Source organism: Sciurus carolinensis, chromosome 11 (assembly GCF_902686445.1).
Source record: "Sciurus carolinensis chromosome 11, mSciCar1.2, whole genome shotgun sequence".
Lineage (NCBI taxonomy): Eukaryota > Metazoa > Chordata > Mammalia > Rodentia > Sciuridae > Sciurus > Sciurus carolinensis.
In genome coordinates, this window is record NC_062223.1 from 102819604 (window position 1) to 102963782 (window position 144179).

A 144179-nucleotide genomic window follows, 5' to 3' on the forward strand; every position below is an offset into this window, starting at 1 on the left:
CCTTATGAGATGATGGGAATTCTCTGGTACTTTCACAGAACTGCAGTTAAAAAGCATTAAGTTCACCATATGTAAATTATGTGTCAATAAAACTGACTTGGGCACATTATTAGGCATATAAACTAGTATAACACCTAGAGAGAGTTTGGGACTGTCTATCAAAGTTAAAATGTGTAAATCCCTTCATCCAGCAAAAAAAAAAAAAAAAAAAAAAATTACCTGAGAATTTGTTCTACAGCTATTTGCCTATCTGTATGCATACTCCAGGTTATCCATTGCAATACTGCATATCATTACAAATTATGGAAAATCAAATATCCATAGGATAGAATACTACACCAAGGAAGCAATAAAGGTGAATGCTTTTCACAAAAAAATCAAAAATCAATTGTTTAACAGCATATACAGTGTGTACTTATTTGGCTATAAAAAGTAATTAGACTATTTGCTATTTGTTTAGATTGTAGAAGACACATGAACAATATCAATGATTATGATGGGTTGATAACTGAGCAGATGGGGGAGAAATGGATGATCAGTAACAGGACGGAAGTTTGTAGTTTTTATTTCTGTGTATGGTTTAGTATTGCTGTTCAGGGATGTTTGAGAGATGATTTTATATTGACTGAGGCCAATGAAAGAGCCGAAAAGCCAGACACCAAGAATAAATCTGAAACTAAGAACGATGGCCCAAACTGGGGAGGAGCAGGCTGCATTGCCCAATGAGTTCTCTTCCAATCCCACTCCACAGTAGAGGCAAAAGCCCCATTACTAGCAGAGTCACACCCCACCTCCAGGAAGGAAAGAATTTGTTATAAAGACCAAAGTGATGATGATTAAAAAAAAAGATGAACAAAATATAAGAAATTTAGAACACCAATTCGTGAAGATAAACTGTATTTATTAGAGTAAAAATGGAGTACATGTTAGTCCTGGAGCTGAGGAATAGCTTTGGTTTGGCGTAAGATTTGTGAGTTCACTGTTACACAGAGATCAAGTCACAAGTAGCATGCCATTGCTCACTCTTACCTCTGTGGTGCAGAGAATGATCAAGATGGTCCCAGGAGTGATGCTAGCTGTTTTCTCACATGCTGGCTGAAGGGTTTTTTGCTGTGGCTCAATGGCTTTTGTGGCACATCTTCAGTAGGATGTAGGTGAAGCTTAACCACTCTGGTAGCACTATTCTTGTCACCAATGACTGGTTTTGTTGACAGTAGCAAGAAACTTCCTTTCAATCTTGGATTTAGCAGCAGAGTACTTCCTCCTTTACATGGCCCTTCAGGAAAACATGGGTAAGGAGCATCTGCCGATTCCTCTAACCATGGCAGGGTTTCAGCTGCAGTGGGGCTTTCTCTTACTGCACTTCTTAGTCTTAGGGTTACCCTTTTTAACCATACCAAAGGCATTGGCCTTTTTGCCCCCAAGTTGCTTCTCTTTCGTGTCTAGTTTCCAGTCTATAAGCAATGAGGGGAGGTGTCTCGTCTCCAGCAGCTACCATTTTTAATAGTTTTGTCTTTAGCATTTAATTTGTTAAAGCTTGCAGGCCCACTTGGGGTGGCAGTGGCACAGGTATTGGATTAGTGACACCTGTGAAGCTGCAATGTCACAAAAACTCAACAATGGGTACAGGTGGAGGGTCCGTGGCCTAGGTCCAGGATGTAATGTTATAGGCTCCCAGACAGGCATCCTAACTGATGAGCTGGCAAGTGGGTGCTTAAGAAGCAGCCAGGGAACTGGAGATAAGAGCATATGTATGCACATGGCTACAGTGCCTGAGGATCAAGGTGAGGCTTAGTCTTCTGTGGTGGCTGAGCTGGTGTCTGGAGTGTTGGCATATACAAAGACACAATGGGTTTGCTGGGTGCAGCCGTGCACGCCTGTAATCCCAGCAGCTCGGGAGGCTGAGGTCAGAGGATCACCAATTCAAAGTGAGCCTCAGCAAAAGCAAGGCACTAAGCAACTGTGAGATCCCGTTTCTAAATAAAATACAAAATAGGGCTGGGGATGTGGCTCAGTGGTAGAGTGCCCCTGAATTCAATTCCTGGTACCCCCCCAAAAAAGGCTTCAGGGTCACAGGAGTGAGTGTCTTTGCTATAATTTCTTTAGTAGCTTTGGTGTTTGAGGTGTGGGCATGCTGCACAGCCTTGGGGCCAGGATCTGGGGCATGGTCTAGCTCTCAGTGGCAGCTGAACCTGGTGTCTGGAGCATAGTCATGAACAGACTTGACTCTGGAGGACAAGGTACAAACTAGCTTGCTATGGCAATGGTTCCCATGTCTGAAGTGTGTGTGGGTATAGGGCCCACATACAGAATGTGGGTATTTGCACAGAGGCCACAGATGCAAATACGCACATTCTCTATTAGTACACTCAGGGTTGGGAAAGATGGCAGCTGTCATCCTGGAATAGCATAATAGTGACTGCTTCACAAAGTAAGGGGGTTTGGGGGTACTCTCTCTGCTCTGGTGGAAATGGCTATTACTTCTGTGGGCAGGGGGAGATGCTAGTGTCCTTTGTAAAGCAGCCTAGGTGGTTGATACCCACAGCCTCTACTGTTCTTCTTCTTGGCTCTTTCCTCCTTGTCAAGTACATCAATCCCACCAGCAACCCTTTATATATGGATATTCTTTGTTTTGTTCCACTGTGTTACTACAGATTCTTAAGTGGGCCCTTGAATCCTTCCCAGGGCTATTTTGGTTTGTGGGTAGCTATGCTTGGTATTGCCTCCTCTGTCATTTGTGTGAAGTCACTAGCCAACAATTTCTGTATATTTTGTATATATTTTTGGCACACACAATTTCTTAAAAGGGGTTAGTTGAAACCCAAGAGGACCTCCTCCCCACCTGCAGACGTAATCTGTAACTCAAGGCTAATCTGCCAAAAGCAAGACAAACAAGGCCAAAGTGAAGCCAAAGCAAGGTGGGGAGGGAAGAATCATGAACAAAAAATACTAAGAGGTTAGGCTTATTTAAATCTTAGAATCAGAAAACTGGGTTTATTAATAAAGAGTATCTGCTATGGCTTGTTCCCTCTGAAACTTAGGTTGAAATTTAATTGCCAGTGTGACAGCATGGGAGGTAAGACCTTGCAGAGGTGTTTTTAGGTCATGAGGGCTCTGTCGGCATTATGGGACTGTTTTAGTCAGTTTTGTCACTGTGACCAAAAGACCTGACAAGAACAATTAGAGGAATAAAATTTATTTTGGCTCAGTTTTAGAGGTTTGGTCCATGGTTGGCCGACTCCATAGCTGTGAACCTAAGGTAAGGCAGAACATCATGGTGTAAGGGCATGGCAACTAAGAAGCAGAAAGAGCTCCACTCAGCAGGAAACCCCAAAGTCACACCTCCAGTAATTATTTCCTCCAGTCACATCCCACCTGACCAGTTACCACAGTTAATTCACATAGGTGGATTAATTCACTAATTAGGTTACAGTTCTCACAATCCAACCACTTTATCCCCAAACATTCCTGCAATGTTTCTCACATGAGCTTTTGGGGGATGCCTTATATCTAAGCCATAACAGGAACTAGCACTGTTATTTGGGAGTGGGTTTCATTCCTTCTTGGTCTAGGCTCTTCACTATGTGATGGTACAAAAGACCCTTACCAGAAGCTGGCCCCTTAATCTTAAGACTTACTATCTTTCAGAACCATTAGCCAATAAATTCTTAAATACTTTAAGGATAACCCTATGAAATAAGTACAGGGAAGACAGGAGTAACTTACCCATGGTCATATAACTAGTAGGCAGTAGAGTAAGATTTAACTAAGCAATCTGAGTTCAGAGTTTACCTATAGGAGGGAACTTTTTAAATATAAATAAGAAGATAGCACCTTTTTATTTTTGATCACCCTATAATATTCAAGTCACTCTGTAAAATGCCATACATTAATGTATCTGTAGCCAGTTTACCTTGGGAACAGTATGCTCTAAAAAATTCTACCCAGAATAAAAGAGCACATTCACATGAAAATCCTCAAGCAGTGTTTCTCAAACTTTGATGCAGATCACAATCACCTAGTAAATTTAGATTGCTGGGCTCCATCTACAGTTTCTGGTTCAATAGGACTGGATTGCAGTCTAAGAATTTGCATTTTTAAAAAAGAGTTTCAGGTAAGGCTGCTGCTTGTCCAGGCAACCACATTTCAAATACCATCTCTCTGTAGTATCAGCTTAGCACTTGCAATCTCCTTTGGGCTTTTCTATTAATTTCTCTTGAATTTAACAAAATGACCAACAACTAAAAACTTTAAATGGAGAACAAATTTTATTCTAAAAATAGATCTCAGTAACAATGAAATACCAAAAGCTGGTCATTATAAAAGGAAAAAAGGTAACAGGAATTAAAAAAAAAACTTCCAAGAATACAAATTTTATTACTGTAATATACTGCCAACTTTCTATCTGAATTATTCCTTTTATGGATCATCCAAGGAGGTTTTAGAAATCAAAGCATGGGCAAACAGCTTCTGCCTGACTGATATTTAAACATTTAAGTAAATACATTTTAAAGGAATGCAAAGAAAGTCAAACATTTGCTTAACAGAAGATAAATTTGCTTCTTGAAATGTATTCCAAAGTAATATTGTTTTGTATCATTGATTTTTTTCAATTTCTGCAGATTAAAAAAAACCAAAGTTTTACTGAAAGTACTGATATTTGAAGGTAACAAATTATACTGCTTACATACAGAGAAAGAACATAACTACACTTTCCAACCTAAAAAGCAGAGTAAACTCTCAAGGCAAAGTTTAAAGAGTATTTTAAAAGTGGTTTTCTATCTTCAAAGTGCTAAAGAAGTAAGTATTCAAGAAAAACTTCAGACTGGTACTGAAATATCAAAAATGCAGGAGATAAAACAAGTTCAACTGAAAAGGCCCTCATCACTATAAAGTATTTAACTATAATATGTTGCAAAGATATGAATGCAGTGTTGTGCACAACCAATTAAGGCCTATTAATAACATACAACTTACCCATCAGCCCACAGTTCAAACTAATCTAACCATATGTTTCATAAAATTTCCTCCATATTGCATGTGTTATGTAGATCCAATAATATCCATATTTTGGATCATTTTTATCCATATCACATTAGTTGGCCAAAATGCACAGTAAATAGACATGATTCTTGACATTGTCATTCTCTGCAAACCAAAAGTTCTTGACAAAAGTTACTTTTTATTCCAATTAAATATAGGTGCATGTTTATTAGGAAATCTTAGATTTTTAGGCTTTCAGAAATTGATGCGATTTACTTTGGCCCTCTAAGATGGAAATATTATCTTAGTATTTAGTGACTAAATAACTTGTTAAAAGTTCACCCTGAGTTTGAGTGCTGGAATATAAAACTGTAAAACTAAAAACACTCCAAAATATAATGTGTAATTTTTTTTTTTAAAAAAACACTGTGCTTTTTTCTCTACATTAACATAGTGCATCTGAAAGTAACTCTCCTTAAACAGTGGAGTAAGAGGAGTTGTCTAGGGGAACACCCAAAAAAGGAAGCAGGAAATTTCCTGACTAAAATAAGAATTCACTCCAACAATGTACTTAAGTATAAAAATGTCATTTCCCCAAACATGAGTCAAGTCAACAGTGTATGAAAATGCAGCACTTTCATCCTGCAGGTTTAGTAGCCTGTGGAGAGCCCCACAATCCCTGGTTTAATACACACAGCATTAATTTACAGTTTTGACAATATAGGGTTCTAAATATTTTTTTGAAAGTAAAATTAAAAATGGGGCTTTATAAATGTTAAATGTTTTCACATTCCATTAAAAATTTCTAGGTATTGAAAGCAGCTCTACATTTCTTCAAAAATAGTCACTAAATATAAAATCAAGTGAATATGAAAAGCAATTTCCAGTGGTGACAATATTCTCACAGTAGCAAATAATCTAGTTTTCCTATAAAGCTAGTCTTACAACTGAGTTTTTAAAAACATGTTAAACACTGCATTTGCCTAAATTACACAGAGAAAAAAGATTATATCGAACTAACACTGAAAGCTCAAAAAGAAATTATTAATAAAAATACATGCTCTCCAATATATCTCCAATAGTGTTTCAGGTTTTAGTTGAAAGATTCTATTTTTTGGGGAATATGTATTGTTTCTAGATTAACTACTATGAAACAAAATGTTGATGCTTCCTTAAATTATGCTTTAGACCTGGTTTACTCAGTTGCATAATTTCTGCTGTGTGGCATCAGTAATTAGGATATCTCCAGCCCTGAAAAGCACTGAAGTTCTTTGTGTGAGCAACAAAGGCACTCAGGATCTTGAGTGCTGTGACAAGCTCCTTATTTGTACACCCAGATGGCAGCCTGCCCTTTAGTGATGTTGTCTTTCAATTACTGGTCCCATGTGACCAATGCCACAAAAAATGTGATAGGACTCGTCTTACTATGTATTTGCTAAAAGTGAGAATGATCATTGTATAAATTATCTCTAAATTCCACATATTTAAATATCTAACCAAGTCCTTTTAAATCTATGCATATTTATGTAACATACTGTACATTATATGCATGACCCAATTATACTATTTTCAAGAGAATATTGTTTTAAAGTAGTAAAAAAAAAAAAAAAAGAAAAAATGAATAGACTAGGGCTGCATCAATGTTTCTTCTTTTCTTGGTCCTTGTATTTCCTTAAATGATGGCATCGTGTTCATCACTGAAATATAGCAAAAGTTAAAAATTATTTTGTTTTGTATTTGTATCAAAACTACAAATATGAAACCAGCATGGTGCCCATCTGTTATCCCATTGACTTGGGAGGCTGAGACAGGAGGGTCACAAGTTTGAGGCCAGTCTCAGCAATTTGGCAAGGTCCTAAATAACTTGGTGAAACCTTGTTTAAAAAATAAAAAGGTCTGGGGATGTAGCTCAGTGTAGAGCACCTGTGGGTTCAATTCCTAATAACCCCCCGCCCCACCAAAAAAACCCAAACCCTACAAATATGTGCATATTTGTAAAGAAAGTAGCACTACAACAATTTTAAGCTTCACAATCAAAACTGTCACCGCTTAGTATAAAGTTCTTAGTATCCAGTATACCATAGTAGTTAAGGTTTCAAACCAACTGCTCTCAAATCTCTATCCTTAAAGGCTGTATTACTTTTTTGCCAACTAACTATCATAACCATCTTTAAGTTAAAAAGAGAGTAACAACTTATAAGATGTTATGATACAGGTTTTATATCCATATCTCAATCATCACAGTAACCCTATACAAAAGGCTTTTGTTTATGTACCAGGGATTGAACCCAGGGGCACTTTACCTCTGAGCCATATCCCCAGCCCATTTTTTATTTTGACAGAGTCTTGACAAGTTGCTGAGGTTGGCTTTGAACTTGTGATGCTCCTATCTCGGCCTCCTGAGCTACTGAGATTACAGATAGCATCACCATGCCTGGCCTGTGAAAGGCATTTTATTCATTATCTCATTTTACAGAGAATGAGGTACAAAGCATTCATGTGAATGCTCTTCAGATCCTGAGCTTGTGACACTATGATGCCTTGTTTATATCACCTACAGAAAATCACCTGTCTAGTCAACAGAAAAGTCTGGGGTTAGGGAAGATGTGGAAATGAAGAGTTGCTATTCAATGGATATAAAGTTTGTTATGCAAGATAACTAAGTTGTAAAGATCCACTGTGTAATACTGTAAACAATTCAATACTGTACACTTAAGAATATGTTGAGGGTTGATCTCATATTAAATATTCTTACCTCTACTTAAAACAAAACAAAAAAATAGCACACATAACTAAGTTTGTCTTCTTCAAGTCCTGTCTTTTAACCATTTCATTCTATAGTATCTCCATGCAATTCCCTGCTCCCTCTAGTACTGGGGATCGAACCTAGGGATACTCTACCAATGAGCAATACCACCTGCCCTTTTTATTTGAGACAGGCTCTCACTAAGTTGTCCAAGTTGGCCTTAAACCTGTGATCCTCCTGCCTCAGCCTTCCTAGTTGCTTGGATCACAGGTGTCCATCACCATACTGGCTTCTCCATGCAACTCTTAAGAAGCAAAAGGAACTAAAATTCAAAAAAAAATTTTTTTAGTTGTCAATGGATCTTTATTTATTTATATGTGGTGCTGAGAATCGAACCCAGTGCCTTATGCATGCTAGGCAAGCGCTCTACCACTGAGTCACAACTCCAGCCCAGGAACTAAATTTTCAATCAGTGTTATCCAATAAAGGACAGTTAGAAATGTTCATTAATGCTAGATACATGAGTTCTCAGTTTCTTTAATGAGATGAAAATTAAAGTCCTTACTTATGGAATGCCATTTTTTTTTTGTAACTTCAAAGGAACTACTGGCTTTAAAATGGATGTTTTTTAAAAATGTAGCACTACAATGCAACCAATTTAAATTATAACATAGTACTTTCTCATCCAATGGACTTTAAATTGTACCCTAATTTCAGAGAAGTTAATATATGGAAATAAAACAAAGGTTGCAGTTACACTTGACTAAACATGTTATTTTCATCATCTACTGATTTCTGTATGAAAATAAGAATCTTAAGTGAAACCTCTCAGGTCTATGCTTTTGCCTGCACAGTTTCCTTATAATACAGGGATTTGGGACTCTGGCTTCTTCACCTAGAGCATACAGTATTATCTGGTCATATATAAGTGAGAAAAAATATTCCACAAAGGCTAAAATCATGTACTTTGTACTTAAAATAAAAAGCACAGTTTTGCTACTCAATCAAATAAATGTAAAACTGGTTAATTAACTATAATAATGGTTATTTGGCCAAAGTTACCAAGACACAGACAACTTTTTAGAAATAGCGATTTTAAAAACTCATTTCAAATTTTAACACTAGTTTCCTTTATGCATTCTTGTATGTGTTGACCTAACTTTAAAAAGAATGTTCCTGAATGCCTTTAACCTCAAAAAAATACCACCTTGATTCTTTTTAAGTGAGTTTGATATGATGACTATGTAATTTTATTTAAATATTTTAAAACATTTAATATTTTAAGTAATTTGCTAGATCCCATTTTCATTTGCAATATGATATTCACTTAGAAGCTTATGTCAATGAACTGAAATTTTCAGAAACTTTTCATGTATTCATTTAGTATTTGCAATAGTAGATACTTTTTTTTTGGTACTGGGGACTGAACCAGGGGTGCTCTGCCACTGAGCTCCATCCCTAGCTCTTTTTATTATGAGATAGGGCCTCCCTAAGTTGCCCAGGCTGGTCTCAAACTTGTAATCCTCCTGTCTCATTCTCCCAAGTAGCTGGGATTGCAGGGGTGAGCCACTGTATCGGGCAAAGTAATTCTTCTTTAATGTACCAAGAAGACTGATTTGCTTTTATATGAAACCATATCTATTATCAAAAATGAAGGATCACATGAAAATAGAAGGGAGCCTAGTAGAGGAAGGAGGCAGGGAGAGGAAGGAGGGGAGTAAAAGGCAAGGTACTGGGAAACAAAACTGACCAAATTCTGTTGTTCTCTTTTGTGCATGTATGAATATGTAACAATGAACCTCATGATTGTGTGTTATTATAATGTACCAATAAAGACAATAAGGGGAAAAAAAGGGAAGATCATTTCAATGACCTATTCCAACATTTCCCATAATGTATTCCACACAATACTAGTTCTAAGAGACATGTATGTCAGCTCCACTTGAACAAAAGATTTGTTCATTCAATAAATATTTCAGAGAAAAGTTGGAGGAGTATTTCATATTGTATTTCACTTTTGAAGTTACTAATGCACATGAGCACAGTAAAAGTTTAGGGGAGTTTTAAGTAAAGTATTTTACTCAGTCCAGCATTTCCCCAAATTTTTTGATGTGCATGCTCTATGGGGGTGGGAATGCACATGTGAATGACAATTATTAACCTATAGAGAAAAAATTTTGGAAATGATCATCTATGATATTTATGTACATTATCAAAAGAATGAACTGGTTTCTTGTACCCATGCAATGGATGGATGTGTCTGTCCCAAATTCATATATTAAAACTCTAATCCCAATGTGTTATTTGTTGATGGGAAATTTGGGAGGAGATTAGGTCATGATGGTGGAGCCCTCATGAAAGAGATTAGTGCCCTTATAAGAACACGTCAGATAGCACATGAGAGGATAAATAAGAAGTTAGCAGTCTGCAACTTAGAAGAGGGCCTCACCAGAACCCAACCTTGAGCTTCCAACCTCCAGAAATATAATAAATGTTGTTTAAGGCACCCAGTTTATGGTACTTTGTTACAGCAGCACAAACTAATTAAGACACTACATAAGACTCAAAAGACTTGGGGGTGCAATAGATCAGTGGTAGACTACTTGCACCACACAGGGAAAAATATGACCACTGCAGCAACAAAAGCTGGAAGATAATACATCTAGAATCCTTAAGACCTACAGAAATATATAAGGTAAACATGGTTTGTCGATTGGAACTTGTTAAAAACTCATCTAGAAAGATAGAAGCGTATACCTTACGAAGTAGTGTATTTTTTATAATAACCATTTAAATTATGAAGAAAAATGAGGCTGTTAGAGGACTTTCTTTAGTTTCTGTGTTATTGCCAGTAAAAAATGTTTACCAAGAATGCTTTTTCAATCAAAAGATGTAACACATACTAGGTCCACAAGCTGATGATACCTGATATGGGATTTTTTTGTGATTAGTGGTATCAGTAAGTAAAAAGTGTTGGCTAAATTTTGGTTAAACAAAAATACATTTGGACACTAATAAAATACAATTATTTTCATAGGTGCATCTGCTTTCATTTACAAGTATAATTGCAGGCTTTATGTAAACAATTTACTTTGGGCAGAGAGGGGTAACAGAAATATAAATCTATCTTTGAGGTGAACATTGGCCTGACTAGCAATTTGTCATGATAATTAGAGATATGTAGAAATGGTCAATCAAAACTTACATGGTTCTATATCGGATGCCTCTTCTTGAATAATAGATTTTGCAACCAATGTAAAGAATAGATAGAACTCCCAGTGTTAATACAATACCACCAACAAAGCTGCCAGTGTCAAATTTTGATATTTTTCCATTTAAATGACTAGGTGCTGTGATAAGAAGAAAAAACAGAACAAGCATTAGTGCATTTTTTAGAACATCATAATTAACAATTAACTAAAACTTTTTAAATTTCTAATACTTAAGTGGGACCAAGGGAAAATTTGGGTACAGGAAGTTCTACGTTTTTGCAGAATCAAATGATGGGATATTTAACAACTTATTTGCAGCACAGAAAACAACAGGTCTATTTTAATACATACTTGTTAATGATGTCACTAAACCATTATGAGTTGTGGTCATCGTGGATGTTGACATCTGGGATACGTTTTGTGAAATACTTGTTGCTTTGGGTGTAGACTTTGAAGTGCTAGAAGTTGTATTTGTTGAGGACCCTGGTGTTGCCATTTTAGAAGTCGTTACGGTTTTGAAGGTGACATCTGTCACATTGTTTGAGACCAAGGAAAATGAAGTTGGTGATGGTTTCACAGTGGTGCTGCTGTTAGATTCAGATGTAGAGTTGTGATGCACGTTTTGCATACTCTCTGCAAGAAGGTCAAGAAACATTACAACTGGTGCTATAATTTAGGGAAAAAAAATCCCACTATACTGTCACTTTCATGGGTTAACACAGCAAGAGATCTAACAAACACAGCAGCATGAAAGATCATTTTTAGCCCACTGATTTTATACTACACTATTATAAAATATTTCAAACTAAGATACTCAAAAGAAACCAGGCCCAGATTTATATAAAGTTAGGAATTTTTGTGAAGATTTAACAAGGTAAAACTCTGAAAACTGAGTTCCTTCAGTGCAAGGAGAATAATGACCTCTGTGTATGAACATCTTATCATTCTTCATACTACATTATAGGTTTTCAACATACTTGCTGACTGGCTGACTACACTCATCAGTATATAAAAGGTTCTTAATGTCCCAAGTTTCTCTAGCACATCTGTCCAGGAACTTTTGAGGGCAATCAGTTGTTGCACGTGTTTTACCACAGAAGGACTGAGCGTGACTTACTTTTTGTAAGCATTAAAAACAACTTTAGTTAACACCTTACTGTTCATACCTGAAACTTGAGCTTTTATTTTCTGTATAAAATATCATTATGTATACAAAAAGGAATAGGTACTGATTATGTCAACAATCCTTAAATAAAATTCCTAACAATAAAAATTTATTTTATTTCTCACTTGGTAAAGTTTTCTTTTTGGGGGGAGGGAATATAAAATATGCCTTATAACCAAAAGCAACCCTTTCTGTGTTAACAAAATACATAAAGTATCTTCTCTGAATGTCCATAATTTAACTATTTACAATCATAGCTACTTTGGTTATTATAATTTAGTAGATGCTATCTAAGAAGTGAAAACTTAATACAGGGCTGGGGTTGTGGCTCAGTGGTACAGTGCTTGCCTAGCATGTATGAAGCAGTGGGTTCGACTGTCAGCACCACCTATAAATATATGTATATGTATACATATACATATATATATATTATATATATATATATATATATAAAAGGTCCATCAACAACTAAAAAATTTAAAAACCCATCTTTGTTCCTTTAATATGATGCAATTTACTTCTGTATCTGTTTCCTATTTATCAAAAGTTTGTTTTCAGGTTTATTAGTTTCCTATGTTGCCTATATACATCCATTTTACTCTCTGTAGATGTTCAAAGACGGGTTTGCTGAGGGTGAGGACGAACGATGCCTACCCTACTTAGCCTTACCCAGCGTGCTTACTCAGGCACTGGAGATCAAGTTCCAAAGGCACGGATCTAATTTTATTTAGTATTGCACAGGACATATATAGGCACATTATCCAATCAGGTTAACATGCTTGTTAAAGTATAACAGAGTCAGCCTATAGGTGAACTATATGTTGAGGGTCCAGTAGTGTAAACAAACCAAGCATGCCTAAGCAATTCCGCCCAGCAACAGGTCTGAGACAAAGGACTGGGGGAATGGCAAGCTCCAGCACACAGCATGAGGCAAGGCAGCACTGGAGAGCTCACATCACAGCTTTCTGTGATGCATGTCAGAACGAGGCCTCCCCTCAGCTCAAACTCAGCCTCAGCAACTGCAAAGACCTTCATTCCATGGCGAGTCTTTACCATTACCTCAGTTTTTCTGTTCAGACTGTTTGGCTTACTTAGACCATGGTGTCAGTGACTGCTGTCAGATAAGCTTGAGGAATGTTCCCTACAGCTCTCTATGTCCAAATAGAAAAACTGGAAAAAAAATGAACCACCCCGCCTGCCTTCTTTCCTTTGATCAGTACCAATGCCCAGGTTTCCTGCACCATTGCAGCTGTCATGGACTAAAAGTCATTCATACATTCAGTTATTATCATCCTGTCTTCCACAGCTATTTTAGAGTTATTCTTGAAAGATTTCAGTATTCATTTTCAACCTACTAGCACAGGCTGGTTTCAATAATGTGGCTTATCTGCGTATCAGGCTGTACCACTCATAATCCTACTACAGTCTCTCAACTTTGGGTCTCTTCCTTTGAACAGTATCTACTTTTTTAAAAAAAGACCAAGGGATGAATACCTTTTTACCACCTAAGCAAATGAGTTATTAAGTATCTAACCATACTTGAACTATTTTTATTATTCAATTCTGAATTCTCTAAAAAGATACAGTACACTTTAATATTAAAGTAATCACATTTTAAACTGCTGAATGAGTTCTACTGGGTTGAAATTAAATACAGCAAAGAGCCAGAATTTATAGCCTATTATTAAACTCAATGATCTTTTGCAAAGTAAAACAAAAAACACAATGCTGCTTTTGGATTCAACACATACAGACTACCCTCCCCTTCTGCATAAGACATTTCTAAAAGAGGCTTGTACAAAGTCACATGCACAAAAATGGGAAGTTGTAATATGTTATCTCTTCATGAAGAAAATCAAAATGAGCTAAAGAAACAATAAGTAGCTGAAATTTTCTACAAATTGAAGAACACTTCAAAAGAAGTTTGGTTAAACTGCATTTCAAGATGTTTACATGTGCTGGGGAGATAGCTCAGTCAGTAGAATGCTTGCCTTGCAAGCACAAGGCCCTGGGTTCGATCCCTAGCACCCGGAAAAAAAAAAAAAAGAATTAGAATGCCAGCTCTTCATCCTTCTTAAGATGTTTACATGTGTAAACTGAAATGGAAGGCTGTTCTCTTCAAGATTAGAACTCAGAGAACCAGGTGTGGTGGTGCATGCCTATAACCCCAGTGACCCAGAAGGCTGAGGGAGGAGGATCACAAGTTCAAAGGTAGTCTCAGCAAGACCCCATCTCAAAATAAAAAGGACTGGGGATGTTGCTCAGTCTTAAAAGTTCCCCTGGGTTCGATTCCCAGTCAAAAAAAAAAAAAAAAAAAAAAAAAAAAAGATTGGAACTCATACCTGATGACCCAACTCCCTTGTTTTGAAATATCAAAGATTTGTTTTCCTCTGCAAATGATAACCATCTCAAGTCTGGTTTCTTCCCTCTCTTAACAGTTCAAAGGCTAGTACCTCTAGGAAGCAGCAAAGTTAATACTGCACAGAGAAGTCAGCAGAATAGGCCACCTGCCCAGAACTTGCTAAAGGGAAGCCCTATCTGACTCTGTCTTAGCTACTCCTCTAGCCTCTGATGAGCTGAAGTTGGAAAGGTCCAAGGAGGGTATGATGTTGAAGGATGTCCACTGCCACCTCTGCATGTGGACGAAGAGAAGGATGCTACTTTTCTGGTCACATCAAGCTGGAAAGGCTTCAAACGAACTACCTGAAAAGCTGGGTAAGTACCTCCTGCCATAGACTAGGATCTGACTGAAGTCTAAAGAAGAGATGCTTTGGCTGAGCTGTTTATCTACCAACTGACAGCAGAGGTTCTCAATCCCCATGAACCAACCAGACCCTTCAAAGACAGCTGGCGGCGTATGGCTGCCTTAAAAGATGGCTTCCCGAGAGCATTGTCTAGAAGGGTGGAGATAACCAGCAGAGGGCTGGAGCACTAAAAGCAAGAGTCTGAGGGGGTTTATCAAAGGCCAGCAGGAGACTGTGCTGCACTGAGGAAGCTGGGGCTCAGCAGGACAATTTCCCAGGAGCCTGCCAAGAACCACATAACTGTCACCCAGAGGGCACCTTTGTCAGAACATCCCAGCCATAAACCAAATGGTGTTTTTCCCTTATGCCTCTCTAGGCCAGATCCTGTTAAGGTCATGAACAAAAGAAGCTTGGGGAAGAACAAGAAGGAGCCCAACAATGTCAATTTTCCCAATGGAGGCTAGGCTTCTAAGTCTGAAGCAGGCCTGGGTTGACAAAGGAGAGTTCCAATTTCAAATCACCGCAGAGTTCATTATTTGGATATTATTCTGGATGGGAACTGCACCCTAATAAACAGAACTTAGTCAACAAAATGGATGTATAATCTATAACACTTCAGCTAATGCAGGTGGAGGATGAATCTACTAGGAAAAGGGTGTATATAAACAAAGCTGTCCACACTCAGTTCTAAGGGTTGAACTGTGTACCCCAATTCATATACTGAAGTCATAATCCCCAGTACCTTAGAATAAGACCTTGGGCAGGTGTCTTTTCAGAGATCAAGTTAAATCATTAGGGTAGGCTGCAATCTATTATGGTGTTCTAATAAAAAAGGGAAAATTTGCACAAATGCTCACACATGGAGAACACTATTTGAACATGAAGGCCAAGGATCAATCATGGTGATGCTTCTTTTATAAGCTAAGAAACTCCAAAGACTGCCAGCAAACCAATGGAAACTGGGCACACATCATGGAACAGATTCTCTCTCAGCCCTCAGAAGGAAGCAACCCTATTGATACCCTGATCTCCCATTCTAGCCTCCAGAATGGTGGGACAATACATTTGTTATTTAAGTCACCCAGTTTGTGGAACAACTCAGCCCTAGCAAACTGATATACTCAGCTTCAAAGCTTTTTGACACAACAAAATTTGTCTCTGTGCAACTACACAACAGGCGCTAGTGGTTGAGCCGATACTTTTACAGATCTCTAAAACTAATCACTGAGATGAAGCAGTAAATGCTTGTCAAACCAGTCTCAAAACTCGCTAAATAAAATGTGAGATCTACAAAGACTTAGGCACTAGAACAGAGACCCTGTGCCTAATAGAGAAAAAGTAGGCCCAGCTGGGTGTGGTGGTATACACCTATAATCTCAGTGGCCTGGGAGGCCGAGGCAGGAACATTTGCGAGTTCAAAGCCAGCCTCAGTAACTTAGTGAAGCACTGAGCAACTCAGCAAGACCCCATCTCTAAAAGAAAATATAAAAAAGGGTTGGGGATGTGGCTCAGTGGTTAAGCACCCCTGGTTTCAATCCTCAGTACCAAAAAAAAAAAAAGTAGGCCCAAATCCTCATCATGTCAGTTTAGGACCAGACTTCCTTAACAAGACTCCTAAAGTGCAAGAAGTGCAAGAAGTAAAATCAAGAATCAATAAATGGGATGGATTCAAACCAAAGTTTCTTCTCAGCAAAGGAAGCAATAATGTGAAGAGAGAGCCCACAGAATGGGACAAAATCTTTACCACACACACCTCAGATAGAGTGCAAATCTCCAAGATATATAGAGAACTCAAAAAACTTACACACACACACTAAGGAACCGAACAGACACTTCACAGAAGAAACAATCAATCAACAAACATAAGAAAAAATGTTCATCAGCTCTAGCAATTAGAGAAATGCAAATCAGAACTAAGATTTCATCTCACTCCTGTCAGAATGGCAATGATCAAGAATACAAACAAAAGTATTGGTGAGGATGTGGGAAAAAAGGTCCACTCATACACTGCTGGTGGGAAAGCAAATTGGTGCAACCACTCTAAAAAGCAGTATGGAGATTCCTCAGAAAACTTGTAAAGGAACCACCATTTGATCCAGTTATCCCACTCCTTGGTTTATATCAAAAGGACTTAAAATCAGCATTACTGTAGTCAGTGATGCAGCCACATCAATGTTTACAGCAGCTTAATTCACAATAGTGAGACTAAGGAACCAACCTAGATGCCCTTCAACAGATGAATGAATAAAGAAAATGTGATAAATATACATAATGAAATATTACTCAGTCTTAAAGAAGACATTTGCAGGTAAATGGATGGAACTAGAGAATATCATGCTAAGTGAAATAAGCCAATCCCAAAAAACCAAAGGCCGTATGTTTTCTCTGATAAGTAGATGCTGATCCGTAAGGGGGTGGGGTGGAGAATAAAAGACCTTTGGATTGTGCAGAGGGGAGTGAGGGGACAGGAGGGGTGTGAAGACGGGAATGACGGTGGAATGAGATGGACATTATTACCCTATGTACAAGTATGTTTATACTCTCGGTGTCACTCTTTACCATGTACAGTCAGAGGAATGAGAAGTTGTGCTCCATTTGTGTATGATGTGTCAAAATGCATTCTATTGTCATATATAATTTGAACAAATTGAAAAATTAAAAATTGCAATAAATAAAATGTGAGATCTACAGATTTCAATTGGAGATATAAGCATTTCCTGATCTTAATTCTTGGTTTCAATGAACATTACAGGAAAAAATGAAGCTTCGGGGTGTAAAAAGAGCACCCATGCACCTTCCCTCTCAGCATATGAAGAACACAGATATAATGTTTTGGAACTGCAGGAAAAAAAAAAAAAAAATCAGGCAGTCCAATCGGTTCCCTATACCTATTTTGTGATGAAACTACTCCATAAGCTCAGTGTTTCTATGATAAAGGGTCTCCATTTACTGAGCTCTTCTCTTTACCAGGCCTGGGGATGTCTTCCAGGCACAGGGGTATGAGATTAAGTTCTGAATCAGATCAGCTATATACTTGTTGGGGTATCTTAGATAAGTTACTTAACCTTTCTAGATTCACTATTCTTATGAATATATATTATACAGGTACACCAAGGGGCTGGGAGAATTAATGGAAATTAATGTTCACCTATCACTTAATAACATGTCTGCCCTGGAAGTGCTCAGTGATTTTTTTTTTTTTTTTTAAACCATTAGTTTCACTAACTATAACCCTTAAAGAGCTTTACTGTAAAGTTTCCGATGGAAAGCTGAAGAGTAGGCACTGTCAGATCTCACATTTCCCATGGTTACCATAATTACCATTTGAATATACTCCAGGTTTTTTTGTTTGCTTTTCTTTATCTTTTTGTTGTGTGAGGGAGGGATGGAACCCAGGGCCTCAGGTCTCCAGCTCCAAACAAGCCCAAGAGCTCTACCAAGGAGGGACTTCCCCAGTCTGTCCTAGGCCTTAGCTATTAACATAACCCAGCCACCTTTTTATTGCAGCAAGTTCAGGACATTATGTAGCAGTTTACTTTTTCCTAGGACCAAATAAAAGTCTTCAAAGTCTGGATGATTTATTTCAACTATCTTGGTATAACTCTTCTGTGTTGAAATAATTTTCCTTATTTCTGTAACTCTGAGTCCAAAAATATCTCAGTGACACTTTTTTTCCTTTAACCTAAATATTACAGAATTAAGGGTAACAGTTTGTATTTCTGGGCATGAAATACACATTTAAACCAAGCTGAAAATACGCATTTAATTAAAAAAAATCTATTTTTTAAAAATGCGTAGCTCTTCATTTCCTATTATAGTTGTTAAAAAAATATAGAGTTATTTCAGACAGGGACCATAAGTTTCTGGTGTCACAGTGTTATTTTGAGGAGTCTGTGAGTCTAAACATGATTTGCAGCTTCAGTTAATTAAGTAACTTCTCAGGGTTCCGGGAATTTTTTAAAAAAATCTTTCCCACAGAACATTTTATAAACTTACTCCATTAAATAAATACCAGTATAATCCCAGAAAACATTCATTATTTAGAAAGCAAAGAGGCCTTCTTTACTCAGTGAACAGACTCATTCTAAAAATTCTTCTGAACTCATATTACTTGAGGGTCGAAAATGCGCATAACTGAAAATCTAGATTAAAGAAATCTACCTTAAAAGAAACCTACAAAAATCTACATTAAAAAGAAAAATTCAAGAGTCTCATCATCCTAAAGAAGTGTTCGCTTTCTGAAAATACAATATGAATTCCTAAATTCCTAAACTGAAAAACTAAAATTCCAAGCAGGAAAAACAACTACATATATAACATATGTATACATATATACTCGTATATCATATATATATCATATATATATATATATATATATGATCACAGAAAAAAATTAAGGTATCTTAAATAAGTTATCATACACCTATAGTGTTTTCAGTTCCACATTTTACACTACATTTGCTGTATTTAAAATCGTATTAACAAGCAGGGTGCCTACTCTGACAGGAACTGAAAGAGGCATTTTCAATACAAAGAATTACTTGTCTTAAAGACAAGAAAAGAACTGCGGATGTCTATTAGTAGTAGAGTACTTGCCTAGCAAGCACAGGGTCCTGGATTTGATACACAGTGCTGCCATAAAACATCATCATCAACAACAAACAACGGCAAGATGCAGTCCAGGACAGTACGGAAAGAAGCTGAGCAGAGGGTAAGAAAGTAGCCTGGCTTCTCAGTGGCCTAGGACTGCCAGAGAAGGCAGTTTTGGTTGGAGTTGTGTAGCTGCTGTCCAGGCATTAGTGTACTTGTTATAGGTCCTGTCTGTTAGGGGCAGTTTTGGTTCCTCGATAACTCCCAGAAAAATGCTCCGCAGATACAGGTCCCACACGAGGAACTCTTTATTTTATGCGGACAAATCGTGCCTGCTCGGGGGAAAGGGGAAAGGGAAAGAAGAAAATGGCGCAGGGTTTCTTCTCAGATATTTGGAATTTCGTGGGCTGGGAGGAACCAATCGCGGAGGAGAATTATTACAGACTGACTGATGGACCAATGACATATTAGAACGTAATGTGGGAGGCAGGAAGGTTACGGCAAGTAAGCCGGAAATTCCTGTAACGGGAGGGGCGGGCGTAACGGCAGATTGACAGGTGGTTTGGGAGGCTCGGTTCCTGTAACGGGAAAGGTGGCTTTATACCTAACACTGTCATTCTACTCCAGAACCACAGACTTCACCCAAGATTGGTAACCTCAGCTAATTACAGAAGAGGTATGACTCACAGTGACAAAGGCATCAAACAAGACTCTTACTATTTCCCATTTCTGCTCAAAATCCCCCAGTCCTCTCCGGCCAACCTCACTCTCTGCTATCCCAACACACTCCTGTTAGACTGGTAGCTCAGTTTTCTACCTTTCTAAACATTTGTTTAGCACCTAACTACATGCCGAGAACTGTGCTAGGAGGCTCTGTGGACACAGAAAAGATCCTTACCTGCAAAGTTCATGTTCTAGTGAGAAAGACAAAGGCACAACAGTTATTGGCCAGGGGCCAGTTCAATTTTCATCTTTCCTAGGCATCTCCATCTCTCTTCTATTTTTAATTTTTTTGAACTCAACTGTATTTTTACTATTACTTTAAAAATTAACATATGTGGTATGACATGAGTTAATTTGGTTTTTATCCCTAGTTCCTGGCACAAAGCTCTTAAAAACATTGGAATTTCCTGAGTGTTAAGTCTTTTATTATTCATAATGCACCCTTGTGATCACACCTGGATTTATGCCAATAAAGTGACTTAGGGTAGGGATGGACCCTAGAGAGCCTCAGGATGGGGCTCCTCCCCCAAAAGGCTAAACGGCCGGGAAATTAAGTTCTATAAAACTCTTCAGTTGACAGATTCCTCATATGTCAACTTGTAGGTGTTGGTGAGATAGGAATTTGAGAATAAAAGGAGAGATGCAGAGTCTTAGAGGAAGCACCCTTGACCCAAGTCCTTATAACATGAGGGTAATGCCAAGTACAGGGAAAACTGGCTGAAATTGTGTAGCTTCACCCTGACTTCACCTCTAATAGTCCAACTCTTAACAACTAGTCCTCTACAAATATTAACAGGTTGCTGTCTCTCCCCCTTGAGATCATCCCCATTCTCCCTTGGATATGTATGTACTTTCCTAAATAAACCTGCTGGTGCCTTTGGTGCAAGGTGATATTCTTTTCCATCAGGTATGCCAGGAACCCTGCTGGTCCTAAGTTCCTCCTCCTCTCTGGGACTCCTCCGACCCTTTTTCACGGAACACCTCTTCTCCCATGACACTGGGAAGGTGGTATGCATGAAGAGACCACAGAAACTGCAGCTCCTTCAGCCCCCATACCTTGCCCTACACATCTCTTCCAACTTGGTTGCTTCTGATTTCCATGCTTTAAAACAAATAAATGTAAGTAAAGTGTTTCCCTTGTTCTGTGAGCGATTCTAGTAAATTAACTAACTAGAAGAGGGGGTTGTGGGGATTCTTAATTTTACAGTTGATCAGTACAATAGCCAGACTTGCAATTGGCATCTGAAGTGCAGGCTGCCTTGTGGGGCTGACTACTAAATTCATGGGACCTGACACTAACTTTAGGTAAGTAGTGTTAGAAGTGACTAACTGTATTGTAGGATACCCAGATTTTGGGGGCGGGCCCCGACTTCTCGTATCTTTTCAATGGTATTAGGTGGCTACTGACCTAAGTATTGCAACTTATGTTTTCATTTTATTCTACCAAAGTGCCAAGCGCAGTTTTGGGAAAACTCGATCTTTTCTAGTATATGCTCCAAACTGTGCAAGGTACTAGAGATGACACCCAAGAGGTATCTAAACCCTTCCATGACAGACAAGGTTCCAGTCTCTCTGTATGGTCTAATCTTCTGTTACTCCTTTCTGTCCCAGCAGGATGATCTGGTTCTTTTCATGGTTTTGTTGCTTCATGTTACTTCCTCTGCCAGGATAGCTTCCCATCCATTCTCAGCTATACTCATGCTCAAGGCCCAGCCCAGAAATTATATGGAAGGTACATTAAAAGTAAGTGGACTAAAAGACAAAAGATTAAAAGACAAAAGATTATTAGACTGAACTAAAAAAATAAAAAGACATTTAATTTTAAATAGAAAAATACAGAAAAGAAGGAAAGCAGTGAAAGTATAGAAAATGTACCATGTAACTACTAACCAGGAAAAATGGTGATGAAGCTCTATCCATATCTCATGCAGTAGTCTTTGAGGCAAAAACCATTAGAATTTTTTAAAAAGAAAATTTTGTAATCTGACAAGTTTCATTTTATATATAAAATGAGAACCATATTAAAAAAAATTCACAGATCCAATAGGGAAAAACCAGATAATTCTAGAGTTTGAATTCTGTCAACGGCTTAAAAGGAAAATAATAAACAAACCAAAATAAGATAGTAATAATAAGAATTTCAGGAAGAATTTAGAAGTTCTAAACAACATTAACTCACTTGATTTAACTGACAATATAGAACATTGAACCTAACAAGTTCAGAATTTACAAACTTTAGGGGTGTATGGTACATTTACCAGAAATGAACCTGAGCTTCATGATAAATTTCAAGTCTCAATAAATTTCAAGGACGGAAAGAAAATGTTATTTTTGACCACAGTGAATTTTAGCTAAAACCAACAGCAAAACCCAACAAATTCCCAAAGGATTATAAAATAAGTAACAGCTTCACAACTATAGATGCAGTAAAAAAGTACAACACAAAACTATTTTGATAAGAAATCTATGATATAACTTGCTGGATACAACTCAAGTCATGTTTAAAACAGAAGTTGTAGCTTAAATGTATATACTAGAAAGGGAAAATGAAAAAAAATGGTGGTAGGGGGCAGTGCCAGAGATTAACAGTAGGTCCTTGTGCTTGTTAGCCAAGTGCTCTCTACTACTGAGCTATATTCCCTGCCCAGAAAATTAATTTCTCATGTAAAGATAAACTCAGAAAACATACCTCTTCCTGAAATTCCATTTGGGGGAAAAAACTTTTTTTTTTTTTTTTAATATATTTTTTAGATGTTGATAGGTCTTTATTTTATTCATTTATTTATATGTGGTGCTGAGACTTGAACCCAGTGCCTCACACATTCTAGGCAAGTGCTCTACCACTGAGTTACGACCCAAGTTGTATCCTCCTTAAATGTCAAAATCCACTTTTAGAAACTTTCTTTAGATATTCATTTGTACCAACAGAAAGACTCTGGGACACCTTGCATTGTCAAAATTCTGTTGGAAAAGGCCTCTTGAGATGCTTCTTGTAGTCAGACACACCTAATTAAAAGCTGTGCATCAAGTCTGCTTCTGAATTTTTTTTTGCTTTTATATTCACTATTCTAAAAATTAAAGTACGCATTATACTAAAAGCACTATTCACTCTTTCATACTTTCAACCCCAATTCTTTTATTCCATTCATTAACTAAGTATTGAGCACCCTTCTACATGTCAGGCACTGAGATACAAAGATAAATACATGCTCCATGCTCTAGTGGAGGCAAAAGACCAACTGAGACAAATCAGAGTATTTCATGGTAAGCCCCAAAAACTATGAAGAAAATGTTTCTTAGCTAAACTCCGAAACTATGTATTTAATTTTATAAATTCATCATTTACATAATTTATTATATAATACTTACCAAGTGTTTTATACAAGAATGCTAAGTATTATAAGAGGAACAAAGATAAAACAATTCAACAAGAACTTTTCGACTAGTATGGAATATTAGACATGTACATTTTTCTGTTACTAAAATATAGAGACAGAAGATGTTTTTATACAAGGTAGAATAGATACAGTTAGAAGAGAAACAAATTACTACGATCTGGAAGGAGGAAGAGACTGGGGGAGGTGAATTTGCATCTTTTCCAACCAAAACCTGCTTCGAACAATAAGATGAAGAAAAAGAGAAACATTTTTAGTGGAGGAAACTGTGCAAAATGCAGATGTTCAGGGGTAGAGTTCCGAGAATGGTAAGAAGCCCAGTTTAGCTGAAGCACGTGTGGTGTGTGCAATAATACAACAAATAACTGGAAAGCATACTATGTGCCAGACATGTGCTAGGCACGGAAGAAGAGTAGAGAAGACATTTAAGAGCTCCCAGTTCTCATTTAACCAGAAGTGGGGCAAAGACAAAGGCAACATGATTCTCTTAACCGGAGACCCTGAATTCATTAAGCAAGGCACAGATAACTGACACCAGGACCAGAGTGGTCTTTGCTGTTACTATATACTTAACGATGTGGAGGAGCCTTTGGAGTTGGTTTGCAGGAGTGTGGAGGAATAGGCTAGCAGAAGCCTAAAATGCTGTAAACAGAGTTTAACAGGTAATTTTGGTGGGGGCTCAGAAGACCAGAATGCTGTGAAGATTGTGGATGGTAAAGGCAATGCTGATGAATTTTCAGGTGGAAATGAGGAATCTACTAGGAATTGGACTAGAGGCCATCCTTATAACCATGATAAAGAACTTGGATGCATTTTGTCCATGCTCAGAGACTGTGGGAGGTCAAGTTTAAAGTGTACCTGGTAGAGATTTCAAGGCAGTATAGTATAGAATTCAGGTGGCAGCATGGGCATTACTGGCTGATTCAGCCAAATTTATATTAAAAATCAGGAGCAAAGAGGCAACAGAGCAGAAAGGTTTGGAAATTTGCAATTTGGCCAGAAAAGCGGTGTGTATAAAGGTGATGCTAAGGAGGGTATAATTGCTAGCAACAATAAAAATAAGTCAAGGGCTTTACTTCAGATAAGGAAGAAGACTGTTGTTTTGGGCCTATGGTGAAGCAGCACATCATGGCAGAATGCATGGTGGAGCAAAATGTCTCATCTCATGGACAGAAAGCAAAGACAAAGAAAGGAGCTGTGATCCTACAACCCCTTTCTGAGGCATGCCCCCTGTTATGGTTTAGATAGGCAGTATCCCCCAAAAGCTCATGTGTAAGACAATGCAATAAAGTTTAGAGGCAAAATGATTGGGTTAGGATAGCAATAACCTAATCAGTATATTAATCCATTTGAATGAATTAACTGTGTGGTAGTTATAGGCAGGTAGGGTATGGCTGGGAGGTAGGTCACTAGGAACATGCCTTTGGGGTTTCTATTTTGTCTCTGGTGAGCAGAGTTCTCTCCCTTGCTCTCTCCGCTTCCTGGCGGCCTCTGAGCTACTTTCTTCTGCCATGCCCTCTGCCATGATGTTCTACCTAACCTTAGATCCAGAGTAATGGAATCAGCATCCTTGGATTGAGACCTCTGAAACTGTGAGTCCCAAATAAATTTTCTTCTAAAATTGTTCTTATCAGGTCTTTTGATCATAGCAGCAAAAAAGCTAAAATGCCCAAATGAACTATGAACCTCCTATAAGCTCCCACGTTTCCAAAGTTTCCACCATCTGCCAACAGTGCCATCCCAGGGACCAAGTCTTTCACACACGGACCTTTGAGGGACATTCAATATTCAGCTTCAAGTAACCAAGAGAAATATTTAGTATCCATCAACTTGGGGTAAAACTTTCATTTGAAAGAACTAGGTTTGTAGGAAATGAGCATGCATTTTTAGATGGGCTCTGGTATAAACCTAAAGAATCTATCATTTAGGCATAGTAGAAGGTTGCCCTTTAAAAAAAACAAAACAAAACAAAACAAAGAACCACCACCACTGCAGAAATGAAATGGTTAAGTTAAAAAGAATGAGTGCCTCCATTTGGAGAACTGTGGACTTGGGACATCTTTCCTGAAGATCTAATGGGTTTAAGCTTATACAACTTGGAATCCATAATTTATTAGTTTTCTATTGCTATGCAAGTAATTATCACAAACTTAAATGTCTTAAAACATCACCAATTATTAGCACAGTTGTGTAGGACGGAGATGCAGATGGACTAAGTGGGTTTCTGTTTACAATTTCAAAAGGCTGGAATGAACGTGCCAGCTGGGCTGAGCTCTCATCAGAAAACTGGGAAAAAAATCAGCTTCAAAGCTGGTTTGGCTTGCTGGCAGTATCTGGGTTTTGAGTCTGTAGGTCTGGGGTCTCCATTGTCTTGTTGTCAGGTGGGGTTGCTCTATGCTCCTAAAGGGCACTAGCTTTAGTGTCCTTTCCTTCACATTCAAAACCAGCAAGAGAGGGGCTGGAGTTGTGGCTCAGTGATAGAGCGCTTGCCTGGCACATGTGAAGCCCTGGGCCCTCAGTACTACATATAAATAAATTAATTAAATAAAGGTCCATTGATTAAACAAACAACAAACAAATAAATAAAACAAAAACCAGCAAGAGCTAACTGAGTTCTCAAATCCTATTTTTCTTTCTGCCACCAGCCAGAGAGAGTTCTTTGCTTTTAAAGAGCTCATATGATTATGTTAGGTCCCTATACATAATCTCTTTACTGAAGGTCAACTGAACAGTAATGTTAATTACATATGGAAAATCCTTTCACCACAAAGATAACAGTCACAAGAATGACATCTCATATTCACAGGAGAAGGAATTATGCAAGGTAGAGGTTAAGATTCTGCTTTCCACACACAATTTTGGCAAAAGTTAACTTTTGTAAACCTGGGAAAAGTAAACTTCCTTTCAAATGGGAAAGGGCATCAGCAACCGTTCACTGAATTCAAAGGTCAGGGAAACAGTACTGGTTTTAACTAAGTATTCTAATATGAATTCACTGAACATATTTAGGGTTCTTCTGGAGGTTAGAGAAATTTTCCAAAAGGCTTTCAAATTAATAGGGGCCAGGTTTCTTTTTTTTCTTTTATTAGTGCTAGGGATGAACATTCTAGGAAAATGCTCTACCACTAAACAATACTGCCAGTAGGGGCCAATATTTCTTCATGTCCTGAATAAATACTTATTAGCTACCAATATTATCTGTCAAACCAGGGTTACCTGGTACTTGTGTACCTGGACACAGAATTAACCCAATGGTATGAGGTAAGAGAGTCAACGTCTCAAGGCTCTATGTGGGAAATTTTAAATAGTCCTCTGGCAACAAATCACCAAGAGAATTAGAAAGTTTCCTCATCCATTTAGATGGCTCCAAGCCAATTAAATTCCACAGGGCAACTGTCCAGTATATTAGGCAATGGTATCTTTTTTGGGGGGGAGTACTGAGGGTTGTACTCAGGGGCACTCAACCACTGAGCCACATCCCAGTTCTATTTTGTATTTTATTTAGAGACAAGAGTCTCACTGAATTGTTAGAGCCTTGCTGTTGCTGAGGCTGCCTCTGAACTCTCAATCCTCCTCCCTCAGGCTCCTGAGCTGCTGGGATTACAGGTGTGTGCAATTGTACCTGGCAGGCAATGGTAAGCATTAAAAACAAAAAACAAAACAAACAAAAAAAATTTTCAGTGGTAGATGGACACAATACCTTTATTTGTTTATATTTATGTGGTACTGAGGATTGAACCCATTGCCTCACATGTGCTAGGCAAGTGCTCTACCACTGAGCTAAACCCCAGCCCAGCATTCTTTAAACAACTTTGTAATTTAGTATATTGAACACCAGCACTATCTACCCTTGAAGATGTGGTATCAGTGAACTGAATGGGTGTCACCTAAAATAATGAGGAATAGATTTACTCATCTAAAAGGTATATTCAGATCTGAAGAAATAGCTCGTTTTGGAGAGCGATGGCCTAGCATGCGCAAGGACCAGGGTTCGAATCCCTGGCCCCTCAGGCGGGGAAAAATAAAACAACAAAAGGTATATTCAGTTTATTTATGAACAAATATTACAGGTGTGGATTAGAAGCATTTACTATTATTTCAATGTTTAAGCCTTGAAATATTAATGTTGGTAATATACCTTAAACCACTGAGAATTTTTATTTTGCATTCTAGTTACATGCTGAAGTCAAATTTCTTTCCGAAGAAACTTAGAAAATATGTTGAAATATAATGGAAAGGATGATTTTTATGTAGAAATACACACAAATACATGTATTATGTATAAATGTGCACTAGAACATTTTGTCATATAATCTGTTTACCCCTCTAAACCCTTTCCCAACCCTCTCCAGCCTGCATTCTGTCCTAGGAGGTGCAGTTGGGATTGGGTTAGGTTTGGCCAAAGGGACAGCACCATTGTCAATGCTTTATATTCCTTCCTTATTAGCTTTAATAAGAAAACTGAAAGGAGAGTAAATGTCTTTCATTGTTTAAGTACTGTTCTGACCTAAAATGAGCTAAAAGGTGAATCCTGTGTGCTCTATAGGTATCTGTCTCACCAGTATTTAGTGAAAACTTAGTGCGCATTCTGTTAATACAGTTTAAATGTTTTATAAACATTAGCAATTTTCATAATAGCCCTAGGAAGCAGATGTTATTGTTGCCACCACTCTACAGATGAAACTAAGACACACAGAAGCTGAATAACTTGTCAAGAATTGCAAATTAGTAAAGGGAAGGAGATAAAATTTGAACTTAGAAGGTTTGGCTCAAAAGTCCCTACACTTAATCACTACTTAGCCGCCAATCACAAAAGTCATAGTGTTGCAAAGTCAAAAAACTCTGGATGGGATGGGTGAATGACTGTCATTACTCCAATGATACAAATATTGAATGGATTTTAGGTGGCAAAAAATAATATAACATGATCAGAATTACTCCAAGTATTTCATAAACTTCACTTGGGTATGTACCAAATACTCTTGATGTTCCATGTTCTATAAATCTACATACAAGAAGTGCTACCAGTCTGACTCTATCATAATATCCACATAAAGCAACGACAATTTCTCCTACCTTTACATACCATTCCATAATCACAGCATGAGTCTCACACAGCATGTGAGAAAACATGGATGAAGTGTCTTTGAAATAACATTATTAGTGCATTATTTGCAACTTTGAGTTGTGCAGGTGGTGCTGTCACTCAGTTACTGGAGATTTATGGCCTCAACATGGAGAATAAGCATGTGTAATGTGCAGCTGCCACATAAGAATTTGGTCATTAACAAGCTCAACACACCACAACAAAGAGATATTCAGTCAGCAAAAAAACTGTCTGCTCAAATGTCAGCACAAAAGAAATCCCTAGAGATGACAACTGTACAGTTTAGTATTCACTACTAAATGATTTTAATTTATTGTGTAAAGTCACTAGATAATTTTATTTAATATCAAACTTCTTTCCTGCAAGACAAAGGGAAAAAAATAAACATGCTTAATTTTAGAAATGGTTATGAGATTCAAGATGGCAGTAATCTGTGGAACAGGAAAATACTGAACATCTGCTATTACTATGTTAGGTGTTTCATAATTTTTTAAAAATTCCACATGATTTGTATAACAGCATTGGGAAATGGGTTCGCTCCCCACAATTTACAAAGGAGAAAATTGATCTACAATGTAATCACTCCCAATTGCTGTTGGATGTGATGGTAAAGACAGCTTAGCAGAGACCTTTGGACTCCTCAAGGCTGGTGCTCTTGATACTAGTTCTGTCATTGTTTACTGATGAAAATCCCTGGAATTCCAGAGTCTACTTTATTTGGTATTAACTGCAGGTATTGATTGATTTTCCATTCACTATCTTCACTGTCCCAGAATCACCACCAATAAAGGAAAGTACACAATCACAAATGTTGAAGGCAAAATAAAAACTTTTCAGATTTTTAAAAATTTCAATTAAAAAAAAAAAAAAGTCTCATTTTTTTTGTTTGTGGTGCCGGGAATTGAATCCTGGGCCTCATGCAGGTTAAATGTTTTCCACCACTGAGCTACACCCTCAGCCCCCTCTTGTAATTTTTATTAAGCAGTACTGAAGGCATTCAAAAAGGTACAAATAAACAAACATCTGTTCTCTTATCATCCTAATTAAGGAATAAAACTCTGCCAACTAAGAAATCCCCAAAGATAAGTCACTCCTCTACTGAATTCCTCTCAGAATAACTACTATCCTAAATTTAGGGTTTATGAATCTCATACATTTCTTCATAGTTTTATTTCACAGTATTTCTAAGCAATATAATATTACTTTCATAGTTTAAATTTTATGTTACTAGCATGCAAAATACATTGTTATTTGCTTTTTCAACAGAATTCAAAGTATTTAAACTTTTTTTTTTTTTTTAAATTCTAAGAGATATGTTTTGAGATAGTTTCAACAGAAACTAACTCCAATACCCTTCTGAACAATCTACCCAGATCACAGCTGAAAGGCAGAATGTAGGTCTGTACACATTCAGGCGCTTCAGTTTTAAGAGATAACGTATTACCTAGTTCCTCAGAACCCAACAATACTGACCTAATAATCCTACTTTTAGGAATCTTTTTAAATTCTGGTTTAAGTTGTTAAAGGTATATATGTATGTCCACTGTAGCACTATTTAGAAGGGTGAAATAATCACTAATGGGGACACTGTTAAGGAAATCACAGTTTATATCCTATATAACATGTGAAAATCAATGAGGTAGAGCTATACACTCTTTAATGGTTAAGTATGTCCGCAAATTCTTTGATATTCTTTCCTTCAAAAGGTGAAGACTAATTCTAAAACCCTTGTAGGTAGCCCTAATTTAGAGACTGTCTTCTAATAAAGAGAATATGGCAGATGTGATGCTACATGACTTCTAAACTAGGCTGTAAAAAAGGACAGCTTTGGTCAGATCTCTCCTAAACCACACACTTTTAGGGAAGTCTGCCACTGAGCTGTGAAAAGACTCAAGCAGTCCTATGAAAATATCTTGTGGAGAAGAACTGAAGCCTCCTGCCAATAGCCAGCCACGTGAGTCACTTGAGAAGCAAATCTGCTAGCCCAGTTGTGCCTTCATGACTGCACCCCAACTTTGCGCCTAGTTAAGCCACTATCAAACTCTTGTTGCCTGGGGATCATGAGATATTTTAAACCTCTAAGTTTTAGAGTTCTGCTATTTAGCAATAGACAACTAATAATGTTCTAACACAAAATCAAAAAATAAAACAAAACCCAGTAATTCATAGTTCAGTCAAAAACGCAAGGTATAGAACATTAGGAATGAGGGACGCAAGGGAATCACAGATGAAGCATCAACTACACCAATACTTGTATATTCACTCCAGTTAACAAGGATTACTTCCTTTCTTCTCTCAGGAAGATACTGAGAGAAGAAAGGGAAGAAGGAAAAGGATACTTGCTTTGTTTTAGATACTTTTGCATTACTGGAAAGATTAAGTTCATCTATTATTCGGTTTGCACGATTTTGTAAAGGCCTATAAAAATGTAAGAAAAAAACTGAAAAGTTAAAACAGATTTAAAAATTCTCGTCTCTTATGAAAGAAAATTAATTTTAGACACATTGCTAATAAGTTCTATTATGTGGCTTCCTAGTTGACTGCTGATTAAAAGCAGCAAATTGAGGGAGGAGTGGGCTATTAGAGGGAGGCATAATGCCAATACAAAGACACGACAGTTGAATGTGTCAGAAAAAAAAGGAAACAAAAGCTAAAATAAGCCATCTGAAGTCACTCACATGTAGAAACAAAAACCCCTTCATATCTAGAAGCCTTGGAGGATGTAACTGCCTACCAAAGCTATGATTAAAAAAACAATATTTATAAAGCAATGAAAAGTTTATAAAGTATTTCACATGCAGAATTTTCTCCTACAATAAACCTGAGTTCTATTAGAGAAGTATTTTTACCATCATTTAATAGACTGAAAATAAACTCAGGAAGCAAGTGGAACAAGGGAACAAAAGACCCTGAGTTCCATTCTAAGAGCTCAAAGATTATAGATGTTGTCCTCACGACACACAGCTAGGAGGAGATTGCCTCCAAACCATCCAGCTCTGCACTGATACCATGCTCACTAAGCAACCTTTTGGACACAGTCTTGGTGAAAAACAAAAATCTGTTTTCACCATGGATTTCTGGAAAACACTGGAGGCAGAAAAATCTCTCTTTTAAAATTCAGAAGAGGGAATAAAGAATATCCTAATTTGTAACCATTAATTCTTAACATGGCAGGATACACTGTTATGTCTCATTATCTGTCAATCACTTGAGATTATCAAGCAGCAGTCACCCTAAACTAGAAAGAAACAGACTTGTGTCAACCAGTTCTGTGCTTCAATTGTGGTACAATCATTTTCTGTGTAACTTTTCCCTCATCTCTCAAATTAGGAAAATAAGTCATATGGTTATCGTTTGGAAAGTAGAAAACCAGGACGAAATACCTTGCACAATACATGGCAAGGGCATTATGTTCAAGGAATAATTACCATTGTTATTATCAGCATCATTTTACAACAGGGTACATGAAAATAAAGATGGCCTGGACTTTTGGAGTACAGACTGTCCTCCAATGATACATCTTAATTTTTCTCACTCCACTTCTGAAAGTCATGTCCACTCAGACTTAGTTCAAATGCTATTCTAAGATTTTCCAACCTGAAAGTAATCTCTTCCTCTTCTGAGTGTTCACTCACATTATTTTCACCTTTATTATTGTGCTTATAGTGGTCTTTCATTATAGCTATTTTTGTTGTTATTTTTTTGATTTTTTTTTTTTTTTTTTGTGGTGCAGAGATTGTCGATTAAATTTCAAGGATCCCCAAACAGTGGCATCTATGCCCAGTTAAGTCTCTATAGCTTCCACAGTACCTTGACACTGTCCTAGGTCATTCTGAACACAAGGTACAAAATGAACATTTGCTGAATGGCTATTACAAACGAATATTAGACGTTTATAAAGCACAATTAACAAACATTGATGAGGTCAGCTGGATTTTTGTAGCTTTGCTTAAGAGACTAAGTAACTATAGTACCCTAATCAGAACTCTTGACTTTTTCACTACTAACCACTGTATTTGGGTCATCCCTAACAATGACAGGTAATATATATAGCAATACAGCACTTATTATGTGCCAGGCATTATAAGTACTTATGTTAACAAATTTAGTCCTCACAACCCTATAAAGTAGCATTAGAAGGAAACTGAGGCATGGAATTTAAGGTTATACCATAATTCATGTTTTCCCCCTAAGTATTAAAAAAAAAAAAAAAAAAAAAAAGGAGGGCTGGCAGATGCAGTTTCAGTGGTAGAGCATTTGCTTAGAGCACGAGAGGCTGTGGGTTCAATTCCAACCTCAGGAAAAAAAAGTAAAAAAGAAGGAAAGCTAATAAAAATTAAAATCATTCAAAAATAGGAAACAGTTTTTAAAAGCTATAAGAACCAAAGAGAATTGGTTAACCACTGAAACACTATGTGTAGTTTACAAAGTATATTCTGACACTTCCATAAATTTTTACAAACTCCTGTGGGTTAGAATCCATTGTATGCTTTATTTTCCATTTTCTCCCTATTCACATTTTAACAGGTATTGTTTAATGAACAAAAGTAAAAGAGGCTTCTACTATATATCCTTTACAAGCAATTTTAACTAATCTACTGAAACAGTTTTAGTTACTTACCTCTAACTAGTATGAAAGTCAAGCAAAATCAGCTTCCCATTTGTGGGCACTGAATTTTCATAGGAACTTACTCTGCCTGAGGCCAACCGCTGTGAGGTTAACTAATAGATTTCCAAAGCACATGTAATATGATATTTTTAAAACAAAATAAAAGTTTAACTCAAACTCTTTAGGAGAAAATTAAGATCAATTTCTTTATAATAATTAACCCCTGCTTAAGGTAACTGTATGATTTATTTATTTATTTTTTTGCTATGCTGGGGATTGAACTCAGGGCCTCCTGCATGCTGATCAAGCTCCCTACCACTGGGCTAAACCCCCAACCCTAAGTTTTAGCTTTTTCAAGAAATTTATAAAATTACCTTTGACCTCAAAATGGCAAAACCCAAAAGGTTCCAATCACATAAGATGTGCAATGACTTTTAGCGTGCCTTTTGTTGTGCCAAAGGAAAATTAATTACAAGGAAATGAAGATAAAGACTGAATGAATATGTAGCACAATGTTTAAAAATGTTTTTCCTGGAAAAATGGAAGCTGAGTAAGCTGCTCTAGTGATCATCTCCCCACAGGAACACCAAGTTGAACAGCTATTCACATACCCATCTACTTTCACAAGAACTAAGGAAATAAGTTGCTATCATTCCAAGATAGTTATATTTAAAAGATTTTTTTTTTTACCAGCCTCATACTACCACAAATAGACAAACCAAAAATAATGAGGAATCAAAACACACTACTACAGTAAGTTACTTAACCATAAAGGAAAACTGAGAGGGGAGTGAAAGAAAGGAGCTATGCCAAAACTAAAAAACAAGTTATAACAAAATAGCTGTGGTACTTAAATAATTACTTTGAATATAAATGGATTCATTTCTTCAGTTAAAGAGAGAGTGACTGAATTTAAGTACACTTCTTACAAGAAATTCACTTCATCTATAAGGACATACACAGACTAAAAGTAAAGATTCCATAAAAATGGAATTTACGAAAAAGCAAGAGCAACCAAACTTACATCAGATAAAACAGACTTTAAATCAGAAGCAGTAAAAAGTAACAAGAAAGGTCATTATAGGGCTAAATTCAGCAAGAGGAAATAACAGTTCTAAGTATTTATACACCCATTACTGGAGTACCTGAATAAATAGAGCAAATATTAACACACCTAAACAGAAAGACAGACTCCAATACAATAAGAGTTGTGGACTTTAACACCACTTTCAGTAAGGAACAGATCTACTCAGAAACTCAACTAGAGAGTTAAATTGCACCCTAAACCAAGTAGACCTTTACAGACACCTACAGAATATTCAACCTAACAGCTGCTGAAGGCACATTTTCTTCCTTGCCATGTGGAAAGTCCTCTAGGGTAGACCATGAGAAACTGTAAAATTATTTCAACAAATCTTTAATAACTGAAATCATATCAAGCATCTTTTCTGACCACAGAACAATTACGACTAGAAATCAATTAAAAAAAAAAAACCTTCGGAAACTACAAATATATCGAAACTGAACAACTTACTTTTGAATAATCAGTGTACCAAGGAAGAAATCAAGAAGGAAATTTTAAAACTTCTTGAAACAAATTAAAATGGTGACATAACATATTGAAACCTATGGAGACAACAAAAGCAGTACTGAGAGGGAAGTTTGTTAATGCTCGTATAAAAAAACTAGGAAAATCTCAAATGACAAGCTGTTACTGCATCTTGAGGCACTAGAAAATCATGAACAAACCAAACCCCAAATTAGTAGGAGGGAGGAAATAATAAAGATTAGAGCAGAAAGAAAAGAAGACTTAAAAAAATACAAAAGATTGGTGAAATAGCTGATTCTTTCAAAACATAAAATAGACAAACCCTTGGCTAGACTAAGAAAAGGAGAGAAAACTCAAAATCAGAGATGAAAAGGGAAAATTACAATTGACACCACAACAATACAAAAGATTAACTATATGCTGACGAATAATTTAAAAGAAATGAACAAATTCCTAGTTACATACACCTTCCAAAGTCTGAATAATGCAGTAACCCCAGCTATCCTGGAGGCTTGACACAGGAGGATCACAATTCCAGGACAGTCTGAGCAATTAAGCAAGACCCTGTTTCAAAAAATAAAAAGGACTGGGGATGTAGCTCAGTGGAAATAAAGTGCCCCTGGTTTCAATACCTAGTACTGGGGGTAGGAAGAGTGAATCAGGAAGAGATAGAATACCCGAACAGACCAATAACAAATAATCTGATCGAATCTGTAATGAAAAGCCTCCCATCAAAGAAAAGTCCAAGAGCAGACAGTTTCACTGCTGAGTTGTACCAAACATCTAAAGAAGAACTCATACCAATTCTCCTTTAGTTATTCCAAAAAACAGAAAAGATTTCATCCCCACACCTTCTCTATGAGGCCAGCATTATTCTGATACCCAAACCAAATAAGGACACAATAATAACAACAAAACTACAGGTATCTTTGATGAACACATATGTAAAAATCCTTAAAAAAATTACAGCAAACTTAATCCAATAGCACATTAAAAAGCTTATTTATCATGATCAAGTAGAATTCATCCCAGGGATGCAAGGATGGTTCAATATATGCAAATTAATAAATGTGATACACATCAACAGAATGAAGGACAAAAACCCTCTGGTCATCTCAATAAATGCAGAAAAGGCATTTGACAAAATTCAACAATGCTTCTTGATAAAAATCACCAAATAAACCTTGTTTGGAAGGAATGTACCTCATCATAACAAAGGTCATTTATAATAAGCCAACAGCTAACACCATATTGAATGAGAAAAGTTCAAAGTTTTCTAAGATCTAGAATGAGACAAACATACTCATTTTCATCAATTTTATTCAACATTGTGCTGGAATAACTAGCTAGAGCAATCAGGCAAGAGAAAGAGATAAAGGGCAGCCAAATTAGAAAAGAACAGTCAAATGTCACAGCTTATAGATGACATGGATATGTATCCTATCTCCCCCAAAATCCACTGAAAACGATTAGAACAAATGAATTCAGCAAAGCTTCAGGATACCAATCAGCACACAAAAATCAATAGTATTGCTATAAGAATGATTAGAATAAATGAATTCAGCAAAGCTGAATACCAGTTAACACAAAAATCAGTACTGCTGCTAAAAGTGAATAATGAATTATCAGAAATACAAATCAAGAAAGCAATCTCATTTACAATAGCTATAACACTCACACACACACACACACACACACACACACACACACACACCAAAAAAAAAAAAAAAAACAAACACTTAGGAATAAGTTTAACAAAAGAGGTGAAAGATCTCAGCAATGAAATTATAAAGCACTGATGAAAGAAACTCAAGAAGACACAAAAATGTGAAAAGACATCCCATGTTCATAGGTTGGAAAAAGCAATTTGTTTATGTCCAGACTACCTCTCACAATTCAAAAATTCAATGCATTCCCCATCAATACACCCATGACATTCTTCAGAACTAGAAAAAATAATCCTAAAACAACAACCCTCTAAATAGCCAAAGATACATTGAGCAAAAAGAACAAAGCGGGAGGTATAACACCATATGACTTTAAAGATTTGATAATCAGAACAACATGGCAGCCATGTGTATTGTTATATAGTACAGCTATTTAAGAAGCTGAGGCAGGAGGATCACAAGTTTAAGGCCAGTCTCAGCAACTTAGCAAAAACCTGTCTCACACACACACACACACACACACACACACACACACACAAGATAGGGCGGTATGGGATGTAGTTCAGTTGTAGAACAATTGCCTAACATGCATGAGACCCTGGGTTCTCTCCTCAGGACAACCCATACAAAAAAATCAACATGGTATTGGCATAAAAACAGAAAGATCAAAGGAATAGGTGACAAAGCATAGAAATCAACCCACACATCTATAGCCAACTGATTTCCAACAAAGGTGCTAGTAAGAACACACACTGGAGAAAAGACAATCTTTTCAATAAATGATGCAGGGCAAGTTGGATATCAACACGTAGAAGAACGTAAATAGATCCCTATCTCCCATCAGTTACAAGTATCAATCCAAAATAGATTTGCTTAAATGTAAAACATGAAACTATGAAGCTACAGGGGCGGGGGGAACAACAGAGGACATTGGAATTAGCAAAGATAGATTGGACAAATAACCCAAAAGCACATGAAACAAAAACAAACAGAAAAATGAAATTATATCAAACTCAAAAGCTTCTGTACAGCAAAGGAAACAATCAACAGAGTAAAGAGACAAACAACAGACTGACAGAAAATATTCACAAACATACATCTGAGTTGATATCCAGAATATGTAAGAACTGTAAAAACTTTAAAAAACAAACAAGAAAACAAATACCCTGATTAAAACCTGGGTGGTAGATCTAAATAGCCATTTCTCAAAAGATGGCATACATATGCTAACAGGTACCAGGAAAAAACTGTCAACATAACTATTCACTAGGGAAAGGCAAATCAAAACCACAAGGAGGGCTGGGGTTGTAGCTCAGTGGTAGAGTGCTTGCCTAGCATGTGTGAGGCACTGGGTTCAATTCTTGGCACCACATAAAAATAAATAAGATAAAGATCCATGGACAACTACAAAAAAAAATACTTAAAACACTGAGATATCACCTTATTCCAGTTAAGACTGGCCACTGCTGCTGAGGATGTGGAGAAAGGGAGTCCTTGCACCTGTTGGTAGGAATGTAAATTAGTATAGACATTGTGGAAAACAGTATAGAGGTCCTTCCAAAAATTAAAAATAGAGAGAGCCAGCCACAGTGACGCATGCCTGCAATCCCAGTGGCTCAGAGGCTGAAGCAGGAGGATCAGGAGTTCAAATCCAGCCTCAGTAAAAGCAAAGTGCAAAGCAACTCAGACTCTGTCTCTAAATAAAATACAAAACATGGCTGGGGATACAGCTCAGTGGTCCAGGGCCCCTGAGTTCAATACCCAGTACTCCCAAAAAAGAAAAAAAGTTAAAAATAGAATGACCATATGATCCAGCAATCCCATACTAGGCATACCTATCCAAAGTAAAATCAGTATTTTAAGAAATCTGCACTGCCATGTTCACCGCAGCACTACTCACAATAGTCAAAAAATGGAAACCACTTGTTTCCATCAACTGATGAATGGATAAAGAAAATGTGGTATATAAACACAATGAAATACTCTAGCCATAAAAAAAATGAAATCCTATCATTTGTGATGATATAGATAGAACTATGTATCATTAAGTGAAATAAGCCAGGCACAGAAAGGGAAGCACCACATGATCTTACTCATATATAGAATATAAAATTAATCTCAAAAGCCAGGCACAATGGCACATGCCTGTACTCCTAGCTATTCCTCAGAATAAGGCAAAAGAATCACCTAAATCCATGAGTTCAAAACACAAAGAGACCCCCATGCTTTAAAAAAAAAAAAAAAAAAAAAAAAAAGTTGATCTCACAAGATCACAGGAGAGATCTCACAAGCGAGTGGAATGGTGGCTGGGGTGGAAGTATGGGGAAAAGATCAATAGGTACCACATTACAGTTAAACATTTGTTCTATTGCACAGTAGAGAGACTATAAATAACAATAATTTACTGTAATTTCAAAAGCTAGAAGGATTTTGGATTTCACTATAAAGAAAAGGTAAATACAAGTTAGGTTTAACCTGATTTAAACTGTGTAATATATACAAAATATTACATGGTACTCCATTAGAACATAGAAATTTTTGTAGCAATTAAAAACATAAAAAACAAACATTTCAAAAGGGAAAAAATAAAATTGTTTATGCTGACCCCTTCCCTCCCAAGATAAAAATCCATGACTGACTGTTCAGTAGATTTAAAGGTCTGTGTCTGGGCACATGCATTAGTTATTTGATTTTCTACAATAATTCAGATGTCATCAAACCAATTTAAAGGATTTCTGAGTAAGAATGTATTGACGCTGACTTGTGGAAGCAAGCTTTGTAATGAAGTTGTAAGGCTTTTGGGTGTTTTCTAGCTTCTTTTCACAAGCTACTCTGTGTCTGGAACACACTGTATTTTTTTTTTCCCCTCCATATCTAGTTAATTCACTGCCAAACATTGTTATTCACAGCTTTTAATTTTTTAAGTGATATGTACTTTTTAATGTCAAAAGGCACCATGCAATCTCACATTTAAATTAACTTGATAACTGCTTTCAGCCTTGACTTGGTACCTGGAGATATTTGTTGATTATGCTGAGTTCCAAGAGAAAGAGACACTCCAGGTCCCTGCTCAAGTAGCACATACCCAAGAACTACTACAATTAGGGGAAAAGACAGAAGTGGCTGAGAAGAAACAGGAAGGATATATGTAATTACAAAGAAACAATCTAAATATATTTTGCCAGTTCATTTAGGTAGGACATACATGTTCTAGGATATAAATTTATTGGGAGAAAATATGATGCAAATAAGTGACTCAACTAGGTCATGCAAAGAGTTTAGAGTTAAAACTGAACAGTCCCTTCCTCACCCTTTGCAGGAATGTGGTACTATTATTAAGTTAGTATTAACTAAGGGAAAAAATAGGGAGACAATTTCTAAAGTTTTCCTTGATTCAGGATGTTTTGAGGGATTTCAGAACTTAAACATTTTTTTCACTAAATACATTATTGTATAATGTAATTGAAACATACATCCCACCCCACCCCATGCTGGGATTAGAAGCCAGGGCTTTATGTACATTAGGCAGTCTCAACCACTAAGCAACACTCCCTGTCGTCATAATTCACAATAAAAAAAGGCCATTCTTCTGAAGTATTTTCCCCCTAGATTTTTACTCTGTATCAGAAATTATACAGTTCTGAACGACTACTTTATAGTGCTAACTTAAAAAGACATTCAGAAACCACCATTTGACCCAGTCATCCCAACTCCTTGGTTCATATCCAAATGATTTCAAATCAGCATACTACAGTGACACAGTCACATCAATGTTTACAGCAGTTCAATTCACAATAGCAAAACTATGGAACCAACCTAGATGCCCTTCAACAGTTGAATGGATACAGAAAATGTGGTACATACACACAATGGAATATTACTAAGCCTTAAAGAAGAATGAAATTATGGTATCTGCAGGTGAATGGATGGAACTGGAGAATATTAAGCTAAATGAAATAAGTCAATCCCTGAAAACCAAAGGCTGAATGTTTTCTCTAATATGTGGATGCTAATTTCAAAATAAGGGGGAGAAAGGTAGGGAAAAATAGAGGTATTCTGGATTAGACAGAGGGGAGTGAAGGGAGGAGAGGGGGCATGGGGTAGGAATGATAGAATGAATCGGACATTATTATATGCACAAATATGATTATAAGGAACATGACTGGTGTGATTCTACATAATGTACAACCAGATGAATGAGAAGTTATACTACATTTATGTTTGATGTGTCACAATGCATTCTATTGTCATGTATAACTAATTTGAATAAAATAAAAAGACATTCAGAGATCATTAGGAAATGACCCATCTCCAATTTTTCCACAGGACACAAACCTGGCAAAAACAAACCACCAGTCACTTACTCTGAACTAGGCAACATGGGGGTTTCTACAGATGGTTATGAGGCTGGTGTACTGGATATCAGCTGTTTTTCTCTGCTAGCTCCTGTCCCTCAGTTTTGGTAATAGCTCCCAACTGCCCCTCAGGGAACCAAAGCTCTTGCATCCCAGGTTTGGAGGGACTGTTAATGGGTTGGCATGTATTTAAACTAGGTCATTGGAGTCTCTCAGGAATTTGAAACTTGAGCAAAGTATACCAACAGGGAAAACAGCTGACACAGTCATTTTGATGGCAACCCTCTGGAGAGGTTTTGTTCATCCCTGTCCCTGAAGTTCACTAGGTTTGGCTGTCCATTCCTCCTTAGATTTTTTGTGAGTGAGTCAATATGTGTCCCACAATTCTTATCTTACCCAAGTTAGCTAGTATTGGTTTCTGCTGCTTACTACTAAATAATAAACAATATGAAATTGACATCTGCAGTAATATCTATTTTCTTCCTGTTTTTTTGTTTTGTTTTGTTCTGTTTTTCTTTCAAACAGAATGTTCTTTTCAATTCAGGCCAGCAAGAAGTTTACATGAAACTATTTATTGAAAGGCAAATGTTAGTGCAAAACTACTACAGAAAATACCTCCTCTGCTTTGTCACTCCCCTACGAACTTTTGACTCTTGCCTAAACATTTTCTTAAAATTAACCTGAAAACATCAATTGCCTGTGTCTGTGCTGCAATGTTCCTACACTGATGCAAAGCCAATCAGACTGTTCTCAGTTCAAAAGTAAAGTGTTACACCTGTAATTCCAACAGCTCAGGAGGTGAAGGAAGGAGGATCAAGAATTCAAAGGCAGCCTCAGCAACTTAGCAAGGACCTAAGCAACTCAGTCCTAAAAAAGGGCTGGGGATGTGGCTCACTGGTCACCCCTAGGTTCAATCCCTGATACAAAAAAAAAAAAAAAAAAAAGTAAATTGTTAAAAATCATAGCATTCTACCAAGCAAATGTTTTACCTCCTGTAAATTGGTAGTGACAGATTTCAGATACAGTTGGAGGCACTGAATTTACAGGAACTTAGCATCTAAAGCAGTTAGTCAAAAAAGTTCCCTTTAGGTCAAAGTAATTGGATCCCACAATTAGGAGAATCATCCTACACCAAACCTGATATGTAGGTTCATTAACTTCTTTACAACAATAGCAATACTGAAGACATATGAAACATTAATTTCATTCATTAATACAATTACCCTGTAGTAAGCACACAATATCCTTGGTGTATCAGTAACTACAGATTGCAAAATCTCAAGGTTATTTCCTGAAATGGAAATTTTGTGAATAGAGAGCACAAAGTCATGAGAAAACCTGAATTAGACAACAACTCTTAGAAGAAAGTTTAATACCTACAACAGTTAAACTTGATTGCAAAAAAATTTAGAAGGTGAAACTTTTTCTCTGACATTTGAGGGTTCCATGATGAACTGAATAGTACTTCCAAGTTTACATAGAAATGTTTGCATAATTCAGCATTACTATGCCCCCATCTGAGAAGGAAGCTCAAGCAGGTTACATTAAAAAAAAAAAAAATCATCGAATTAGGAGAAAGATATGATTTCCTGTTGACATTGTTTTTCTAAATCTTGTGGTCTCTACATAATAAAATCCTGAGCAGGTCCTTGGATTTAATCTTTTTTTTTTTTTTGGAGTGCTGGGGATCAAACCCAGGGCTTTGAACTTATAAGGCAAGCACTCTACCGACTGAGCTATCTCCCCAGTCCCCTGGATTTAATCTTTATAACATTTGAAGTCATAAGCTATCTAATTTAAGGTTATACAATCTATTTAGAGGTAGTAGGGGTAGGATAGTTGGTTTCTGGAAGTGGGAAGAGGCAAAGATTCCAGAGTGATTTTCATTTTTACCACCATGAGTGTTTTCCATTTGGAGGTTCTGTTCTGGTAAACTGCTGTGGGTCTGGCAAAATTAGTAATTTATTTTTGATTTCTCACTGGATTTTGGAAACATGTTGTCACATGGTATCGCACGCCCTTGTTTATGTGTATCTCATGACCACAAACAACAGTGTTATCTATAGAAGGACAGGGATTCCAACTTCCAGGGCAGGGATTCCATCTTTTTCACAGTTGTATCTAAGTTAGTAATGTTCTAGTAACTTAAAAGCCATCTATTTTTTATTAAATGTAGAGAAACAGCTTTTAATATATAAAAAAAAGGTTCAACAAGCTGGGAGCAGTGGTGCACACATAATCTCAGCAGCTTGGGAGGCTGAGGCAGGAGGATGGAGAGTTCAAAGTCAGTCTCGGCAAAAGCGAGGTGCTAAGCAACTCAATGAGACCCTGTCTCTAAATAAAATACAAAATAGGGTTGGGGATGTGGCTTAGTGGTCAAGTGCCCCTGAGTTCAATACCTGGTACGCAAAAATTAAAATTAAAAAAATAAAATAAAAAGTGGGTTACTGACAAGGGTCAATGACATCCACATTTTGAAACTTTTAAAACTGACCCTTAAAAATAAATTGACCCTTCCCTGTACTAAAACGTTGTATAATGTTTCTTCTTTAAAAATGACTGAAGCAGAATAGGTTAATGAGAAATAATTTAAATAGCAGTGAGAGGCTATCTACTTAAGAAATGACTTGATTTTTAAGTGTAATAATAGCATAATGTTCCCCCCCACCTCCCACCCCTTGGATGGCACTGTTTTTCAAGTCCCCACGTGTAAATGTGAAATATACAAAATCAATATACATATGTTTATGATAAAAGTTACAGATGTACCACTTAAGACAAAGACAATTTACTCTGGAAAAAGACAAAAATGATTCCTATTCCATTATAGGTAAAGTTGCTTCTATTTGCATTTTTTACATTGTGATGTAAAGAGTGAACAGGGGTAAGATAGTTCAGGATGAAGCTCAGCTTTAATGTCTCAGAAAAATTTCACAAATACAAGAACAAATGTTAAGAACACATATATTAAGTTGACAAGTCTAATAAAGGTCTTATGAATGGACTTCTCAACCATTTTCTGTAGTAGCTTTTCATGTAAGTCTTTTGGTTCTGAAGCTTCTCAAGGAAACTACATTTTCGGAGAGTTAATCCTCATTCTCCCTTAACAGCTAACAGACTTCTTAGAAAATTTAAACAATGTTAACCATAAAAATAAGAATATACTACTAATACAACTACTATTATTCTGTTGTCATCCCTCTGCATGGGGAGGGGGGACAGTTCTCTGGATTACTGCAATGTTTTGGCATGAAGAGGCTAATACTGTGTTTTCAAAAGTCACTGAGAAATAAGAACAAGTCACTAATTTGCCAGATCCACCTAAGTTCACTAGAACAACCTGCAGATACAGGCAACTGTATTTCCTATGTATCCCTATTTTAAAGTTCTATGCCCCACCTGCCCCCAGCAGCCATGTATTCCACACACCCATGCAGAAGGCCATCAGGAAGAGGCAGTCTGGTAGCCACACTCCAAAGCCACTTCAACTTTAGCTACACAATGGAATTTTTAAAAGCCACATTGAGAATGTTTATGTACTATCCCATCCCCTGTAAGATTTAACTGGTTTTAACGGGAGTCCAGATCAATATTTTTAATATTCCAGGTAATTCTACTGTGCTGCCAAATTTGATTAAAATGAAATGTCCAGTTGTAAATTTTATAATGTTAACGATCAAAATGTGATAAATAATGTAACTACTAGACGGTACCTTTCAAGATTCAAGGAGTTATTTATCCTGCATGAAACCTCTTTAATAACTGGGTCAGGCAGGGAAGTTAAACCTTCCTATTTTAGTGCTATCATCATCCCACCCTACATTCATCTTTCTTAAAGATAAGGAAGCAAATAGAGTTGGATTCTCTTGACTCTCTAACATTCAATTCTTTCTGCCTATTTTCTTTTCCTTTTTTTTTTTTTGGTTGTGGGGGCTACTGGGGATTGATCCCAGGGGTACTTTACTATTGAGCTATAATCTTAGTCCTTTTTATTTTGAGACAGGTTCTAGCTAAGTTACCCAGGCTAGCTTCCAACTTGTGATCCTTTTGCCTCAGTCCTTCCAGTTGCTAGGATCACAGGCATGTGCCACCAGGCCCAGCAACTTTCCTATTTCAAATACAGCCCTCCCCACGGGGTCCCTCTGGTCTGTCATATATCAGCTGTTCTTTTTAAAAAATTTCCTCTCTGAAATGATCCCCCAGATATATGGCAAACACGTGTCTGATTCTGACTTGGTCAATGACACATTAGAGCTCGAACTCAAAATACCAGCCAGTCAACTCTTGCTCTCAGTTGCTACACCCAATCCATCATCAAAATCTCTCTCTTCATCTCTACAACCATTCTGGTTCATCAGCCACTTGGACTCACTTAACAGGTTCCTAATTCCAATCTTTGCTTTTTGAAATATCCAACAAATCATGTGATTCCCTATCTTAAAATGTCTTGAAGTGGTTTCTCCATGCATTGCAATCAACTCCAAACACCCTCTGAGACTTTAGCAACTGTGGGTGTGTCTGACCAGTAAAGCCTCACACCCACTTCTTCCCTATCACCTTTACTGCCACCTACAGGTGGGCACAGAGCATTGCCCCTGCCTTGCCAAATGGTCACACAACCGGACAATCCCAGCGGACAATCCCAGGGTGCTCCTCAGGAGGAAGGCTAACCACAGCATAGCCCTGCAATGCTCTGTCCACCCTGTTTTGCCACACCCCTTCCACCATCGGGGCTTTAATGGAAGGAGAAAAAAGAAAAGCAAGTTGCTTAGACATCCAAAATCCAATGATGGCAATTCCCCATTAACACAAGCAGTTCTATTTTCCCTAACTGTAAAGTGAAAGGTCCAAGTGCAGATGATCCATTCTGATCAGGGCACTCCTGACCAATCTAGCAAATAAGTCTGGGGCAGCAAGCACAACTGTTTTCCTCCTCCCAAAGCAGTCACCCATCCTTTACTGTTTGAACAGAAATGTGTGCCAGCTCCTATGAGTGATGCTGGGGATGTGGTGGAGAGTGAAATCAGCACCACCCTGAAGAAGACAGTCTTCCAGTCAGGAAGGCATTTTGAGGAAGCATAATGCAAACAGATGTAACCAGTAAACAGGTTCCTCTGCAGCCTGTAACCCCCAAGGAAATGGAGTTTAAGCAAAGGTTAAAAGGTCAAATGAGTGTTAATCAGGGAAAGACAAAGATGAGGGTGGGGAGTGTCTTCAGGTATCGAAAACAGTGTATGAAAAAGCCCTGTAGCAGAGAGGACTGAGCCAAAGGAGAGAGGCGGGGGGAAAATCTGGGGCGGGGGGACGGGGGGATTCCTGTAGTTGGAGAGCAAAAAGGAACACATTCAGTTCTTTGTACAGGTGCTGTTTTAAAGTCGGGGCTTTACATACTAACTTATTTATTCCATGAGATAGCTGTATTACCATCAGCTTCATTTTACAGAGGAAAGTGAGGCTCAGATTAAATAACTTGCCAACATTGAATTAACAGCAAGACATTATTTTTCTCTTTGCACTTCCCCTGAAATACAACATAATACACACACCAAGCATGAGGGCACTAAATATAATGAATCAAATTCATCATGGGGTGAAAAATGTAGACAAACCAATTCTGACTGAACTGACAGGTAACAGACTAAAAGTATCACTTTTCGACTAGTTTCTATATCATAAAGATGCAACCACAATGAACTATTTTGTAGAAGGTGATTCCTGTTTTAAGAGACTACGTGTTAAGTTTCATTTGGGGGAAAAAAAAGAAAAAAACTAAGATAAAACTAAAAATAATTAGTGGGAGTACTTTCTCCTTTCTTAAAAAACAAGCCCTGTACATAGTTATGGTGCACAACATGATGTTTTTATGTGTATACATTGTGAAATGGCTAAATCAAACTAACATACACGCTTTCTCACATAGATTTTGTGGCAAGAAATTAAAATGTACTCTTAGCAATTTTCAAATACACTGAAATTTGTTACCAACTATATTTGACATGCAAAAATCTCTGGTGGGAGCCCTCAGCTATAGTTTACACAACTTCTACATATCTTGTATTATTTTTACGATCAGAAAAAAAATACAGACCCAGGAAAAGGCAACCCAATTAAAAAATGGGCAAAGTCTGGGTACAGCTGCATACTCATACAATCTCAACTACTCAGGAGACTGAGGCAGAAGGATCTCAAGTCCAAGGCCAATCTGAGCAACTCAGAGAGACCCTGTTTCAAAATAAAAATAAAAAGGGCAGGGGAATATAGTTCAGTAATAGTACACTCCTAGGTTCAATCCCCACACACACATACACAAATTCTATAACCTCTATAAGACCCCAAAAACAAAAACAAAAACAAACAAAAAAAAGGTGGGGGCTTGAACAGACATTCTACAAGAAGATATACAAATTACCAATAAACATATGAAAAAATGTTCAATATCATTCATTATTAAAGAAATACAAATCAAAATCACCATTAGGAGGACCAGTAAGTTTTGAAGTGGAAAAATCAGAACTGCTGATGGAAATGTAAGATGGTATAGCTGCTTTGGAGGGCAGTCTGGAAGTTCATTAAATAGACATACCATATTACACAGTAATTCCACTTTTAGGTATATACTGAAGAAAAATTAAATATATGTCCACATAGGAATCTATAAATGTTTATAGCAGCATTAGGCCTAATACCAAAAGGTGGAAACCAGATGTCCACCAAAAGATGAATAAACAAAATGTAGTTTATCCATTCAATGGAATATTATTTGGCCTCAAAAGGGAATCAATGATAAATGCTACAACTGGGATGAACATTGTAAACGCTGTGTGAAAAAGCCAGTCATAAAGCCTACTATGCGATTCCACTCAAATTTCAGAAGAGGGATTATAGAAAGACAAAGTAGACTAGTTGCTGCTTAGGGAAGTAGGGGTGATAACTAAAGGACATAGGTTTTTTTTTTTTTTTTTTGTCCAGAATTGAGTATGGTGATAGATACATATATCTGTGAATATACTAAAAGACACTGAATTATCTGAAATGGTTACGTGGTCTATTAGTTCAATTTCCATCGCCATTTCAGAATATTTGACTCTGGGTACTTTTTAAGGAAAATAAGTTTGGCTTACAGTTCAGGAGGTCCAAAAATATGATGCCAGCATCTGTCTGACTCTGGTGAGGTCCCCCTAAGTCACCACATGGTGAATGGAAAGGATTTGCAGTAAGCAGAAGGGACCACGCTCACAAGGCGGCGTCACTTTATAACAAATCCATCTCGTAAGATGGGCATAATACCTTCAAGAGGTGGTGGACTCCCACCTTCCCAGCCTGACCTTTTGCAGTTTTCACTTCTCAACACTGCTAAGCTGGAGATCAGGCTTCCAATACATGAATCTTTGGGGGAAACACTTAAACCATAGGGAAGTACAGAATATGGTATGTAAATTACATCTCAATAAAACTGTTTCTAAAAAAAAAGAAGACAGGACCAGGCACTCTGGCACATACCTCCCAGTGTCTTGGGAGGCTGAGGCAGCTGGATCACAAGAACAGCCTCAGCAACTTGGTAAGACTCCACTCAAAGTAAAAAGGATTAGGTTTATAGTTCAGTGGTAAAACACTGGGTTTAATCCCTAGTACAAAAAAAAAAAAAAAAAAAAAAGAAAGAAAGAAAAAAGAAGAAAATCCCCTTAACAACAACTCCCAAAAGCCAATATGAAAATATTCAAAAGCAGGAAAACCAGCTAGGCATGGTGGCACATGCCTGTAATTCCAGTGACTCAGAAGACTGAGGAAGGAGGATCCCAAGCTCAAAGTCTATGCCAATTTCCACAATTTAGTGAGGTCCTAAGCAATTAGTGAGACCCTGTTCAAAATAAATAAAAAGGGCTGGGGATGTATCTTAGTGATAAAATGGGAGTTGAGATTTTTCCCCCCCGTATATATATTCAGTTGTTCTAGCACCAGCTGCAAAAAGCTTCTCCCCTGTTGAACTGGCTTGATTAAAAATTAACTGACCTTACACATGGGTCTTCTCTATTCACCTTTTTGCCTATTCTTCCATCAAAACTAAACTGACTTGATTACTGTTGATTTATGGAAAGATTTGAGATTAATAATTTAAATCTTCCAACTTTGTTATTCTTCAGTATTGTTTTGGCTAATCTAGCTAACTTGCATTTCCACATATACTTCAGAATGATTTTTCAGTTTCTTCAAAAACTCCCTGAAAGAGACAGAAATTACCCTATGTACACTTTTGATTACACAAATGGTATGAATCTACATTGCGCACAACCATGGAAACAAAAAGTTGTACCTCATTTGTGTACAATGAATCAAAATGTACTATGTTTTTATTTTTATTTATTTTTATTTTTTTAAATTTATATTATTATTGTATACAAATGGGATACATGTTGTTTCTCTATTTGTACATGGAGTCAAGGCATACCATTTGTGTAATCATACGTTTACATAGGGCTATGATGTTTGATTCACTATTTTTTTTCCCTTCCCCCCCACCTTCCCACCCCTCTTTTCCCTCTATACAGTCCTACTTTCCTTCATTCTTACCACACTCCTTATCCCTAACCCTAAACCTAACCCTAAACCTAATGCTAACCCCTCCCACCCCCCATTATATGTCCTCATCCGCTTATCAGCGAGATCATTCGTCCTTTAGTTTTTTGAGATTGGCTTATCTCACTTAGCATGATATTCTCCAGTTTCATCCATTTGCCTGCAAATGCCATAATTTTATCATTCTTCACTGCGGAGTAATATTCCATTGTATAAATATGCCACAGTTTCTTTATCCATTCATCAACTGAAGGGCATCTAGGTTGGTTCCACAATCTGGCTATGGTGAATTGAGCAGCAATGAACATTGATGTGGCTGTATCTCTGTAGTATGCTGATTTTAAGTCCTTTGGGTATAGGCCAAGGAGTGGGATAGTTGGGTCAAATGGTGTTTCCATTCCAAGCTTTCTGAGGAATCTCCACACTGCTTTCCAGAGTGGCTGCACTAATTTGCAAAATGTACTATGTTTTTAAAAAAAAAAAAAAAAAAACTCCCCTTGGAATTTGGGATTATGATGCATGGTTTAATTTAAGAACTGCCAACAACATCAAATTGTGTAATCCATGAATATATCTATTTCATTTAATCTTTCAGATTTCTTTCAGCAGTACTTCAGGTTTTTAGTACAGTGGTTTTGCATCTTGTTAAGTAGATTAATTTTAGGTGACTTATTAATTTTATTGTAAATGGTAATTTAAAAAGATTTCATTTTCTAATGATTCTGCTAATATGTAGAATAGATTTTTGTATAATGACATTGTATCCTACAACATTGATAAGTTCAATTTTTCCAGTATATTTTTGGAGATTTTATGGAGTACTGTGTACACACCGCATCATTTGTGAACAATGGCAACTTTACTTCATGACTTCTAATTTTACTTCTTTACATGTGGTGCTGAGAATCGAACCCAGTGCCTCACATGTGCAAGGCCAGCATTCTACCACTGAGCCACAACCCCAGCCCCATGACTTCTAATTTTATGAGTTTTGTTTTCCTATTATACTGTCTAAAGCTTTACAATGTTCAAGTTAACTATCAATGAAAGTTGTTATTAATTTTATAAGAAAAGAAAAAAAAGCAGTATTCAATTTCAGTTGAGTCCATTTTCCTTTTCAAACTACAATTCAGATTCTACCACTGAGTTCTAGACCCCTCGCAGGCATTATTGAAAGACAACAGGAAACAAGAATTTGGTAGTTGACTTCTCTGCCCTAGTCTACTTTTTTTGTCCTGTTTTATCTTATATATCATCTGCTTCTCCAGTTTTTTTGAAAGGGAGAAAACATTACAATGCCCCAAACTTTGAATTCTTCTCTTAGTTCTGTTGCTATTTTTCACTGACTTTCTGGGACTTCTGCATGCTTTCTCAGTGTGTGTGTGTTCCTCTTCTCTCTCCTAATTCCCATTTATCATGCTCTCTCCCTGTTCCTACTATTTCAAGTCCACATTCATGATTTTCTGGGTTTTATTAGAATTCATACAAAAGGCTAATCACTCAGTACCATCTCTCTAATCCTTAAAATAACTACATAAAGTGTTAAAAGTTTCCTTTTATAGTTCATACCACAGTACAAAAGCAATTCTTTTTAAAAAAAAAAAAAAGTTTTAGTTGTAGATGGACACAACACCTTTATTTTATTTACTTACTTTTATGTGGTGCTGAGGATTGAACCCAGTAACTCACACATGCTAGGCAAGTGCTCTACCACTGAGCTATACTCACAACCCCCCAAAAGTGGAAGTAAGTTTCATATTACAACTTAAGGACAGAGGAATGCTTCTGGAAAGAAAACACCAGGACAGTTACAATTTATTATTTTACCTCCTGTCTTGAAGGTACAGAATGTAAGAGTGCATTGTAGTTTAGAAGCATTAGAGATTTTTAATGCATGAAAAGCTAATGCTCACATGAGGAAGAAAAAAACAAAACAAAACAAAACAAAAACAACAGAAAAATGTTGCTAGAATTCACATTTCTGGCCTTCTACATTTTCAGTACCTAAAATTTAATTTTTTCTTAAATATTATATTCTTATTTATTTATATAATTTATTTATATAATATTCCACTTTCCTATAAGTAATAACATAACTGCAACTGCCATGTAGATTCACCTCCATGTGCTGGCTATAGTACCCTGATTGTGTTCCTTGTATAAAAAAGGTCACTCCTGCTTCTGATTGTCTGCACCAGGGCATCTATAACAGTTATTCCTTTTACCTAGAATGTTCTTCCCTCCAGTATGTGCAGGACAGGCTCTCTTTTGCCTGTCAGGTCTCATCTTAAATGATTCCACCTTAGAGAAGTCTTTTCTGACCAACCCAGGTGACGTGGACCTTCTCCGGTCATTCTCTACCTACTTGTGTATGTATTCTATGTAAATATGTATTTAAATCCGTTTTTTCAACAAGATCCAAAATCATCTTTAGTTGTTTACCTCCTTATAGTCTCTCTCTCCACCTTGACATGTAATAAGTCAGAGAACAGATACTTATTTACCACTAAATGTCTGTGCCTAAAATAGTGACTAGCAGAGTGGGCAGTCCAAACATATACCTATTCACTAAGTAAGTGAATATAATATTGTATGATTATCCCATTTTACATTCCTTAAGAAAAAAAAATCTGATGAAGTTAAAAATTACCAATTTTTGAACATGATCTCAAAAACATGAATTAAACACCACTGACAGTCTCTAAGAAACTGAAGTGATTATGAACATGTTCTTCTTAGTAGTTAGGGATTTCTTTCTTACATCAAATAGTTAAAAACCAACATCAATAATAAATATAAATATCTCTACATATCTAATAGATATAAATAGCAACAATAGGTAAACATCTGCATCTATCTAGCTAACTGACACTATCTCCATTTAAAGCAACCTTTCAGCACAACTGGTTCCCATCTTAAAAGGAGCTTACAACCTCAACAAAAATTTTCATCTAATACTTTATACTGAAAATATTTTATTGAAAATAAAAAGAAGATAGAAATATGGAACATTAGCTTATGTACCTGATAAATTCTTTCCACTTAAGACTTCCAGTGTTCACTTTGTATACAGAATCATCTGAGTAAGCTATGCCCCAATATCTACTACCTTCTTCTGCAGAACTCAAGGCCTAAGCCAGTTACATCTGCCCAAAATGGTTATGGTTCGTCCCTGATATGTCTGGATAAAAATGACCTAACTAGAGTAGCCTAAGCGACAGGGCCAAGGATGGAAAACTGAGCCAAAGGCAATCATATATAGTTGGAACATGCTTGATTAGGAAATCAATTGCTTTGGAACTGACTTGGTGCAAATTAGAATGACTTGTTTCATTAGCAAGACCTGCAGATTTACATATTCATATTTCATATCCACAAGCAGAATATAAAATATTCACATCTAAAAATGTGCTTCAAAATTCACAGTACGTAATTCCAATAAGATTGTTTTAGAATTTATTCACACTTTCACTAGGCTGAGAAAGACTATTAATCCAGCAAATTATCACTTATTAATGCATATAGTGAACAGCCCTTCAGGTAGGCTATGTGGATTCATGGATGAATAACATGGTTAAGACAGGTCAGTGTACCAGTTCACATGTACTTCTCTAGCTATTATTACTTTTGCATCATAGAAGAAAATCCATTTCTTGAATATTTTAAAACTCACCTGCTGGGGAGTTAGCACTGGAGTTTTGCAGAAGCACAGGATTCCTTACATCAAGAGATTCTACAAAAATAAAAAGATAGCCTGTTATAAAAGAACATTTAATATTTAACTTACAACACTGGTAATATGTTCCTTTCTGCCCCTGGGATGGTGGTGATGGTGGTGTTGGAGAGGGTAGATTATTCCACAGGAAGTTCTACTTTTGCCACTGTTGCTATGAAACATACCTTGAAGCTGTCAGTAAATCTAAGATTGTATTATTGGATCTTTCAAGACAGAAAACATCTAGCTTATGAAACACATAGTATTTACTATGGACGGTCAAATAGTTTTGCCACAGTTCATTCATCCATATGAAGGCAGAAAGGTGATGACAAATGAACCAATTTCTGCTACTGATAACTCTGCTCTTCTGAGTGGAATGGACCATCTGACAAGGGTCCCTTTCTATTCATGGATGCCTCTAGGTCTTCCATTACCCACATCCTAACTTCACATAATGGAGATGAAGTGAGTAGCATTTCTTTTTTTTTTTTTTTGGGGGGGGGAGTGGTACCAGGGACTGAATTAAGGGGTACTCAACCACTGAGCCACATCTCCAGCCCTATTTTGTATTATATTTAGAGACAGGGTCTCTCTGAGCTGGCTTTGAACTCTTGCCTCCCAAATTGCTGGGATACTGGTATGTGCCACTATGTCCGGCCGCACTTCCATTTTTTATTCCAAGTCTCAGTATAATTCTTCCAATTTTTTAGCTAGTACCTTAAACTTTGAAAAAAATTAAGAATTCTATGCCCTAGTTAAATAACTTTTCGGATTGGCTTATTTACCTTGAGTCTTTGTATAACGGAAGATTATACACATACCACAGGGGAAGAGAGCAAGTGCATTACTGTGTAGTTTTCACAAAGATTAACACTCCCACTAAAACAAAACAAAAAACCCTCAACATACAAAGTAAGCAACAACAACTCTGAAGTCTTTACAACTTGTGCAAATATCTTTCTCATGCAAATGTTTTTCTCTTGATGGGACTATAATCCATTTATCACAAAAGGACACAGTGTAATATTAAACTCAAAAAAGGTCAAGATAAATAGAGTATACCCATGGATTTAACAGTAAGGTCAACATTACAAAGAACTTACACACCAGACCTTGTATGAAGCATGCTACCTGCATTAGCTCACTAACCCTCCCCAAAATTCTGAGACAGGAATACTGTTTGGCAGTGACAGATACTGAGGCCCAGAGAAGGTCACCCAGCTAGATAAGGGGCAGAGTCTGGATCTGAACCAGGCTGATTTGATTCTCAAGTCAGAACATGAGTGCCAAATGGAACTGCTGATTTTCTACTGTAAACCTGCTCCTCCCCTCATCTTTCCAGTTGTTGCATTAACCAGCTGCTCAACCCCTAAATCAAGGTCATCCTTGATTCCTTCCTCTTCTTTGCCCCACTGTCTAATCCATGAACAAGTGATCAGCCCCACTCCCAACCCCAAATACCTATCTCCATTACCACTATCATCTCTTGCCTGGATGAGGCATATGCCTTGTGTTTCTCTTCTGTCACTCTTGCAATATGATTTCTTGCAATGATTTCTGTTGTCACTCTTGCAAGCCACCTCAATCCTTGGACTTTTCAGTTTTAAGTCCCGTTTTTACCCTAATGTTGTTAAAGATGGGTTTCTGCTACTTGTCACCAAGAAAATAACTAAGAACCTCTGGCCCATTCTGCTAATACCCTTCAGTGGATTAGCACAATCTATCCATCCTGTTTGCGGATGTGTTAACTTGTTCTTCTCTCCTCCATCCAACTCAGGATACTTATAAAACCATGCAGCAGACTAAATATTTTAAAAGTAGAATTTAATGTTTTTATCTTTTCCCACAATATTCTAGACAGTGGCGGTATTGTGGAATAAAGCATTACCTACTTTAACAGTCAAAATCACCTAATGTGACTTAATGGTGAAATGGTTGAAAGTTTGTATTCTGATCTGAAATAAAAAATGCATTAGTTGTTGGCTTTAAGTTGTCTCACTTCTAAACCTCAGATTACTCATCTGTAAGATGGGGATAATATTGTAATACTGTGAAGATCCAATGGGATGATTTATGGCCCTCAATTAGCATATGTGTATGTTGCATAGAAAATGTGTCCAGCAAATATTGGCTATGTACATTTTAGTATTATTGTTAAAAATCACTATACTTTGTAATGCCACTTTATACTGATTTACACACTGTATATGAAGACTAGAAGTGTTTTTTGAGAACTCCACTGAATCTTCAGTCTAGTTTCAAGGTAACATTCTAGTTTGCATAAATGAATTCCAGGTCATGGTGGTAATAACTAGTTAATGAAGTCAGGGTTCTACTACAGTAGAGCATTCCAAATTTTCCAAATAGCACTAACCTCTGGTAACACATTAATAAACTAAACAGTGTTAAAATAGGCAACCCCCCCCCAAAAAAAAAAAAAAAACTGTTATGAGGGCAAGAGAAAGAAAAAACAAGGGCACTCCTAAATTCTCTAATCAAAAGTTCATTAGATAACGTTTACTTCCACACACACAAACCAACAAATTGTAAATAATGAAGACCATCTTCTATATTGGTATAAAATTAGCACCAAGATAAACCACAGACATGATTTTACTAATTTTTTTTCTTAAAAGATTTAAAAATTAGATCTGAAAAGCCAATTTGTCATCGGTACAACTAAGCAAACAAATTCAGCAAAACAAATAATTCACCCAGACTATTCCTGCAAAACCAGGTGTTGTGGCGAACCAGCTGGTTATGCAAAATGACTTCCTTATCTCTTGCTTGATAAAACTAATCTAAGGTTAAATATACAGCAGATGAATAAAATTTAAGACCATGAAATTTGGTTATTTAAAGCAATTTATCCCAGTTTATTTGATCAAACCCCAGTGATTCAACTTGTATTACAGCGGACAAAAGAAAACAGAATTTACCCAGCAAATCCCAGCTTCCTGGCCTCATCCAAAAAGTTCTTTTCAAAGACTCCAAAGGGTCAACGTTCTTAAAGAAAACAAAATCCCTTCCACAGACGAGAAATGTCAACATCATTTTGTTATGTCCTTACTGACGACGTCGTGGGCTCCTTACGACCCTGCAGCCGTGATCTTAACGCTGAGCAGCTGACGCCCGTGTTTATGGCACACACTACAAGCCTCACCTGCGTCGGGGGAGGGAGGAACGCTTTCCAAAAGCTCCCAACTAGCCACATTAGCCTTGAAGTCTAACTTGAAGTGTCTGGAGGACCTTAAGACTGCAAACCATTTGGATATATTACACAAGAAGAGGATGAAACTCTCGGGAAGACATTGGAAAGGTTCCCCAAGTAACTGGTGGACATGTTTCTGCAGGAATCGGTAGACATATTTTTCAATCCACCTAACCTTGTTTACAAACAGAAACCTAACCCACATTAACTTTGGGGAAAGGTTATAAAAACAAACTCGAGCCCTCCACTTAAGGCCCGTCCTGGGGGAAACTCAACAGGTTATGTGCACCCCTCCCGGCCTGCGACTGCCGCTTCCAAACAAACAGGAGAAAGGCCGGACAAAGTTTTGAGCAGGGCGACCCGAAGGCAAGCGGACGACCTGTCCGAACCTCAGTTTCCCGAACCCCGTCCGGTCTCCTCCGGGTCGGCCCCGTGCGTTCGACCGGAGACACGTGGAACTTTCCACACGCGAGCCCAACTTGGGGAAACCCACGCGCGGCAGCGCGCTTCCTTCCGGGACTGGGGACTTACCCCCCGGACCTGCGCTGTCCGCGTCGGCCCCGGGCACAGCCAGCACCTGCAGCGCCCCCAGGAGCAGCGCGGCCCAAGCACCTCGAGCGCCGAGTCCCATTGTTCCGGGGCAGGATGCGGCGGCTTCGTGGGTCCCAAACGCGCCGGGAGCGACGGCAGCGACGAAAGCGTCCCTTCTGCGCACCCGAGCCCACCCCGCGTCCTTTTCCGCCGCGCACGACTCCCCAGCCGTCTCCAGCACCCCGAATGACCAAATAGGGCGCCGGAGCGGGCCTGAGGGGGCGTCGCGCGCTGCGCGGGGCGGAGCCGGCCGGCGGGGCGGGGCGGGGCTCTGGGCGTGGCGACTCTCCTCCCACCTCCCGGGCCAACGCAGGAGCTGCCGCTTTGCTTTTTCACAGGGGCAGAGTGGTTCTGGGCCCCGCTTCTTCCCTGAACACTGCGCGCTCCAGGCTGCGCTGGGCCTGGAAGGAAGGTTTTGAAGAGTAGTTTTCTGGTGGAGACTCAAGGTGATGAAGAAGTTGCAGGCGGGGTGACAAAAAGTGGGGCTAAGGATAGAAACCTGAGTGGATGGGATTCCCTCAGAGGAGCCCTGGGTGCCAGAGCCTCCCTCTTGGGTGACCCAGCCTAAGGGGGGAAAGCAGATCGACAAATTCATCGCTTAAGTTCAAACATAAAACATCTAAGATCGACATACCCCAGTTGAATCCCATCTTCTCCACCAAAGACACATTCGTGCGGCAAGAGATTAGTAGAGTGACCTGGGGCCCGCGGAGGAGTTGGTACTGTTGACTGTGAAGTTGCCGCCACCTAGGCCTGGGGTGTGTGAGCCTAACCTGGCCCTTTTTCCGTGTGGCGTCTGCTGTCCGGTTCTGATGAAATAGCCTGTTGACAGTTCTTTATCTAAATCCTTTAAGCCCTTGGAGCTATTCACTAGTCTTGACTCACAGTGCTCCTGAAGTCTGCATTTTGATTCTGCTCAGAATTCTGAAGTGACCTGTGGTTGATGTAGGAGAAGGACAAAGGCTGAGTCCTGGTTTGGGTGGGAACCCTCAAGTGAGGTGGAAGACAAAAGGATCCAGGGCATTTAAAAGCCCTCAGCGTTCAAAGTGTTGCAGATCTTTGGCACCTGACCCAGATTGTGTGACATAAAGACTATATTGCAGTTTAGTTCCCACAATTTCATTATGGGAGATAGTACTTTTTGATCTCAGGAAAATCAATATAGATGTGACTGATCATAAAGATCAACCAGGGCAATTTGTTCTAAATTTACAAAGACTTCATCTATAGATTCAATCACCTAACCTGCAAATACTTCCCAGTATCATGGCAGAAAACAAGCACTGCACATTTAGGATTTGGTTGCTTTATTTCATTGAGAAATTTGGGGGCACAGTGTATAGACAACCTGGGAATCTGGGGTAGAATAAGAGGTGCTTCCAAATGTGAACTGAAAAGTGTGGTTTTATTATTTCTGGAGGCTTAGCCTCAGTTCTGTATCCCTATACTTCCATCAGTCCTGAGAGTTACCTGTTTCATTAGAAAGAATGAATAATTTTCTTTCTCACAGCCAAGGATGCTGACTATATATGATTGTGAGTCTTTTACCTCTAGCAGGCTACAATCTCCATGAGATGATTTACCCAATAATTTCTGGGCGTTTGTTGGGCTGTCCTCACAGAGTTTATAGTCTGGTGGCAAAATAAATACATAGACAATTATAGAAGAGTGTGATAAGTGTTATGGTATAATAATAGGAAAGCTCACATTGTCTTCCATGGGAACCTAATGCATTTCCCATCAAATAGAAGGCATTCAACTTGTGTAATTAATTTTGGCTGGAGATAAAAAGCAGGAAAACTCTGATACCCTTCCACTTCAATGGTATTCTTTTTTGTCCATCTTGTATTTCCTGTATGTCTGTGTCTTTGACTTAGAGTCACCTGAAGATGGACCAAAGGTTGGAACCATTATTTATTCAGTCAATAATTAAAATTTTATTGAACACATGACATATACCAGGCACTATGCTAGATGCTGCAAAACAACAATAAAGAACACAGCTCTACCTGGCTCATGAAAAGATGGACCCCAGTGAGTGATTTAAAAGGGAGTGGTTCTCTATTCATAGAGACTGAAGGTAAAATGGCAAATGCCAAGGGGCTGGGGGAGGGAAGAATGGAAATTAATGTGTATAGAGTTTTAATTTTGCAAGATGAAAAGAATTTTGGAGATGGATGATGATGATGGTTATACAACAATTTAAATATACTTAACACTACTCAACTGTACACTCAAAAATGGCTAAGATGGGAAATTGTGGAGGTCCTCTCTGCAACATCCTGCATGGAGGAGGAAAGAGTTAACTGCTGGAGGAGGATGTTGGCGGTTTTTCTATTACTCAAAAAACTTATCTACTCAATAAACGCACAAGAGTCAATACCTTTTCAAAGGAAAGGGGATGTGACGGGTCTGGCCATACCAGCTCTGGCCTCTTACAACAACATGGAGTCACCCAGCTCTCCTTTATTTGTAATACACAGGTAAAGGGGCAAGAACAGAAGGAGCTTCTTCTGTGATGGACAGGATAGGGTGGAGTTAGGGAAGCCATTCTCTTAGGGGAAAAATCCAGAAGGAGACAGGGAAACACTCCCACACAGTGCCACATGCTTCCCGGCAGTTCTTAGAAGCCAGGCCTCTATGTCCCATGGCTCAACCTAGTCTGATTCTACTAAATAAGGACGGCTTCCCACAGGAAATGTTATAACTGTTTACCATAATTTAAAAACATCTTCCAAGTAAGTTTTGAAATATCGATAAGGGACAAAGGTGAGTTGGTTTCCACACAGGAGTGATAGAAGCTGCTTTTATACAAAAGATAATACAAAAGATTATCCAGAAGATAGAGAGACTTCATGTTTTCCCAGTGAAACTTGTTTAAAACCCACAGTAAATTTCTATTCATTGAAAAAGAAACAGGTGATAGATGAAGGTTCATCTGGCTTGCTGTCCACAGACCTATGTATAAATTAGACTTTTTGATAAATCAATATTTCCATGAGGAAAGAATCAGAATCTGCCTAGCTTTGAGGCTGAGATAGCTGCAAATTAGGCACTATTGTGGAACGATTTAACAAAAGACTGTAAATTGGCCTGTGTCCATTTCCCTGTTTCTGCCAATTTCCCGTCAACTTCCATTTTAGCAGATTGACAACACATTATAAACTATGATTAAGTCTTCACAATGAGAGCTGATCTGTTGGGTTTCTCCCCCTTCCAGTACCTTGCTTCCTTTCCTCTGCATTCTAGAGCCCCTATATTTCTTGAGTTTTTTTATTTCTTCTCTCTCCTTTTAGTTTTCCCTTCTTGTTTCTTCCTTCAAATTGCTGCCAGTGTGTGACTAGTTAATTAATCAAAAAGAATTCTGTATAAGATTCTACATTGACAAAAGAGCAAAAGTAGAAATAAAATCAGCAAAAGGCAAGTAAAGGTAAAAATAAGACAAACAATAAGTAGAGAACAATGAACTCCTACACAGTTGGATTTTCCTTTTGAAACAAGGAGATCAGAAAAGAGAGTTCTGGGTGGACTGAAGTTTTAAAGGGCCAATTTCTGGAAAAGAAAGTGGGGAGCTGAGTTAGAATCCAAAGAATTTACCTGGTTGGGAGGTGGTGATGGTTATAAGCAGGATTATGCCCTAGCTATAAGGACAATAGAAAGATAAGAGATCTGAGTTCACAGGTTTCAACTTGGGTGAGCATAGAGAAACCCCATGGTCCTTTCCCTTATTAAGACCCAGGTTCTTTATCTACTCTTCCTTTGACTCCTTTTGTTTCTTCTCTACTAGAAGCAAAAGTGATTCAGCCTATTTTTCTTTCCTATTTAAAGTCACTGCCACCTATCCCATCCTTTGCTGTTCTTATTTCTTCAAGCTACATATGGAGTTAAGTGCAAGTCCTGAGCCTTTCTTCCTTGCTGCCCCTGAACATAAACACTTTTTGTAACAAGGATTTCATTGCTCCTCATGACAGAGAAGTTGGCAAAAGATAAAATAACTATTGTAGGGAAGTCTAAATTAAAAAAAAAAAAAGGAAATAAAGTTGACAGAGTTGACAGAGTCTTAGTTCCTGCTCAGTATTTCCTGTCTCATCTAAGAAGTGGAGCAATAGGACTTACCAGTCATTCACTCCAAAAAATCAGTGAGCAACTGATTTATATTTTTTAAAAAGATGGTAACAGTTGCTATAGAAAGGACCAAAAGTAAAAACAGGGAGAGCAGTGAGGAGGTTATTGTTTGGAGGCTTGAACTAAGGTAGAAGTAGTGAAAACAGAAGAAATGAATGTATTTGGGGTGTGTGTTGAGTGTAAAGTCAATTGGATACGGTGGTTGAGGGAAAGGGAAATTAAGGCTGACTCCTTGTGGCTTTAGCTCGACATCCCATATGCTGAAGTAGTCACACTTTAAATTTTGTCCTACGTTCTTCCTGTCATTTCTGAGAACTTGTCTGGAGGTTTTGGTAAGGGAGTGCAGTTACCAGTATACCCTTGATTGAAGATTGGTCCTCTTCTAAAGGGGAAGGTAATGTTCTCTGACAGAGTGCACTGTAGGGAGGGATGCACATGGAGCAGTGAGGGAGGAAGGGAACACCTGCCTAGCCAGATCAGCTGAATCAACCCTGGTGATCAGTGGGGTGACAGATGTCACAGACAGATCACTCTCACATCCCTCCTATCATTTCTGTTTCTTATAGCAGCTTCCATCAAAAATGCATACAGAGATAGGCAACATCTATCAGTGATTCAGTGATCACATGTTGGTATGTACATGGATCAAGGTGGAACTAAACAATAGTGGATATTACCTAAGTCTACTGTCATCCAGTAGTGCACTTTGAGTACGACTTGAACTAAGGGAAGAAACAAGACAATAGTTAAATAGATGAAACTGGTTTTTGGAGAGTCATATAGTGCTGGGATAACCAGCACCCTGGTAGATCAGATTCTTGCTAGGAGGTACGAGTCACCTGGAAAAATAAAAAGTCTGAAATAATTAGTAAGAAATAAAGACAAAGCCAGAAATTAGATTATAAATTGGGCACCTGATAGGTCTTTTAGCCTTGATAGGAACTGGAACTCAACAACTGAAAAAGGCCCCAATCCTTTATTTAAGGGGGAGTACATCAAAGTTCCCAGTGTGGCAGGGGTCTTGCAGTAAACAGGTTGTATGGTGCTTGGCAGGTTACGCCCATCTCCAGACGGTTGTGTTTGATCCCAAGGCTGTGAGCTAAAGCAGGGCGCCAGTGTGATCTGGGTTTTCTCTAGGAGAAATTTCACCCAGGGATTTCACCTAGGAGTTCCCAGAAAAGCAACTTCCCTGCCTTAATGGCTCAAACAAACCCATAATTTATACATGACTCTCAACAACATAGTGTTATGGAAATAAGTCAATACTTCCAGCAAAAGGACCCTCTGTACCAATGAGTAAGATCAGATAGGTAATAGGTGCCAGGTAAGGGTTTTTCACAGGTAAAGGCCACTCTATGAAAATAATCAGCAACATTCCAAACATTCTAGACAAGCCTTTGTTTGAGCTTTAGGAAAGTGGAAATGGGGGCTGATCTGAATGGAGGTTGCAGGAGAGTTCAAAGGGTTAAAAAAATACAACCAATTAGAAGGTCACAGCCTGAACCAATAGCTGGAACCAATAGTTGGTACTTTTCCAGTACCCGTTTAGCACAGATACTGATGAAGTTCTAACTTTTGTACTTCCTAAGACCTGATTAGCATGAATATTGATCAATGCCCCTATCCAGTAGCTATATAAACCTCTAGACTACTACACTGAGGTGGCAACCCCTATTGGGTTCCCTCTTGCCCTGTGGAAGTTTTGTCTCTTTTCTTCTCACTTAAATAAATCTTACTCCTTTCATTCTTGCCTTCTTTCTTTGCCTGTGTATTTCCTTCTTGGAATTTGCAAGACAAGAACCTGGAAAAATATTGGTAGTGAGCTGCTAGGGACTGCCATTAAATGCTGCAACATGCTGCAAGGTAGTAGCAGAGAAGGATCGGCTTTGCTGGTTGCAACCCTTGACCCTCAGAGCTGATGCCAGCAGGTATCCCTTGCTGGGATTAGCTGCTAACACCAAAAACAGTTTTTCTTGGCTGCAGAGGTCTGCAACATACACAGAACCCATCTGTGAGCAGAAGCAGAGAATCAAGTTTCATTTCAAACTTGGGTTTCACCAATACAGAAGAGAGAGAACATAATTTAGTTGCGTAAGCATTATTAGAGGTAACATGCACTTATGATAACACAAATGTTATGACCAAGTCTGAATTTTTCACACAAATTTATATAGAAAAGTTGAAGAGAACAATAAAAAACTTAATAATGATAAGAGCATGTACTTTGTGATTATTTCACTACATCTATAAGAGATTTCTGAGCAAATTACAGAGGAAAGTGTTTGTAAAGGGTCAGACAGCCCATGACCTTGTACTGTAAAATGAAAAGGTCAGGCCAATTTTGTTAGGTCTACTATGTTCTCAAAGTGACACCTTAAAGAGGAGTGAGTGGGTAGGCAGTGACCTCCCTCTTGAAAGAAAAAAATCATCATTTTACCCTTACGGGGACATGTTTTTCCAAAGACTTTTGATGTAACCAACTCCAAATAAATAATATATGTGAATTCTATCATTAAGTGTAATGAGAATAAAAGGAATGATACTACATCAGAAATATTTATGGTCTCCTCCCAGCTCCTCCCCTCAGCCCCAACTCTTGTGTCTCCTTCCAAGAGAAGGGCTAGGTGTGCTGTCCCCCTTCCTGGGTGTTTGTGGTGCAGAATCAGAGATGGAAGAGAAAAGGGCTGAATAGAAGAAACAAGAACAAATGCCAAAATGATGCAAAGGGCTCTGATTAAGAAGGAGTAGAAGGTGAAGGAAAGAGAAAGAAAAGCAAAACCAAGATTCACAAGGAATCAATCTGAGAATTGTGGGTGGAGATGTCAAGACTGGGGCTTTAAAGTCACTGTGGACTTGAGACATGCTGAAGCAAGAGAAATGGGGTGGGGGAGAAGGATGGGGACAAGGAGGTTTTGAGAAGTATTACTACAAGTTAAAAGTTGATTCCTCTTAACATTCTTCAAACATGGAAATAAAATACTTTAAAATTTTTTACTTTTTAAAACTATGGTGCCAGGGATTGAACCCAGGGTCGTACAAATATTAGGCAAGTACTCTACTGCTGAGCTATACCCTCCACCCCTAAGTGCTTGTGTTGACTGAACCCAGTATCTTGGAAGGTGAAGCCCTGCCAAGATGGGGTCCTACATGGAGACTCTGAGATGTGTTAACCTTTAAACTGTTATGAAATAAGTAAAAGAAAGAAGAAGAAATAAAATAGTTTAACATGTGGCCATGTCCTTGATGCTCTTATATTTAGGTAAATGATACATTTCCATGCAGACAGGTAGTAATAACATACCATCAAAAGAGATGCCACAAGATGATGATGATGGCTGTAAATTGTCAAGAAGGAGCACAATTAAAGGTAATTGGATACATTCCTAGACTTTAATACTCACTTTTCTTTATTTTTGAACTTGACCTCAAATTTGAAATAATTTTCTTAAGCTTTAAGATTCTATAATTCTATTCATGTATACTACACAAAACCATCAATGCCTCTCCCCTTCCCCAAAACAAAACAAACCCATCACCCCTTAAAAAAATACCGGAAAAAGCCATTTATCTGGTTGTTTTCTGGGTGCTTTTTTTTTCCTTCTCTCACTATTTCAAATTTTCCAATTTCTCTAAAATGATTATGTATTTTTTAAAAAATTTTGTGTACTTTTTGGTACTGACAATTGAACCCAGGGGTGCTTTGCAACTGAGGTACCTCCCCAGCGTTTTTTATTTTCTTATTTTGAGACAAAATCTTGCTAAATTGTTTAGGGCCTTGCTGAGTTGCTGAGACTGGTCTCAAATTTGCAATCCTCCTACATCAGATTTCTGAGATTATAGGTGGGTGCCACTGGACCCAACTTTGTGTTCATTTCAGTGAATTCTTTCAGAAAGCTTTATTTTGGAATTGTATGTCAAATAATAATAATAAAAGTTTTCATAACTATTCTACAATTAAATATTAGGCTAAAGGTAAGTATGATTTAATTTTCTTTGAGAGTTCTGGCCTGAGGGATAAAAGAAGAAAAACGAAAAGTCCTCTATGATGGAGGAAAAAAAATCATATTTATTCAATATTCAATTCAGATACAGATGTGAGATGAGTTTTGTTTGTTCACAGTGTTTTGCCAACATGGCATTTGGAATTAAAAGATAATTAGTTGCTAAAAGGGAAGATGGGAGTACTGATATTAAAATTCTGATTCTATTTCTTTTGAAACATTGAAAGATCTGGTCATATCTGACCTATCTTGTCATCTGGAGTTGTGGAATAACACTGCTTCCTTTAGGTAGTAGATGAATGTTCCCTATAGTCCCTCTGGCTCTTCTGGTCTTATTCTCAGCTGGCTTCATTAATTTCTTGTACTTGCATTTGAATTTGTGGACCCTAGCATAGAACAGGGTCCAGTGAATTGTTTCTGAGAGTCCTATTCCTGGATTGTCAATTTCTTTTCAGTGTTAAAGATTTTTTTTCTTTTAGTTCTATTCTTACCTCATCTACAATATGTAACTATTCCATGCTACTATATAAGGTTTTAGAGTTCTGTAACTGACACATATGAGTGAATATTTTTGTGAGCATAGACTTCCAAGGAAGTCTGAAGTTGGATTACTGTTTCCAGAATGTTTAAATGTTTTATAACTTTTAAGACCTCTACTAATTTTATTTATTTATTTTTTATTTTGAAAAAAGTCAAAAATATTATATCAGTGTTGAAAAAATTTAAACAAACCAGATGTGGTGCCACACACCTGTAATCCCAGCTACTCAGAAGGCTGAGGTAGGAGGATTGAAAAGTCCGAGGTCGGCCTGGGTGATTTTGTGAGACCCTGTCTCAAGAAAAAATAAAAAGGACTGGGGATGTACTTTAGTAGCAAAGCACCTCTGGGTTCAATCCCTGTTACCACCAAAAATAAAAAATAACAAACCTACCACACAATGCCCAGATATGCCTGAAGTAAATAGGATAAATGTTTTTCCTGTTTTGTCTCCCAGGGGTAATCACAGTTAGCACTTGCTGTTTTTCTTTGCAGACATTTGTTTTTGTTTTTATGTTTGTTTTAGTTTTGTTTCCGCACAGTTGTTCGGAAATCTGGGAGTTGGTGCAGCAAGTGTGCGTATATGAGGCCCTGAGTTTAATTCCTCCAATCCCTGGAAAAGATTATTTACATGGGTACAGAGATATAGAACATATTTATTTTCTCCCCAATAAGGGGATTATACTACATTTACTGCTTTGCAAACTTTTTATTTGCTAATGTATCATAACCATTTTTCCATGTATGTACAAATAGATTTGCTTTGTTATGATGCCTACATAGCAGAGTGTGGATGTACTTTATTCATCTTGCTTTTGACAGATATTTAGGTTATCTCTATTACTACCAATATAAATTCAATGGCACTGTGGACATCTATGGCAATTTATCTTAGCAATGAGTGACTATAGTTCCAAAGGGTAGATTCTTAGAAAAGGGATGATTTACTTAAAGAATGTATGTTGTAAAATTTTGACGTGAATTGGAAGGTGCCTTTTAAAATTCACGTTCCCATTCTTGCTGACACTGAACATTATCTGTCTCTTTAGTTTTTGCCAAAGTGGTAGGCAAATGACAATGTCTCATTTTGCTTAATTGACATTTTCCTTCTTAATAACTGAGTTGGCACATCTTTGCCTGTGTTTATTAGCCATTCGTATTTCCTCTTCTGGGAATTATCTGTTTATATCTTTAGTTGCTTTACTCTTATATTGAGTCATAGACATGAAAATATGGACTCAGTAAATATCTGTGTGTCCTTCTATATACCAAGGAATGTTTCAAAATCTTCTTCCTGGGTCAGAGTCTATGCTTTCGTTTCCTCCTAGTGTGTAAATTTCCTTTATTGTGGTGTGCACATATCCATGTCAACCCTCAGGCAAGCAACATTTGTTCTTTGCCCAGAACAACTAACTGGGGCAGTGTATAATTTAAAAAGATGCAGAGGTCACTTATTCACTTTTACGAGATCACAATCTAATGATGCGGAGAGGAGTAATAGATGTGAACTACACGTGGGAACATACAGCAACAACAGTGCAATTCACTTGCCTTTGAGCAGTGGCGTGCAATTGAATTTATTTTAAGAAGGAAAACGGGTACATAAATAACTAATATACTAGGTTAAAAAGGTAGCTACCATGACATTGGAACAGGGTTTTGAGGGGAAGTAGATATAAATTGAGTGTATGGGGACTTGATTGTAGAACTGGAGAGAACTCTACGAAAGACAATGGAGAGATGAAGAAGGAGACAGGAAGGTTTTTTTGTTTTTTTGTTTTTTTTTTTGTGGGTAGAAGAAAACAGTGTGAAGAGACAAAAGGGTGAGAATCTGACTTGGAAAGAAAGGCCAGTTCCTAGTAGATTGTGCCCAGTATTTGGAATACTTGAGAAGTGACCTCTTCTCTTCTGAACACCATACTCCTATTAAGTCAATCTTAAGGTTATGTCCTCATTTTTCTTATATCAGCATATCATTAGTGGTTTATATTGAGTTCGAGATGAACCTACTTCCATCTTCTGGTATTTTCATATAGACTTTGTGACCCATAGAAGGAATACACTATATCTGAACCAATGATTTTCAGTCACAGGGACATTTATTAACTCTCTGATTCCTTTATTTTCCATATGTTACAACATCCAGAAGATAGGTTGCCCACATACTATGCATTCAGGCTGTGATGGGTGAAGAGGAGACAAATATGAACATGATGAGTTTCCTTCTTTTGGAGCTTATTTATCAAAGACCAGGGAAAATAAGCTACTTGTACATTCAGCTAGAACACATGAGTACCCTATGCTCAGGGTAGTAGGTTTGTATTTGAATCTCTTTAGCACCTCTGAATCTCCACTCTTGTTAATGAAGGTTGTCATGCAAAGATGCTCTATCAATGGCCTGAGCTTGGTGAGACAGAACACTGTACACATTACATCAGGCAAACATTTATTACTCAGAGTTAGGCTGCAAGTATAAACAAACCTAGGGCTGGGCACAGTGTTGCACACATGTAATCCCAGTGACTTGGGAGACTTAAGCAGGGGGATCACAAGTTCAGGATCAGCCTCAGCAACTTAATGAGGCCCGAAGTAACTGAGTGAGAGATCTGTCTCAAAATAAAGAGATTTTTGAAAAAGCTTGGGGGTGGTGTTGGGGATCTAGCTCAGTGGTAAAAAGCACCTCTAGGCTCAATCCCCAGTACAAAAATAAATATATAAACAATAATTTAAAAATTGAAGTCCGGGATCCATAGCAAATTAGTCTCCCAAGACTCGGGAAAGCTGTCCAGGGTGGTGGGGCCTCATCTGTGCATAGATATCCAAAACACACCAATGCTAGGGGCCCTTGACTTTCTGAGCTCCAATGTTGCAGAACACGATGAGAGGAGGAGGACATGGTAAGGTTATTCCAGACCTTCCTCTTTATCCTAGGATTCACATTCTCAGTACATTTCATGAGAGAACTGAATTGGCTGAGGTCATCCAGGGGGACTGTCCTCCTGCACAGCCTTGCTGGGAGGGCCGACCAGGTGGCCTGCTGGTTCCTGAGACCCAGGGACTACTGAACTGAGCTGAGTATGGGCAGTGGTAATTCACATTTTCATCAGGCAGCCTTGTGTGGGAAGTCATACATGAATCAGGCTTGACTGAGCCATGGGATACAGAGGTCTGACTCCCAGGAACTGTTTCAGATAACTGGGGTAGGTGGCCCTGTGCAGAGTTGGCTCACCGTCTGAGGAAATGCTAATTATCTAAGCAAATGGCTTCCTTAACTCCACACCATCCTGTTCCTCACAGAAAAAGCCCCTCTTGGTCTGGGCCCCTTTACCTGTGGGATTATACATAAAGGTGAAGGTGGGCTCTTCCATCTTGTTGGAGGCCAAATCTGGCATGACCCAGACCATCACACCCTCTTCCATTTGAAAAGATTATTTGCTCTTGTGTTTATTTGATTAGATAAATTTTTTGGTGATTAATTGATAGCTGGCACTGTCCTCTGATAGAAACTTTCCCTCATCCATGCAGGACGTGGCAGGAGAGTCCCCCACAGCCTTGTTTTTATTTATATTATGTTTGGTACTTCTTCACAAAGCTGAGCATGCTTTAGCAGGAGGAAGAAGTTTTACTGAGGCTGAAAACTTTTTTTTCTTGCTAAACCAGTTAGTTCACATGACCCTTTGGCATATTAAATGAAAGACTGAGCGACTCTAATGATGATGGCATTATAATTTAATCTAGTGGAACACTGTTAATTATTTGAAGGTTCATATTGTTTAAGTTGCTTTACTTTGCATTTTGTTTTATTGTTTCCTATAAATTGTAAATGTAATATTAACAAATTGATGTAGGTGAGAATACTTCTCAACTTGCTAGATACCTATGTAAATAAAACAATTTATATTTCCCCCATATCGATGAACTCAGTTAATTTGTAAAACATCAATTAAAAATGACTTCAGGATTAAGAAAACACTGTAGTACAGTGAATGAACACTGTTGCTAAGTTCGAAGGCAAACTTCTGATCTCATTTCTGCCACTTCTAATTGTGGAGCACGAGCCACAATTTATAAGCTCCAATTTCCTCTTAGGTAACACAGGGAGACTTCATTTAACAAGGGAATATTTAATGTCCCATGCAACTACCCAAAACACCAATGGCAACCCCAGAACCAAACCCATAAATTAGAGGGACATGTTTGTGTTCTGAGACCAGAGACACATGGCTGTACACCTACCTTCCTACTTAAACACTCACTGTGCCACCTGCCCGTCTGACTCAGCCTGTCTCTTCCTCTATGTACAACTCTTAGCTTCTTGGAACCTCTATTTCTTCAACTGGGCTACAAGGATACTAATAGGAATATCAGAAAACAGAAATGAGGTAATTCATAGAAAATCCTATCTGTTGTGTCAGGCATTGTAAGTATTCATTAAATATTAGTTCTTTCTTTAAATAAAATACTTAGTTCTAGTTTCCCTCAGGTTCATATGGACATGGTTTTCATATCTTCTCTCCAGCCACTGAAGAACAAGCACCTGGGATCATGTAAAAATAAAACCAGAGAAATGAAAGTTGTCTTCTATTTGTGGACAATTAATCAAAATGCATTCTTCTGTCATGTATAATTAAATAGAACAAACAAGTAAAAATATTAAAAAACCAGCTGCTTCTATATGTTGTCATTGACAGGTGCCAGGTAGTGATAATAATTTTAATAATAACAATAATTATGATTTTAATAAAATGAACACTATATAGCATTTAGTATATAACAGACCATGTTCTAAGAGCATTATATATATTTATTCATTCAGTCCTTAACAAGTCCTTAACAAGGAGGGTAGTGTTATTATTATGCCAATTTTACAGGTAAGGAAGCTCCAGGCACAGGGAACATACCTAGTAAGTGACCATCAGTGTTTGGACCCAGGCAGGATGGGTCCAAAATTTATACTTTTAACTACTATGTCCTACTAATTATTTATAAGAATTGCATATATTCCTGAGCACTTATTTAATTTAACCAAAGATTTGAACGTTTACAAACTTCTGGGAAACTTTAGAAAAAGAATTAATCATGAAATGTAAGAAAAAAACCCAAAGTAACTATAACACTAAGAAACTGTAAAAACTGGGAATGGTGGTGAACTCCTATAATCCCAGAAACTCAGGAGACAGAGGCGGGAGGATCTCAAGTTCTACTCCAGCCCTGTCCAAAACAAAATAAAAAGGACTGGAGATGTAGTTCAGTGGTAGAGTGCCCTCCCTGGGTTTAATACCCAGGGCGGGGGGAGAGAAATCTATATATAGGAAAAAATCACCAAATAAAGGAAACATTTAAAATTAGAAATGGTGAAATTTCATATAACGATAAATGGAGCAACTAGCTACAGACTTGTGTTCGTTCTTGGCAGTGCAGCTGATATCTTGACTGACAGGGAAAACACAAAATGCTGAGTAGGAAGTATAAAAGGACATTTAGCAGGCAAGACTGCAGTAAAGTTGATGAGGAAGTTAACATTTTTCAGAGGCTAAAAAGCAAGTGAAAGCAGAAACACAAAAAGGTCAGTAAACTTGTTTTTCATTATGGGGGACATTTGCCAAATCAAGTTCTTGAGGGGCCCAGGTGATCAGATGCCAGGGCTCACCTAAGATAAGGGATCAAGTAGCAGATTCCTGTCAAGTCTGGAAGACCTAAAGGCTGGAAATGTTGGTGTCCTCTTGGAATTTTCTCCTCTCCCTTTTTTCCAGAGTTCAATTATTACCAAGTCTTATCCATTCTATTTCCTAACCATAGCTCCTCACTTCAACACCCAACTATTTACTTTGCACTTAGAAAACAGGAGTCGCTTGGGTTTTCTACCAGCTCAAGATCTCCTCCTTCTAGTCAATGATTCTCTGCTCTTCTCCAGATCCATCCTCTGTCTGTGTGTGCTTCTCTTCTATTGCCCTGCTGTCTGTGTACTCTGTACTCTGCCATCTTGTCTGGGTTCTTTGTGTCTCCTTGGCTTTACTCCTGCTGTGCATCTGACCCTGCCTGTGATGATCCCACTACTTTTGTCCTGCAAGTTCAGCTCAAATGTTACCTTTCTGTAATATCTCCTCTGACTTAATTTATTCATACTTCACTTATTAAGCATCTCCATTCCAGGCACTGTGCTAATGGAAAAAATGGTAAGATGAGGTTTCTCGCAGTGGTAACTGACAAACCCTGGGTAGAGCTGATTAATTCTCCCTTTCAATGGAAGAGAAAGGAAACTAACATATTCTGAGCACTAAACCTGCTATCCATTAACTAGGAGCTTTAGGGTACTTTAATTTATTTCTCCTAACTTATTTTTTATATGTCATTTTATTCAACAAATATTTATTCAATGCCTAATTTGTGATAAATGTTTAAGTGCTAGGGACATAATGAAAAAGACACATTTCCTGCTCTCCCAAAGCTTATAGTTTATCTCTAGGAGATGGGTAATTTCATCTCCCATTTCCAAATAAGACACAGAGACTCAGAGAGGTTGGGTAACTAAGGATCACACCATTACTAAGGGGAAAAGCTCTATTTGTTTAGTCATTAATCCTTGCTCCTTTTACCCAGTAGCTACTTATTTTAAGATTTGCATCACTGAAGGCTCTGGGGTTGCAAATAACAGAAAAGGAACCCAAATGTGACCACTGAAGGAAACATGAACAATGCTAGCAACATACCAAGTGCTCGATAAGTGTTAACTGAAGAACAAATATAATAAGTGTCTAGTACAGCACCTTTGCATCAGTATTTACTAAATAAATCATATTCAGATTTTCAAATACTATATTGATCAGGTTTGTTCTGCCATGGAGGCTTTTCAAAAATCAATTAGGGAGCTTGTCTTGTTTTATTCTTTTCTAAGTAACTATCCATATATATTGTGTGGAATACACACACACACACACACACACACACACACAGACCCCTTGAAAAACCAAACCAACAAAATTCACAAGTTATAAACATTAGGCCTTGTATTTTTTTGGGGGAAGTAGATTTTTGGGTAGGATGCTAATATTTATTTAAAATTCTTTCACAGGTATTAAGGAGTGTTCAGATTTGCACAAGTAATAACATATAGTTGGTGCTCAAAATATGTTAGTTTCCTCTCTCTTCAACTGGAAAAGAAAGGATATTATAACTTTGAAGATATTTGAGGAAGAGTGTAGCATAAATGAAGCAAAAATTTAAGAATATTAATATGATAGCAATGTTGAAAAAGAAAAGTATTAGAGGAATTCTTTAGACAATTTCTCAAACTGATGAAAAACCAGTTCCCTTCTCCCTCCCTCCCTCTTTTCCTCTGTTATTGCAGATCATTTGTAACTTACAATTACACATTACTAGAAAAATAAAATTTTTAAATAACTGGTATACAAAACAAAAGCCCAGTGTTCTACTTTTAGATTCAACAGACTTAAAACTGCTCTGTCACATTGCTGTAAACTTTTCTAAACAGTTCCTGATTTTTGCACTTCCCTTGAACTGGGAACAAACTGTTCATCAAGGCTACTGTCCACTGTAGCCCTAGCTAGGAGGTGGTGCAAAAACCCCTCTGTCAATGCCTTCCAGTCCAAGATGCCCGTACACCATCTGCTGTTGAAACAAGTTGGGTGCAGAACAAGGGTGACTCCACCTGAGACATCTTAGTAGAAGTGAATTAAAAAGGATTCACTTTAGATTTTGGCTTGTATTAGGTAATATTGAGAAGTGGGGCATTGTTCAGGATTGGATGGAATCAGAAAGCAGGAGCAATTCTGTGATTGGGTCTTTTAAAAAAATCTTATTGAAAAAGACCAGGAATAACTAGGATCTAAGTTCTACTTGGCAAAAAGGCAGCAGCCACTCCTGTTTGCTACATTGGGGGATGTTTTGGTTTCTTTTGTGGATCGAACATGTTCATGTTTTTGCCTGTGTTCAGATGTGATTATGGGGTGGTCTTGTTTTTGTAATGATCATGAAGTGGCCTAGTCTGATGTTGATGTTCTGTGAAATCACCTACATCATTTGATGCTCTACCTCAAAGCTTAACTCTGAGTGCAAGCCAGCTCCCAGATATCAGAGGTTGCCTTTCTCAGCTTGACAGAGTCATTAGTGTAAAAACTTTTGAAAGATGAGGGATATGAAGTGGCCAATTGCTAGAATGGATCAGTGGGGATCTTCAACTGTGATGTGAATCCAGAATTACCTGACAGGCTTGCCAAAATGCAGGGAGCTGACCCTCTAACCCAGAGTTTTCTGACTCAGTGTATGGGTGGGAGTGGGGCTTGAGAATGTACATTTCTAAACAGTTCCCAGGTAATGCTGATGTGGCCAGACCACACTTAGAAAACCAATGAACCCAGGCTTGGTGGCTCATGCCATCCCAGATACTTGGAGGAGAATTGAAAGTTCCAGGTCAGCCTCAGCAAATTCTTGGTGAGACACTGATCCAAAATAAAAATAAAAATAGAAAAGGGCCTGGGGATGTAGCTCAGAAGTACAGTGCTTGCCTAGATGTGTAAAGCTAAGGGTTATGTCTTTAATACTGCAAAGAAGAAAAAGGAGGGGAAAGAGAAGGAGGTAGAGGAGGAGGAGGAGAAATGAAAGAAAACCACTCAAGTATATAGAAGTATCAAAGGCAAAGATGATCACAGGAAAAGAGATAGCCTAATGGAGTTACCAGCAATTCCCAAGATAAGCAAATGAATGGATAAAGAAAGGGTGGTATATATACACAATGGAATATTATTCAGCTAAACAGAAGAATAATATTATGGCATTATCAGATAAATGGATGGAATTGGAGAATATCATGCTAAGTGAAATAAACCAATCCCCAAAAAACCAAAGGCTGAATGTTTTCCCTGATAAGTGGAGAATGATATATAATGGGGGTGGGGGTGTGGGGAGTGAAAGAAGAATGGGGGAACCTTAGATTACATAGAAGGAAATGAATGAGAGGTGGGGTATGAAAAGTGGTGGAATGAGATAGACATCATTACTTTAGGTACATGTATGATTACATGAATGGTAAGAATCTACATTGTGAACAACCATAGAAAAGAAATGATGTACCCCACTTGTGTACAGTGAATCAAAATGCAGTCTGTAAAAAAATTTAAAAATAAATTAATTAAAAAAATCTAGAACCTTCTCCTGGTAACCATCACATGTCCTAATGCATTCTAACACTGTGTTACTGTGCATTTTCCTATCTTAAATTGCCAGTTGTTAAGGGGAGAAGATCATTTAGGAAGATTCTCCTCAAAATAATGTGGGTGAATTGTTGACGCTGAAGTTCATCATTCACATAAAAGAATTTATGTGCTTGTTCATTTTCTAGGAAATTCTCAGTTGCAAATAGTCAAAATCATTTTAGCAAAATGGGTTAGAAATAAGTTCTTCCAATAGATTGTTTGAAAATTGGTTTATTTGCAAATAGATGCTATACCTATAAAAATGTAAATGTAAAACAGCCCTTACAACTTCCCTATGAACTTTTTTTCTTTTTTAGTAGTACTAGGGGTTGAACCCAGGGGTGATCGCTACCACTGAGCCACTTTCCCGGACATTTTAAAATTTATTTTGAGACAGGATCTGGCCATATTCCTCAATGTGGAACTTGTGATTCTCCTGCTTCAGTCTACCTGTGACTGGGATTACAGGCATGTGACACTACTCCCAAATTCCTTTAACTATTCTACTTCACCAATGTTAAGAGAATTCTTTTTCATTGGAATTTGAATTTTATTTTTTTAGTTGTAGATGAACACAGTACCTTTATTTTATTTATTTTTACTTGGTGCTGAGGATTAAACCCAGTGCCTCACACATGCTAGGCAAGTGCTCTACCACTGAGCTACAACCCCAGCCCAAGAGAATTCTTTAAAAGTGATGCAATGACTCAGTTTCTTGAAGTGTCTAAATGTCTTTACTAAAAATTGGATATTTTAACTTAATTTAATTAATTTATTTTTCTGGGATATTTGGTAGAAAAAAGTGGTAAATAGGGGTTGGATAATCCTTACTTCTGAAAAATAGGTTTAAATTTTATGTTCCTCAACCTTTGCCTGTGTGTCAGATAAAAGAAATGTTAACATCCAGTGAATCCAGTGGTTCAGCTGAATTGCCTTTGATTTATAATTTATATTCAGATTTACCATTCTTTCCCTTAAAAAAATTAAGTATCATACCAGTCTAAATAAGAAAATATTAATATGGTTTCCTACAGCCTTTTTTTAAAATTTTTTTTATTTTTTTATTTTTATTTTTTTTAATTGTATACAAATGGGATACATGTTGTTTCTCTATTTGTACATAGAGCAAGGCATACCATTTGTGTAATCATACGTTTACATAGGGCAATGATGTTTATTTTTTTTTCCCTTCCCCCCCCCCACCCCTCTTTTCCCTCTATACAGTCCTTCTTTCCTTCATTCTTACCACACTCCTTATCCCTAACCCTAAACCTAACCCTAAACCTAATGCTAACCCCTCCCACCCCCCATTATATGTCCTCATCCGCTTATCAGCGAGATCATTCGTCCTTTAGTTTTTTGAGATTGGCTTATCTCACTTAGCATGATATTCTCCAATTTCGTCCATTTGCCTACAAATGCCATAATTTTATCATTCTTCATTGTGGAGTAATATTCCATTATATAAATATGCCACAGTTTCTTTATCCATTCATCAACTGAAGGGCATCTAGGTTGGTTCCACAATCTGGCTATGGTGAATTGAGCAGCAATGAACATTGATGTGGCTGTATCTCTGTAGTATGCTGATTTTAAGTCCTTTGGGTATAGGCCAAGGAGTGGGATAGCTGGGTCAAATGGTGTTTCCATTCCAAGCTTTCTGAGGAATCTCCACACTGCTTTCCAGAGTGGCTGCACTAATTTGCAACCCCACCAGCAATGTATGAGTGTTCCTTTTTCACCACATCCTCGCCAACACCTATTGTTGCTTGTATTCTTGATAATCGCCATTCTAATTGGGGTGAGATGAAATCTTAGGGTAGTTTTGATTTGCATTTCCCTTATTACTAGGGATGTTGAACATTTTTTCATATATCTGGTGATTACTTGTACATCTTCTTCTGTGAAGTGTCTGTTCATTTCCTTAGATCATTTGTTGATTGGATTATTTGTATTCTTCGTGTAGAGTTTTTTGAGTTCTTTATAGATTCTGGAAATTAGCGCTCTATCTGAGGTATGGTTGGCAAAAATATTCTCCCACTCCGTAGGCTCTCTCTTCACATTTCTGATAGTTTCCTTTGCTGAGAGAAAGCTTTTTAGTTTGAATCTATCCCAGTTGTTGATTCTTGCTTTTATTTCTTGTGCTATGGGAGTCCTGTTAAGGAAGTCTGATCCTGAGCCAACAAGTTGAAGATTTGGACCTACTTTTTCTTCTATAAGATGCAGGGTCTCTGGTCTGATTCCAAGGTCCTTGATCCATTTTGAGTTGAGTTTTGTGTAGGGTGAGAGATAGGGGTTTAATTTCATTCTATTGCATATGGTTTTCCAGTTTTCCCAGCACTATTTGTTGAAGAGGCTATCTTTCCTCCATTGCATATTTTTGGAACCTTTGTCTAGTATGAGAAAATTGTATTTATTTGGGTTTGTGTCCATGTCCTCTATTCTGTACCATTGATCTACCTGTCTATTTTGGTACCAATACCATGCCGTTTTTGTTACTATTGCTTTGTAGTAGAGTTGAAGATCTGGTATTGCAATACCCCCTGCTTCGCTCTTGCTACTGAGGATTGCTTTAGCTATTCTAGGTTTTTTATTCTTCCAGATGAATTTCATAATTGCTTGCTCTATTTCTGCAAGGTACATCATTGGGATTTTAATTGGAATTGCATTGAATCTGAATAGCACTTTAGGTAGTATAGCCATTTTGACAATATTAATTCTGCCTATCCAGGAACATGGGAGATCTTTCCATCTTCTAAGGTTTCCTTGAATTTCTTTCTTTAGTGTTCTGTAGTTCTCATTGTAGAGGTCTTTCACCTTTTACCTCTCTCTTTTGTGAGATTGATTCCCAAGTATTTTATTTTTTTCGATGCTATTGTGAATGGGGTAGTTTTCCTAATTTCTCTTTCTGAAGATTCATCACTTATGTATAAAAATGCATTGGATTTATGAGCATTGATCTTGTAACCTGCTACTTTACTGAATTCACTTATGAGTTCTAAAAGTTTTCTGGTGGAATTTCCAGGTTCCTCTAAATATATAATCATGTCATCAGCGAACAGGGATAGTTTGAGTTCTTCTTTTCCTATTCGTATCCCTTTAATTTCTTTGGTTTGTCTGATTGCTCTGGCTAGAGTCTCAAGGACGATGTTGAATAGAAGCGGTGAAAGAGGGCATCCCTGCCTTGTTCCAGTTTTTAGGGGGAACGCTTTCAGTTTTTCACCATTTAGAATGATATTAGCCATGGGCTTAGCGTAGATGGCCTTTATAATGTTTAGGAATGTTCCCACTACCCCAATTTTTTCTAGTGTTTTGAGCATGAAGGGATGCTGTATTTTATCAAATGCTTTTTCTGCATCTATTGAAATAATCATGTGATTCTTAACTTTAAGTCTGTTGATATGGTGAATGACATTTATTGATTTCCGAATGTTGAACCAACCTTGCATCCCTGGGATAAAACCCACTTGATCGTGGTGCACTATCTTTTTAATATATATTTGTATGCGATTTGCTAAAATTTTGTTGAGAATTTTTGCGTCGATGTTCATTAAGGATATTGGTCTGAAATTTTCTTTCCTCGATGTGTCTCTGTCTGGTTTAGGTATCACGGTGATATTGGCTTCATAGAACGAGTTTGGGAGGGTTCCCTCCTCTTCTATTTCATGGAATAGTTTGAGGAGTATTGGAATGAGCTCTTCTTTAAAGGTTTTGTAGAACTCGGCTGAGAACCCATCTGGTCCTGGACTTTTCTTTGTTGGTAGGCTTTTGATGACCTCTTCTATTTCATTGCTTGAAATTGGTTTATTTAAGTTGTGTATGTCCTCCTCGTTCAGTTTAGGTAATTCATATGTCTCTAGAAATTTGTTGATGTCTTCGAGGTTTTCTGTTTTGTTGGAGTATAGATTTTCGAAATAGCTTCTAATTATGTTTTGTATTTCACTCGTGTCTGTTGTGATGTTTCCTTGTTCATTCCGAATTTTAGTAATTTGATTTTCTCCCTCTTTCTCTTTGTTAGTGTGGCTAAGGGTTTATCAATTTTATTTATCTTTTCAAAGAATCAACTATTTATTTTGTTAATTTTTCCAATTGTTTCTTTTGTTTCAATTTCGTTGATTTCGACTCTGATTTTAACCATTTCCTGTCTTCTACTACTTTTGGTATTGGTCTGCTCTTCTTTTTCTAGCGCTTTGAGCTGTAGTGTTAAGTCGTTTATTTGTTGATTTCTACTTCTTTTTTTGAATGCACCCCATGAAATAAATCTTCCTCTAAGTACTGCTTTCATAGTGTCCCAGAGATTTTGATATGATGTGTCTTTGTTCTCGTTTACTTCTAAGAATTTTTTTATTTCCCTCCTGATGTCTTCTGTTATCCATTCATCATATAATAGTGTATTATTTAATCTCCAGGTATTGGAGAAGTTTCTGTTTTTTATTCTGTCATTTATTTCTAATTTCAATCCATTATGATCTGATAGAGTACAAGGTAGTATCTCTATCTTCTTGTATTTGCTAACAGTAGCTTTGTGGCATAAAATATGGTCTATTTTAGAGAAGGATCCTTGTGCTGCTGAGAAGAAAGTGTATTCGTTCTTTGTTGGATGGTATATTCTATATATGTCCGTTATGTCTAAATTGTTGATTGTGTTGTTGAGATCTATAGTTTCTTTATTCAATTTTTGTTTGGAAGATCTATCCAGTGGTGAGAGAGGTGTGTTAAAATCGCCTAGTATTATTGTGTTGTGGTCTATTTGATTTCTGGAATTGAGAAGGATTTGTTTGACGTACGTGGATGAGCCAATGTTCGGGGCATAGATATTTATGATTGTTATGTCTTGCTGATTTATGCTTCCCTTAAGCAGCATGTAATGTCCTTCTTTATCCCTTCTGACTAGTTTTGGTTTGAAGTCCACATTATCTGAAATGAGGATGGATACTCCAGCTTTTTTGCTGTGTCCATGTGCATGGTATGTTTTTCCCCATCCTTTCACCTTTAGAATATGGGTGTCTCTTTCTATGAGATGAGTCTCTTGCAGGCAGCATATTGTTGGATTTTTCTTTTTAATCCAATCTGCCAGTCTGTGTCTTTTGATTGATGAATTCAGGCCATTGACATTCAGGGTTATTATTGTGATATGATTTGTATTCCCAGTCAATTGACTCATATTTGTTTTTGACATGATTTGGTTTCTCCTTTATTTGGCTATTCCTTTAGGCTAGCGCCTCCTGTTGCTGATTTGCATCGTTGTTTTTCATCTCTTCCTCATGGAATATTTTGCTGAGAATATTCTGTAATGCTGGCTTTCTTTTTGTAAATTCCTTTAGCTTTTGTTTATCATGGAAGGATCTTATTTCATCGTCAAATTTGAAGGTAAGTTTTGCTGGGTATAAGATTCTTGGTTGGCATCCGTTTTCTTTCAGGGCTTGGTATATGTTGTTCCAGGCCCTTCTAGCTTTTAGGGTCTGGATTGAAAAATCTGCTGATATTCTTATTGGTTTCCCTCTGAATGTAATTTGATTCTTTTCTCTCGCGGCCTTTAAAATTCTGTCTTTATTTTGTATGTTAGGTATTTTCATAATAATGTGCCTTGGTGTGGGTCTGTTGTAATTTTGTATGTTTGGAGTTCTATAAGCCTCTTGTACTTGGTTTTCCATTTCATTCTTCAGATTTGGGAAATTTTCTGTTATTATTTCATTGAATAGATTGTTCATTCCTTTGGTTTGTTTCTCTAAGCCTTCCTCAATCCCAATAATTCTTAAATTTGGCCTTTTCATGATATCCCATAATTCTTGTAGATTCTGTTCATGATTTCTTACCATCTTTTCTGTTTGGCCAACTTTGCTTTCAAGATTGAATAATTTGTCTTCAATGTCTGAGGTTCTGTCTTCCAGATGTTCTATCCTATTGGTTATGCTTTCTATGGAGTTTTTAACTTGGTTTATTGTTTCCTTCATTTCAAGTATTTCAGTTTGTTTTTTTTTCAGTATCTCTAACTCTTTATTGAAATGATCTCTTGCTTCCCGTATTTGGTCTTTTAACTGTTGATTGGTGCGATCATTTAATGCCTGCATTTGCTCTTTCATCTCCTCCTTCAATGCCTGCATTTGCTCTTTCATCTCCTCATTAGCTTCCCTGATCGTTTTAATTACGTACATTCTGAACTCCCTTTCTGACATTTCTTCTGTTGTGCTGTCATTGGGTTTTATTGATGTAGTATCTAGGTTTGTTTGGGACATTTTCTTCCCTTGTTTTCTCATATTGGTCAGCTGTCAGTGGGACCCTGAGATATTGCAGTTTTCCGCTATTGGTTTATAGTGTCCCGGTAGATTTCCAGTGTATCACCTCCCAGCCTTCAGTAGCCTGATGTCTTGGAGGAATCTGATAAAGCAGCGCATCCGAAGAAAACTGCCCCTAGCCCCCTACTGGTTCCACGGTTTGGAACTGGTTCTGTGCGGAAATGCTCTCACTGTGGGCCTGCACCGTGCAGCTGGCCGTGTGGGAGGAGCCCACTGCCGGAGTGTGGAAGGCTACCTTGGGAAGACTCTAGCTGCCCTGCCCGGCTCCGATAAGCCACCTCTATCTGGGCCTGCCACCCGGGCCGAGCTTTACCCAGTGGGCAGACTCACCTGTGGCTCTATTTCAGTCCGAGTCTCTCAATGCCTCCCCTTCTTAACTCCTGGGTTCTGGAGCGACTGGGGGTGCAGTCACCCTCTAGGCCGCCATCTTGGATCGCCCCGTGAAGAGAGCCTGCAGCCGGAGTGGGCAGAGCTGCCTGAAGAGGTCTCTGGCTGCCCTGCCCTGATCCCAGAGGCTGCTTGCGGATCGAAGCTCTCCGTTGGTTCGGGGACTTGTGGCTGGTTCTATGTAGAAAACATCTCACTGGGCGGTCTGGTCTGAGAAGCTAGCCTTGAAGGGCACCTCCCACCGCAGGGGTCCAGGCTACTTGGGGAGGTCTCTGGCTGCCCTATCCTGGTCCCTGAAGCTGCTTGTGTGCCGGAGTACGCTGTGCTGCACTGGCTCTGGGACTCGGAGCTTGTTCTGGTCAGAAAGGCTCTCACTAGCCTCCTACAGCCTTTTAAGCAAGCTATAAACTGCTTCAATAACACTCACTCTCTTTAAAAGGGTACCACAAATGTGCTAATTCATGAGAAAAAGGTCAAATGACTAGAAAATATTGCTGTAGAAGTAGGATTCTGGGTCCTCTTTCTAAAATAATTTCATCATCAGAGAATAGTTTTTGGCAAGAAGTTAGGTCTTACAAATCTAACAGAGGTTTTTTAGTTTCATATCATAGTAAGAATTCAAATGAAATAAGAGAATTAATTTGGAGTTCTAGGCATGGACCCACCCTTGAGTAGCTATTGAATCAGGAGCAGGTGTTACTCTCATGAGTAATTCAACTTCAGTTTCTTCATTTGTGAAGTGAGAGGCTTAGACTGGATAACATCAAGGGATTCTCTGAGCTCTTAGATGTTTAAGCTGTTATACCAGGGCTGTCTGTTTCCATTATTATGTTGTTTTTATCTGTTTTATGGCTCTTAACTTTTTTAATATCAAAAGTCTTTTGACAAAGGGCATACATGGAGATGGTAAAAAGACTGGAAATAATAAGGATGTTGAGTTTGATTGAAAAACAGGAGGTTCATAGTGGGAAAAATATGAGCTCTCTCTGAATTATGTGTGGAACCTATCATGTGAACAAGGCAAACTTGTATTCCAAGATGAATGGATAGAAAGTGCAAGGAGATACATTTTGATCCAATGCCGAGAGAAACTTTTCACTTACTCACTTAAACATTACTGTTATAGTTTGAATATGAGGTGTCCCCCAAAAGTTCACGCATGACATAATGCAAAAAGGTTCAGAGGAGAAATGATTGGGTTGTAAGAATCTTAACACAGTCAGTGATTTAATCCCCTAATAGGGATTAACTGAATTACCAGTTAGTGTGGTAGTGTATGGCTAGAGGAGATTGGAATTGGGGTGTGGCTTTGGGGTATATATTTTGTATCTGAACAGTGGAGACTCTCTCGCTCTGTTTCCTGATCATGACATGAGCCGCTTCCCTCTGCCTTTTCCTGACATCATGTTCTGCCTCATCTTGAGCCCCAAGGAATGAAGTTGGCTGTCCATGGACTTAGACCTCTGAAACTGTGAGCCCCCTAAATAAACTTTTCCTCTTCTACAGTTGTGCTGGTTGAGTCATTTAGTCACAGTGGCAAAATATTTGACTAAAACAATTATCAAATGTTTATTTAATACCTACTATGCACCAGACACTGATCTGCCTAGGTTCTGAGGATCTGCCTTTATTTCTTATTGGTATTATTATCAGGCCTATGTCCCACAATCTGTAAAAGATACATGGATACAAAACTGCTAAACAACTATCCTATGAGTTATACATTGAGCCAAATAGAGTTTCTGTGGTTTCACCTTTGATTCGTATTTATCTTCCATCAGATGGGACATATGCATAGATGGGGGTTAGCCAAGGAAATAAAAGATAATTAGCTCTATCCTGGTATCCACAAAATTCCCGAACAAATTATTTCTCAGTATATCTCTTGCAAGTCTCACAGAGTTCTGGAGGAAAGCAACATACCTCAGGAAATCCTCCAATGCCTGCTCCTGCCCCTCTTAGTTCCTTAGATGGATTTCATGGATTTACCTGCAGCTTTAGGCTAGTCCCACTGTTTGGTTATTGTATGTATATTTAGTGGATGGACGGAGTGCTATCTGACTAGACATGCTAACACCAAAACAGTTATAAAGAAATGAATAGCTGAAATCATTCCTAATATGGCATATCAATCCTAATTTTGGCATTCCTTCATGGATGGAATCAGACTTATGACTTCACAACAGAAATAAATAATTTTTGCAAAAAACTCTGGGATACTTATTAAACTTTTATACCTGGTACCAGCCCCACTCTTCAGGGTAAATGGATTGTAAAATTGAGACATAAAATTCTGTCAGGAAAATGGCCTTATGTGACCCCAAGTATTAACTGTGGCCCTTATAACTGAAACATTCCAAATAAAGAAACATGGATTAATCCCTGAAATAGTGTTTGGTTACCCTGTGCCTGTGGGCATCTCTAAATTTTCCATTTCTGCACTGAATGAACATTATGGAGACTTGAGTGAACAATTTTATACCATGATGAACTATACACAAGAACCGGCTGTAAGTTTGGAGCACATCATCAATAGGTAAAAAAGAACATGATTAGTGTATATTAAGATTTTCAAAAGAAAATGTCATTGTCACTTCACTGGGAAGGTCCTTACAAAGTACTGCTAATCACTTTATATCAACATCAAAACAAAAGTCCTAGATGCACGTGACCCATGCCAAACCAGACCTAGATCAGCACTGCCAGAGCAACAGAAAGATCCATCCTTGCATTTGACCTTACAGTAAAAATTTCCAGAGTCCTTTCCCAGGCCTTGGAAACAAATGCCATCAAAAGGTAGTTTTTCCTAAGATCATAGATCAAGAAAGCAGCTTCACTTCCACTTATTTTCCCGTGCGCCTGCTTGCTTGCTTTCTTCCTTTATTTATTTATTTTTTTAAATGCTGGGGTTTGAAGCTAGGGCCTTTTCAGTGTTTAGTAAGGGCTCTGCCACTGAGCTACATACCCAGTGCCCATTTTCTTCCCTTTCTAAGACTTTCTACTTGGGGAGATACAACAAAATAAAACAAAACAAGTTTTTTTAAAAGGCGTCACTCATCCACTCATTGGCCATTTCTTTAAAGGTGGACTACAGATTGCTTGTTAAAAGCTCTCCTGTCCTCTCTCTAATCTTGCACTTTTAGTTTTTTTTTAAAACTTTGCCTCCCCATTATTAACCTTTACTAATTTCTTAACAGGTTAGGCACAGATCTGACATCCCTTCCACCAGTTTTCCCAATCTCTAACCACATTAACTAATCAATTTGATTGCTGCTTAATCTAGGTAATGCAGAAGAACCTGTACTAATTTTTGTTTCTGTTAACACAAGTACCTGGGGGACCACCTCTGAAAAACAGAATGCTTGACAGGGTATGGCACACTTGACCTACAACAAAACATCACTCTAATTTTTATTTTGGTTAATTAACTGGACATGGAGAAACCTCTCTCTATAAAAGTTTAAGGACCGTCTTTTGCCTAGGTAATGTCATTAGAAGGGAATTTTCCCCTTGGTATTGAAAATATGCATGGTACTAATCTCTTCCTAAGTGACACACCAAGACAATATTGCAACTGAATTGCCTATGGTTTGAGTCCCCAGGAAGTATCCCCAAGCCTGTTGTGATAGTCTTTAATGGTCTTGTCCCTAATTATTATGGTATGAAAATTTACCAAATCTCCAGATGTGAGAGCTGACCTCCAACCCAGCCCTGTATAACCTGGGTAGCTCAGGTGTATTCCAAACACCAAAGTTGACATGTGAATAGAATAAAAATGGGCACAAACCTTGTAGATGCCAAATGCAAACTGTAGGCCTCCTATATGTTGTGACATAGTTCCTCCAGACTGACAGGGACAAATGGAAGGTGAAGATGTGCAGATGCCGACATGACAGATGATAAGACGTACCAATCCCCACCCTGGTGGGGCCCAAGTTTCATTCTAACCTCTTCTATGAAAAACAGTTTTTAATTTTAATTTTTTAATCTTACATGGTGACAAGGTATCTTACATGGTGACAAGGATCCCACCTAGATGGTCAGTATGATGTAGACTTAAATACCTGATACTCCCTTTTACCAGGTACTATATTTTAAATGCCACCCAAACTGAAAACTTGAGCTCTGTATTAGTTAGCTTTGCATTACTGTAACAAACACCTGAGATAGGTCAACTTAGAAATAAGAAAGTTTGGGCTGTGGCTATAACTCAGCAGTAGAGCACTTGCTTATCATGTGTGAGGCACGGGGTTTGATCCTTACACCATATAGAAATAAAATCAATAAAACAAAGGCATTGTGTTCATCTACAAGTGAAACAAAAAAGAAAAGAAAAGAAATAAGAAAGTTTGTTTTGTTTCATAGCTTCAGAGGTTTCAGTTCGTGTTCACTTGGCCCTGTTGCTTTGGGCCTGTGGAGGCACAGAACATCCTGGTGGGAGTGTGGCATGGAGAAGGCTAAGAGAAAACGGGAAGGTCCTGTTCTCAATATCCCCTTCAAGGGCACATTCTCAATGACCTAACTTTCTTCCATTAGGCCCTATCTCTTAAAGGTTCCATCATCTCCCAGTAGCACCATCAAGTGGGGACTAAGCCTTTAACACAGGGTCCTTTGAAAGAAATTTAAAATCCAAACCATAGGGAGCTCCTTTTCTGGCATGAAGTAGTGCCACACATATGTGCTAGAAGTGACATGGATAACCCACTTGTGTATTACATTTCTAAGTTCTTTTCAGTATTCTGATCCCTTTTCCCAGGACTCTGCAACTTATGAAGTAGAAAAGGCAGTTCTAAATCTGTACTTAGTAATCAAAGGAAAGTTCAATATTACTATGCAAGCTTTGGAAGCTCCCCATTCAGATATTAATAGTTTAGCTTCTGTTGTACTCCAAAACTGTCATGCCCTGGACATACTAACAGCCCAACAAGGAAAAATTTGTTTGATCATTGGCAAAAAATACCGCCTCTACGTAAATTGCTCAGAACATATAGTGTTTAATCTGCCTCATTTAAAAAGAACAAGATAAACTCTGCAGCAGATAAATGAGGCTCCCCATTTTACCAGACTGACCTATTTTCAGGAAAGGGAGACTGGTTTAACAAGATATAGGGAAATATGCTTAGATTTACTTTCTCTGTTTGTTTGTATGTGTTCTAATCTGTGTTCTTCTCTTCCTGTGTAAATCTCTAACCACTCAAGTTCTAACCTGATTTTTCTCTTAAACCACCAAGTTGAATTTTAATGCATGAAACTTCTAGGGAAATTTCAGATGGGGGAAATTCATGAGTTAAAAACATGTGACTCCAGGCTGTGGCAGATTACTTGCCTACTCTGCCTGAGGCCCTGGGTTTAATCCCCAGTACTGCCTCCCACTGCTGCCAAAGAATAGACAATCTAAAATCTGACTCTCTGGCATGCTGACTCTAACTAGAGGCATTTGAGAAACAGCACATGCAGGAAGATGACTCCAACTTTCTATTTCTTAAAAGCATGAGATGAAAGTCCCATGGGGAGGTTGTCTTCTCTGTACCAGAAGGGAAGCATCACTCTTATTATCAAAGCTGGGAGGCAAAATATTGGGAGGAAAATCCATAACAAGTTGAACAAAACTTGTTAAACTAACGCTTATCTTCCTATCAATTCTCTACTTAATTAACTATTGGAGCCCAAGCCCCTTTGCCTTGTTGCATAAAATTAGTAACCTTTGTCCAACTGAGAATATAAATGTTTGGATAGTCATTTCCTTATAAAGTTTCCTATGCTATGTAGAATTTATATTGAATAAGTTTGCATGCTTTTTTTTGTTGTTATGTCTTATTTGCTATGTAGCTCTGAAATGGTTTCAAACACTTAGTTTGCTACGTGAGAATTTTGTTTTGGAGTGTATTTCCCCCTTCCTTCAAGAGTGTGACATCTTTATCACACACTCTCTGTGAGAACTTGGAGTGATCTCCCTGCTCATTTTGAGAGTGTGAAATGCAATCTTGTCAGATTCCACGTGTAAGAATTTGGGATGAACCGCTCCTCATCTCAGGAAGGGCAGTTTGAGACTTTAGGTTGTGATAGGGTCACACTCTGTCAACTGTTTCTTGGAGCATTGGAACTTTGAAGCCTTGCCTGGAAATATTGACACCACCCTTTGACGTGGAAGGAACTTAAATGCTGTTGAGGATTTCTCCTGTGGGGTCCAGCCAGCTTTCCTGAGAATCACTCATATAAGTATACCTCAAACTTTAATTAGACCTTATTTTCTTTTTCTTTCTTTAAAGAATTTAACCTTTATTTTATTAACTAATTAATTAATTAATTATTTTTTATGTGGTGCTGAGGATTGAATCCAGGACCTCCCCCATGCTAGGCAAGTACTCTACCACTGAGCTACCCCAGCCCCAAGACCTTATTTTCCATGAAGGTCTATTTTGATTCCAATTGAGCAATTAGATTTTAATAATTTTACAACTCACTGTGTGGTTAGTGCACTTTGCCTATCAAGTGTATTCCATGTGAGGTTTGTTCACATTACTCTCATTCTTTTTAAAGCACTGTAACCATAAGAAAAATTCTCTTTGGCAATAAACCATGTGATACATGAAATCATACTTTGATCATCTCCTATTTCTACCACATGTAACATATGTCTATTTACTTTTCAGGCTGAATTGAAAAACCCTGGGAGGGTGGAGGTAAAATTTTGCTTCCCTATAGTTCTATGATTATTGTTTTATTCTAATTCCCTAAAAATAAAAATGGGATTGTTACCAGTGGTTGTCCAGGGGTCACATTGTGTTTCTTGATTCTTGCATTCTTGCAGGACAGGAGATTTCCAGCAAGACATGAAATGTAGTAAAAATATAGCAAAGTTTGTTAGGAAAGAAGACACTCTCAAGAGGTGGTAGGGTGCGGGGTGGGAGAGTAGGTCATCCCTAAAAGGAGAGAGCAACTATGCACTCTGTTTCCTAGTTTTATTGGGATCTTAGGGAAGTTTTTAGAGAGCCCTGTCTAGGTGCCACCTCTCAGCTTTTGACTGACTGTAGGATTGTATCAAATTTCTAAGTCCCTGTTGTACCTGGTCTTAACCTAGGTACCCAAGCAAAATCCATGGGAGTGAGATTTTACTATTATCATTATAATTAAAATCATATGTTAAAGATCTAAAGGCATCTCTAAGTTACCTTGGTTTGCATTGACTGGTTCAATTGGAACTGGTTTTTATAGATTTTATGGTTGGTGGGCTTTGATAAAGGTCATAACAGTCTCCTCTTCAGGCTAACTTGTGTTCTTATTGGCAGGGAGGTATCTTATAATTAAGAACCTTGAGAGACATAGCTCAACAGATAAAAGGTTGTTTGCTGAGGAATGTAATATATTCTGTAAGCACAAATAACTACTACAGGAGCAGACCTCAATGGATTCAATGATACTGTTTTATTAAGCCGTGGAGTCAATCAGTCAGGCATTGGAGGGGCTCATTTTCAGGGTAGAAAATGGCCCCCAGTTACAGAAGGGATCCATGTTTTATAGTTTACAATGAGGGTGGTTTAATCTTTGGAGACTGAAGCAGAATGTGTCAGTTTGGGCAGTCAGGAAAAGAGTTGTAAAAAGTCTGAAACTCATTGTTACTGGGAAGGGATGAAAGCTCAGAGCCTGGCGCTCATTGCTTATCTTCGTCCTCTGGGATCTGTTGCTACCCAGAGCTTCACTATTTGCTTTTCCCCTTCCAGTACTCATCGGCAATGGGAAAGGGTGAAAGCCCAGGGCCCAGGGCTCAGTATCCACTTCCTTCCTTCAGGGCCCCTTGTCACTGGGAGGGGATGAATGTTTACCTTCTTTTCCCCTTCCTCCTTCCTGGTCACACTGTCCTCCTTTCTTCCTGGGGACTGTCTTGGGGGATGTTATTTTCCATATCCTTCATATTCTATTGGCTTAAGTAGAGCAGGACCAGAATGACCTTAGGCTTTTTAAAAGAAAACATGTGATGGGTCAGCACATAGGTCCAGTCTATGGAATTATCTCCTAACTTCATGTTCCTACCAGTCATGTCTATCCACTACCTATCAAGATGGGTACCATAATCACTTGGGATATATAAGTATCCATGTCTTTTAAGGGTGAATCCCAGAATTTGATAAGGTAGCTTGAGCAGACATATTTATTTATTCATGCATTATTATAGAGTACAATTATGTGCTAAACACTTCACCATACTAACTGTGTTACAGAGATAAATTAGACCAAGGTATTGTCCTGGATGTGGTGTCCAGGATAATGGAGAAAACAGACACAATTAACTGAAGAGAATAACATGTGATAAGTACTATGATAAACATTATTATAAGGTTATTGAGGCTATGAAGACTAATTGAAAAGATGGGAGATGAGAGAAGAGAGGGTAGGAAAAACTTCATAGAGCTGACCCTTGAGTTTTGAAGATAAAAGTATTCTACCTTGAGGATGAGCAGTCAGAGGAAGGCCAGTCCATGGCTGGTAAACTGCAGGGTCAGCAGGTGTGTGCTTGCATTGGGTGCATGGTCCAGAAGTACCATATCACAAAGAGCTTTAGTTATTTATCACAATAGGGAATTTTAAAGTGTCCTGAGCAGGCCTGTCATACGTAATATCTGTGAGGTCCAGGGCAAGATCGTAAGCACAGGTTCCTGGTTAGTTTTCCTATCTCTCCTCAAAGGAGTTGCACACACATGAACATCCCAACCTTCTTGTGTAAGCTCTGCCCTATATTCCGAAAAACATTTGCCTTTTGGCCACTTCTGAGGCTTAAAGGTGGGTCCTGGCAGCCAGGTGTCTGCATGGTTCCAGAAGCAAGATGCAGGCCCTTTGGGGATAGGAATTCCAGGAGTGTTGTTCAGAAATGGGGTGGTCACTGGTTCTGGGTGGGACAGCCCTTTGATCTATGAGGACTCCTGGCCCTGAGTGAGGGTGGAGTGACTGGGGAAAGGCCAGGGTGGGGTCTCTAAATTTTAGAGGAGGTAGTAAACTTTTTCTGTAAAGATAGTAAATAATTTAAGCTTTGAAGGTCACATGTGGCCATTGTTGGATAGTTTTACTTGTTTTATTCACATCCTTTAAAAATATAAAGTCTGTTTTTAGCTCAGAGAAGGTACACAATTTGGTTGCAGGCTGGATTTGGCCAGGAGCCCCAGTGTGCTGACCTGCATGACATGCAAACAGTAGGAGACATTACTAAAGAGTGTTAAAAGGGGAGCGACAGTCATTTTGTGTGTGCCTGACTTTGTAGAGATAATATTGGAATTGGACATCTAAAGAGACTGTTTAACCATTCAAGCAGGAATTGATTAGTCCCTGAACTAAATCAGAAACAATGGCACCGGGTAAGGTGAAGAATTAAGAACAATTTAAAGGAATTGGTAACTTTTTTTTTTGTTTTGACTTTGGCTTTTTAATTAAGGTAAATCAGTATTGTTTCTTATCACTGAGATGGGGACTTTGAAGGGCAGGGTGGCACAAATTAATGGGTTCTGTTGTAAGCCTCTGGAACTTGAGTTGTACGGGGACTCTCCGAGGGATGTCAGGAGGCTGTCACACATGTGCTTTGCTATTCTATAGTGAGGGCAGCGTTGGAGAGACACTAGGGGACAGATGGCTACCCAGAACACTGGGAAAGTGAAATAGAAGAGGAGAAACTCCTTGCATCCTACAGGTGTCTCTTTCCTGAAACTAACTACATCACGACAGGGCAAGCCCTGCCGTAGCAAGCTTGCCCAGCTGCTGGGGCCAGCAGAAGCTGGGGTGGTGAGCAGTGTGGTGTTAGAGTTTGAGGTATGATTGGAGTGTGACAGTGATAAGTTTGGAAGGGTGATCGAGGAATGGCCAACAGAGAGATCTTCCTTCCCAGGGTAATCCCTTAGTTACTAGATTTAAACCCAGAGTCAGGAATCTACCATACTACAACAAGTTAGATTCTAAGCTCAGAAACTCAAGCATGCAGGAAACATCATATTTCTTTATGACCTATGAATCAACTCAATTTTGACTCCAAGTTGCCAACCTTTCGGGTTGGGAGGACTGTGAATGAAAATCATTCCAGCAGTTCTGCAGCACCACCTCAGTCACATTCCCTCACCATGCCAAGGTTCCAGAGGTCTACTCTACTCCTTAGTCATCTCTTCACCCCAGTTACTGCTGATCTGCCCATTGCTGTGTCTGCACAATTCCAATCAGGTCTGGCAACTCCCAGGAGTTTCCCTGACACATTTAGGTCACAGGAATATTTGACAAAGCTCTGAAACCCAGTGTCCTGTTTCCCTAGATGAACTTACTATCTCCAGCCTGAAGTCTTACTGTCTTCTGGTGACTACTAGTAGCAGAGCCTGGGTTCTCCCTATCTGTAGCCCTGCAGGCCTCTTTTCCCTCCCACCTCCAAAGTCAGGTCTAGTCTGAGTGGGTGTTTCTCCCTCTTGTTCTTTCACCACATGTTTTCAAGGTTCGACAAGTCTGTAACTTGAAAAACAAGTTCCTCTTTACTCCAGGGAAGGGAGGGCTTACTTCTTCAAAGAAGAGGAAAGATATTTGCATTTCATATTGTAGAGCATCAAAGAAAGGAAAGAAAAACAAAAGCAGTTAAGATTATACATTAGAACAGTACAAATACCCTGCCGCATACAGAGGAGGATTGGCATAGGCAAACAAGAATCCAGGCCTCTGAAGGACTGAATGAATGAGACAATTAGTGGGACAAGCATTGGGGAAAAGGAGTGGTAGAAGGTGTCATCTTTGGACCTGAGCTTCCCTGATGTTCACAAGGAGCCTGCACTCAGGATCCAAAGACCAGACCTGGACTATCCCCAGTTACCTAGTACACAGGGCTGCAGGTGGTTCAGGTAGTTAGGGGACCAGGGGCTGAGTATTCCTGGTGTAGCCTCATCTATGCTTTCATGCTTCTAGTTAAGATGGCTTTGGAATTCGGTTGGCACTGAATCTGGGTGCTGGGATCTTTCCTTAAATTTGTGGATTGCTAGGGATGGCTGGTGCTACATTCATTCCATTGTTCTGATTGGAAAGATGAAGCTCAGAGAAGCCAAGTGAATTTACCAGAGTAATACAGCTAATATGTGACATCGAACCCACGTCAGTTATGTAGGTTCACTTCAGCGGATAATTTATTGCCCAACAGTGACAGTTTAAAAATGAAAGGGATTGCTATTAGAAATTATGCCAGGACTATAAGTATAAACTGACTTTCTCCTGTATGGTCAACCTGTTATTTCTCTATTTATAAAAACTTTTTATTTTTTATGCCTGTGTTTAAGTAATTATGCCAATTTTTAATTTTTGTTTATTTATTTTTGGTGTTGGGAATGAGGCCAGAGGCTCACATATGCTAAGCAGGTGCTCTACCATTGAGCTACCTACTCCCCCAACCCCTTTCTTTTTATTAACTTTTTAAAGAACACTGTAGTTTTAGTAATAATTTGTACTTTAAAAAAATTCTATTTTATTGATTTGTAAACTTAGTTTTTATTATTTCATTCCTTTTAAAAAGATAAGATAATTACCTCCTTTTATGAAACCAATATACAACCCTAATAACAAAACTTGATAAGAGTATTTCAAAAAAGTAGATTACAGACCAGTTTCACTTTTGAACATGGATGTAAGAATCCTACTATGCATTAGCTTTTAATGAAGAAAAGAATATAATACAGAATGATTAAATAATATATCAAGACAAGTTATAATTAATTCTTAGGGTGGCAAGGAGAAAATTCTACATTAGAAAAATCCATTGGTGATTTCCCATACCAAGAAAATACTTAAAACATTTTAATAGATGCAGAAAAAGCATTCAATGAAGTTCTATATTTCTTTAAAATTTAAGTTAGTGGAAAACTGGAAACAGAAAGTGACTTTTTAAATGTAATATAAAGGAATTTGATTTTTACCTGGAGAAACTTGAAAATCATTTGCTTCAAGATTAGAAAAATACAAGAATACTTGCTATCATGAGCTTTATATCACAATAGAGATTCAGGCCAATGTTACAAGACAGGAATGAACACTAAAAAATTTTGAGTGGGTTGGGAGATGAAACTGTCATTTGCAAGTGTTATGATTACCTAGGTTAAAAAAAAAAAAAAACCAAAAACAAAGAAAATCAACACTGTTTGGAGTGATAAGAAGACTCAAAGCTTGCTGGTTGTAGGGTCAATACACAAGAGTCAGTAGCATTTCTCAATACCAGCAATAATAAAATCAAGAATCTAATTGAAAATAAGATACCATTTAAAACATTAACAAAATAGCTGTATCATATGAAGAATATAATATATAAAAACTTAAATGACCATTGTAGAAGAACATTTTGAAACTCCACTAAAGAGCATAAAGAGTAAACTGAATTAATAATACCTCAAGTCACTTTCATGAAAACAGTATTTAAAGATAACAATCCCCCTGCCCAAATTTAATGCTATTCTAAATGAAGTCACAGTCACTTCTGGGGAGACCCTGCCCTCCTTGTATTTTGAATGGACACTCCATTGAGTGAGTCCTGGTAGAAGGCAGGGCCCTGCCTTCCTTTGTGGATGTGGAAGAAGGGTCGGAGACCCCTTGCTCTTCGGAAGTGAGGATATAAGTACTGTAGTCTTCTCTTATCCTCTGTTTTGCTTTCTGTGGTTTCAGTTACAGTCAACCAAGGTTTGAAATTATTAAATGGAAAATTCCAGAAATAAGCAATTCATAAGTTTTAAATAATTTATATCATATTATTATAATTGCTCTATTTTGCTTTTAGTTGTCATTACTCTTACTCTCCTTAATTTTAAGTTTCATCATAAATATATACGTATAGGAAAAAGCAGGATATAGGGTCAGTACTATGCACAGTTTAGGGCATCCACTGGAGGTAGATATATCCCTAAAGGATATGGGGGATATTGTTTGTGATCTTAACTCAGACATAAAATCCTCCTCTCCAGGACCTTTAATCTTGAGTGGGTGGTACAGTGATGTGGGGACAGTTTGAGGGAATTCTCCTGAGGCAGCATCTGTGATGGTACCCTAACCAGACCCTTTCCAGGTATACCATATAGCCATCTGCAGTTTTGTTGCCAGATTGAATCCTGTCTTCTGAGTCTGTTTTTTCTGGACTTCTCTCTGATTCTGTGAGCTCTCAGATATATTTTCCAGTAAATGATATTTCTTCATTAAGTCAGAATCAGTTGCTGTTTCCTGCAATGTAGAAATGGGAAGTGGGCTGGGGTTGTAGCCCAGTGGTAGAGTGCTTGCCTAGCATATGTAAGGACCTGGTTTCCGTCCCCAGTGCATCATCACCAGTAGCCACCACCCCTCCAGGCCCCCCCTAAAAAAAAAAGAAAGAAAAGAAACAAACAGGGATTTGGAGCTAGAATATTTACAAAATGATTCTGAAATATGTAGAAGATTTCATGCCCATGAATCATTAAGACCAGAGACTGGTAAACTTCTGTAAATGGTCATATACTAAACATTTAGGCTTTGGTGGCCAAATGCAACTACTCAATTCTGACTTTGTAGTGTTTAAAAGTCACAGACAGTTTATAAGCAAATGGCAGTAGTCATGTTTGAATAAAACTTTATTTACAAAAAGCAGTCAGTGAATAGGATTGGTTTGGTTCCCTGACCTCTAAGTCAATCAAGAAAGACAGGAGGAGACAGAACTCCTCTCATAGATCTTAAGGTATATTATCCGGCCATTGTAGTTAAAACAATGCAGGAGTGGTAGAGGGATACAGGAGTAGACTAAGGAACAGAAAAGGACCCAGGAATTTACACATGAGAATTTGCTTTATTTAATATTTTGTAGGAAAATTAGTTTGCCATATTATACCAAAATTCTTAAGAACAAGAAATCTCTGAACAAAAGGGTTTATTTTAATAAAACCTTTAGTAAAAAGTTTAAGCCATAACAAATGTTGGCTGGGAAAAGGAAAGTCCTGCCAGTTGGAGTGGCGCATGCCTACAATCCTAGCGGTTTAGGAGGCTGAGGCAGGAGGATTGTGAGTTCAAAGACAGCCTCAGCAACTTAGAGAGGCCCTGAGCAACTCGGCAAGACCCTGTCTCAACATAAAATATAAAAAAGGGCCTAGGATGTGGCTTAGTGGTTAAACCCCGCTGGGTGCATTCCCTGCTACCTCCCCCCTCAAAAAAGGAAAGTGTCCCAGGTGTAGGGACAAGTTCCTGCAACCATTAGCAGTGGGGCTAGGGAGCAGTTGAGAAATGTCTACCAGACCTAAACCTAAGAAAATAATTTTTATGAGCTTTGGGGACAGGAAGCACTATTTACATTTTAGCTACTTTGACTATAGATAGGAAGGGCAAGACAATGTCAAGTGGGCAGTTTGGGGATGGGAGGACAGTGTGTGAGGAGAAGAGCATCCACTTCTGGAATGGTTGGGGTTGTCAGCAGAGTGAACGGCACCTCGATGATGGTCCTGGGGTCCTAAGTCAATACACATTTAGGAATGTGGAACAGTTTTGTTTTGTTTTGCTTTTTGTTATTCTTGGTTTGATCCAAAGCCAAAGAAGAGTTGAGCATCTCCTCTTATCTCTCTTCTCTATCCTTTGGCCTAATAACTAAATTTAGGACATTTCAGAATTTTTCTCTTATCAAGTATATGGAAAACCTAAATTAGATCACTATCTCAGGCAAAAATATAAAACCAAGAAAGGATGTAAATGTGAAAGTTTCAAAATGCTACCAGAAAATATGAAATACCTTTAGGATTTTTGTAGCACAGAAGAGTTGTGATTGCTAGGCCAGTATTAAGCTGTTTTGTGCTCTCTGGGAACACATCCACTGAGACAGTGACTGGGTGACAAAGGCGAGTTGCCTGGAGCGGAGATCTGTGTGGCTAACTCAGGCCAGCATAGTCTTCATTCAGAGAGCCGAGGCCTGGCAGACACACTGGTGACCCAACAATTGTCTGGTTTCTGAAAAGGAAGGAAGCTTGGGCTGAATAGTGGGTGATTTTTGTGTTCACCACAGCTGATTAGAAAAACCAAAGGAGCAGGATTTAGAACAAAAAAACAATACATGGCCCTGGTTGTTGATTCTATGACTAAGATGGTTTTTGGGAACAAACATGAGGCAAATGGCCAAGTTCAGTCACAAGGTTAGATATCCAGTAACTTTTGTTTTTGTTTTGTGTATATCCTTAATATCTAATGGAAGAGTCAGTGAAAAAGACTTTGGGAACATATAAACACGGCTTCAAATCCAAGAGCCATCACCTTCTGGCCCCAAGAATTTTCTCATTTATGAAATGAGTGAATTAACGCCTACCTTTCTGAGTTGCGATAACAAACACATAGAGTGGATTGTAAATGGTTGTAGCTCTTTGTCATGCACTCCCATTGAGAAATGGAATTTATTTTCATTCATTCATTCATTCATTCATTTCTTTGTTCAACAAATAGGTGTCTACTCTGTGTCCCATGTTCTTCCAGGTGCTGAATAAAACAGGTAACTCCCTGCCTGAAAGTAATTTAGATGAGACCTTTTAATCATTTGGTGATGTAATGGTTATTAAGATAACCAGAACATTAGGGTCTAGCTAAAAAGGACTCATTGTCTGATGTAGACATGTAAGACACACCTGTAATCCCAGCTACTGTGGAGTCTGACGCAGAAAGATTGAAAAGTTCAAGGCCAGCCTGGGCAACTTAGAGAGACCGTGTCTCAAGACAAAACAAAATGAACAAGACTGGAATGTAGCTCAATGGTAGGGCATTTGAGCTCTTGCCTTTGTGGAAGGCCCTGGATTCAATCCCCTATACCCTTCTCCCCCTACAAAACCAGTTCAAATGAAATCTGTCCTAAATTATAGTTAACACATAAGTATTCATTCTTAACAATCTGGATATAAACCATTTAGCTGTTCCAAATTTAAAATAGCTTCCCTTTTTTCAATATTTTATTTATACCATTCTTTTCTGTAAACTGTATAAAATGAAAATTTTAATTGAGTGACCAACCAGTCCTTCAACAAATGTTTGTTGGACAACTTTTATGTGCTAATGACTATTGTAAGCATTAAGTTTCTAACTAAAAAATTCAGATATAGATTCTGTCAAGAATTTCACTTTTCATATCAATATGGGGAAAGAGGTGAAACTTGAAAAAATTTATTGGATTAATCATTTTTTCTATATCAGAAGGATTCATTAGACTAACAGATTATAATTTATTTACTTTGAGTTAGACTCTTTCCTGAATGACATGATCTAATTATTGACAATTGAAAAAGTATCATTAAGTTGGAATCAAATTTTAATTCATTAGTTATCTTTTCTAGCCTTTCTATATGGCTTATAAAGGGCTAGGTAAACTTGGAATCTGAAAGACAAGAAGAAGTAGTCACTCAACTGTGTTCTTATGATGGCCAAATAGTTCTCAAGGTGTCTTTCTTTTCTTTTTAGTGTTGGACACGGAACCCAGGAGTGCTCGACCACCAAGCTATATATCTAGTTCATTTTTTTTTTTTTTTTAAATTTTGAAGCAGGGTCTTGCTGAGTTGTCCAGGTTGGCCTTGAACTTGTGAGCTTCCTTCCTCAGCCTCCTGAAGTGCTGTGATGACAGGCATGCACCCCTGCACCTGGCCTTAAAGTTTCTTTTAAGTGAATGTTAGTTTGTGCGCAGGCACACACACTTGACTTTCACCATCATGAATCCATCCTTTCTTTGTAACCAAGGAGTTGGTTACAAAGCTGCTTCTTGGTCCTAAAATGCTAATCCTCATGATGATGCCTCAGCAAAGGACATCAGGGATGAAAGACTGTGCTGTTCCTTCACCATTTGACTCATTGTCTTTGGGTTTTCATAATTCCATGACTTGTCCTCACCAATGAAAGTTACAAAAGGCAACAGCAGCTCACAGCTGTACTTTAGCTGGAGGTCAGACCAAAGCACGCTTCGCCATCCTTTTATGCTTTCTGGTTATCAGAGGACGGTTCCATATGCTTGGAATGATCAGTGGATCAGTGACCAGGGTTCTGTTCATGGCCTCATTTTACTCTTGTAGAAAATATAAAATTTATACCCAAAGCAACTGTTATTTCTTTGTTCACCCAGGTCACAGTCTACAGATTCATGTCATCTGAATGTTAGTACTAGTTCTGAATTCCCTTTCTGTTGGTTGGAGTCCCATGCAGCACACTGTGGTAGAAAGTATACTTTGGTTGGTGTTATTGTGTCTTTTCATTAAAGTGACAGATGTTTTTGTAAGAGGAAGGGCGACCCCTTGTGGCAATTTAGAAGCACAACTGCAGACTCTTTGGCATTTCTTCAAGGTGGCAGGGTACATAATGGCATTTCAACTAGGGGAGTTTGTGATTGTTTTTACCAGTATGGTAGAAGTGATGCTATCGGGCTTCTAGGGCTACATCCAAAAAGACATAACTTAAGATCTGCACACTGGGGCTTACATGTGTGGGCAATATGGTTGTCAGTCGGAGTTGAGTCAGCCTAGTTTTCTAGCCTCATACACTAGTATCCAAACCAGCCCATTTGCCCCATGGAACAAAAGAATTACCCAGGGGAGCCTTGCTTGAATTCAAATTCATGAGATAAAACATTATGAGATATAACATGTTATATCTCACAAAATCATGTGATAAAATAAAATGGTGTTGTCCTGAGCCACTGTTTAGCATATATATATATATACATATATATATATATATATATATATATATATTCAATAGTAGGTAGTTGGACATTCCTTATATAAGTTCAGGTCTTCCAAAAACAGATACCAAAATGAGATTAGATATGCTATATATATATATATATATATATATTTTTTTTTTTTTTTTTTTTTTTTTTTTTGAAAAACTATGAAGGATAGAGGGGGAAGGAATGGAGTAGGGAGAGAGAAAGAGAAAGAGCCTTCAGACCATGACACAGGCCTGGAGTTTGTGAAGGAAGGAGGATTAGGCAGGAAGAGTGTTAGGCTACATCACAGTTTTAAGAAAGTTTTGACCAGACTGATGGGGAGTCCCCAAGCCTGTTGCAAAGATTCTGCTTATCCAAAGTACTTTGTGATCAATTGGAGTTTTAGACTTGCATGTTATCTATGGTGTACTAGAAATGGTAAAATGTAGATCAGGAATTTATGAAAATAACATAGAGAATTTCAATAGAATTCCACTTTCACATTGCACAATCCTCTCTTATAACTCTTAAAATGTTTGATAGTTATTTATTTCATAGCTGAATAATTCATCAGGTTTTGAAATTCTTGAAGACAGTGTTTATGTAATATCATCTTTGTATCCTTTTTACTCCCCAAGTTCCTGGTTCAGTGATTGCTTTTTGAATGAATGACTGAGAATAATGGTCAAATTGTGTTTCCTGTGTAGTTCTCAGAATAAACTATAATTCTCTGAATTTACTTATAAGAAATTCATTGTTGAATTTCTTCAGGGTTCACAGTTCTCTCCCCTGGCCTTCTGTGTAGCCACGCTCACCTTTCTTTCACTAATAGACTCTAACCACTACTTACAAATAACTCGAGTCCTGTCTGAGTGTTGCACACTTCTCAAAGTCCAGGAGTGCATCTCTGGGTGATAGATGTACTATTTTCTCCATCAGGTGTCAGGGTGGCTTCTTCAAACTGTGTACAAGCTGTGAACCAGCTGCTCCAGGAACAGGTGCACAGGTGCCTGCCATGGAAATGGGTCACTGCTACTGTGCTAAGAGCTGAAATTAGCTGAAATTTATCACCCAAGCTTTCTCTTGGAAGTTGCAAGTTCAATAGATTCCAGAGTTCTAAAATAGTTGCATCAAGATTCTTCCAGTACAATTGTTGTCTAGTTAGGGAAACATATTTCTGATGCTTCCCACTCATCCATCTTTCTAGATTCATTATATTATTTTAAAAATTCTTCTTTTTTCTTAATTGATAGGACATTGATTATGCACTAATTGATGACTTGATCTTAGGAATTTTTTTATATGTATACCCCCTTATTCATGGAGCTTACATTCCAAGAGTCCCAGTGAATATCTGAAACCATGAATAGTCCCAAACGCTCTATATACTGTTTTATCCAACATGTACATACCTATGATAAAATTTAATTTATAAATTAGACACAACATGAGATTAGCAAAAATAACTAATAATAAAATACAGCGAGAAGCTCCACGCCTTCGGTAGCAATAGCAACTCCCTCTGGGCTTGAGCTGCATCAGCACCTCCCTCAGGAGACCACTGCAGTCGCCCAGCCACTGCCCCACCGTAACCACACGTGAATGAAAGGCAGTGGTAAAAATGCAGACTTGTCAGAAGAGATGCAACACAGTTCAGCAGAGTGCACTACTCAGGTGTTGGAGAAATATAACGTAGAAAAGGATATGGTGGCCCACATCAAGAAGGGGTTTGACAAGAAGGACAACCCCACTTGGCACTGCATTGTGGGAAGGAACTTGGGTAGTTATGTAACAACACGAAACCTAACACTTCATCGCCTTCTACCTGGGCCAAGTGGCCATTCTTCTGTTCAAATCTGGTCAAAAGCATGGACTGTGCCACACACCCTGTGATCCATCCAAAAATAAGGCCTGCAGCTTAATTTCCAAATACCAGAGGCTGAACTCTTTAGCCTTGCTAAGGGAAAGACTTGATCTTTGAACATTAGTTGTGTTTTGTACAGGGCATTCTCTGTACTAGTTTGTTATGGTTATAAAACAATCAGCAAAAGAGCTTACATTTCTATTTATTTTCTATTCCATGCTTCTGTGCCCATGTTTTTTTCTCTAAATCCATTACTTTAAAAATAAATCTATGGGAGTTGTAAAAAAAAAAAAAGAGTAACTCTGATAACTTTATGTAATAAGAGTTTTATGAAAGTACACAATTTTTTGTGATGATGTGAGGTGACACCTACAGGATGAGATGAAGTGAGGTGAATGACTGGTTTAGTGGTGTAGCATTAGACCACCACATAAGTTGGTGAAATAAGTTGCTTGAATAAGCACTGTGATACAGCAAGAGTTAATCTGATAACTGAGACAGCTGCTAAGTGACTAATAGGTGGGTTGCTTTTACAGCATGGAGATGCTGGACAAAGAAATGATTTGTAGCCTGAATGGGATAGAATGGGACAGAGGAAGATGTCATCATGCTACTCAGAATGGCACACAATTTAAAACTTAGGCATTGTTTATATCTGGAGTTTTCCATTGAATGTTTTTGGAACATGGTTGACCACAGGTAACTGAAACCACAGTCCAGCAAAATTGAGATAAAGAGGGATTACTGTATTAATTTGAATGCAACCTTAATGGGAGGTTTCAGTGAAAGAAACTTTAACTTTTGAGGTAATTTTTCTTTATATTAATGCATATTCAATATCATTACTTAGCTGACAGTCTGGTGTGGAATTCTTCATTAAATAGAAGATTATAATTCTGTGGAATAAATGATGACTGTGAAGATTTAGTATTAGAGACCAAGGAAGCTTTTATGAGTAGTAATCACACAGGCATAAGGGAGGGTAAGGTCAGGGAGGGTTTTCTGTACATAGAATTCTAACCCTTAAAGAATTACAGAAGTAGCCAGGTCAAGAGGAGGGGTTGCTTCTATTAGTGATCCTGGAGATCAAACCTAGGGGCTCATTCATGCTAATCATGTATTCTACAACTGAGCTACATTCCCAGGCTCATTTAAAAATTTTTTTTTTGTATCTACCATGAGCTCTGCAGTGTGTGGCTATTTGTTCCCTGGTAGAGCCTCAAAGAGTGCTTTAGAAGACACTCAATTTTTGCCTTTATGTTCTTGCTTTTCATTATGAAATTGATAAAGTTGATAAATTTAATCAAGGGGAAAACCAAATATTTTGATACTTAAAAAGCCCCAGAATCATAAAATATTATCAAAATATTAATAAATATTTTATGATTAGTTGTTTTTTAGGACTGGAAGGATGAAGAGTCTCTGTACAAAGTGAGGGAATTAAAACAGAGGACAGTTCATAGCCAAAAGAAAACAGGGAAGCCCAGTTCTTCCTTACTGGGAAGAGCAAAGCCAGAATTTGCACAGAACTTCAGACACAGTTCAGCATTCTTTCTTGTTACATATCATTATTTTTACATCAGCAAAGACAACGTAAGGGCAGCTCTAGTTAGCTTCATGCTGGCATAAGAAAAACAGCTGACTTAATTGTATCACTTCAGGTCACTTTTTAAAAAAAAATTGGAACTAGGGATTGAATGCAGGGTGCTTTACCACTGAGCTACATCCACAGTCCTTATTTTTTATTTTTTATTTTTTTTTGAAACAGGTGCTAATTTGCTGAGGTTGTCCTTGAACTTGCAATCCTCCTGCTCCAGTCTCTGGAGTTGCTGGGATTACAGGCATGTGTCACTGCACCTGGTAACTTCAGTCACTTTGATCTGATCTGATCTTGGTTCTGTATTGTCAGATTCTAATTTTTCTGAAAGGTTTCATGGCAAGAATGGAGTATAATGCTAGTAAGGAGAGGAAAATGACTACATTCTATTTTTTCCCTTCATGGTTGAACTAATTTTTTTGTTTCTAGTATAACCCAAAAGGGAATTTGTTGAAAAGATATTAACATACCTTATGGAATCCAAAAATTTGCTGAACAACCGGGTTTTGGGAAAGGGAAGTTATACAGCATTTCTAGGGTCTTTGGCAGTCAAGACTTATGGATTTTTCCTATAGAAATTCAGCATAAACAAGCCTCAGTGCAGAGCTCCGTCTCAGGGTTCTCTGCTTATTGTTCATGGTGAGTTTGTTTGGTCCTTGTGCTTTCTTTGTGATCATATCCTCAAAGTTCAAACAGCATCTGGAACATGGTAATAAATGTTGAATAGGTGAATGAAATTCTACAATTCTCTGGAGAAGGTACCTGGTTGGCTCTGCCTGGCGCAGGTGCCTGCCTTTGCCCCAAACACCTGTCGAAAGAGGTGGCATAGTGCACCCTTGGCACTAGAGTTTGCTATAGGTCAGGGGAATTTCTCAGAGAAGAGGAGAGGACAGATGATATGAAAGTGAGTCATTTATGTTTGTCCCTAAAAGACTAACAAAAAATCAACAGTTCTCAAGAACTGACATTTACAACAAGGAAAGGCTGCTGTGTATAATGTGGTCTCTTTTCATGTACTATATCTAAACTTCATATCCCAATTAGCACATTTTTAAGTGAGTTAAGGTGTCATTTATTGTGGGATGAACCATTTCTTCATTTTCCATTAAAAAAGAAAAGATACACAGAGCTTAATATCAAAGGTAGTAGAGCTTAAGAGGAAAGAAACCCTGACATTAAACTTGGGCACCAAATGACTGGTCTTTTTGTATGAGGATCTATGTGACATAAACCTGCCATATCAAAAATATAGCAAGAACACATGAGTGTCTCAATAGTAGCACTGGGTGGGAAAAGCCATACTCCCTGAGTATAGAACCCTAAGCTGGACCTCCTACAGCTGTGCTAACTGGATTCACATGAGTTGTGTGTCCAAACAATCTCTAGCATGAGACTTAATATAAAGTGATCTCAGATTGATGGGACCCCACTGATTAGCATAAGCAAATTCTTATGCTAAATTCTTTGTAGGAGAATCACAGCAGCAATTGTAAGATGCCACCTTAGCAATGTAAATGTATACCAATGTATGTTTTACAATCAGTGAAACTGGCAGCGTATTGAATTGAAGACAGTTGGGGAAATTCATCTTGTTCTCTTGTGTCCTAGATTCACAGGCGCATTACAGAACAGTGGTGTTTTGATGGGTTTGGAGAGGCTGGGAGAGTTAGCTAGGAAATTATGAAACAATGAATATATGGAAATTAGAAATAATTTAATTTCTGGTCACATCAATAAGAGTTTGACACTCCCTGATACAGCAATTATAGAAAGACTACATAATTTATAATTTTTGATTACCCAAATTATGATTTTATAAATCAGTCATAGGAAAAGCCACGAATTAAATTATATTAACTTTCATTATTTCCATGCGATCTCTCTGTACTTTTTCTCTTAGTCTTTGTTTCATCCCATTCATGTACACTCAAGAAAGGATCAGCATTAGTTATTTCCTTCTTAATATAAATTTTTGTTCACATATTATCTCTTTCCTTTTTAAAAAAAATTAAGGGAGGAATTTGTAGACATTTGCTCAGAAATGGAGGAAGTACTGGAATTTTAAAGACCCTTTTTGGCACACCTGAAATCAAACCATATGAGCAACACTCTTTTCTTCTTTCTTTGAGCTTTTTATAAATAAAAATAACATCAAAATCACAACAGTGATTATTTTTTGATTTTATATTACTTTATTTTCCCTCTTCATATGTATTTCTATTTTCAAAAACTTCCACTATGTACATATATTGCATTTATTTATTTTTTAGTGCAAGTAATACACTCTACATAAATTAGAAAATAGAACCTGGAGGGCTTATAATAAAAAGCAACTTCTACTGTTCTTCTTTTCCCCCATTAGAAGGAACACATTTTCTTTCATTTTTGGTTATCTGCAAATAGTTAACTCCATATTATTAAATAATGTTCAGTCACTATCAGTTTTAGACATTTTTCTATTCAGATAATTTAGCACAATTATACTATCCTCTGCTGTTCTTCCTTTTTCTCCTGATTTTCAGAGTGGTTGAATTATTTCTTGTCACTTTAAGGTGATCTGTTTACATCTACATTTCTTATTCCATCAGTTTTCCAGAGCATCTCTTGACTCCTCACTTTGTAATATGAGACTCTCAATGCCTCAGGCCTCTGCCTCTGTATCTCTTCCCCTTTCACCTCCAAACTTCCTCTATTTTCACATTGTTATGATTAACAAAAACTATGTTTCATTCTTAACCATAATTAAGTTGCCTGAGCTTTTTCTATATGTCAATTCTGAATACTGAAAACCAGTAAACAGCATTTAAAAATATCACACTCTAAATATTACTCAACCCAGGTCCAACAGTGAGCCATGACTACATTTCATTCTCTGTGGTTCCAGTGATGTGACTCTTAAGCTCTCACAGGAGGATTTCCCCTCAACTTCAAATGAATTCTTTATTTCTATTCCTCTAGTTATTCAAAATCATGTCACTTTTGATTTTGTCTTACACTTGGATCATGATTTTTATTATAATTCCTACTTTTGTCTGTTTTTTCCGATTACCTCCCCCACCCCCTGTCCCTCTTAGGTGAAGAACTAGGTTATCTTCACCACATTCTGAGTATTTTTCAGGTTTTCACTTATTTTATATATTGCTTGGCAGCTGTCTCGTCTGTCTTCCTTTCTTCTGGGGGTTGAAGCCAGGGGCACTTTACCACTAAACTCTGTCTTCAGCTCTTTTAATTTTTTATTTTGAGACAGGATCTCACTAAGTTGCTCAGGACCTCACTAAATTTCTGAGACTGGCCTCAAACTTGTGATGTTCCTGCCTCAGCCTTCTGAGTCCCTGGAATTACAGGCCTGAGCTACCATGACCAGCTAATTCTTCTTGAAGAGCATCTCTTTCAGATCTTATTGACTTCCTGCTCTAATTTGGACTGGTTACTTTCTCACTCTGGTACACAGCTATTATTTTGAGATTTCTTTTCTGTCATTTCTTTATCTTTTATCTTCTTTTTTAGATTTCATCTTGTGAACTTGCAGTCTGTCATGAATCAGCTCTCTTAGAAGTGCATGAGAGATAGACTTTCTGAACTCTTGTTGTATAAGTTGACTTTAATTTGTCTTCACACTTATTATCAGTTTCCTAGGGCTGCCATAACAAGTGTCCCAATCTTTGTGGCTTAGGACACAGATATTCGTTATCTCACAGTTCTAGAAGATAGAGAACAAAATCAAGGTGTTGATAAAGCTGCTTCCCTCTGGAGAACTGGGGGAAAGTCTGTTCCATACTTCCCTTGTAACTATCTATGGTTGGTGGCCAGCTATCCTCGGCATTCTTTGGTTTGCAGCTGTATCACTCCTATTTCTGCTTCTGTTGTCACCTAACATGGCCCTAGTGTCTTCACACAGTCTTCTTATAATGACAACACACTGGATTGAGAGCTCACCTCAATCCAGTTATGACCTCTTTTTATTACTTCTGCATTGATCCTATTTCAGAGGAAAGTTATATTCACAGGAACCAGGAATGAAGATTTCTTTTTTTTTTTTTAAATGGAAGTAATAAGACTTTAATCTATAATCTTAAATCTTTGAACAAGACCTTTTATCTTAGTAGTTTCTTTTTAAATGTCCCTTCAGGTTAACAATTCTGTTCTTTTCTAGTTTACAAATAATGCTGAAATAAAACAGTGAGTCTTCTCCCACACCTAAATTGACTGTTTTCCAAGGACTTCCCATGGATCCTCTTACTCTACTCCTTACCTGCCAATGTAACCCTTTATTTTTTAATTTTTATTTATTTTTATTATTATTGTATACAAATGGGATACATGTTGTTTCTCTATTTGTACATGGAGTCAAGGCATACCATTTGCGTAATCATACGTTTACATAGGGCAATGATGTTTGATTCATTATTTTTTTTCCCTTCCCCCCCACCCCTCCCACCCCTCTTTTCCCTCTATACAGTCCTTCTTTCTTTCATTCTTACCACATTACTTACCCCTAACCCTAAACCTAATGCTAACCCCTCCCACCCCCCATTATATGTCACCATCCACTTATCAGCGATATCATTCGTCCTTTAGTTTTCTGAGATTGGCTTATCTCACTTAGCATGATAAGGAATGAGGATTTCAATACCTCTTTTGGGGGAACACAATCAACCCATAACCACACTGGACTGATGGTTCAGCTGGCTATAGCAGTCTAAGATCAAAATAACTCATCCTTAGAACTTTGAGGATTTTGCTCCACTCTAGGTTGCAATCATTTTTTGCTAATTAACTTAATTTAACTTAATTCTAATTCTTTTGTTGGTATTCTATTTTTTTTAAATCCTGGGGAAACATTTAAATTTCCTTTAGTGTTCAGAAATTTCAACATGATACGTGCTCTTTCAATTTGAAGATTTGTCTCTCCAAACAGTCCCCAAACAGTCCCCCTTCTCAGGGCTGGAAAATGTTCAATTACTGCTTTAATATATACTTTATTTTGCCTAGGCTCTGTTTTTTTTTTTTTTTTTTTTTTTTTAATCCTATTGGCTGCTTATCAGACAGAGTTAAAATCAGAACCACTTAGAATGATATAAAGTAAGGAATTACAGAGACCTGATCTCATACTGTGAGATAATCATGGTTTGTCTATTTTTTCTGCATCAGGTGCTGAGCTTGCATTTAGAGCACGGGTATAGGGGTTAGTGGATGGATGAGAACTGGTGCCAGCTGGGCAGCTGAGGCATGAGGAACAGTTGAAATCTCTCTCTGTCTCTCACCAGAACTTGTGATGGTCTCTTCATATATCTGAGTTTCCAGTGTTGCTGTGAATGAACTACTGAGGTCCCGGGATTCTTGTTGTGGAGCCACACTTATGCCTGGCTCAGGATTTGCAGAAATTGAGGGAAGAGATCATGTGGTAGCTGGAGCTGTAGGGCCCTGCATACATGATACGTATGAATCCATAGTATGAATTAACAGAACTAGACAACTGGCCATGAGTGGCCACAGTGCCAGACTACGTCAACCCTGAGAGAGTAAGTCAGCTACTGCTCTATTTCCACTATCCAAATCCCAAACATTTTTTTTTTTGTCACCAGCCTGAACTAGAAATCTTTGGAGAACTGGGTGTGGTGGCACACATCTGTAATTCCTGCTACTGGGGAGACTGAGGCAGGAGGTTTACAAGTTCCAGGGCAGCCTGGGAAATTTAGTGAGCTCCTTCCTGTCTCAAAATATGATAAAAAGGGCTGGGGATGTAGCTCAGTGTTAGAGTACTTGCCTAACATGTACCAGGCCCTGGGTTCAATCCACACAACCACAAAACTCAAACATATGGAAGATGGAATTCTGGGGATCCCCCAGTAGATCTTTTCTTTCATATTTCCTAAGGTTTTGTCTTTTGGCACTCCATTCTGGGTGTCTTCCTTTATCTTCTTGCTCTTTGTTTTTTAAACTGTATTTCTATTTTGGTAACTATATTTTCAATTTTTATGAGTCTTAACTTTTTCTGTGTTCATTAAAAAAATAGTATCATGTTGTGTATGTATGCAATATCTTCCCAAAGTTCTCTGAGAATATCTTATTTTTTTTTCTTAAATCTGTTCTCTAAATTATTTCTGTTTCCTCAGGGATAAGTCACTTTACTGCTACAAATTTTTCTCTAATATCTAGTGTTTGATCCCCCACTTGATTTTATTAGTGGTACAATAATGAAGATGACTAGATGTTTGATGTAAGTGGATGAATCTTGTTCTCTGGTACATTTAATATTGAATGAGAAGAAGGGTGGCGTTTCTACCCTAACCTCAAAGCCAAAACATGGGTTATTTTTAAACTTTTGTTTAGAGACATAGAATCCACTTTAAAGGTCCTGCTCATTCTTGAAATATTTTAAAATTTACCTAGTAAAGAATCCTTTGATATTTTGCCTGATAATGAATATCTGGCTCTGGTTTTTTTATTTTTTATTTAAAATTTTTTTTTTTTTTGTACCAGGGATTGAACCCAGGGGTGCTTAACCACCAAGCCACATCTCCAGTCCTTTTTTTAAATTTTTTTAAATTTAGAGACAGGATCTTGCTAAGTTGCTCAGGGTCTCACCAAGTTGCTGAGGTTGGCTTTGGATTTGTGACCCTCCTGCCTTGTTCATGTGAATCTTCCATAACATGTACAGTTTCTCTTTTAGGACTGGTTGGGGAAAAAAAGAGGATGAGGCTGATGTTTGATTTGGTACAGGGCAGAGAAAAGGGAACTCAGAAAGTGGCTATGGCAGGAGAGATGCCCTGGCAGGAACTTGGAACTGACAGTGACTCTGATAATCTAAGACCTCAGGAATTCAAAGACATTTTGTGGGAAGAACTGCATTTGCCAGAAGACTCAGTGAAGCCTGGGTTGAATGAACAAGGGAAGTGACTTGGGGCTACATTAATGAACAACAAGAGTGGAGCTGGGACTTCCATTGAGTGATAGGGTGAGGCATGTCTGAAGACCCCAATGTAATGTGGTGAGATTTGTCTTATCTTTGATTTCATTATATACCTTCCCTTACCACAGAAAAAGTGCCCCCAGGTATAATTTTATTATGGAATACGAATTTTATTTATTTGTGTATATAACATTTACTGACATCTGCCATTTGCATGTGGCCTGAGGATCATCATAGACGAGTAAGATAAAGTCAAAACATAAAGTTCATCCTCGGGGGAGAGAGATACATACAAAACCCAACCATAATGCAAGAAAGGATGGAGATTGTGCTGAGTGGAGTGCAGGGAGAGTGTTAATTCTGGTTGGGGAATACTGATACAGAACCCATTGAATGAATGAATATTCTCCCTGAAGCTTCTATCTCCGTCTGTAATCACTTCTCTTTCCTGTTAAGAAAGAAAATAAGGACATTCTGACACAGTCTACAAATGCATAAAAGCCATCATAAGATTTCACAAACAAAGGAAATGTCATAATGTGCATAATTTATCACTTACCTGGCTCCAATTTTCTGTGTCTGGGACAAAGATTGTGAAGTATAACCTCAAAAGGCTAAGAAAGCAGTATTGCACTGAGTGTGGGGCCTGGGGATCAGATGCCTGTGCACCTCGTCTGTACCATTTTAGTAGCTGTGTGACCTTGAGGAAATTACTACTTAACCTCCTTAGCATTAGATTAGCAGTCTATAAAATGGGAGAGTGCCTCATGGAATTGTTAGATTCATTGAGCTAATTCATGTGAAGTGCTTGGTATACTGAAAGTAATCAAAGCATTTTAGGTATTATTTTTGTTATTCTGAAAATAGCATTGGGAGTTTTGCACTCATAACTTTAATCACATTCTTTTGAACCTATATTTTCTGCTTATATTTCTTTTCTTCTTTTTCCTTTTTGTGATTTTTGGGGATCAACTCCAGGGCCTTGCACATGCTGAGCAAGTGTACCATTACTTTTTGGACGAATGAACTCCCTAAATTTACAACTTACATAATTAAATCCAACTTTCTGTTGTCCAGGAGCTTGTTCTTTCCTACTTGGATAGGGGTGGGTGCCTTTTTGTCCAGTACTTAAGAATTAAATGCACCAAATGGGACATAACTTTCCTATGTTCATATGTGAATACACCACCAGTGAAATTCCACATCATGTACAACCACAAGAATGAGATCCTAATTAAAGTAGGTTATACTCCATGTATGGATAATATGTCAAAATACACTCTACTATCATGTATATCTAAAAAGAACAAATAAAAAACTTAAAAGAATTGAATGTACCAGTTTTCTTCCTGTTAAATTTAATCAGTCTGCCTCAGATCTTCTTTAATCCCTTTGTACTTTCTTAAGGTCCTGAAGAGAATAGAATGCTCTGTTCTCAGAGTTCTGCTATTTTATACAAGGAGGTAGTTTTTTCTGTCAGCATTTTGTGAATCCTCTAGAAAGAAGCAGCTGTTTGTATCTGATCTGATCTTTAGGGTTTAGCTGCATAGCATTTTCCAAAGTGTGTTCTCTGAAGTATTATTTTGTGGGGTTTCAATAGGTATTCCATAAAAATGATTATAATTTAGGAAACATGGAGTTAAACACTGTTTGTTTAGTATTATTTAATATCTTATGCATCTGAATTTTAGTAGGTAGTGTTTTTTAAAGTTATTTCTTCACAGCATGCTTTTGTGGAAATTGTCTTATGGGACTAGCATTCCAGAAATGCAAATAAAATTGGGCAATGCTGATGGGTAGTAAATTCTAAGTGCAGTTGATAGCTTAAATCCATTTTTCTGCAGTAACAGTTTTCCTTGAAAGGCAGTACTCTTTCATGTGAAAGCATTTTCATTGTTCTTTTGATCACTCAAAAACTCTTAAGTGATCTTTGGTAGTATATTCTTATCTCAGTACATACATCCATTTATGTACACATCCATACAAACATACATCCATACATCCTGATAATTTGCTGGGTAAGTTTGATTATATCTGCTGACTAAAAGATGAAATTCTGTATTTTCTTGTTCAGATTGATTTTGAAAGCTTTCTAGGTAGTGATAGGCAGGCATGCATGGTAGACAAGGTATGAAATCATACAGCTCTAAGGTGGAATCATTGTTCAAGCATTTGGCAGTCACATGACTTTGAACAAGTCACTTAGCATCTTTGAACTTTTTTCCCTCATTTTAATCCAGAGGCATGAATTTTTATCCTTGTCCTTTGATTCCTTTTCTGAATACTATTTCTGACTGACTTCATCAAGTAAATACAAATCAGCATATTTCAATAACTAAATTTGGAGCTTAATTAAAATAAAAATACATATATTGGGACATGAGATATTCATAAACTTCATGACTAGTAATTATTAGCAGTGACTGTCCATGGTTAATCACTTTCCCTACATGTATATGTAAGCAGGAAAAATGGGTCACTGTTGATTGCCTAGGATCAAATCCCTGGCAATTGGCAGCTGTGGAGCATGGTGTTATGTTCCTCCAGTCCGCTCCAGGGGAGACCCTCCTAAGGAATTTGAACTAAGCCAGGAAGAAGAGTGAGTGACAGCTTGAAAAGAATCTTGGTAGTGTCATTGTCATAATCTCACCATATGATACTGAATTACTGAATCTTAAAACTAAAACGAAGATCACTTTATACTCAGTATAAAATTGCCTGGTCAAATATGAGTATATAAGGTCTAACTTTTCTCTTCAGTAGACTTTTAGATATAAGTTACAGTGTGGTTTTCCAGGTAAATGCCCATTTCTCAGCCTCTCTCTTCCAAGACTATTCTAAGGAGAAAATGTGAAATCCCCCTTATTTGAAACCATAAATATTACCATATAACTTCTGAATGCCATCAATATCATCCTGTGCAAGTCTGAAATTTTGGGACTCTTCAATTCCATAGGTTGGATACATCACAGCATTAGGATCAGAGGAATGACCCAGACCCAAAGAATGGCCAAGTTCATGAGTTGCAGTGTACAGGAAGTTAATTCCTACAACCAAAGAGGTAACATAGAGTAACTATTAAAATAACCATGTAAATACCTAACATAAAAGAATAAAAACAAAGTAATTATAAAACTACCCAACTCTTAATCCTCTATAGCTTACCTATTTGCTTCTAGACTTTCAAGACTGGGAAAGGGTTAGAAGAAGAATTCAAATAATAGTGCTTTATATCACTAATTCTGCTTATTAAAGAAAAGTAATATTTTTCTGCCTATTTGCTTCTTCTAGAATCACAGGTCAGTGATATTCTATGGTGGAAAGCAAAAGCTTTAAAAGCATTAAGACCTGTGTTTCTAACATAAATCTGTTACTCAACTGACAGGACAACTCTGGACAAATCAATTGATTCTGCTCAGTCTCAGTTCCTTATCTATTAAACAGAGATAAGAATTCCTACCCTATAGATTTGTCAAGATAATTAGACTTTCCCAATATCTGAAAAGTAGTAGCTATTCAGTAAATGATTATGATTTTGAACATTAAGGAGAAAGTTAGTTTTGAGAAAGCTAAGACAAAAAAGGCAGTGTCTCCAGGCAATGCTGGGTGTTGTTTTTGATCTTGATTCATGAAATCATATGTGTGTGTGTGTGTGAATATATATTAATGATATGTAATATAGATGATATATAGATTGTGTATATGTATCATATGAGATGACGATTAAGTCTCTCAGATACACAGAAGGGCTTTGCAAGTCAGGGGAAAGAGTGAGTCTGTGAATTTGAGGAGTCACAAGAGCTTGATTTGGGTTGCATTAAAGGAAGCTGTCTTTAAACTACCATGAGTGGGAAGAAAGGAGAATGAAGATGTATAAGATGTGGCACAAAGGCAGCCTCACTATATTTCAGGGGTTAGGTTTCTCTACTTTGTTTAAATGGTGGTAAATTCCCTTAGCCAAATACAAGTATTAATTTCACTTTTAATACCAGTTACTAGCCATTTCTTATAAAGAATTGTTTCCTCTGAGGATTATTTATGCCAGAGCTCTATTACATTAATTCTCAGATGTGTCTGTAATCTCCCACTTTGTAAAATGATGAATATGATGGGTTAGGTCACGGAGCTGCTTCTTTTCATCCAATAATCCCAGAATTGCATATAATTTTAAGATATTGTAGTCTTTGTTCCTTTTTTAAATTTGAGACCCTTTTGAGAATATGACGAGCTATAATTCACTGAATTTTTAATATATTCCAAGCACTGTGCTAAGCATTGTACAATCATGATCTCATTTAATTTAAATAATCCTCAAGTGGGAACTATTACTATTCCCATTTCACATAAGAGGAAACTGAGGCTCAAAGACACACAGTGAGCATGATAGAGGCAAATAAATTATACCTGACATTGCTTGACTCCATAACCGGAGTTTCCATCTTTTGTAGTTGTAATATTATGAATATGTTAAATGAGATAAAACATCTAAAGCATATAGTTCAGTGGTTGTCAGTTAAGGTCTTGATAAATATTATAAATTAAAGTAAGTATCAAATTAAAAGTTAAAGTAGAAGAGACATAGGACTCTGTACCTAGACTGCTGCCATCAGTCCAGCGTTCATCCTCATCAAAATGAGCATCTCCTCCTAGACCTGGCCCAGGTGCAAAAGCATGAGCCAGAGTGTTTCCTGGTCCATCAAATGGGTAGAAGTCCCCGTGAGCTGCAAGAAAATAGAGTGACTTCCCTTAGTGACTGAATTTTTCTGGTCATTTCATCTTTTTAGTTTACATGATTATTGAGACTGGGAAGAACAGCCCAGACCAAACGGTCCACACTGCTGGTACCAGAAGCCAGTTGCATTTTGTTCCTTATTTGGTAAGGGCACATTTCCTTTACAGAACCACTGCTCATCACCAATAATTACCACACAGTGAATGTCTACAGGATGTGGAACTTTAAACACATTTATATCTAATTTAGGATTGCATTGAAATGTTTGTTAAATATTATCACTTGGCCAAATGGAGATGGGAGGGAGCATGAGTGTGAGCTTTGCATTTGGTGAGTAATTTGTGTATCATTTCATGTATCTTTTTCTTAAAAAGATATTTTTGGTGACTGGGCACAGTGACTATGCCTATAATCCCAGTGGCTCAGGAGGCTGAGGCAGGAGGATCTCAAGTTCAAAGCCAGCATCAGCAATTTAGAGAGGTGCTAAGCAACTCAGTGGGACCCTGTTTCTAAACAAAATACAAAAAGGGACTGGAGATGTGGCTCAGTGGTGGGGTGCCCCTGAGTTCAATCCCCAGTTCCTCCCCTCAAAAAAGCTATTTTTTTGTGAGCATACTAGATAACTTGTTGAAGAACCGTGCTCAAAGTCTGTTAAAAGAGATTTTGATAGTCCTTTTATTTGTGAGTCAGAGTTATTTATCTTTATATGAGTGTCAGTTTGTACCTGGCTCAACCAGTTCTTGAAAAACCTGTAGTGCTGTTATCACTGCTTTCCATAGCATTTTCTTCAATCTTGCTAATGTTGTGGGCTCAAGTTTCAAGTTTCAGCTAAATTCATATTACCCAGGCAGTTCAATATTAGAATAGACCAAAATGAGAAATATTTTTTCTCAATTTGCACCATGAAACATTAATAAAGAGCAGTTCATGTGTATGCATTATATCTCTTTAATATAAAGTCTCCAGTTTTTACTTTCTTCCACATGAAAGGCATTTGTAACAGGTCCACATTGTGGGGGTCGCTTGAGGTTTTTGGAATCCAACTCCTTCTCTTTCTTCTTGATATTAGCTAGTTTTGAACATATATATACAGAAACACACACATAATGATTCATGCTGCAAAAGATTATATATGTAAAGATTCATGCTACAAAAGAGGAGTTGGCAAATTTTTTTCTAAGAAGGGTCAGATAACATGTAATTTAAGTGTTGTGCACTTTATGAATGTTGTCACAATTGTAGCATGTCTGAAAGTGATCATAAGACAGTAGTCAAGTGAAGGAGCATGGCTGTGTTTCATAACACTTTATTCATAAAAACACACGGTGGGCTTGATTGGGCTCATGAGTCATAGTTTGCCAATTCCTGCATAAAAAGTGACTCTAATTTAACAAACTAGAAAAATTGAAATAATATCTCATTAAAGGTTTCTTTTTCTTTTATTGTGATGCTGGGGATTGAATCCAGGACCTTGCACATGCTAAATATATGCTGTACCACTGAGCTACATCCCCAGTCCTTATCAAGGGTTTTAAATTAAAAAAACAAAAAACAAAAAACAAAAAACAAGAGCACTGATATAAACAATGAACAAATCAAATAGCACATAGGAATAGCCTACTGAACTCATTCTTACCTCCTCTTGCAAAGCCAATCATAATATCAGCAGTTCCCCTACTAACTCTCCTGAAACGCAGCGGGATGTACCTGCTCCACATGTTTAAAGCCTTTGCCACTATTTGATCCACTACAGCAGGTTTTAAGTCTGAAGTGTATGATGTGATCCTAGTAGCAAACAAGAAAACAATATTTGACCTGTTAGGACAAGGTTTTATCATTTGTTTTTGTCAAAACGAGCCAAAACAAAACTAACCTGTAGGTGATTACTTTGGAAGTCCATTTTGGCCTATTTGGGAATAGTGAGTATTCTGCAACATCTGGTACTCCACATCTGGGCTTCTGCATTATTTCTATGATGTGGGAGTTCAACTTTCCAGTTACAGGCAGGCCAAAGAACTTTTGCATCTCTTTGAGTTTGACTTCTAAACTGTTGGCATTCTTTTCTTTTGAGTCATGAAGATAAAATCTCTTGAGATAGTCCTGTTGAAAAGAGAGTAAATAATCTGTAGTTCTTGTTTATTGTCTTTTTTTAAATTTTAGAAATATGCACTTCTTTTGCCTCTGGTTCTTGTGGATTCAAATAGCGATTTGAAGACAATAATTATATAGATACTGAGTACAATAACTATGCACTAATAAAAAGAAAATTTAATATTGCTAATGAAGTGCAAGTGTACCATTTCATGAAATAAAAATTCCTCAGCTTTTCTTTTTTTAAAAAATTTTAAATTATTTTTTTAGTTGTCAATGGACCTTTATTTAATTTATTTTATTTATTATGTGGTGCTGAGGATTGAACCCAGTGCCTCACACATGCTAGGCAAGTGCTTTACCATTGAGCCACAACCCCAGCCCCTCAGCTTCTCTTTTTATCCCCCTTAACTGTTTTGAGGAAAATATACCAAACACTTTATATAGCGTAGACTTGTTTTTGGAACAATCAGGAAGAATGTTCCAGCATGACCTCAAGAGGCACACCAAGACCTCCTTTAGCATCGTGGACCCTGTGAGGAGATCTGAAGTCCCCTGGCCCATCTAAGATTCTGCTGAGGTCTGGTACCAGCTAAAGGTTAAAGAGTCTTAATAATTCAGTCTAGGAAAATATTTAGGACACTATTAGTTTAAATTGAATTAATTGTCCAGGTGAAGAAACCAAAGCTCATAGCATCCAAATGATTTTCTTGGTTTCACACATTAGGTTAGTAGCAGAATTGGCCTGAATTTCCTGCCTCCCAGTTTCTCTTTTCCCTCTCTAGTCTTTCCACGCCCCAGTCTCTCTTTCCCTCTTTTAAATTCCTACTACTACCTCTTTGAGAGACTATAAGATAAAGCAGATCTCCTATGTACAACTGGGTCTTATAGTTTCCTGGTGTTTGCAAATAAAGATGGTAATCTAACAGAACAAACAAACAAAAAATGCACTAACAGCAGCAGCTAAGTCACAAGAACATTTTAAAGCACTTACTAATGCCAGGTATTTACACATTTATTTCAATTAAACCTTAACCACCCTCTGAGCCAGGTGTGTCAGTCATCTTTATTTTACATATGAAGAAACACAGCTTGGAGAAACAAAATAAATATAAAGTCACACCGAAGAAGACTGTGTTCGGATTCCAAAACCATTTCATTAGAAAAATGTATAGATGGCCAGGAAAGATGGTGCATGCCTATAATCCCAGTGACTTGGGACACTGAAGCAGAAGGATTACAAGTCTGAGGCCAGCCTCAGCAATTTAGTGAGACCCTGTCTCAAAATAAATAGGGATGGGGATGCAGTTCAGTGGTAGAGGACCCGGGTTCAGTCCTCAATACTGTATGCATGTGTGCATGTTGTGCACACAAACATAGATGAAATGTATAGGTTTATGTAATGTATGATAATATTGTTGAAATGATTTAAAAATTGGATCAGTAATTTGCAGTCAATATTGTAGTGAATGGTAACAGTCACTTGTCTGTGAACCTATCAGGAGTATGAATTTTACCTAAGAAACCTTATTAATATTGTGCCCTCTATGTCTATTACCAATAATTGTGTGTCACTCAATATAACAAATACTCATTGTTCATGACAATTATGAATTAATTCCTTATTTAAAAGCAAATAGCCTATTTTATCCCTTCTAGAGCCATAGCCTTTACAAAGACACCACTGGAAGAAATGCCTTTGCATTCCTGGGATGACCTTTCCTGCTTTCCATTATATCTAGTTAACCTCCTTTTAGTTTTGACAACCTGTGTGTTAAATAAAGGGACTGAATATTCTTGCAAATGCATTCCTTTTGGAGAATTGATTAGATAGACAGAAATTGCATATAAAAACACTCAAATGAGTCAAGAAAGAAATGAGTCAAGAGAGAAATTGGTATAAAAATTGGGAGGCAAAAAACTGTTAAATATCAGTAATTTAATATGGTTGGATCTAATATATTATTGGAATTTTTTAAAAAGTCCAAGTTCATGTGAAGCAAAATTTGATTTTTCTTATGCCTAAAGCTTAAATTTATAAACAATGCTTAAAAATAATCATTCTATTATTTTACCAAATAATATTTTTAATACATATTAAACTGCTTGTTAAGTAGTACATTGGAAGGAACATGATTTTTGAGCTAGAAAAACTTGTCCTTGATTCTTATTGCTACCACAAAGAATCTACTACCATTCTAAGTTGAATGGGAATCAACCAAACTTTGGTTTCTCCTGGTTTTTAGAATAGAACTAAGCATTAAATGATATAGTGTATAGGGAAGTGCTCTATAATTGGCAATTACACACATGCAGTTGGTGTTATCATTTGTTTACTAGAATAATTCTGTGAGGTACAAAACATATAGTATTATTATTTCCATTGGACCCAGGAGAAAACAAATCCAGAAGTTATTTCCTTGCCTATCATCATCAGCTTATAGCAAAGTCATAACTTCTACCCATACTTTCTGACTTCAACATGTAGTTTTCATCTTAAGATGCAACATTCTATATCCCTGTGAAAAGAATTTCAAGTCACAATAAATAATAATAAATCTTCAATTTATTGAGCATCAATAATGTCCCAGGTACTGGGTTAAATGCTTTATAACACCCTATTTGTTATCATTATCTCCAACTTCCAAATTGGAAAACTAAAGATCAGAGAAGTTAAATGACATTTTGAAGTTCATCTACACAGTGAGTGGAGGAGTTGGAACTCAAACCCAGTTTGGACAGGCTCTAAAGCCTGTTCTGAATGGCTCCTTGATGAAAACATATTCCCTTTATAATAAAAAATATTATGAGAAAATTCATTGCAATTCTAACATAGAAGGAGAAGTAATTGAAAAACACTTCTAATGCTGACAGCAAGACCATTGAGCCTAGGTGAGTGGACTGTGACATACCTGAGCCTGTTCCCACTGCAGCTCATTCACTTCTCCCGCCTCCTGGGGCAGTGGCAGGGCCAGGTGGCCAGGCAGCAGACACACAGCCCACAGCAGGGCCAGCTGCATAGCTGCCATGGATTGTTCTCAGACCTACGGTTGGTTTGATGTTTTCTGCCAGAGGCTGGAGAAATTTATACAGCTCTTCAACCCTGAATATGGAAATTGGTGACTCATTTGAGTGTTTTCTTTCTTTTTAAAAACTATGTGTGTATGTGTTATTTTTCATTAACAACAATGAGGAAGTATTGTGTCCTTATTGGCAAGAGTCACGTAATGTATTTATCTTTCAAGGGCTTTTTTCCCCCCTGTCTGCTGTATAAACTGAACTCATGAGAAAACTCATTTTATTTGCCTGAGTCAAATTATTACTCACAGTCAAATTATTACTTCTCAGTTTAAAAATTTGGGGGTTGATCATTCAGGACATTATTGTATTATGTATATTAAAAGGACTTTTCAAATTTGAAATGTATAAAAAAGCACAAAAAATTACAAATAATCAATATTATTAAGCCAATACTGTAACAATCACCAAAGTCAAGAAACAGAACATCACCAACATCTGGTGGTTCTTTCTAGAGGAAGAGGATGGTAGCAGGGGCTGATGGGAAGACTGCAATGTGATGGTTGGTGGCCACTGTAGAGTTGTGTTCCATCCCCTCACCTTCCAGATATCTCAGTTGAGCAGTGAGAACTCCCTTCTTTAGGGGTCCTTTTAAGTAGGTTACCTCTTTTCGTAGTGGTCAACACTGCTTCTATTTTTTCTTGAATTATTTGAAAAGCACCAAACAAGAATCTTTGAGCATGGGCTTGACCTGTTCATCTGCCCTACTTACCTTGCTCCTCACTTTGTACTAGCAGGTTTTCTCCAAAGCTAGATTTTCGAGTTGAAAGTGGTTTTGTTCAATCCTTTTTTCCAACTGCTATGCAGTTACAGTTAGAGCTGTGTTAGACCTCAATACACATAAAAGTTATTCTACATATAAAGATTAGAGAGACATTGTCTAGAGATTCTGATCCATGTACTTAATTTTTACAAAGATTAAATTGAGGCCAAGATTGAGGACAACTAGTTAAAAGTAGTTATGACTCCCAGTTCAGTGTGTTTTCTATCACAAAACAACTTACTTGTTTTGTAACAGGTCTGTTTTCCTCATTGTATTATATATTTCTTGGAGAGCACGATGCTTATGACTCAAATACATCATGGGAGATACCTCAAATATGCTAGAACTTTAAAGTTTAATGATTCAGATATCTTTAAAAATACTTGGTAGTAGGGCATTGTGTGTGAGCATAGATAAAATTTCTAGTTCAATTAATTACATTTGTTCTCTTTACTGAGATGCTTTGATCCTGTGTGGTCACACTTCAACTATACTTATATACTTGTTATCCTTAGGTAGTGTATACAACAGGAGCACAAGAAATGTTTGTAGAATAAATGAATATTTGTAGACTTTACTTGGATCAGCTAATGGTGAAGATATATGACATATTCAGTGATCTTTGCATTGAATTAAAATCAAAAGGCATTCATTTCCTCAGAGAATAAGACAAACTACAGACTTGGAGAAAATATTTACAAAAGATATCTGATAAAGGACCATTTTCTAAAATATATAAAAAGCTCTTAAAACTCAACAAAAAGAATATAAACAGTCTGATTAAAAATGTGCCAAAAATGAACTAAACGGACAGTTCTCAAAAGAATAAATATAAACGGCCAACAAACATACAAAAAACTTTCAACATTGTTAGCAATTATGGAAATGCAAATCAAAACTACATTAAGATTTCATCTCACTCCAGTTAGAATGGCAACTACCAAGAATTCAAATAATAACAAATGCTGGAGAGAATGTGGGGGGAAATTCCACACTGTTGGTGGGATTATAAATTAGTACAACCACTATGGAAATCAGTATGGATGTTCCTCAGAATAATAGGAATGGAACCACCATATGATCCAGCTATACCACTCTTTGGTATTTATCCTAAGGAATTAAAGTCAGTATACTCTAATGATACATGCATACCTAAGTTTATAGCAGCACAGTTCACAATGGTCAAATTATAGAACCAGTCTAGGTGTCTGTCAATAGATGAATGGATAAAGAAAATGTAGTATATATACAAAATGGAGTTCTATTCAGCCATAAAGAAGAATAAAATTATGTCATTTGCAGTAAAATGTATAGAACTCGAAAGCACTATGTTAACAGAAAGTCAGGGACCATATGTTTTCTCTCATATGCGGTAGCTAGAGAGAAAAAAGGGGAAAACAAGTGTGTGTGGGTAATCTCATGAAAATAGAAGGGAGACCTGAAAGTAGAGGAAGGGGACCAGAGAGAGGGAAGAGGAGAGAGTATGGACAGGGACTGGGTAGTATAATGGACCAAATTATTTTGTGTGCCTGAATGAATATGTAACAACAAATCCCGTTATGTATAATTATAATACATCAATGAAAAAAAATGCCAAAAACCATAACAGATATCTACCTTACCAAAGAAGATAGACAAATAGTAAATAAGAATATGAAAAGATGCTCCATATTATATGTCATTGGGGAGATGTACGCTAAAATAATGAGATACTACTATTTGGTTAATAGAATAGTCAAAATGCAGAGCATGGGCAACACCAAATGCAGATGCACTTGTGGGAATGTAAAATGGTATAATGGGAGACAGTTGGCAGGTTTTTTTTCTTTTAATAAATTAGTGTATTATAATTATAACATAATAGTGAAATTCATTGTTAAATTTGTTCACACACACAATATAACAATATCATTTGGTCAATTTAATTCTCAAGTATCTTTTCTCCCTCCTCCTACCTCCTCCAGATTCTCAGAAAACTTAACATCCTCTTACCATATAGTCCCCATAACCCAAAGGAGATGAAACATATGTCCCCACAAAAACCTGCATGTGGATATTTATAGCTGCTTTATTCATAATTGCCAAGTAATTAAAATATCTTTCAGTAGGTGGATAGATAAAAACCATGGTACATCCAGATAATGGAACATTATTCAGCACTAAAAAGAAATAAGTTAGTAAGCCATGAAAAGACATGGAAGAACCTTAAATGTGTATTACTAAGTCAACAAAGTCACCCAATGTGTATTACTAAGTCAACAAAGTCACCCTGAGAAGGCTAAATTCTGCACGATTCCAACTATATGACATTCTAGAAAAGTCAAAATTATGGAGATGGTAAAAGATCAGTGGTTACAGGAATAGGATAGGGTAAGGAGGACAAGGAAAGAATAGGTAGAGCATGAAGGATTTTTAGGGCAGGGAAAATACTCTAACACTATAATGGTGGATACTCATACACTTATTGAACCCTACAGCATGAGTAACACCCAGGGTGAATCCTTGGATATGGAAAGACAAACCATGGATGTGGGAAGACAAGAAAAGCTTGGATGGAGCTGAGAGAGTAGTTAGTGTGGCTGGGGTAACAGGCAGTGGGTGACTGGAAAGCTCCTAAGGGTCAAGAGAACCAGCCTTGTATGCCAGGGACTTTGGACTTTATCATGAGGAGCAGGAAGGTATGTTTTAGGGGAAGAAGGTAGTATGATCAGATTTGTAATATGAGAAAATGCTAGTGGTTGCTCTGAAGATAACTGTAGAGGGAATTTAGGCAGATAGACCAACCAGAAAGTTATTCTAATGGTCCAGATAGGAGCAGGAGGGTGAGGTCTGAAATGAAGACCCTGACCTTAAGGATGGAAAGGAGGAAGGAAATTTAAGACATATCTAGAAGGTAGGATTGAGAAAAACAAAATAAAACAAAACAAAAACTTGGGGGCTGGTTGGTTGCAGAAGTGAGGAAGAAAGAATCAGAGGTGATCTGAGCTTAATGGATGGTGCTTGTGTTTTGGAGACAAAGCCTACAGGGAAAGGAACCAGGAGTGAATTTTTCCAGTGGAAGAGGAACTTGGCTGTGGTTAAGCAATGACATCAATACTGGACACCCAGTTTGAGGTGTCAGCTGGAAACTCACTTCTGGAGCTCATGAGAGTTATCTGGTCTGCAGATACAAGTTGAAAATGGCTTAAGGAAGAAAAAAAAAATCATACTTTGGTGTTTTTTTTTTTTTTTTTGAGGGGTGTATAGCATACACATAATGAAAATTTACCATTTTAACCATTTTAAAGTGTACAATTCAGTGGCATTACTTACACTTAAAAGCATTTAAAAACTGTCACCAGTATTGATTTCCAGAATTTTCCCATCATCTCAAACAGAACCTCTGTATCCATTAATCAACAGCTCTCTTCTCCCTCCCTCCAGCCCCTGGTAATCTCTAGTCTCCTCTCTGTCTCTAAATTTGACCATTCTAGGTACTTCACATAAATGTACTCATACAATAAATATCCTTTGGTGTATCCTTCAGTTTCTTCACTTAGCATATTAGTTTTAAGGTTTGCTGTGTTGTAGCATGTACCATTTTTATGGATAAATAATGTTCTATTGGATGGACATCACATATTTGTTTGTGCATTTATCTATCAATGGACATTTGGCTGCTCTCAACTTTTTGGCTGCTGAGAATAATTGTACAATGATACCAGAATGAAACTATCTGTTTGAATCCCTGTTCTAATTATTTTGGGTATATATGTAGGAGTGGAATTATTGGGTCATATGGCAATTCTAAGTTTAACTTTTTTAAGGAACCACCAAATTTTTTTCACAGCAGTCTCATCATTTTACATTCCTACCAGCAATATATTAGGATTTTGATTTCTCTATATTCCCATCAACCTTTTAAATTTTCTGTTAAAAAATTTCTACTATTATGGACAAATACACTACTAAGTATGTAGTATCTCCTTGTGGTTTTGATTTGATTTTAATGACTTAAGAATGATGTGCATCTTTCCATGTGCTTGTTGTCCATTTGCACGTAGATCTTTGGAAAAATGTCTTTCCAAGTCCTATACTCATATTTTTAGTGGGGTTGTTTGTCTTTTTGTTGTTGATTTGTAGGAGTTCTAGAATTCCTTATTTATTCTATTAAACTTTTATCAGATATACAATTTTCAAATATTTTTTCCCATTCTGTCCTTTGGTAATATTCTTTGATGCAAAAATGTTCTAATTTTGATGACGTCCTATTTATTTTTTCCCCCTTTGGTTGCTCATACTTTTGGTGTCATATCTAAAATCCACCTATTACATTCAAGGTCAAGATTTACCCCAATGTTTTCTTCCTAAGAGTTTTATGGTGTTAGCTTTTATGTATAGGTCATTGATCCACAATACTTATGTTTGATAGTTTTTATTTTTTTACCTTTGCTTTTCCTTTGTTATGGTATGATTTTTGGCTTTAGTAATCTGATCATACAGACTTATTTTGTTATCATGTTAAAGGGGAGGCATTCGGCCCTATTCAGTTTCCTTTTGTGTCATAGTGACCAAATATTCAACCCCTCTGAAATTTAGCTTCCTTACCTGTGAAATGGGATAGCACTTTTCTCTTAGGGTTTTGGTGAGGATTAAATGAGAAGATTAAATGTATAAAATTGTGTTTTTGGACCACAGGAAGAGGACAGTAAATGCTTGCTGATATCAGAATCATTGTCACTATTATAAGAGTTTTTATGTATCATAGTATTTTTCTTTCACATCTATGAACTTAGCATGGAGATTGGACAAATGCAGAAGTAAAATAGGTTTAAAGGGTTTTGTTCCAATAATTTTTATTGAAACTGTTAATGCCAATGTGTTTTGAGACACAAGGAAGTAACTATTTTAAATATTACAATGTGATGTACTATAATAAATAACCAGTAGATTCTTATCATAGAATCTACTAACATTTTAAACAAGGAACACACACTATCTTTATCAATAAAATCTTTGGATTTACAGGATGAACAGCAGAACACACCCATGAGGGAAAGAACCACAAAGGTTGAATGAAGGTAAATCAGATGATAGGACAAGTGGCACCACTGGAGTGGAAATATTAATTGACATGACTTTGATTTTAAATGCATGGAAAGGTTTCACATTCAGGAGAAGGATGTACATAGAGGAAAGAAAAGCAGTAGGATGGCTTAATGAATGTAGCTGGTGAAGATGGTGATGCTTCCAGAGTTTGGGTGAGAGGTGACTGGACAAGGTGACATTGAAGCCTGTTTCCAGAAAAGTGTGAACTGCTGCAGCAACACTGCCTATCAGCGCCACTGCCACTGCCTTCAGATACATGCATCAGCTCATGGAAAGTTCTAGAATTGCAAAACTGCAGGAGAAAGGAGTGCAAAGGGGCAAGGGAAGCAAAGGAGATGATGTTTGAATAACCAATGCTTCTGCTCAGCTCCCATTGTACTGTAGGCTTGCTTCTTCCACCTTCAAAGCAAGAGGGCAAAACAAAAAAACAGATTCTTTCTTTGTATCAATCCTTTCCCCTGAATCCTAACTTGTGAAGAACCTGGACCTCAGTTAACCAAGTGCATCTTCCCTCAAGAGGAAGGACAAGGAAGATTTTAAATGGAACTGGACATTTTTTCCATCAGTGCCAATTTTCACAAGTCATCCCTTAGAAAGAAATGTAAGTGATTATCCATATACCAGTCCAAACTCCAAAGCTGGATATTACTTTTAAGGTTTGACTTTCTCCATGTGGATTCACAAGAAGTATCTGTGGAATACATTTTAATGGAGAGTAGTAGGTAGTGGAAGGTGAATTACAGCCCTGTACCACACTGTAGGTACTTTACAGATTTGTACTACGCTTCCTGATTTTTTAAAGAACAGTTTTTCAATAATCAGATCTGCCTCCTGCCCTGCTGCTTGACTTTTCCTATTTTCATTTGCCTCCAGTCCTAAACTTTCACTCATTAAAAAAAATAAAAAATAAAAAAAGCCTGGGGATGTAGATCAGTGGTAAAGCATCCCTGTGTTCAATTCTCAGTATCGAAACAAAACAAAACAACCAGAACAACAAAAAACGAGGGGCCCTTTAGTAATATCCAGGTCATCATCTTAGAATTTAAGCTCTCAGGGATTCCTTTACATTGTCAAGTAGTTTGTCAACATATTTTTCTATACAAAATATATATCTCTGTAGGAAATATATGCTTACTAGTAAAATAAGAACTTAACCTCTCAGCTACATCAGATAACATGAACTCCATTTTGAGTTTGTGTAGCAATAACTCCTTTAGTTAAGACTACATTTTCTCTTATTTTTAAAAAAATTTATTTGTCTTTTTTAGATATATGTGAGAGTAGAGTGTATTTTGACATATGTTAAAAACATGGAGTATAACTTCCCATTCTAGTGGTTGTAAATGATGTGGAGTTACACTAGTATTTTATCTTATGATTTAAAAATAAAAGCAAACATTTTATTTCAGATTGTACCTAAAACTTATGATGGTAAAACTTACTCCCAGTACTGGGGAGAATTTCTGACTTTCAATTAATTACTCTGGCCCTTCTTTTCCCATGTTTAGATTACATCTAAATTTAATTTGATGCTTATAGCCAAAACAGTTATTGGGACTTTTTGTTGTGTTGTATAAAACCAGCAATCATTCTTGAAGAAATTCATCATCTCAGGTTTGGGAAGATTCCAGTGAGTCAGCTTGCTTAATGCTACTCTGTCTAGGGCAATCCCTAGGTTCTGGCAAGACCACACCCTCTGATTGTTTTAAGGCCAAATCTGTGGTTCACTGAGGGTGTTGTCTTCACTCAGTTTTCTCATATGGTTATCATTAAGGGATTTGTTAGTTTAAGCCTGGCTTTGGACCAAAACCAGTCCCAGGATCAGTCAGGGCGATTTTTTATTTTTTTGGCCTTTTCTTCCAGACTATTGTCACTACCTTGTCCTCTCCAGTTTCTGAGCTCACCAATGCTTGTTCTTTTGTTAACTCTTTAGATCTATATAGGTCATCAATATCTCAGTGTGATCTTTAGCTTCCATTAGCACACCCAGGTAATTACATCTTAATCCTATGTTTGTAACTAAGAGTGGTTATCTATTTTTCAAGAAATGTCAGTCCTCAGTAATAAGTAAGGGTCATTTTGGAGGAAACATGCCTTTTCTGCCTGCTCCTGTCTCCATTTAAGTACTCTTGCCTTGTCAATGCTTAGGGATGATTGTTAGTCTAATTCTGGGCCTTGTTGCCTGGAGAGTTGTGTCTTCAGTTTCTTATTGGCTACAACTGTGCTTCTCAGAGCTCCCTTCATATGCTCTTGGGTATTCTAATGATGTAGTTCAAAGCATCTCACCACCAGGAGAGGATTTCTTTGATGTTTCATTTGTAATGATTCATGCAAAATTTGCTTTTTAATTCATAATGTCTTTATTTAATATAAAAGCTTTCTTTATTAAATCGCTAAGCAGAAAGACAGTAATGGAATTAACAAATTGTTAATTTCGGAATAATACCTTTTTTAAGGCACTATTCTAATTCTTTATGTGTAGTCTTCATGTTCTCATGAGGTAGGTATTGTTGGTCATCTCATTCAATAGATGAAGAGACTGAGGCACAAAGAGTTTTTGTAACTCATCCAAGATTGCATGAACTACTGATCATTTGGAGCCAGGATTCAAACTCAGACAAAACATGATTCCTGAGTCTAGAAATCCAGACTTCACCACTTCTGAGTCTTCACCTCTTTACTGTGCACCACCTTGTCTCTCCATTGTTCTCCATCTCCCATCTCCGACTTATCCCTAGGATATAAGTGTTCTAGATTTGTGAAGCTGGAACATAAGAATAAAGGCAAAATTACTTAACATGGTATTCAAGGAGTTTCAGAATGTGATAAACTATTTACCTCTCCAGCTTCATTTTCTTCCATTTCTTCTTTTTTCTTAATACTCTCATAATCCCAAACTGGCTGAGCTTCCTGAACTCATTATGCTTTGTTTTCTTTCTCTCAAGAAGTTGGCAGTTTGACTGAAATAGGCATACAAAATTAGAGTGCAACGTGATCTGTGCAATGGTAAAGGCATTTTCTGAGGTAAAGAAATCCAGAGGAGACATCTAAACATTTAGCACATCTTCAGGGGCTGGTTCTCTAAGGGCCATGAAGGCAGATGCATATTTATAATGTATATCAGTCCAATAAGCATGAAATTGCTGCCTCTAGAGGATGATTTAATTTTTTACCTCTTGAAGGATGGTATCATACTGAGGGCTAAAGTTGATAAGACCTTCATCCTCATCATTATCATCATCATCAGCAGCAGAAGGTAGGTGGACTGTAGTTGGGCTGGTGAAAAGCCACCATGCCTATTACCATGCCTGTGTTTTTCATGAGCCCATTGTGTTCATGAGGTAGCTGAGTACAGAGTCTGGCTGACTCCCTTGGATGCATCATCCTATCCACACAGGTATTCAGAGCTTCCTGTTCAGTAGATGTTCTCTTTTGGGCATTCATATGAGGCACAAGGATCTATACATTTTGTGCTTAATTCCATAAGTTCATTCAGGTGATACTTTCCCAGAAATCACCTCTGACATTATAATCGTGCTATCTTACTCCTTCCAGATCATGACAAACCAGTTTGGGCAACCTGTGATTACTCAGGAACCTACGTATTTTCCTAGCCATGATCACTTCACTTCCCCTCCAGACCCAGGTGGTGCCTGCTTATCGTCATCAAGATCAACACCAACTACTCTCAATGTTCTGCCTACTGGAAGCATTACTCCTCCCTATTGTCTTTCAGAGTTATGGATGTGAGGCTAAGGTGCAACAGCAGTTCATTATTTTCAGTCAGCCAGGCAAGAATTCTTCCCCCTACTTAGTGAAGAAACTTGAATGGTAGCAGAATTTACAACCCCAAAACACTGCCACTCCGACACAAGGATTATTTTGACCTGAAGGCTGAGCCACAGGTATAAGAAAAGCTCTTCGCATTGCTTCTGTGTCTAAAAATGTGACATCAATTTGTCAAGGAGTTCCTCTCCCCTTTTTACCAAAGACAGAAGTGAATCACTGGAGACAACTCTAGCGATTCAACCTTGAAACTACACAAACAGAATCTACATAGCAAATATTTTGATGTCACAAACTCAAAACCCCTCCTCCTCAGCACTTCAAAACTCTGCCTCAACTGGTGGAGGTGAGATGACCAACTGCGCCTGCGCTGAACCCTGCACCGCCTCCTTCTCTCCGTCCAATCAACAAGCAGCTTTTCCCTCTCCCTTCCTATAACCCCGCCCTCCACGGCTAGAGGCGGATTCAAGTTTTTCTTTTTCCAGCTTTTCGTGTCCTTGATGGTCAACCACGCTACAAAGCTTTTTCAGTTTATAAAATCTCGGTGCCATAGTATTGACTTCTACGGGTGTGGGACAGCAAGCCTTGCTCAGTATTATAAGGAGGCTTAAATGAGATATATGTGTGTCCTAATTACAATCTCCTTGATATGTGGAAAGGACTCACAAAATAGCTATCATTATCGTCATGATTTTGATCTTAATTTTATGGATGAGGCAAGTGAGTCACAAGGACTTTAAATAACTTGTAAGTGGTAGAGCCAAATTTTGGCTCCAGTCTGACGCCAAAACCTGTGCTCTTAATTATTCAAACAGCATTATTAAAATTTCTGCTAAGTAAGCATGTGAATATGGTGGGGTTGAGAACATGCCACCCCCAAATATGGTGGTGGGAGACCAGAAGATGTCAACCCACGTATGTCTCCTTAGCATAAAGATTCTTTTGAGCTGATTATTTAGGGAAACAGCAGGCACAGGAGAAGCTGTTAAAATGGAGTACTCTTTTGTAAGAGTAATTTACACCTATAAAAGAAATCTTTTTTTCAACATGTGTCTTTCTGTATATAAGGAAGAGAAGGATGACTCCAAATAACTAGAAATTCTTATCAGTGGGAAGGTACTGACTTATCTGCCTAACAATCCTTTTCCTTCTTTATCATTGCTTTCACTGGGCATGTTGGGTACTGATACCCCATCCATTTTTCTTTGTTTCAGTTAGAGGCAGTATTTAAACCTGAGTTCAAAACCGTCTCTTGGAGATAAACCCATTTCCCTCTGGTTGTCTGTCATGTACTCATGAGGTATACTGCTATTAAACTTGTTTGGTTTTCTCTGTCAATCAGTCTTTTGCTACAGAGATCTGTCCCAACTAATATCTGTAGAAGGCAGAAAGAAAATTATTTTTCTTCCCTTACACATATTTGTATTACTTACATATTTTTGAGAAAATTTTAAAAAGCGACTAAAAAATTGGAATGAAAAGTAATTCTTTACAAGATGAAGAGGAAATTCCTAATTATAACTTGTGCAGTTTTCAAGACAGCCTAACAGATACTAATAGTTTTACAAATTAGCATTATTGAAAAATAATATGAACCATAAAATTCACCTACTAACAGTGGTTGGTTTTTTTTCTTTCTTTCTTTCTTTCTTTTTTTTTTTTTTGAGGGGCAGGGGGTACCAGAGATTGAATTCAGGGGTACTCAGTCACTAAGCCACATCCCTAGCCCTATTGTGTTTTATTTAGAGACAGAGTCTTACTGAGTTGCTTAGTGCCTTGCTAAGTTCCTGAGGCTGCCTGTGAACTCGAGATCCTCCTGCCTCAGCTTCCTGAGCTGCTGAGATTATAGGTGTGTGCCATTGTGCCTGGTTAGTGGTTGGATTTTAAAAGGAAAGAAAATGTGTAGTTAGTTTTGCTTTAGCTCATGGAATTTTAAAATTCATTCTGGTATTTACCTTCATGTAAAATAATTTTGTTCCATTAAACTCATTCATAATTACTAAGCACCAACAGAGAAGCCCTTGAAAACTATGTATGTGAAAAGTACCCTACCTTCTCTTAATAGCTGGTATTTTTGATAATCTGCATTCCATTACTTCAGTCTTTTTTTTCTTGTTAGAAATCATTATTAAGCTAGATATCAGATCATTAAAATTTTGTTGTTATTTGGCATGGCATTTAAGAAGATTCAATACTTCTGCCACTAAGGATTTCCTCTTAACTACTTCTTTGAAGAAATTACATTCACATATGGTAAATAAAAGACCTCTCTAATGTTTACTATATTCCCAGGAAGTAATTACAATATTGCTTTTTACAGTCATTCTTGTCTTGAGGATTTTCCAAGGTATTTATTTGTACAGTCAAAGGAGTTCCCATTGATAAACATGAAACTCCACCAGTTCTCCTTTCCTGGGAACAACTTTATTTACTTGAACTTCCCCTCTCCCCATATCTAGCTCTTGTCACACATTGGTCTGAAATGACATTATGTCTCCATAGATTACTAGCAGAGTTATTTTGCATGGGGGACAATCTTTTCCTTAGGGACCTATGTTTGACATATGCTTCCGAGCAAGACAGGATTGGGGAAATAATTTCATTCCTGGTAGGTTGTAAGTATTGTAGGTGGGCTGCATGATGCTGGAAGAACTGGTGTAGCCCTGATGAAAGACTTAATGCTGGGTCTGACTCTGCTTTGTGTTCGTAAAACTGGTTTGTTGAAGCATATGTGGGAGGCAGTTTAAGGCAGCAGCAACAGCATGGATTTTGGAATCAGGTACATCTGCATTTAAATCTCAGATTTATCACATGGGTGGGTTAGTTAACTCTTCTGGACCCTAATTCGTCACCTGGAAAATGGGTTAACATAGAGGTTCTAGAACTTCTTTGTCTCTGGCCCCCTTGATCTTAGTTATTATTATTATTTTTCATAGTGCTCCTAGGCCAAAATAAATGTTCAACAGTTCTATTCTAAGTAGTTAAGTCCAAATCAACTTATTAAGTATTTAGGTTCCAGGATCTTAATAGCTATTTTAAAAAAGAATACAAATAAATTTTAAAAAATTATTATTATTATTTTATTCTTAAATAATCACAATTTCTTTTTATTGGCATGTGTGTACCTTTTGAACATAGTATAGTATTTCTATTTTTGGAACAAGATCAATTCACATTGATTTTCATACAGTGCTTGCTTTTTATCACAGCAACCAGTTTTACAAAATTTGATATTATTTGAAGGAATGTAACATGACCTAGTATTGAAATTGTGCTACCTTGAGCTACTAGTTAGTACAGTGTACAAGAGTCACTGTATTTCACTTGGAAATTTAAAATATTCTGTGAGTTCATTTCTTCAATTCAAGTTGTCTCAGCTGCATATTTGGGAACCATAGAGTTGAGGGAATTTAAATGCAGGGACGTTATGGGGATGAAGGTAACAGTGATTAGGTAGTGTCTGATAATTCATAGGTGCTCTGTAAATGCAGCAATTGACCCGTGCTTGTTGAAGGAAGGAAAAAGGGAGAGAGGGGAAGAGGGTGCACTCAGAATGTGGCCCAGAAGTTGATCCAGTAATTGTTGCCCTCAAAAATTAAATCCCTTCAATAGCCTGAGACCAAGTCCTCTTGTATACCTCTTGCTCTTGCACTGACAACTGCAATATGGTGCCCCTCCACCCACAGTGAGTGGTGCACAGGGAAGAACTTGGGAATTCTACTCAGAAGATCTGGGGTGGGGTTTTTAATTTTTCTGTGGTTACCTGAGGAAAGTATGCAGCCCCTTTGAGTGTCAAGTGAAGATGCAGCTAGTTAAGGATACTTTCAGCTTGTGGCTCAAGGGTTAAATGATAAAACAGCCCAAGAGTCAGGGTGGGATGAGGAAGAGGTGATGACTTCAGTGAACTGGAGAGCCATAGCCAAGCCAAACAGGGCAGTTACGACTCAGCTCCAGCTGATCATTACTAAATTTTCCAACTTTTCAAAAGATGCCAGAAAATTTTAATACCTCATAAAAATCCTGATTTTTAAGTATCAAATAATTAAAATAAAAGAGCAATGCCTTTTGATCCAACACCATGAAGTTCAAATACAACATACTTTTAGGCTAACTTTTACCCATGGACTACCCTTTCTGACCCAAGAATCAGTCCAATCCTTTTACTTATGGTTGACAGAGGCAGAAACAAACCTAGTGTATATGGTCTATAGAATGAATCATTTTAAAAATATTCTCTTTCTCTATATAACAAAATTATTTTCAGTAATAATTGGGAAATAAAATTGTTGGGGCTCAGAAAATGATACCCCAAATTATGAAGTTTTGACACACTGAACACTTGGAATGAAAGGAAACTGGAAGGACTTAAAAGTTTCCTTAGAACCAAGGTCTCTATAATCTTTCCTTGTTTAACCTTGCCTTGTTTCTCTGCTAAGCCCAGGAAGGAACTCTCCCTGAAGTCCTCTTATCTGACTGAGGAAGTTCTTCCAAAAGAAATGCAGTTGTCTTAAATTCTCTTGTGTTATCATTCCATCACTATAACAAAATGAGATAATCAACTTATAAAGAGAAAAGGTTTATTTTGTTTCACAGTTTTGGAGATTCCAATCCGTGATGAGTTGGTCCTGTTGGTTTGAACTTGTGGGGAAGCAGAGCATAATGGCAAGAACACATGGCAGAGCAAACCCATCTATGTCATGAACCAGGAAGTGAAGCGAGGTTGAGAGTAGGGTTCCACAAATCCCTCTGAGGGCACATCTCTAATGACCTAAGGACCTCCCAGAGGGCCCCACCTCTCAAAGTGTTCACTGCTTCCCATTAGTGTCAGACTGGGACCAAGCCTTAACACATATGCCTTTGGGGGACATTTAAAGATACAAACTATAGCATCCCTCCCTTAGGAATCTCAACAAATAACCAGAAAAGATTAAATACTGAGAAGACATTAGAGACTAAAATTCATTATCATTGCCAAGACAGAATTTTCATCTATTCTTCTGAGGACGACTCTAAGGGATTACCGGAGAGACTTTTATTTGCATAGCAAGACAGCCTTTGTTCACAGTGTGGGAATTTAAGTTTCAACTATCTGACCCTTCTTTGAATTTCATATTTTGTGTGGCTTGGGTGTACATGTGCATGTTAATGAGTTTGTTTGCATTTTCTCCTGTTAATCTGTATGTTGTCAATTTGTTTCAGTAGACTTAACTACTGAAACTTCGTAGGACAAGTCTGAACTTTTCTGCAAAATGAGTAAGAACTTCGACTACAAAGGAAATGCAGAAAGGGAAAATTTCAGTTACTAAACATTTGATAGATAAACATGCCAGAAAAACAACAACAAAAATTTAAATGTATGAAATGGAAAATCACATTAATATTGAAAAAAGGAAAAAAGTCTCATAATAATCTCTCATTGTAATGAATAATGTTACAGATTTTGTTTTAGCCTAAACTTCATCACAATTGATTTTTGCATATTCATGTTCAGAAATACAGCAATCTTTTTCTACTCATGGTTGATTGAAAAGCACTTTTTATTAATTTTAATTTTGAAAAGTTTCTTTTACATGGAGCAAAAAATTATACTAATAGGAAAAATCTTAAACATAAGAAAAAGTTTATCAAAATCATAAAGAATTCTGTTGCATATCAATTCCAGAAATCACAATGACTGCTTCTTTGGGATCAATTTTAACAACTTTCATATGTCTCCACTGTTGAAAAATTTAGAATACAAATAAAAACTGAGTGTCACAATGACAGAATTGATAGAATTCAAATTCTGTTTTCTCATCTTTTTAATCTATGCTTCTATGGTTTATTTGGAAACTATTCTAAACCTATTTAAAAAAAAATGAGTAGCACCACAAAGATTGGAGAAATAGATTGTACCAGAGTGAGTTGGAACCATTACAGACTTACTTCCTAAAGTTAAGTGTTCAGTCAGATACTCATTTGTCCTAGTGTAGCTGCATAGCCAGATGTTTTTCAAATTAGTTTCCAAGACTAATAGATCTTGGGACATAAGATCTACTAAAAGCAAAAAATAAAAATGTTCTAATTTGCAGTGTACACATAGCGTTTGTTTAATACAGATACATATGAGATTTTTAGTTTAACTAAGGAAGATTTAGATTAACTGAGGAAGATTTTGTTAACAATGTTGTTTAGAATTGCTGACACATGATGATAATGAAAAGCAAATGGAGCTTTAGTCTGTAAAGACAATGCAATTGCAGGGACAAAGGGCAGTTTCCCCTCTGTGCTCTGAAGTTTAGGTGGAATAAACTGACTAACAGGAGAAATGGCATACAACTTCATTAACATAAAGAAGATGAAAATTCACAGCATAAGGGAAAAATCATGGAACTGTGATTACCCCCAGCTCAAAATTCTTCAAAAACATATATTCTCTATTGGCATCAGGTCTGCCATTTTAGGTGGGGGTCCATTTTTACCTATGGAGTTCCTAAGTTTCGATCCTGAGGCAATGCCACTTAGCTTCCCATAAAACGGTAGAAGTCAGCCCCACCCTAGCCCAGGATGCAACCCTAGGAAGAATTCCTATTGCAGGTTATAAAACTGCTCTGTAAGAACTGACCCGCTGCTGCTCTCCCTGGGGGAGGGGGGGACGCAGCCTTGTCCTTTGGCCCTTGTGCTACTGATAATAAATCTCTTGTGTGAGATTCCAGTGTGTGGCGTGGTGCTTGGACTTTGTTCCGACTGTGCGTGTCCTTTCATTGGTGCTGTGACTGGATAGGCTCTCCCATCGGTCCTGCTCTCCCTTTGGGGATCCAAGCTGCTTTGGGATCCTATACTTGGTCCTAAGCCAGTCCTCACACCACGAACTCACCTTCCTTTTCACCGAGTGCTGGAATTCTCATCTACCACCAACTGATTTGGGTCAGTTTTCCTGCTTTCGGTCGACTCAAATGGTCTATGGGTCCCGGGAAGTGACTGAAGGATGTCTGGCACTCCCAGGATTCCTCCTTTGGCCCGGGGCGCCCCAACCACGACTTTCACAGCCATGGTTGATCCCCACTGTTAACCAAGTGCGTAGGTCTGAGGGCCTCACCCCTGTAAAAGATCCTTCTCTACTGTTCTCGGTCAATCTTCTGGCTCAAAGTCCTGGTGCCAGGCACCAAGAACCCCTACGGGCCGTAGCCCCAGCTACCACTGTCCTGAGGTAGTGACAACTCCTGGAATGATTAGCTCCTCATTCGCTACAAGAGAACACAGAGAACGCCTCTGCTTCTGCCTACCGACTCTATCTTTTGCCATGGGTGCAGCCATCTCCGCCATCCCCTCAGACACCCCTTTTTGTTGCCTTTTGGCAAATTTGGACTCACTCCTCCTTACCCCTGACTCGAAGGCACAAAATTAGTTTATCTTTGCAACCAAATTTGGCCCCTCTATACCTTGGACAATGACTCCAAACGGCTGCTTAAGGGCACCCTAGATCCCAACATTTTGAGGGACATTTTCAACTTTCGTAAGCGCTCCAGGAAATGGAAAGGGATCCCCTATGTCCAGGCCTTCTCCTTCCTGTGTTCCAAGTTGTCCCTCTGCTCTTCTTGTTCTCTGGCCCAGGTTCTACTGGCCCTTAAAACCCCTTGACCCTAGGATCCTTCTGAAAGCCCAGATTTCAACCCTGCTGATGAGCCCCTCCCTACCAATCTCAACCTTCTGCTTAAAAGACCTGGGATGATTAGAAAGAAAATGCCCAGGTTCCCTTTGTTCACATAGTTAGCCTTCACTAGTTTCTCTAGAATCTCCTCATTACTGTTCCTGTTCCTAAATGTGCTCACTATGTTCTCTTTAAGCTGTAAGAGGGAGGAATTTGAAATCAGCCCCTCCTGTGAGACCCTCCAAGAAAAGGGTATTATATGCCTAACAACCAATAAATATTCCCTCACCCTCTGGAGATTCCTTTAGTCTACAGGGCATAAAATAGGCAAAAATGTGCAATTTTTACTTTTGTCATGATTTTTTTCATAATTAGGAATTTATAGTGGCAGGAAGGAAAGCAGTTACTCCCTTGAATCTTAATCCTCCAAGGGTCTCTGGCATAGGGCAAACTGGGACTTTAGCACTTTGCCAAAGAAGGCCAGAAATAACTGACAAAGTCAGGTAAGTGAGAGACCAGTTTTTTGGACTGTAAGGAAGCTCAACCTTAGGGAGACATCCCTAATACTACTTCTCACTCAGATGGGAGCTTCTCTCTCAATAGTATTGCTAGGTTCACCACTAGCCTGCATACTGCAAAGTTACAAATGATCAAGAAAAATGCCTTTCACATGTTACCAGGCTTGACCTCAATAATCTCTACCATGAGAGGAAAAAGCCTTAAGGAATCACCTACTGAGGGGGAAAAATCAAGGGTCTCCCCCAACTTAAGATAGATAAAAATAAATTTAGGGAGGTTTTTGGAGAATCCAAATAAATATATTGAGGTGTTTCAAAACTTATGCCAGATATTTGACTTCACCTGGAAAAATTATGCTATTACTTAACTATCTTTAGAGCACAGGCAGTTCCCAGAAACCATCCTAGCTGGAATTCAAATAATGAGTAGGATGCCTAGAAAACTATTATATAAGGCCTCCAGGAAAGTCCTGCTATTTTCATGGAGAGACCCAGGAAGGCGATAAGAAAACACATCACCCTGAATCCATAAAGGGCCACCTACTTTTAAAAGATAAATTTATCATTCAGTCATCCTCAAACATTTAGAGAAAGTTACAAAAATTGGAATATGGCCCTGATCAATCCCTAGATGATCTCCTCGAGCTTGCATCTTCCCTTTTTTATAACAGGGAACAAAAGGAAAAGAAAGAAAGGGAGCTTAAAGACAAGGAAAAGGGTTTATTAAAGATCATTCAAAACTTTAAATGACAGAAACTTTTAATGCCTTGCAACAGCCAATGCAGTTCTCTCATTTTAGGAGTTCAAAAGTCAACTGCCTAGTCCAAACCTCAGATCTTAGATTCCAGCTACTGCTTGATTTACTGTGTTAGATTTAAAAGATGCTTTTTTCTGTATACCCCATGTAAGCACAAAAGGACAGGAAGCAGACCTCAACAAAATCAGAGAAGCCTTTATTCCTTTGCGGACTTGGACACCATTGGGACCCACTTTCTGTATGGGAAAGTGGCCCTCAGTTACCAGAGGGTATTTTGGTTTTATAGGGTACAATGATGTAATCATTGGAAACCATGTATGTGCAGTTTTGATTGTCAGGGGTTAGTTAAAACTTTAACTTAGGAGAGTGGTTGTAAAAAGGTTGAAACTCATTGTTCTTATTCTGGGATCCATTGTTTCCCAGAGTTTCAGTACTTGCTGTGCCTCCATTTAGGGCTAATTTGTGATGGGAGAAGGTCTAAGTTTAGGGCCCATTGTTATTAGGAAAGGGTGCACTGGGAGAGGTTTAATGTTTGTCAATTTCCCCTCCCTCCTCCTGTCTTTTAGCAGTATGCCAGAGTCAGAAATTTTTGGTCTGTTTAAGGCCTACAGATCTTCCTAAACAGGACTGTGCCTATTAAATTGCCTATAGAAGTTGCTACAAGACCAGATACACAAGTTCACCAACCAATTGGTCAATCAACTGCTTCTCCTTCAAGACTACCAGCCCCTGACACCCAAAGCTGAGACCTAGGACTCACTATCGACACCTCTGGCTCCAAGAACTTTGCTCCCACCTAAAGCCCTCCCTGATCTCCTTTTTACAGGAATGAGACTCTTCATTCTTAACCAGCAGGAAGAAGCTACAGAAGAAAGACCATAGTCCTACCCCTGTATCTATAAAAACAAAAAGGGAGGAATATTGGCATCAGATCCACCATTTTAGGTGGGGAGCCATTTTCACCTATGGGGCTCCTAAGTTTCGATCCTGAGGCAATGCTGCTTAGCTTCCTGTAAAACATAGAGGTCAACCCCACCCCAGTCCATGATGCAACCCCTAGGAAGAATTCCTATTGTAGATTATAAAACTGCTCTGTAAGAACCGACCCGCTACTGCTCTCCCCAGGAGTGGGGTGGGGGGGTCAGCCTTGTTGGTTGGTTCTTGTGCTACTGACAATAAATCTCTTGTGTGAAATTCCAGTGTGTGGTGTGGAGGTTGGACTCTGTTCAGACTTTGTGTGTGTCCTTTCATTCTCCTTTTAATAAGGAGAGGGAAGAATAGGGAAAATGGACAATTTTGAGGATTTGTAAATGATGTTGGGTGAACTCAATGGACTTGGAGAACATACAATGACCTGAGACAAAGTCTGTTTGACCTGCAGAAAAGACAATGGTTTGTAAAATATTTCTTTGGGACTGAAATAGAAGACAATGGTGTGTGACGAAAGTCTGTCCAGGTGTGTTGACAGACTTCAATCTCTCATCCCAGTATGAATTTAGGTAATGGAGACTCCCGGAAGGAACCAGATTGAACTGTTTTTTCCTTGGGGTTCAGACTTTAAGATAAGGAGGTAACTTTGCAGAAAGCCTGTCCCTGTGTGGGAAGAGGGAACAATGGGAAAGTGGGAAGGAGCTGGTTCTGAGGTAGGTTCTAAGGTCTCTCAGGACATCGAGGCACCAGTCTTTGGGGTATCATTTTCTGAGCTCCAACACAAGTCTTCCAAGAACACAGCTCATCAGCAGAACTGGAGCAGAACCCAGTTTTCTTGTTCCCTGACACTGCGAAACGAGATGGGCAGCATCAGAACAGGGGGCATGCCCTCAGGGTTTTAGAAAGGGGAAAAAAAATGATTAGTTTAATATTATATCAATTGGTAACAGATTGTTTATTATAGGAAGTGTAGTAAACTTGCTAACTAGATTATCCTAATTCTGTCAATAATTCTGTAATTTTTATTTCCATTTTATAAAGGAAAAAACAAAGGTGTAGAGAAGTAAATCATTTGCCCAAATCACAACTCTTATGGGTTCAATGATAGATCCCGCAGACTGGTGAGCTATTAAGGTCTGTGTCACTGGAAAGGTGAAGGTGAGTCAGAGTATACTGAATAAGAGAAATGGCAAAAACTGTGAGCTCCTTCTGTAGCTGCCACTGCCCTCCTGTCCACCTCTGCCTACCTAGCAATTCACCTTTGCACTTTAGGATTTCAGGAACTAGGCTGAGTCTGAGTTCTGGTCTCTACTTTGGCAACCTATGGGAACATAGGCATGCTACTTAACCTACATTGCTTGTGAGTAATGTCATCAAGGGCCCTTCCAAGAGGAAAGCATGAGCCCCTTCTGATAACCTGTTGACTACAGACGTTTCCATGAAGTCCGAAGAAGGAGTGAATGATCTCTTAAGTTGAAAATTCTGCTTATGTCTGGATCTTTCACAGGTTGTCTGGGAGACTTTTAAGCTACTTTTCTCAGGTATCTGGTCCTTGGTCATGCTGTGCTGATCAGCAATCATCTCCCTATATGCTGATATTTTCTTCTCCTTTATCAGTTGATATCCTTCTCACTCAAGCTATGATAGCTGCACTAGAAATTCTGCCCTTTCTTCACAGTATTCTTGAAGTTACTCATTTCCAGTATTTTGTGATTATTCTTTGTATCTGTTTTCTCTACCTTGGATGGGCAGAGCACTATGAATTTCTGCAAATGATAATTATTAACTTGAGTAGTGTTATGGATTAACAGGATATACAACTATATATAATAAACATAGACTGACATATTCACAGCTATATTTGTTTTTCATTTTCTTCTATCCTTCCTGGGAAACCTATCTCTAGATCTCATTATCCCGTTGCCTCTTAGTTCCCCAATGGAAAAAAAAAAAAACTTTCTAATCTCTGAAAGTTTGATAATTGAATCAATGAAAAGAACACACAAGAGAGAGTTTAACATAGAAAAACCATTTTAATTACATGCATGTGCATGGGAGCCTCACAGAATATGAGACTTGAAGAAGGATGAGATGATGTTACTTTTTATAGCATCTGAGATACAGAAAGTAATCTAGGATATTGGGACTGGGGGATGGTGATTACATTATAGGAGGGCTGGGGGAGGAGAGGATTGGTGAATAAAGGTGGTCTTGTTATGTAGATAAGGTCCCTTATGTAATAAAAGTTGTTTGGAAATGGCCCTCAGAAGCATAGGTGACCGGCTGTGAGGGAGTCTGGGAGTGGGGTCTCCTCTCTCTGAGCTTTCTTCCTTGATTGATGAGATTCTGAGAGAGTGGGGAACTCGAAGATGTTGAGTTCTTTTTGGAGGGTCTATATTCAGGCAGACAGGAACTTCAGAGAAAGCCCCTCCCTAAGCTTTGGGGAAATAAGAAGGATGAAAGATGGGAAGGCGTTCAGAGGGATCATGGCTCTTCTTTAGTGCCAAAGCCCCATCCTGGTGGGCATAATTTTCTAAATCCCAACACCCCTCACCTGATATATTGTTTTGGAGGATCTGTGGTAAGAGGCAAATGCTAAGAGGTAGACTGACATTTCAATGTTTGACTTAACAGCTGTATTTTGGGGGACCACAACTTGCTAGGGACTTGGAATCTGAAGAACAAGTTTTAAACATTCTTCTGGCAATTATTTGTATTAAAATAGGCAAAAATCATAACACTATGGGCCTCACTTGTATTGCTTGTTGGGTGAGGTAATGACCCATCCCCCAGAGCCATCCTGAGAGTTAAACTCTAGGCATAGAGTAGGGGAACAATAGAGTTTCTTTTGCAAGGACCATGGGAAATAGGACCTAATCTTCCAATGTCAATATCATGCATCTTGAAGTTAGAGGTATGTTGCATGTGACAAGATATGGTTTTTCAGCTTGACGCCATGTATTTGTCCCCAAATCCAGAGATGCCTTATTTTTCCAGAGGGAAACAGTGAAGAAAATAATTTTTTGAATCCTCTGGTATGACCAGTATTGAAGTTGAACTTTGATCTAATGCCAGAGACTTGACTTTTTAAGAAGTCTATGTCCTTAAGTAGTATTTGTGCCCATAAGAGGAGAAAAAAGTGTTGTGGGTTAGGTATTTGCCCAGGAAATGGGGAGAGTCAATTATTAACTGCTCTCTTACCTACAGATTCCTGGGATAGGAAAGTATAGGCACTTTTTAGGAAAGTATAGGCACTTTTACTAAGAAAGCAAGAACATTTGAAATGGAAAATTTGAAGCTGTTACAAAAGACAAAGATTCAAGAAATGAGAACAGAGGCAAAGGAAGCTAAATCAATCTATGGCATAAAGTAATGGGTATTGTATATTTTTCCTGGTGATCCCAAGGAAATATTCAAGGATCTCTGAATTAGGAGAAGTGGGAAAGGAAAGACAGGTAAGAGAGGAGAGGAGAAACAGCAACTGAGGGAGACAGCCGAGAAATAGAATAGGAAAGGACATTGTGATAAGAAAGACTGGGAAAATGATAGGAATGAGGTCTGGTAGCTAACTCTCTGTTGTTTCCTCTTCTAACCTCCCTCTGAAACCTGCAGGAAATTTACTGCTGTCATGGACAGTGTGAAGTGGAGAGTTGAAGATCAAGACAGGTGAACAGTGTCTATGTTAAGGAAAATCCCAGATCCAGGAGAGATGACAAACAGGTAATTATGGTAGTCTCTATGAAGGAGCTTGGAGAGGAGATGCGAGGAGCAATGTTGAGCAGGTGAGCATCCCCCTAACAGGGACATTCTCAGAAGGGCTTGGATGCTTGTGGCATTGTAGAAGGGAAAGAATGACTGGTGACCCAGCACGGGATGGGGGCTGTCATTATTATATCTGGACATTAGAGAAAAATGTAGCCTCAAAGGTGGGAATTTGGAAATTAGAGGAAATTTGGAGATACTTCAGCTAAAATGTAATACTCTAAGCCAGTTCAGAAAAGTGTCTACCCAGAGAGTAAGGCCAGGTCCTGTCCAGATCTCAAAGAAACAGAGTGTGTCTCCCAGGGTGCTCCTCTGTCAAGGGAACCAAGGGTTTCAAGAGAAGGAAACTGATGATCTGTGCACAGAGAGTTTCCACTTGTGGGTTTCGGGAAGGTGGTCAGATAACCAAAGGCTCAGGGCAGCCTGCCCAGAGTTTACCTTCACATGCAAGGCGAGGCTCATCAAAGAGACCGTGGGCTTTTTAAGAGGAATTCCCATCAGAGAAGTGACCAGTGACAGACAAGCACTGGTGGAATGAGGAAGAGAGGAAGAAAATCTCACTCAGGAACAACAAACAGACCCAAAGAACAAAGGGAGGAGTTCCACAAGAGATAACTGAGTTCTTTTTCCCCTGGGAAAGGTGAAAGTGTGTGAAAACCACTCATTCATTTGAAATCCTCATGTAGTATTATCTCAGAGGCTTTAGAAAATCAGTGGCTGGGTGGTAAGGATGTTGCCTCTATATGAGCAGGCAGGTGCTGAGGGCAGAGTGAGCCAGACACAGAGCTCCTGGATTCACGGGTGTTCCTCACCTCCCAGCCTTGCCTAAGCCACCCTTTCCTCCCCCCAAATCTCCCAATCACTCTTCCCATGCTAACTCCATCTGGAAGTCCCCTGTCCTCAGCCCTTAGCATTTCCGTGGTAGAACTGATGGCTGAATGATGCACAGGACTAACTGTTGCTCTTCTGTTAGTGTATTATGAGTATTTTCCATAAACATTTGCTCTGAGGCATGGCACTGAAGACTTACCCAGGGAAGGTTTAAAGGCTAAGCATATTGGACATGTGTTCCAGTCCCTGTAGTGACATTTTCTAGCTTTGTGACCTGGATAAATTCGCTTAACCTGAAAATGGGGAAAATAGGAATACCCATCTCAGTGAATTGTGAAAACCAAATGAAACAACATGTATAAAGCATTTAAACAATACTTGGCACATAACAAATACTCAATAAAAATAGTCATTTAATAAAAATCAATAAAGACACACTCACACTGCAGGTAGGAGTGTACATTAGGACAATTACTATCATTTTGAAAATGATTTAGAGGTATATATCAAATTTAAACATATGTAAATTATGACCCAACAATTCTACTCCTAGGTATATGCTCCCCCAAAGCATGCATATCAGTTATCTTTCCCTGCATAATGAATTCACATATGAAAATATGTCTCAATTTAGCAAAGTGGCATATCACAATCATTGGGCAGTCTGTGATTC

General features: G+C 37.9%; 2 protein-coding genes across 2 annotated transcripts; both read right to left on the reverse strand.

Moving 5' to 3' along the window:
* Nucleotides 1-4246: 4246 nt before the first annotated feature.
* Tmem123 (transmembrane protein 123) lies at nt 4247-57534 on the reverse strand. The gene is made up of 5 exons (XM_047518016.1): nt 56880-57534; nt 53093-53152; nt 11293-11574; nt 10935-11079; nt 4247-6680 (listed from the first exon to the last, which is right to left on the reverse strand). Exons 1-5 carry the CDS (start codon nt 57532-57534, stop codon nt 6656-6658), a joined length of 1167 nt encoding a protein of 388 aa, XP_047373972.1. The 3' UTR covers nt 4247-6655.
* A 52152-nt stretch (nt 57535-109686) lies between these two features.
* Nucleotides 109687-119433, reverse strand: Mmp7 (matrix metallopeptidase 7). The gene is made up of 6 exons (XM_047515773.1): nt 119276-119433; nt 116146-116372; nt 115909-116057; nt 114133-114261; nt 112426-112587; nt 109687-109988 (listed from the first exon to the last, which is right to left on the reverse strand). Exons 1-6 carry the CDS (start codon nt 119390-119392, stop codon nt 109960-109962), a joined length of 813 nt encoding a protein of 270 aa, XP_047371729.1. The 5' UTR covers nt 119393-119433; the 3' UTR covers nt 109687-109959.
* Between the last annotated feature and the right edge of the window lie 24746 nt (nt 119434-144179).

Excerpts from the sequence above, each read along its gene's own strand:
- Tmem123 (XM_047518016.1), bottom strand. The coding sequence starts at position 57,534 with ATGAATTTGTCGATCTGCTTTCCCCCCTTAGGCTGGGTCACCCAAGAG. Across the intron at positions 11,080-11,292 it reads TTTAGTGACATCATTAACAA|CACCTAGTCATTTAAATGGA; the intron begins GTATGTATTAAA and ends TTCTTATCACAG. Across the intron at positions 6,681-10,934 it reads GGCATCCGATATAGAACCAT|TGATGAACACGATGCCATCA; the intron begins GTAAGTTTTGAT and ends GCTATATTTCAG.
- Mmp7 (XM_047515773.1), bottom strand. The coding sequence starts at position 119,392 with ATGGCAGCTATGCAGCTGGCCCTGCTGTGGGCTGTGTGTCTGCTGCCT. Across the intron at positions 114,262-115,908 it reads GATTGGCTTTGCAAGAGGAG|CTCACGGGGACTTCTACCCA; the intron begins GTAAGAATGAGT and ends ATTTTCTTGCAG. Across the intron at positions 112,588-114,132 it reads GACTGATGGCAGCAGTCTAG|GAATTAACTTCCTGTACACT; the intron begins GTACAGAGTCCT and ends CTTTGGTTGTAG.